The sequence below is a fragment of the Dipodomys merriami genome, unplaced genomic scaffold (assembly GCF_024711535.1).
Source record: "Dipodomys merriami isolate MVZ:Mamm:240054 unplaced genomic scaffold, mDipMer1.0.p SCAF_59, whole genome shotgun sequence".
NCBI classification, from domain to species: Eukaryota; Metazoa; Chordata; class Mammalia; order Rodentia; family Heteromyidae; genus Dipodomys; species Dipodomys merriami.
Window position 1 is genome coordinate 585,139 of NW_027206168.1, and position 144,179 is coordinate 729,317.

The 144,179-nt window shown below is 40.4% G+C and overlaps 1 protein-coding gene, 1 long non-coding RNA gene and 1 pseudogene across 5 annotated transcripts in view; 2 read left to right on the forward strand and 1 right to left on the reverse strand.

Moving 5' to 3' along the window:
* The first annotated feature begins 3,855 nt into the window (after positions 1–3,855).
* Positions 3,856–117,624, forward strand: LOC138813129 (large ribosomal subunit protein eL30-like; annotated as a pseudogene).
* A 23,809-nt stretch (positions 117,625–141,433) lies between these two features.
* Positions 141,434–143,801, reverse strand: LOC138813192 (uncharacterized). Its single transcript, XR_011367738.1, has 2 exons — positions 143,606–143,801; positions 141,434–141,934 (listed from the first exon to the last, which is right to left on the reverse strand). It is a non-coding gene; the product is annotated as an uncharacterized lncRNA (long non-coding RNA).
* A 9-nt stretch (positions 143,802–143,810) lies between these two features.
* The window catches only part of Cox10 (cytochrome c oxidase assembly factor heme A:farnesyltransferase COX10), a 145,800-nt gene continuing 145,431 nt past the window's right edge, over positions 143,811–144,179 (forward strand). For all 4 annotated transcript variants that reach the window (XM_070001404.1, XM_070001406.1, XM_070001402.1 and 1 more), the window contains exon 1: positions 143,811–143,985. In XM_070001404.1, the coding sequence (XP_069857505.1) occupies positions 143,940–143,985 (46 nt within the window). In that variant the 5' untranslated portion in view covers positions 143,811–143,939. The remainder of the gene's footprint in view (positions 143,986–144,179) is intronic.

Here is a 144,179-nt window from a genome sequence, read left to right on the forward strand (position 1 = left end):
TATTACAAATGATAATCTTAGCAGAGGATCTCAATAGCCCAATGGCTAAGTGCATAGGACCAAATATAGTGAAATTTATCAACATGAACTCCAAGAATTGGAAATATGTCCTGTACGTACTTATTTCCTTTTTTTCTGTTTTAGTTTTCTGTACCCTTTGTCATGTATATAAATTTATCCCATCCATGGAAGAGAACGTGAATCACAGAAACATTAGGACAAAGGATGAACTAAGGCATCATTGATACTCACTTGATACTATGTTGGAAATGAACTTTACAACTTAGAGGGGGGAAGGGAGAAGGGAGGTTAGGTAAGCAGGAGAAAATAAGGGATGAGTTAACCATGTTTTAAATGAAATGTACCCAATGTAACTCTAATCCCCCTGCTCATCACCTTTTCAATAAAGATTTTTTAAAAATCCCAGGGTTTCAGAGATTCACAGGTGAATTAAATAAGACACTTGAGGAAAAATTAACACCAATACTCCTCAAACTCTTCAATAAAATATAAAAGGAGAAATCACTTCAAACTCATCTGATGAAGTCAGCATTATAACCATCTTCAAACCAGACAGGACCTAATTTTAAAAAGAGAGAAAGAGAACTAAAGACCAGTCTCTTTGTGAATATAGATGCAAAACTCTTTAATAAAGTACTTGCTAACTGAATTTTAAAAAAGTAGCCACACACAAAAATTCATACATTATGATCAAATTAGATTTATTTCAGAGATGTAAAGATGTCTCTGTGTATATAAAACAATAAATGTATCATAGAATGATAACAAAACCAAGGACAAGAATCACATAATTATCTCGATAGATACAGGAAAAGTCTTTGGAAAAACCCAACATATCTTTCTTTGTTTTTCTTTTTCTTTCTTTCTTTTTTTTTTTTTTTTTTTGCCAGTCCTGGGGCTTGAACTCAGGGCCTGGGCACTGTTCCTGAGCTTCTTTTGCTTAAGATTAGCACTCTAAAAATTTGAGCCACAGTACCACTCCTGGCTTTTTTTTGTTTATGTGGTACTGAGGAATCGAACTAAGGGCCACTAAGCCACATTCCCAGCCCCCAACATCCCTTTCTTATAAAAGCCTTGGAGAAGCTAGAAATCAAAGGAAGTTTGCTCAACAAGACAAATGACAAATATGTGACAAATCTGCAGCCATTATTACACTATGTGATGAAAAATTTAAAAACCATTTCCTCTAAAATCAGAAACAAGACAAGGATGTCTACTTTCTCCACTCCTTTTCAATATAGAACTGGGATTCCTGATGAGAACAGTAAGTTAAGAGAAAGACACAAAGAAGATCTAAATAGAGAAGGAAGAAGTCAAACTATCTTTATTTGCAGATGACATGATCCTATATATAAGGACTCTAGAGGCTCTACTTCCAAGCTCCTAGAGCTGATAAAGAAATTTGACAAAGTAGCAGAATATAAAATCAAACCCTCCCCCGCAATTGAGTAGCTTTTTTGTATACCAATAATAAAAAGATAGAGAGAAAAATCAGGAAAACAACTCCATTTGCAATACCAAATCAAACAAATAACAGCAACAACAAAACTAGGAATCAAACTAAGAAAATGAAGGACTCTTGGTACTGGCACAAAAACAGACCTGAAGAACAATGAAACAGAGTAACAGACTCAGAAACTAACAAACCTACAGCCAAAAATATAGGTTGAAGCAGAGATAACCTCTTCAAATAATGTTGTTGGGGAAGTTGTATATCCATATGCAGAAAACTGAAACTATATCTCTGTCACTTTGCTAATGTCAACTCAAGTCAATTTAAGACTCCAAACCTTGAAACTACTATAGGAAGTAATAGAAGAAACATCAGAATTTCTTGGCACAGACAGGAACCTTCTGAGTAGAGTTCTAAGGACTCAGCAAATTGAAGAAAGAATTGATGAAAAGTTTCTGCACAGCAAAAGACATAGTTAAAATAAGCTGAAAAGACAGTCTACAGAATGGGAGATTTTTCTCAGTTATCTGTTGGACAATTGCCTAATATCCAGAATATACAGAGCTCAAGAAAGTAAACCCTCAAAGAATCAAACAAGCTAAATAGTGGCATCTCAAAAGATGTAGAAATGGCTAATAGACACATGAAATGCTCAACATCTCTGGCCATAAAAGAAATGAGAATGAAAACAACATTGAGAGTCCATCTTGTTCATGTTAGAATGGCCATCATCAAGAATACTAACACCACATTCTGGTGCAGATATAGGAGAAAAGGAACCCTAATACACTGTTGGTGGGAATATAAACTTGTTCAACCACTCTAGAAAGTAGTTTGGAAATTCCTCAAAACAACTAAACATAGAACTACCCTATGCTTCAGCAATACCACTCTTGGGCATTTACCCAAAAGATTGCAAATCAACATACAGTAAAGCCACTTGCACAACCATGTTCACTGCTGTACTATTCACCATAGTCAAGGTATAGAACCAGCCAAAATGCCTTTCACTGGATAATGGATCAAGAAAATATGGTATAGATACACAATGGAACTTTACTCATCAGGAAAAATACTATTGCATCATTTGCAAAGAAATGTATTGACCTGGAGAAACAGGTTAAGTAGAGTTAGGCCCAGAGAGACATATGTTATTTCTAAAGTTAGATTAATTTATAAGTATATATGTAAACATATGCAGGGCCATAGACACATATATACAGAGATAATAACTAAAGTATGATGTATGCAGAAGAGAATTCCAATATGTAGCTATCTCCTCTGAACAACTAACTTATGGTCTAACAAAATGAATACCAGGGATGTGGTTTTTGAAGTGGAAGGAGGGGTGAGATCAAGAGGAGGGGGCAGATGAGTGAAGAATGAAAGGGTGGGTATATGCAGGCATAATATTCAATATACATATATAAAAGTGAAAGTAGGAAAATTGCCAGGTACCAGTGGCTCATGCCTGTAATCCTCATTAAGAAGGAAGCTGAGATCTAAAGATTACGAGTCAAAACTGCTCTAGGAAGGAAAGTCTATGAGATGCTTATTGCCAATTATTAATTGGTAAAAAATCTGGAAGTGGAGCTGAGGCTGAAGTGGTAGAACATTAGCCTTGAGAAAAAAAATACTCAAGGACAGCACTCAGGCCCTGATTTTAAGACCAAGGTCTTGTACACAAAAAAAAAGAAAAAGAAAAGAATGAGGAAAATTAAGGAGAAAGGATTGGGAGAAGTGGGAGAGAATGATGAGAGGTGATATTGATCAGGATGGATTATTCTTACAAACTGACACATTGAATTTGATCTCTTTTGTACAACTACTTAAAATAAAACTATAATAAACATAAAATTAAAAGGTTGATCCTCAGAAAAAGAAAAATAAAAAGAAACTAGAGCACAAAGCCTGGGGGAATTCATAGAGTTGAGTAAAGTTAGAGGGTGTATGGGTTGTGGAACATGGTAGAGAGTAAAAAGAAATAACCTCTTACACAGGGAGAGATGGGCTTGCTTCCCAATAGCCTGTTTTAAGGGGGTATGACACCCTTGTTCACATGTGTTCACACAAAACCATACAGACTAAGTATAATCTGTAGGCAATGCCAGAAATAACCACATGAAATGTTTACATCATTATCTTGTTTGGCTTGGCTTTCCATCATATTGAATCTCTCTTGGATAAACTCCTTTGGCCCTTGACTCAATGGGTCTGTTCATCCTGTCTGCCAATTTCCATACTCCACCAAGTCCTAATCTACCCAGCTCTACTTTGGACAAATAGATAACTAGTAAGAACTTGTGGTGTCATCTCAATGAAATGAAGAAGCCATTAAAGAACCTTGTCTTGCTTTAGAGTGTCACATCTTTGTGTATTCAATGTTAAAAGAGTCTGAGACAGAGCAGGTCTATAGTTTAAAAAACAAGTTCAATTTTGCAGAGACTAACTCTTGCATTTCTTGCTGAGATAACTGAGTAGGTGTTAGGATTTGATTACCTCCTAAAACAACTATATTGACATTATCCTATAATATACATAAGCCTGGCATCTCATAACATTCAAAATGAAATACAAAATGCCTACACACAATGAAACAAAAAAATTTCAATTGTGATTTTTTTAAAGTAATACTTTAAGTGAATACTGAGATACCCCAGGTACTGGAATGATCTAATGAAGAATTATAGACTACAGGTTACTATCATAAAAATGATCCAAGAAGTAATGGCAAACAATCTTGAAATGAATGGAAAGATAGGAAATATCACAGGAAAATAATAAAAGATATGCAAAATAACCCAATGGAAAATTTAAAACTCTCGGGATGAGATTGATTATCAAATAGTGACAAGAGCAGAGAGAAATATGGAACTTGATGATAGATGGATGGAAATCATCCAACCTGAATACCAGAGAGGGAAGAGAAGCTGAAACATAAACAGAGACTCTGAACTGCATGCTACTCCTGAGAGATCTTAAAAACATCTCATCAGAGTCCCAGAAAGGAAGGGAAAGACTCTGTTAAAGAAAAATAATGGTGAGGAGTAATGGCTAACATTTCCAGAATTTGGCAAAAGATAGAGTCATATAGTTTTAAATGGCTCAGCAAATACCAGAGGAAATTTTTTTAAATCCATTATCAATTCATCTTAAAAACTGCTGAAAAGTAAAGAGAAAGGAACATTATTGAAGCAACCAGAAGGAAAATGTAAATAAGCAATATATGTGTTAACCATGATTCAATGAGTAGATTCTGTATTGGCAGCAATGGAGGCCACTGACCAACTAGAATTCCATGTCCTATTAAAAAAAAAAGCTTTCAGGGGCTGGGAAGGGGCTCAGTGGTAGAGTTCTTGCCTTGCATGCATGAGGCCCTGGGTTCGATTCCTCAGCACCACATAAGCAAAAAGAAAAAAACCGGAAGTGGCGCTGTGGCTCAAGTGGTAGAGCTCTAGCCTTGAGCTGAAGAGCTGAGGGACAGCGCCCAGGTCCAGAGTTCAGGCCCCACGACTGGACCCCACCCCCCCCAAAAAAAGAAAGAGAGCCTTACAAATATAACAGAATCAAAATGTAATTGACCCAGAAAAGAGCCAAACAATAAAAAGAAAATCTCCCAAGACTCAAAAATTAAAGCAATGTATTTCTTTTCTATTCAGACATATTAACTATACCAACTAAAGGGTTTCCTTGTGATATTTCCATACATACCTACAATGTACTTTGATCCTATTCTTTCCCCTCCTGCCCCACCCATGCCCCGCCCCGGTGCCTCTGTGTGTGTGTGTGTGTGTGGTGTGTGTGTGTGTGTGTGTGTGTGTGTGTGTGTGTGTGTGTGTGTGTGTGTGTGTGTGTGCTGGTCCTGGTGATCAAACTCAAGGAGCTGTCCTTGAGCTTTTTGTGCTGTTATGATTTCTTCTGAACACTAGTGCTCTACCACTCAAGCCACAGCTCCAATTTCTGGCTTTTTTGATGTTTAATTAGAGATGAGAGTCTTTCAGACTTTCCTGCCCAAGCTGGCTGGAACCCTGATCCTCAGATCTCAGCCTCCTTAGTAGCTAAGATTTACAGATACAAGCCAACAGCATCCAACTTCTATTACTCTTTATTATCCAACTCACTGCCTTTCCTTCCATTTTTTTGTTTATTAGCATACATTGGTTATACAAGGGCATTTCATTTGGACAGTACTTGTATACAACATACCCCAATCAAACTCACCCCTTCACTCACTTGGACTTCACTTAGTGTTTTATTTGATTTCTTAATAGTTTTATTCCAAGACTTCAATTTGGTTATTTATTTTATCCTTAAAATCTCTATGCCTATATTGAATTTCTCTTTCACATCCTGTGTCATCTGATTTATGTAATTCAGTTGTTTTGAGTTCTTTTGTAATTTTTTTTTCTTTTTTGCTCATCATGGGGCCTGAACTCCGGGCCTGGGTACTGTCCCTGAGCTCTTCAGCTCAAGGGTAGTACTCTACCACGTGAGCCACAGTGTCACTTCTGGCTTTTTCTGCTTATGTGGTGCTGAGGAATCGAACCCAGGGCCTCATGCATGCAAGGCAAGCACTCTACCACTGAGCCACCCTCCCAGCCCTTTTGTAATATTTTTGATGGTTCTAAAATTTAGAACTCAGTGTCTTATGGTTGCTAATCAAGTACTCTACCACTTGACCTATGTCCTTAGCTACATTTTTGTTTTTTGCATGTTTAGTTATTTTTCAGATGGGATATTTTTGCTTTTGCCTGAGCTGGCCTTCTACCATTATCCTCCTACCAATATCTCTCACAAAGCTGAGATTACAGACATGAACCACCAAGCATGGCTTAAGTTTTGAGGCAGAGTCTCAGCTCTTGAACTGTGATTCTACTATCTCTACCTCCATAGTAGCTGGAAGTACAGGCATAAACTACAACACCTGGTTTCACTAAAATACTTAATGGATTTTGTTTTGTTTTGTTTTGGGTCTAGTCATGGGCCTGAACTCTGGGCCTGGGCGCTGTCCCTCAGCTCTTCAGCTCAAGGCTAGCGCTCTACCACTTGAGCCACAGGGCCATTTCTGGCTTTTTTTCCCCTGCTTATGTGGTGCTGAGGAATCGCACCCAGGGCCTCATACATGCAAGGCAAGCACTCTACCGCTGAACCAACTTCCCAGCCCTACTTAATGGATTTTATCATGACATTTCATAGATGAATATGATGCATTTAAGTCATATTTTCTCCTCCTTTTCCCAGTGATTCCCTCCCAATAGTCCCTCTTTTTATATTCATGCACTTTTTGTTTGTTATTGGATATAGATTCTGAATATAAGAGAAAACATGATATTTGTCATTCTGAGCTTATTCTGCTTAACATGATAATACACATTTTATCCATTTTCCTGTCAATTACATATTTATAATCTTTTTATAGCTGAATAATATCCATTGTGAATATATGCCACATTTTCTTTACCCATTGATTGGTTAATTCAAAACTAGGCTAATTCCTTAGGTTGGCTATTGTGATTAGAATAGCAATAAATCTGAATGTGCAGGTGTCTCTGTTATATGATGGACTTGCATTCTTTTGGTATATGTACAGGAGCGATTTAGCAGGATCACATGATAATTCCATCTTAAGTCTCATGAGTAACCTCCATACTTTCCACAATGGTTGTACTAGTTTACATTCTCACCAAAAGTGGGTAAGGATTTCCTTTTTCACTGCATCCTGGCCAGCATTTGTTGTTAGTTTTCTTGATGATGGTAATTCTGACTGGGGTGAGATGAAATATTAATGTAAATTTGATTCGCATTTCCTTTCTGGCTATGGATGTTAAACATTTCTTCATGTGGTTTTTTCTTCTATTTCTATTTCTTCTTTTGAGAACTATGTTCAATTTTATTTGTCCATTTCTTAACTGGCTTATTTGTTCTTTTGTGTTGACATTTTTATTTATTTCCTGAATATTGGTTTGCCTGATAGAGGAATAACCAGCAAAGATTTTCTTCCCTCCTGTAGGCTGCCTCTTTACTCTGACACTATTGCCTTTGCTGATAGAAGCTTTTTAATTTGAATCCATCTCATTTGCCAATTCTCCTATTATTTCCTAGGCTACTGGAGGTCTACTCAGAGGATTATTGCCTATGCCTAGATCAGGAAGTGATTTCAATATGCTTTCTTTAGTCATTTCAGAAGTGAGTCTGTGTTCTGAAAGAGGAGAAAGTTGCACACCAGTCATTGAAGCTTTCTTCCCTAAAACACTCAGAAAAAGAAAATAGCAAAACAGAAATAAGATCATGAGGAAAGGAACTGAAAACAGAAGCAATAACAGAAAAAATCAATAAAACCAGAAGCAGATTCTTTAAAGAGATTGATAAAATAAATCATTAAGCTCTAGCTAGTGAGACTAAAAAAGAAAAAAAAAACAAAGAAAAAGAAAGAGAATGGAGATATGACTATAGGAATGAAGTAAGGATTGTCTAAGGACCTGTAAGTCTGTAAGTTGAGAAAATTGAGGTTAGAATCATTTGTATATTCAGTGACAGCGCTGATCAAAATAATTGGACTTCATCCCTTTTAAGAGTATATACCATATTATGTAAATATTAGATCACCTCTAAGGTACACTAACCACCTAATCTAACACCAGTCAAAGGAAAACAAAAAGATGGAATCAGTGTTCTAGAAGCGAGCAGGGTGCTGGCTTAGTGTGTCAGAATCTTGGGCTTCTTACTTCTTCTTACTCCCCCATTGATGACTGCCATAAAGATGGCTGCTAGCAAACAATTAAACATCCATTCCATCCATCCGGGAGGAGGGAGACACAAAGCCATGTAGAGATCATATCTGGAGAGTCCCTTTCCAAAGCTGTACATAAGACTCCCACTCTCTGTCTCTTTAACCAAAATCTAGTCACATAGTCACATCTAACTATGAGAGGCTGCAGGTTGCCAGGCAAAATACTAAACAAAGAAGCAGATAAGAAATATGGCTACAACCTGGGGTACTTTGCAAATAGGTAATAAAAAGCCATGTGAGGTGTGACTTGAGCAATTCGTACCCTCTGGAAAATTGCCACAAATGAGAATGCCAACCTCAGCCAGAACTGTCACTTCCACTAGTGTTCATCCCTGGGGACACATCAGCTCGATCTTAAAAACAAAGTAGTAGCCACCTGGATGAAGTGCAAAATGGAGCAGGTCAGGGATCAAAGTTGAGGTGTTCGCCCTCATTCCCAGGTCCATTCTCTTGCTTCTCCTGTCTCTTCTTTCCCTCAGGCCTTGTCTTTTCTTCATAACTTTTATCCAGTCCAACAACCCTTTTGCATGGTCTTCAAAATACATTCTGAATCTTCCCATTTATCCCTATACAGTTTTCCCTCTACATTCCTGGGTTCTCTAGAGTGCCCTGTGGATGCTCATACCTGTAGATATTCAAGTCCCTTATAACCTTTCATATCCTCCTAGATGTTTGAAATATCTAACACAATGCAAATGCGATGTAAATAGTGGGTGTGTTATTTAGGGAATAATGACAAGAGAACTGTCTCTGTGTCTTTGTTATAAACCAAGGTATTGTCCTGGGTATTTTCATCTTGAGGTTGGGTGAATTCAGACATTCGCATCATTTGGTCCCAAAGGACTAACCATACTTCAATCCAGCTGTCCTCACTCTTTTCACACACCTTTGCTTTCCATGTCTAAAGCAAGACCTAGCCCTTCCACAGGCCTACACCAGGGATCAGCATAATTCTCTATCAGTGACCACTAGAAAATATTTTAGACTTTAGAAACCATTCAGTCTCTGGGTCCTTTACTACATTCTACCCTTGGAATGTAAAAGCCTTTATAGACTGACGTCTATTTGTAAACTAATGGCTATGACTGTTCCTGTAAAACTTTATTTAAAAAAACAAACCATGGGCAAGATTTTACCTACCCACCATAGTTTGCCAGCCCCTACTCAATCTCTGCATCATACTCTACATCTATATTTGTTATAGCAAAACCCCTTAGAATTAATTATCTTCACCGGGAACAGGTGGCTCACATCTGCAATCCCAGCTGCTGAGGAGGCTGAGCTCTGAGGATTGTGGTTCAAAGCCAATAGAGGCAGAAAAAGTCCCCATGAGACTCTTATTTCCACCTATCTACTCAAAAAGCAGAAGTGGAGCTGTAGCTCAAAATGATTGAGTGCTAGCCTTGCATAAAAGAGCTCAAGGAGAGCACCCAGGACCTGAGTTCAAGCCCCATAATCAACAATGACAACAACAACAACAAAATCATTATCTTCTGTTGTATTAAATACCACTTTTAACTATGTCATTTCTGGTGGTCATAGACTTGAACACACACTACAGTGACTTTTTCCTCACCGGCTACATGGAAATCATTCCAAACACCTGAAATCAATATTTCTTCATGTCTGACCTTTCCAGATAATGATCTGTGTGGTAGAAATTGCTCCACTGATACTTGTTTCATTCCTATAGAAAAACTAAACACTCCAATTAATGAATTCTCTAATTAAACCTGTTCCTTCTTTTGAAACTTCAGCTAAGAATATAAGACAAATTGGAATTGAGTCAGACTTCCACTTTGCTTTCTGTTGTAGAATATATCAGGACTCAAAATACAATTTGTTCCAGAATTCCCCAGGATGGAGAAATACAGAGGGTACAAAACACAAAGCTGTGGAAAAAGGTAAAAATATACCCACTGTAATAAGAATTGCAAACTAACCATCAGTACCCTAAATCTAACCCAGAGACATGGTTGTTTGAGTTTGTTTGTTTGTTTGTTTTGCCTTCAAAGTACAAAATACACCATTACAAAATAGAGATAATTTTATATTAAAAGTCCTAGGATGGGATGACTCTCATCAAGATGCATTGTATATGTAAATGGATATGTTGTTGAAATGTCTTGAAGATAATCATAATTAATAATTAATAAAAACAAGAAGAACAAGAGGAAGAAAAGCAAGCAGAACAAGAAAACGGGAAGCAATAACAATAAGAAAAAGAGCAATAAAAAAGGTATTAGATATTTCTGGCAGTCCTGGACCAAACTGCCAGGGCAGTGGTAATCCAGTGCTGATTGGCAGCCACAACTTGGGAGAATATTCTTCTTTTCCCCCCACTATCCGCTACTCTCTCTTGTTTACCCAATATTGAAACAGTTTCAGCTACCAATTATTATTCTTTGTCCTTTTTTTAATAGTAAGGAAATGGTGTCTGTGTTGGTTTTCCCATCACAAAGTAGAAAAGAAGCCACTTACTCAAGGCTCAGACCTATAATTCTAGCTGCTTTAAGACTAGACTCCAATAGGGATGATGATGGCTTGAGACCAACCCTAGCAGAAAAGGTTATGATTCCTCTTCTCAACTTGTCGCTGAGCATAATGCCATGTGCCTGCCATTCCTAACTATGTAGAAAGGTGAAGTTGAGAGAATGGCAATTTCAGGCCTGCAGGGAGAGGGCTATCCATGAGGCTGCATCTCTGACAAAAAGCTGAAGAAGGTGGTGAATGCCTAGGATCCCTACAACAAAGGGAAGCCTAAAGTAGGAAGATTGCAAGGCCGATCACAGTTTCCTGCCTGAGAAGAAAGTGTCATCTTGTCTGGAACACACAAGAAACCTGCCCAAAACTGAGCAGGTGGTGTGGCTCAAGTGGTAGAGCACCAGCTTAACAAACAGCAGAGTACAAATCCTAATACTGCCAGAGAGAGAGAGATGGAAAATAGATGACTGAGAAGACTTGTGCATATGACTTACGGATAAAAACAATGGGAGAAGCTCTTATTCATTTTGCCAGTCCAACCAGTGTAGACATTTGAGTTTCACCCAAGTGCAGGAGAAAATGCCTCACAAAGAAGAAGCTGAGTGTGAGCTAATTCTAATTTATTGCAAGGCGAATTCAGAACAAGATACACATCTCTACCTCCATGTCTTCTCTCGGAAAAAATAAAAGGTTTTATAGAAGTTAGAATGTTCTAGCTATAACAGAAAAGGAATTAACTGAGAGGCTATCAGATATCATCAAGTTGATTGGAACACTAAGGAGCCAAGCCTAAGAGACGAGAAGAGCAACAGCTGCAGCAACAGACCCCAAAGAAAGCAAAACAGCAATAACGCTGGCAGAGATGGGTCCCAGACACTTCCTTTGCTGCTGTCTTCCTCATGTATCACTCAAAGGGCCAGCAGTGACGGGCCATGTTCAGAGCAGGTGAACCGGTTCACAAGGCAGGCAGATCTGGGTGAAGGAGAGCCAGAAGTCATTTTTGCCTTCCATATTGCAGAAGAGACTCTTGGATTTATAATCTCACCAAGACTGCATGTTATCAGCAGAAGAGGCCATCAAAGAGCTGGGGCTGCTGGTGATGAAGAATAAGCATCTATGATTGGATAAAGCCTAATTCCTGGCTTCTAAGAATAACAGGTAGTCTTGGCTCAGTTTGAAGCAGGAGTGAAATGCCAGGATCCAATGGGCATGTGGTCCCTCCTTGTGCTTTAGTCCCTGAAAGACTTCTACTCACCCAAGATGTCCCTGAAGCCCAAAGTGGAAACACACACACACACACACACACACACACACACACACACACACACACACACACACACAGATGAAGAAAATTTGCAAATGCCCTGGAAGCTGCAATTTTTTTTTCATTTGAATGATGGAGAAATTCGTTCTGAGTTTCCACTGGTTGACTCAGCTCAGAGACTGCAACTAGATGATGGAAGAAAATCTTGACAGGCAACTGAGCCATGAGAATTGCTCCTCTAGGAACGGTAAGCATACCACTACATCATCTTCCTTCACTACTGATGAGAGGGACTGCCTTCCACTTTCTCCCATTAGAAACAGAGAACCAGAGACACTGATCTCAATGCTAACAGCTGAAAGGCTGATCAACACATGGACCCCCAGCCTACCCCCACCCCCAGCACTGGAACCTCAAACATGTGGGATTTCTCTGCTGTTGGATGACTGAAGGTGTCTCTCGTCCTCGCGCATGTATTAATGCATCTTCATTCTTTGTTTAGCATGGGAAAGGGAGCAGAGGAGAAAACAGGCCCTCGTGGCCTCTTAGCATGAGCTATCAGCAGGAAGAGATGAGGAATGTGAGAAAATAGAGCATATTTACCCAAGATTTGTTTGGAGTAACTAGCCACTTGGGGTAGAAGGCAGCTGGAATCACATTATGAAACGATTACAATATTTGAACAGAGCTATGCTAATAGCATCCACTCTGATGCAGAAAACCCCAGTTGCAGAAATCATTAACTCTTTAGAGAGTTCAGATTTCCCCCCACCCCCATTCAGCAACTATCCCAACCTCACACCATTCTCTTTGCTAAGTGTCTCATGGGGTTGGTGTTTAGATAGGATTCAGTGGGTAGATCCATGTTTGTGTGTGTGTGTGTGTGTGTGTGTGTGTGTGTGTGTGTGCACACGTGCATGTGCGTGCATTTGCAAAAAGGGTTGTTTGTTGAGTTATAGTAATGTATCCTTCCTATGTGAATATTTACTCTTCTGGGTGAGTTATTTGTATGCTTTCAGAATTCATTTGACACAATCCTAATCCATAAGGTGATAGGATAAAGATTATTGGGAACTAGGGTGTTTGGGAGGTAAATAAGTCTTAAGAGTGCTTCCCCCACAATAGAATCAGTATCTTATAAAAAGAGACCAAAAGGGTCAGCTCTTCAGAGCGGGCAGATCAAAGCACTCAGCACCTCACCAGGAAACAGTCTCTGGAATGGATCAACTCTAAGCTCCAACTTGTTATGAAAAGTGGAAAGTACGTGCTGGGGTGCAAAGCAGGCTCTGAAGATCAGATAGGGTAAAGGGAAATGGATCATCCTTGCCCCCAAACTGCCTGGCTTTGAGGAACTATAAACTAGAATCCTCTGTAACTTTGACCCAAACTGGTGTCCATCACTCTAGTGGACACAGTGTGTGTCAATTACTTCCAAGGATGTGTACTGCCTATCTATCAATGACCCAGGTGACTGTGATAGCATTAAAAGCATGCTGGGGACAAACTGGAGGAAGGTAAACAGTACATAGCCTTTTCCTTAATAAAACTTTGCAGAGCTGATTTAGAAACATTTAATTTAACAAAAATTAAAAAAAAAGAGGCCCAGGGAAGCTGGATGACCCCACCCACCAAGGAGAAGAAACCATCTATGAATCAACTTGCAGTCCTCCGCAGACACCTGATTCCCACATCTCACCTTGTACTTGCCAGCCTCCTGGTCTGTGAGAAACACATTTCTGTGGTTGTTACTGCCACTCCACTTATTGCATTTTGTGGCTATAGCCACCCAAATAGACTAACGCAGATTTCAATAAGAAACTCCACCCAAGCAGAGGGTGAGTGAGGCCCTGGAGGGATTCAGATGTGAAATGAGAAGAAGTGTGATCTGCTCTCTCAGGAGACCTAGGAAATCAGTTTGGAAGGGAAAAAATTCGTATCTTCAGAGTCCCTTTGTTGTTTTGTGTTTTATCTTTAAATAGTTCTGCAAAGGGACTTCAATTCAACATATCCATGTGTGATTGCAATGCATGTTGGGAGTCTCTTTAGAAGATGACCTCGGCATCCTAGAGGGATACTTCACCACCGAGACTGGGTCTAAAAGTCATTCTAAAGCATCAAACCCCTTGTCACATGGTTGTTGGGCTGCTCTGTCCAGTAACCTCTCTACCTGGCCTGGGAGAACCTAAGTGACAACATTGTTGTGCATCCTTCCAGGACAACAGTGTGCATGTGCCTGACCCATTGTCCTCGGCTCTACGTTCTACCCTTTGATCCTAGGGAGAGTAAACTGCCATGCAGATCAACACAGACATGGGTGACAGGCCCTGATGCGGATGTGAATCCCACTCCGCCATTAATAACCTATGAGACAATGATGTAACCGAATACTGGGTTTCTCAGTCTCTCCGTTTATGGAATGGAAAGCCATCTCATGATGCACACAGAGTCAGGAAGGAGATGAAACCCACTGAGTAAACACTGAACTCCATGATCATCAGCCTTATCCACCAAAGACTGCCAAACATCAAAACCACTCAGGATCTCAAAATTATTGTGCAGGTGAGTCATCTGGGGATATATTCTCAGAAACTTAAGATGGGCTCTGCTGACACCAACTGCATCAAGTTACTCAGATTATGGAGGATAGCACTCTGTGTGTGTGTGTGTGTGTGTGTGTGTGTGTGTGTGTGTGTGAGAGTGTGTGTGTGTGTGTATGCATTAAGCTTTCCAAGTCACTGTGTGTGTGTGGTGTGTGTGTGTGTGTGTGTGTGTGTGTGTGTGTGTGTGCATTAAGCTTTCCAAGGCACTAATGCAGCTCAAGGCTGGATTAAAATTCAGAATCAAATGTATAGAATGGGGGAGAATCTACATGTGAAATGCAGATCAAGCCAAAGCCTAGGCTGTAGTCATAGACTCAACATCATCTAAAAGAATACAGAGAGCAGACGACCAGAAATAAAAAGGACACAGAGTCAGGACAGAGTGTCAATCTCAACTGAGGCTATCCTTACCTGAAGGTTAAAGATATCATTTACAAACATCCTTCTTTGTCTAGTCTCTTCTATTTTTTCCTGGTATTAAGGTTTGAACTCAAGGCCTCATGCTTGTCTGGCTTGCTTGCTCAGCTGATATTCTACTTACTTGAGTCACACCCCCAGTCTGGCTTTTTACTGCTTACTTGGAGATAAGAGTATCTGGAACATTTCTGCTCAGGCTGACTTGAAGCCTCAGTCTTCCAAATGTCAAACTCCTGAATAGCTAGTGTGGCAGGTGTAAGCCACTGGTGCTCTGATCTTCTAAGAACAATCTACAGGCACTTGGTAAATGCCTCATGATTAAAAGTGTCAGCAGGAAAGTCACAACAACTGCTTTGGTAAAGTACACAGAAAACAAATGGTTTCCTTTAAGGAAATTTAAGCTACATAACAACTGAGCCATCTTTTCCATTTTCCCTGTCCTTGGAGGACTGACTCTGTTGGCATCATCTGTAAAAATTACACTCATTACAAACACTCAGTCTGTTGTTAACATTGGAAGGATCATTGTAAGGGTGACTTTTATCAGATTTGTTAATGTGTTCTGTCAACCAGAAACCATCTCATAGGAAGCAGATGGATGGCTGGTTGGCTGCTAGTGTGATCTCAGGAAAATTGGGAAAATTTTTCTTAAACTCCTTTTATGCTGTTTTCCAACTCAGAAATTAGCCTCAAAGAACTAACACCTTTTTGGCTCTGTGTTCTCATTTGACCAAGTACTGAAATCCCTAGGAGGTTTGAAACACTTCAGCCTCAGGCATTAGATACTGTCTTTGACACCAGTTACATTGACACCAGTTATGGGGAGATTTTGTTTGGCTGGTTTGGGTCTTGTGAGATAGGGTCTCCAGTAGCCTCAACCTAGCAATTCTCCTTCTTTGGCCTCCTCAAGTTACTTGGATTACAAGTCCAAGCCAATATTTGTAGCTCTATCATTGGTATCTCAAAAAATTCTCAGACAACTGCCCAATAAATAAGTGGGCTAAAGACTTAAAGAGAAACTTCTCTGAAGAGGAAAGAAGGATGGCCAATAGACACATGAAGAAATGCTCAACCTCCCTAGCCATAAAAGAAATGCAAATCAAAACAACATTGAGATACCACCTCACCCTAGTTAGAATGGCAAAAATCAAGAACTTTAAACAACAATGGAGATGCTGGAGGGGATGTGGACAGAAGGGAACCTTACTGCATTGTTGGTGAGAGTGTAAACTTGTTCAGCTGCTTTGGAAAGCAGTATGGAGATTCCTCAAAAGACTCCACATAGAGCTCCCCTATGACCCAGCAATCCCACTTTTGGGCATTTACCCAAATGTTCACAAACAAGACCAAACTAAAGCTACCAGCACGACTATGTTTATTGCAGCATTATTTACCATAGCTAAGATATGGAACCAACCCAGATGCTCCTCAGTAGATGAATGGATCAAGAAAATGTGGTATATATACACAATAGAATTCTATGCCTCCATTAGAAAGAATGGCATTGCCCCATTTGTTAGGAAATGGAAAGACTTGGAAAAAATTACATTAAGTGAAGTAAGCCAAGCCCAAAGAAACAGATCCCATGGTTTCCCTTATTTGCAATAACTAGTATATGTCTGAGTCAAGCAGAAAAGGTCAGATAAGTTGATGTTAGGGAAATGAACCTTAAGATATGTATTCAAATGTTTTTTTTTCTTTCACGAGATTGTTTCTAACACATTTATAAGATTATTTCTTTGTTACTTTGTATGTCCCTCTCCCACGGTATAACCCCTGCTTTCACTGTATTTGATGTCGGTATAATTTGTGGAGGGGAAGGGAAAAAACAAATTGTTTAAATAGGCATACAGGTGGACCCATTGCAACAATGAGATGTACAAGTCATTATGTCGAAAACGAACTTTACAACTTTGGTGGGGGGGTGAGGGGAGGAGGAGGATTGGGTGGAGGGGTAGGGAGAGGATGGGAAGGGATGGGAAGGGGAAACAAAGGAGGAGGCTACAAAGCTTGATAAGAAATGTACTCATTATCTTGCCCAAGTAATTGTAACCCCTCTGTACAGTATTTTCACAATTAAAAAAAAAAAAAAACTTCTCGGGAAATTCCAGTATGTACAGAGCTGATGACAAGCGTTTCAATTGAAATTTAAAAAGGAAAAACTCCCACTGAGGGACTGGGGCAGGGAGGGGGGTAACTATCAACATCTTCATTTGCTCCAATCTTTCTGATCATATCTTCTAAGATCTACTAAAGTAAGGTTTTCAGAAGAAATATAACTTACTCAATTTAACTTAAAGTTCAGATAAGCAATCATGGCCATACCCAAGCCTATTTGGATAGATATATTCTAATTTATCTGAATGCTTTGCATTTTTATTTGCTGTACCTGCCAATTCTATCTTAAGGACTTTAGGGAAATGGACATAAACTTCTAATAAAATCAGGAGAGGAGCATGATGGTCCTCTACTGCTGAGGTGTGCTGTCTTCCTCTTAATTCCTCTTGTAAACACTCTTGGTTTGCTCTGAAGAGCATCCTTCCTCCTCCTCTCAGTGCACCTGGATGATCTCTATCTGCCCATCAGAGTTGTCCATCTCCCTGGCCACATAACTAACAATCAAGTCAAGCCAGAAGTTCTATGATTTTTGCATGACTGGAGCAAGAGATGTTCTTTTACTCAGGCAGTTGAGAAGTCAGGCCATACCCAGAGCATCTGGTGGCCTCCTTACCACCTTACCTTCTGGGCCTCTCTAGCAAAAACCAATGAGAATGAGCGGAGAGCAGAGCATAGACCAGGGATTCAGCCATGCCTACAATCTATATCTTAACTTTTTATGTTACCAAACAATTAATTGCTTTTTTTTAAGCTTATACAAATTGATTTTTTTTGTTTTATTTTGGTTTGGGTTGGGTTTTTTTGGTTTTTGTTTTGTTTTGTTTTGTTTTTTTGCCATTAGCTCCCAAAAGAGAGCTAAGTTATATAGGTAATAGAAGCTGGAATCCAAAGACAAGCTCTCACCTGTCCTACTATGTTTCCTCTAACCCTACAAAGTAGTTCCTCCAGGGTTCAATTCTTCTGAATAGCATCCTGGACATCTACTGCACATAACAACATTTCTTCCTCTGTGCGTTCTGACTTACATGCACACAGCTCTCCCACACGTGCTCCTAAATCAGAGTGAGAGCTTTATCCCTGAATCTGTGTATAAGTTAATTATGTAGACAGGCTGTGATGGCATGTTCAAAGCTTATGTCGGGCCACAGGTTAGAACTGTTCCAGAAGGAAGGAAAACTGTAGAGGCCATCATAGTTTTCATATCCAGAAACCTTGCCCCCACCCACCTGCCCTGCATGCTCACAGCAAAGATAAAATTTGGTAGTAAAGTATTTTTTTGGGGTCCGGTCATGGGGCCTGAACTCTGGGCCTGGGCGCTGTCCCTCAGCTCTTCAGCTCAAGACTAGTGCTCTACCACTTGAGCCACAGCGCCACTTCCGGCTTTTTTTTTTTTTTTTTTTGCTTATGTGGTGCTGAGGAATCCAACCCAGGGCCTCAGGCATGCAAGGCAAGCACTCTACCACTGAGCCACCTTCCCAGCCCCAGCAAAGATAAAATTTGGGGCCTGATTTTCATTCCAGTGTCAGCAGATTTTGTTTGGCCAAATTAGTATGAGTCACATAGAGTCCTCTACCTGTCTCCATTATTGGGCTCAGAACAGATGGTCAAGTCCTGCCTAGCAAACCCTGTGGTATTTGCCCATCCCCATTTTCCCATTTGAACCATCTCTAAGTACACTTGAAATCACCTCTGAGTTATTTATGGAACCTAGTACAATGTAAATGTCATGCAAATAAGTTGTGTACAGGATAAGCTGAGCAATCAAAACAATGACAATGAAATGAGGGACGTGAGGTGGGGCAGGGCTTGCAAGACAATAAGATAATAAGTAGGGAAAAGAATGAGGAAACACGGACAGGACAGGAAATCTTTGACATCACACCCTTACACGGAATAGAAAGGAGAGCCACCAATCAGAAAGTCAATCAATCCTCACTAATCAGCTGAAGGCCAAGCCCTTTAATGAGGAAGATGAAAGAAGATGGCCAACATGGCAGCCATGAGCAGTCTTCTTGTGGTATATCTATGCCTCATGGCCTCTATCTGCCATATGTCTCTTCTAGCAAACTTATCTATTATCTTTGAAAAAAATGAAAAATAAGTGTTCTATATGCTTAGGGATAACAAGAAGAAGCGAAGTATATATGACTACCAACAGACAATTTTTTCAAATATTCTTGTTCCTTGCTTGAATCTATGGATGCTGAACCTCCAGATAACCCAGAACAAACTGAACCCTATTCAATTCACATTGGAGTTTAGTAGCCAATAGTCATTTCTACCTTACTGTTTCTTTCTTTGGTGTCATTCCCCCATCATGGAATCAAAGAAGATAGTTCACTTTTCCTCCCCATAAAAATGGCCCTCAGTGCTCTCGAGCACCACTAAGAGACTTATCACACATAGGATAGGTGGTAGACGAAATCTGGTAGTGAATGGTTTGAAATGTACGGCAATCCTAAGGAAGCAAGACATTGGCGTTTCCATCATCTATTTGAAGAATCCTCAATCTGTCTCTTTGCAGTTCCTGCACTGGCAAAGAAAAAACAAAAACAAAAACAAAAACAAAAATCAGGCATGCTGGGGATTTTGGTGAAAGGCTCCTCTTGTTCGTATTCAGATTTGATGCCACAGGACCCATGTTAAAAGCATGGCCTCACTTCATATCTCCTGGAGCATCTTCGTAGACTGGCACTGACATTTTCTTTTTCTGAACTACACACACACACACACACACACACACACACACACACACACACACACACACACTTCACTTCTGTTAAAAAAAAAACCAACCCCCACTTCCTCCAAATTAAGGTCATGACAAGCACACACACACACACACACACACACACACACACACACACACACACACACACACACACACACACAAACACACACATACACGCTCCACAGGGGGCTCCACTTTGGCTGCAAAGAAATTCCCATTCGCCAAGCTGAGAAACTTTCCAGGAACCAACCTGCCTGTGAATCTAGCAAAACTGACTGGGCCTTCTTCAAAGTCCTCAATTAACAATCACTGGCGCTTGAGTCTGGCAGGACCCTCTCTCCCAGCATACAAAGCAACTCTTTGAAGCAGGACAGAAAGCTCACGTTCAGAGGATTCCCTTTGAGAGTCTGGCCTCTCATCTTGGGGAGATATTACAGGCAGTGTTTGAGAATCCTGGCAAGGAGCTGCCTTCCTTGCAGTTCCAGGACGGATGTCTCCATGTTTCTCTTTAGAACTGCCCATCATCCCTTTGCTTTGGGAGATTTGCTTGCTGTGCTTAGTAAAAATAAAAATATAAAGCATCCTAAGCAGCAGTGACAGGGGTAATTACAGGGGAAAAAAGCTCCTGACACCCTTCTTTTAAATAATGGGGAAGGGACTGAGGCAGGGAAAGGGGGAGGTGGAGAACACTGCAAAAGCTTATTTCAAATAGCATTGAAGGAAGGCCACTTCATTCCTTGCACAAGTCCATTTAGCGTCCATCTCTCCTTGTCTAAAGGCATTCTCTGGAGAAGATAAATTCCTGGGAGATGACCACATGTCTGACTGCCCCGAGCCCCACAGATTGCAGGCAAAAAGTAGTTAAACTTGTGATTCCCTCCTCCCCCATCCCATACACCTCAGCTTTGTATTTCAGAATCAAGGTATCTGAGATGCTAAGAACATTTGTTGGCCAAACAGGGTGGCGGCCTATGACCCAACATTGATCTTGCTTTTAACTTGAACATTTCCAGGGATAGGGAGTACTCTGCTTTTATTTTTTAAGGGATCATCAGCTTTTGGGAAACAATTCAATTTGCTGAGAAGTAAAATGTGTTTCCTGGTCGATGTGACACAATGGATCTAGATTCACTGACGGGTTAAGAGAACCACATAAAGGTTTCCTACATAGATAGTCTGAGCCTAGACACACCTGTTTTGTCCTTGGATGCAGTACTAAGACCTTGCAGGTACTAAGTCCTTGATAATTGATAGTTATACCTCCACCTGCTCCTTAAGGTGCTTGTTTTTTTCTAGTGGTTCTTTCATCTGCTGACTCTGACCTGAATACGTTAGAGGTGTTAGGAATCTTTTTCCTATCCAAGGATCATCTGGAAACATTACAACTTTGTTACGGGCCATGCATAATTATTAATTCAGATGATTGACAAGAAGTGTCTGTCCTGTCATGGACCCAGTGATTTTGCAAGCCAGACATTCTTCACTCATCTTCAAGCTACCATGTTCCTGTTGCTTTTAGAAACAATAAAAGCATGCACAAAAAGCAAGGATGGCTTCCCTTGTTTCTGACTAAGCTGATTTCTCTAGGGAGCTATGCATACCTGGGGGCCTTGTGAATACTGTACAAGAATTATTCATTTTATACAAGTTGCTGTAATTATACAGTACAGTGGGCCATCTTGGCTCTTTATACAAAACATACTTTTAAAGGTGAGAGTAAGGGATTGTGGAAGAGCATTTTTGTTGTTTCTTTTTAAAAAAAAAAAAGATAAAGAGATATCCCATAAAGTCTTTGGTTATTACTTCTTTTGTGTGTGTGTGTGTATGTGTGTGTGTGTGTGTGTGTGTGTGTGTGTGTGTGTGTGTGTGTGTGTGTGTGTGCAGGTCCTGGGGCTTGAACTTAGGGCCTGGTCACTGTACCTTAGATTTTTCACTGCGGGCATTCTACCACTTGAGCCACAGCTCCACTTCTGGTTTCTCTGGTGGTTAATTGGAGATAAGAATCTCACAAACTTTGCTGCCCAGACTAGTTTCACAGTATGATCCTCAGATCTCAGCTTCTTTAGTATCTAGGAATACAAGCATGGGCCACTAGCACCTGGTTGGCTATGGCTTCTTTAATGTCAACAACCACAACTTTAAATTAGTATTCATTTATTGGAGAGTAACTGTTGGGAAAATAGAAGTTATGCAGCTTCCTGCTGGATATTTGTGATGATTCCTGGAAATTCTGCTATTTTCCAACAATTATGCAAAAATAGTCTAGGAATGTTCAGGGCCCAGGCCTTCCAAGCTGAGTATTCCATTTTCAGCCTTCTCTTTCCATGGTAGGTGGTTGAACAAATGATTCTCACCTATGCCTGTAGGTGGCGATGGGAAGCTCGTGTGTGTTTCCCCACAGGTGCTCTGGAAGTGCTAGGTGGCTGGGCTTTGGCGTCTAATACATTCAATCCTTTTAAACAGGATTGGTTCATCCAGGAGGTTAAAAATCAATTAAGCCAGTGTTGACATGTTCTTTGATTCTCTTCCCTCCAAAGACTAATTTGACCAGCTAGACTCCCATTGATCTCCCTCTCTTGGCCAATATTGACTTTGGAGGACAAACAGTATCTCAGGAACAGATCTGTCCATTTGCCTGGGGCCCAGAGTCTCAGGTCAGGGATGTTAAAGACCCAAAAGACAGCAGAGGTTAAAAGATAAGTCCCCAGTGCATTGAGCTGTGTTTGCTGTTGTCACAAAGTAGAGAGTTTAAGAATTTGGGGCAGTTCATTTCCCCTGTCAGTGTCAGTGGGGAAGACAGATGTTTGGGGGCAGGGAAACAAGAGCCAGAGAGTTAAGAAGTTTGGCGCAAAGCCAACTCATCCTGTGTTTTGTTTTGAAGAGATTCAACATACCCCCGTGCCACACAGGGCCGAGGTTGGCTGGTGAGGTGTACAAAGCAATAGGGTTGCTTGATTGTGGCCATTCCGAGCCCCACCACACAGGAGGCTAAGCCTTTAAGGAAGCTATAGCTCAGTAGAAATGATGTCTTAGGAGACACAGTGGTGAAAATAACAAGGGTCTTCTCTGTCATTTCTGTCACCATAAGTGTCCCATTTGTTCAATCCTGTGAGAAATGGACATAGAAAGGAGTTGTCTTGTAAGCTAATGCTGGTGGGTCACGCCAACTGCTTTCTTGCAATGTCATTTGTTTAATTGCATTCTGTCCCTTGTTCTGCAGGACATTGGTTTATAATGATTTCATAAAATGAGCATAAGCTCCCAGATGGATATTTAATATCACTTAAAATGTTTATATTCCCAGTGCAATGGCTCATGCCTATAATTCTATTTAAGAGATGGAGGGCAGAAAGATGTGATCCAAGGCCAGTCCTGGCAAAAAATTCTGACTCCCCCCCTACATACATAACCATCTCAATCAATAAAAGCCGGGGATTGTGATTCACACCTGTCATCCTAGTTACTAGGTACACAGAGATCATAAATAAGAGAACTGTGGGCCAAGCTGGCTCTGGATAAAAACCAAGACTATATCTCAAAAATAGCAAAAGCACCCAAGCATTGGTGGCTCATGCTTGTAATCCTAGCTACTCAGGAGGCTGAAATCTGAGGATCATGGTTGGAGTCTGTGTGACTCTTATCTCCAATCAATCACCAAAACAAATGCTAGATGTGGAGCAGTGGCTCAAGTGGTAGAGCACTAGCCTTGAGCAAAAAAGCTCAGGACAAAGCCCAGGCCCTGAGTTTGAGTCCCAGGACTGGTACAAAAACAAAAAATAATAACCAAAGCAAAAAGAATAGTGGCAAGGTTCAAGTGGTAGAATATCTGCCTCATAAGGTCCTGAATTCAAAACTCAACTCCTGCCAAAAAAACTATGCACACACACACACACACACACACACACACACACACACACACACACACACACACACACATAATATTTGATTTATTTATATTAATATGCTTTTGAGTTTGTTTTGCATTATTCCTGAATATTATCTTATCCCTATTTATTATTAGCATCAAAGGGGCAGAATCCATATCTCTGACTACTTCCTGAGTGTCTAACATGGTCGTCTATCCACTGTAGGTGTTCTATCAGTGTTAGTTGAATGGTCATGTCAACTGAATAGGCCCAGACCACCACTGCTCTGACAGGTCTCCTTAAAATACCATTTACTACACCTAATTTCCTGCCTGTTGTCTGGGTTAGCCTATTTGTCTTCCTTATCCCATCTCTTTCATCCTTTTTTTTCCTAAGAGAGAAGGTCAATTTTTTTTCTTTTCCTTTCATAGGGGAAAGAAAGATGCAAAGAGAAAAACAGAGACAAAGAGACAGAGAGATCTTTGAGCAATCTATTATTTCACCGTTTACTTCATAACTCTTCAGGAAATTACATCATCTGCCAAATACTCCCTTTCGAGGGTTGAAAGTGCCCATTCGGTTTTATGAACAAAGGATGCAATTTGCTTACCTCCCTCCCTAAAATGTTCAAGAGTAGAGATGAACAGATACCAGATTATATAGGCTTGGCAGACTTGAAATCTTACATCCAAATGCCTGTCTCCACTAACATATTCCTCACAGTGATTCCCTTCCACTTTTTGTCAGTTTTCTTTGTTTCTAGAACACCTTCGTCCTGAAGGATCAAAAAGCCACAACCTTTTCTACTACCTGCTATTTATTTCCTAGTTTCTGCTTGCGCCCAACTGATGCTGGAATGCAATGATGTGTTCCACAAGGGTTTTCTCCAAAAATAATTCACCAAACAAGCCTCCTACCATCAAAGGCCCCTCTGAAAAAAAATCCTGGAGTTTCTAGGTAATTTTGTCTACTAGTATTCTAAAATGCTCAACAGATATATATACAAGGTTCTGTATGAAGAGCCACTAAAAAAATTATTTGTTGAATTAGTAATTTAAAAACATTTTGTGTGCGTTGGTACTGGGGCTTGAACTCAGGACTTGGGTGCTATCTCTGAGCTTTGTTGCTCAAGTTCTATCACTTGAGCCAAAGCTCCACTTCCAGTATTTTGATGGTTAACTGGAGAGAAAACTCTCATGGGACTTCCCTCTTGGGAAGGCTTTGAACTGTGATCCTCGGACTTCAGCCTCCTGAGTAGCTAGGATTATAGACAAGAACCACTGATTTGTCAGTGTCTTTTTTCTCTGCTATAATAGTAAGCCTATGTGGGCATCTTCTTAAAACACTCCAGGATTTGCTTATAAAGTTGTCAAATACACAATTTCTATTATATCCCCCACTTAGTAGATTCTCAATAAACAAACTGATTTTGAAAAAAATGGGAGAGAGATCTAAATTCTATGTGCTACAAGAGATAGATGAGGGACAGCACGAATTAAAAATTCTCCCAGCAGGTAACGCCCTGTGTGAAAATAATAAAAGGACGGTCCAAGACCCCATCTTAATTTTTCAGCTTAATACATTGCTTATCACAAATACTTTGCCTTTGTCTTTATAATTCGGTGCTAAAACATCACTCATCTTGGTTAAGAAACTTTTAGGTAGCCTTTGAAATTTTGCCCATTGGGTCAGTGTCCTTTTATCCCTTGAGCTGGTCTTTGCCTTTCTCCCCAGAATCCTATATTCAAATCACATCTTCCCCTGCCAGGGTGGAGGAATGGGGTTATGGGAAGACTGCTCGTTGTTGCTCAGATAGGGGAAGCTCAAAGCACATCTTCATCACAGAAGCCTCAGAATGGAACAAGGACCTATGAGAACCCACATATTAGTCAACTCTCAACTTGGGGTGGACAAAATGGACCATTGGTGGAGACTTGAGTCCCAAAGAGGCCTTTGTTAAACACGAAATTCCATCCCCACGCCAATGAGAACATGACTGTGCCTGGAAATGGCATGTTTTAAAGGTAGTTGGGTGGAAATGAGGCCATTAGCATGAGTCCTAACCCATTATGATGATGTGCATCTAAGATGAATATAGATGTAGATAAGAACAGAGGGAAGACCCCGTGAGGACAGAGGCAAAGGCCATCCAGAAGCCATGGAGAAACTACCCCTGCTGACATTTTGATCTCAGACCTATACATGCTAGAATAATGAGATCACAAATTTCTGTTGTTTAAGACTCCCGGTCAGTAGGTCTTTGTTATGGCAGCACCGGCAAACTAATTCAGACTTCCTATTCTGCTCCTAAGACCCCACAGCAAATTCACTATCCATCAGTCCATCAGTCCAAAATGAGCATGTAGAATGAGGAGGGTTGAGACGAAAAGACAAGCCAATGTGCACCTTGAGGAGCACTGTCTGCTCAGTCTGTGCATCTCTTGATCTCTTGGTAGATGGAGAAGAAATATAAGATGTGCTGACTGCTTTATATGTATACTCATGAACATAGAACAATGAAACCTATACAAAGTATTTTAAAAGGAGTGGAGAAAAAAAAGAGCAGTAATGACTGGATTTAAATTTAAAGTCCATTTAAATGAAAGCCCATTATGTACACATATGACCACATCACAATGAAGCTCATTTGCACAATTAATGAACAGCAATTAAAAAATTACATTCAGAGCAGCAAAATCGCAGCAGTATGGAAGCAGGACATGGCTCATGTTCCTGACCCCGTTAATGTTCCATGACCCTGCTCACCCAAACGGAAGCCAATCTGGATCAGAGTTTGATCAGATCTGATCTGTACAGCAAAAAAAGGTTTTTTATAAAGATGAAAAATATAGAGGGAGGAGGTGTCCTCCCAAAGTTCAGCTCAAATATTACTTTTTGTTTGTTTTTGGTGCCAATAATGGGGCTTGAACTCTGGGCCTGCGCACTATCCCCTAGATTTTTGCTCAAGGCTAGACCTCTACCACTTGATCCACAGCTGTAGTTCTGGCCCTTTGGTGGTGAATTGAAGATAAGAGACTCCCACAGTCTTTCCTGCTCAGGTTGGCTTCAAATCTTGATCCTCAGATACCAGTCTCCTGAATAACTAGGATTACAGATATGAGTCATGGGTGCCTGACAAATATGTCTGAGAGAGAGTGAGAAAGAGCCCTTCTCACCCCAAGCAGGAATGAGGGCTTCATTCTCTAAAGCCCCACATGAATCAACTGTGAGTTTCTTGTATAATTACTGGGTCTTAAACTTTCTTGTGTAATTACTGGGTCTTAAAGTAATGTATCTCTACAAACATGTGTGGAAGATCTAGAATGCTTTCTACATACATCAAGGATGCAAAAGCCACATAAGGCCACCTCAAGAGGGTCTTTGTTGGTATGAAAATTGGTTCTGTGGAGCCTCAAACTGGAGTACAGCTCTGAGAAAGTGAAAAGTGTCTCCAGCAGCCTTCTGGCCTCTGCTGAGAAGAGCAGGTGCAGTGGGCAGACCCAAGCACAGGAGGTCTCAAGGCTATCCTTAGCCATCCTCCTTTCAGCCCATTCTGCTGAAGGACAATCTGAACATCGCTGTGGCTGCCAAGCAGTGTGAAATGAAAGTTTCCTGTTCTTAACTCTCACTCTAGCTGATGAGCAGAGAATACAGAGGAAGTGGGGAGAGGTAAATGGAAGAAAGAAAGAAAACAGAAAGGAGAGAAAACGAGAGAAATAAAACAGGGAAGGGCAGGAGAGGAAGGAGGAGGAAGAGGACTTGTAGGTGGCTACAGGTAGGATCTCATGAGTTTCTTCACCAGAGAAAAGCATCTGATCATAGTAGATACCTAGCTAGCCAAGGATCAACAGAAGCAACACACATGCCTGTGTATGCATGCACACACATACACACACACACACACAAATGCATGCACACACATTAACCTACCCCAAGGTCTCCCATAAAACTTTTTTCCCTTTTTATTTATTGAAAGTTTTCCTTGGGAGTCTAAGATTTATACCAATACATGTACTTAGAAGAGTTCTTCTGGCCAAATGGTATTTACAAAGCTAGCTCTCCCACAGCTGAAACATAGCATGCCCCAAGCCTGGTGAAAACAATAGAAAAGATTCAAAGAAAAAAATTCTTCCCCTTTTTGTTCTGACCTTTACCAAAATAAACCAAGAGCAGACTTAGCATTTTCTTTAAAAGCACCAAGTCAACGCGGTTGAGATACTGTTAATTTCACTATAGTATGAAATTAGCTAAAGGAAAACAATATTTCTTTGTAATATCCCTAAGGATCAACAATAGCTAGTTTGTCTTGAAATTCCTGAGCATTAACAACAACAACAACAAAATCTTTTACCAACAAATTCAGTTTTAAGATAGGTATCAGTTGTGGAAGCAAAACAAAATGGGTTTCCCGTCTCCTTTCTTGGCCTGTGGCCAAAATTCATGATTTTATTAAAGAGTTCTTTCCACAGTGCTTCCTCTTGGTTTCTCCTCACTTCCAGGATACCAAGGTAATCAGGGTCCTGGATTGAGACTGCCAAAGTTCAACGTGTGGCTTTCGCTCTCTCCAGCCCTGTGGCTTTAAACAGGTTTCAGCTGCCCCGTTCCTTCCCATTTCCTCTGTCTGAAACAGGCTAAGTCAGGTGAGGACTTCCCAGGCATGTTGAGTGGTGCCAGAGATAATGCTGGCTATCTGAACACTCTTCTGTCTTGCTCTGGTTTCTAGGATCTGAAAGAGTGCTTTGTCACCACCTACCTGCATATGGTGTTAGGAATAAGAATCAATTGTCACAGAAACCAGAAATGGAAAATGGAAAACTAAGAAGTAGAAAGCACCAGCTCTAACCCACATGTCTTGCTGAATATTTGTAAAGTGGTTCAAAAATTACAAAGTATCTCGTGTGTGTGTGTGTGTGTGTGTGTGTGTGTGTGTGTGTGTGTGTGTGTGTGTGTGTGTGTGTGTGTGTGTGCTGATACTTGGGGGTTTGAACTCAGGGCCTGGGCACTGTCCCTGAGCCTTTTTACTCAAGGCTAGCACTCTACCAGTTGATCCACTACCACTTTACCTCTACTTCCACTTGCTTAGTGGTTAATTAGAAATAAGAGTGCCACAGACTTTCCTGCCCAAACTGGCTTTAAACCTCAATCCTCAGATCTCAGCCTCCTGAGTAGCTAGGATTACAGATGTGAGCCACTAGCAGGGATCTTTTTTATAGTTTTTTTCCTTCAAAATACCATATCAAGTTCAAGTAACTGGGGGTTCAAATATAACTCTAAGTAAGTTAGTGAGCCTGAATAACAAATACAACTAGAGAGGTAATTAATTCATTTTAATTAACTAAAATTAATTCTGCTAGAAAAGCTTGATAAAACCCCAAATTTGTATGAATTTAATCATAGATCAACTTTCCCAATATGTATATTTACCCAAAGAATGCCATTGTAATTGCCAATTCATTATAATACAACATCATAAATTCCATTCAGGCAGGAGTAAGGACTAAAATAAGGCTTTGTCAGCCATTCAGCATTGTCAGAATGAATGTGCAATTTCCTGACATTTTTTATGTGTATAATGTAGTTCAGAGAGCTTACGACCACTTTGCACCCTTTGAGGTTAGTGAACCCTAAGTTAAGAGCCATTTGCCTATAAAACCCTGAATCAGTGCAAAGAAAGCAATAATGGACGGGTGTACTATTGTAGAAGTGATAATGATATTACTAATCATTTAGAAGAGCCCACTAGGGATTTCAGAAATAACCTCCAAGCAATTAACTAATGACCTACCTTTGATTATTTCTCTCCCTTTGAAAGCCAAAGGTTAGAGTTCAGACACCAAACTGATGTAGACTGAGTGGCTGACTTTCTTCTGAACACAGCAAGTAACACCAACCTGCCTCATCTTTCTTCCAGGTGTACTTCCAGAAGATGGCAGTCTTTATGGCTTTAATGTTCTTAATGACATTTTTACTCTAACGAAAATGATTGCTCAAGGTAGAAAACTTGAACTTTAAAGAAATCACAAAGATTTTTTCAAAATGTTACCCACAATTTAATCACGCACTACAAAATTGAATGTTCTCATGTTGGTTTCCGTGTTTTCCACGAATAAGTGTATAATATTTTTTATCGAATAGCAACATTTGAATATTATGGCTTTGTCTGGCTTGTTATCACAATGTATTGTTAAGACTGATTCTATTTTACAATGGTAAAATAGTACAATTGTATAATCTTTTCCTTCATCTCTTTTATTTGGATCATTGAGCAATACCAAGTGTTTCACTACTATAAACAATACTGTGATTCTTTTAACAGTTTATGTATTTATAGTTATTGGTGAGGACATTCTTTTTCACCTGAAACCATCTCTTCTCAGTTCCGTATTTCCATTGATATGTGAGATTTTTCAAAGGCTAATCCACTGCCAGGAACAGGCAATTGTGTTGAAGCTTGCTGTAGATGTTTTCTCCCCCAGAACTGTTGTTTTAACTTGCATGCTCTTTTGAAATTCATTTGAGCACGTTTTCTACAACCCAAGAGTTCCTATTTTAATTTCCACAATAAGAAACATCTCATAGTAGTAATGTTAGCTCGCATTGCTTTGATTACTCACCAAGTTGGACATTTTTCATATGAAAGCTGACAACTCGTACTTATCTTTTATGGAATGGCAATATAGGCAATGGCTTTGAACATTTTTCTACCAAGATATTAACCTTTTCCTTATTGATTTGCCAATTGATTTCCTGATTAACTTATTTCGTTGTCCTTTTATCATGGCCATCTCTACCAAGTTGGTAAGTATGAAGCTAATATCTTTTGTAAAGATTGCACTAAAACTATCTTATGGATGTATATGTATGTATGTGACTTTTTATACGTTATATGTATGTATAATATTCACACACAACATAGACACTTCTGCAGACATTGAATCACATCTTGCATAGTGAGATTTCCAATGGAGTCTCTCCTTTTTCTTGATTCTTTCCTCCTCTCACATCCTGTCCTCATTCTTGTCAGCCCACCCAACATAGCCTACATTAATGACCTGGTGTGTGTGTGTGTGTGTGTGTGTGTGTGTGTGTGTGTATTTCTATATTTTTTTATTTCTTTTTTTTTGCCAGTCCTGGGGTTTGAACTCAGGGCCTGGGCACTGTCCCTGAGCTTCTTTTGCTCTAACACTTGAGCCATAATACCACTTCCGGATTTTTCTATTTATGTGGTACTGAGGAATCAAACCCATGGCTTCATGCATGCTAGGCAAGCACTCTACCACTAAACCACCTTCTTAGCCCTTCCTATATTTTTCATAATTAAATCTCAAAGTATATTCAAATATAAAAATACATATGCAACTATAGGCTTTTGTCATTTATTGTTTCATTTTTTTAATGAGACTATAGGATATGTTTTCTGGACCTTGCTTTACTTGCTCATGAAAACCCTGCCAAGGTAATTGGTATGATTCTAATTTTATCTTTTTAATAGGTACCTAAAGATCCCTGGGGTGGATGAACCACACTCTATTCAGCCAGTCCTCCATTACTAGCATTTATTTTGTTCTGGCCTTTCACATCTGTGAATGGAGTTGTGATAGACATCTTTAGAGAGAGATGTTTACTGATAAATGTTTTTTATTTTGATGGGATAGACTCCCAGGAAGAAAATTGCTGAGTCAAAGGGTATCATCAATTTGTTTTTATTTCAATGGATACTGCCAAATTGCTCCCTAAAAGGCCTATAACAATTCACAGGCCCACTAACAATGCCAAAGAATTCCCCTCTCCTCTCTCGTCATCTGGATTAGTAATAGGTGTTTTAGCTCTTTTCAATTTCGATAAATCAGAGATGTAGAAACACATCCTTTGCCATTCATGAGCCCAAACGACATGTGATTTATTGAACATTTGCATTCCACATCTCTGAATTACAGCTTATTTCTCTATTCTTTTTTTCCCTTCCATTTTACACCAATCTGTGTAATTATTGTACACTATAGAGTTTATTTCTTGGTCAGTGACATTGCAAATAATCATCTTTTCCAGAATTCACACATTCAATTGCTCCATAGTTATAGCAGTAATTTCTCAGATTTTCTGTGACAAAGAGATAATTTTAAACAGAGATTCCAACTCACAGTCAATCAGGGCTTTAGAGCAGACAGAATCACATATTTGGAAGTCATGATAACAGTGTTGAGTTTCCATACAGCTTATAAGTGCTGATTTTATTTTCTGCACTCACCTACATAGAGTTGGGGGTAATCTACATACCAATAGTGGTCTGTGGTCTGTGAGTCACCCTGGCTTGTATCATCTTTTTTTCTACAATTAACACACTTCATAGTCAAATACATTTTTTTCTATGGCTTTTAGAGTTCACCTCTTACTTAAGAAGGCAGTTTTTAGATTTATCTCTAAGAAGAAGACTGCTTGGAATATCCACTGCAATCTTAGATTGTTTTTTTCTGATTTTATTGTGTTTATCCTTTTTCTTTGTCTGGATTTTTTAATAGGCTGGGACCAGGCCCAGTGCTGCTATATAACCTTTGTCATTGTAGGAAGTTTTATGGTCTGGCTGGCTCAGCCTCCGGCCCCTTCTCCCTTCTTCCAGCTTCTCTTATAATATAGACTGAAAGCTAAAACTCTGTCAGCCAGGCCCATTGTGTTCTCCATGGGACATTCAGGCCACCACACAGAGGAACCCAAGCAGGTCTCAAAGCAAGAGAGAGCAACATAAGAAGCAGCCACACACAGGACATTCTCTTCTAGTAAGTACAGAGATGGAGATTTTTTTTTCTCTTTCCAAATGCTTATAAATGCTCAGCAACGAGAGAAGCAGAAAGGTACCACCTCTTAAACAATTTCCGATTAGGTGCTGGTGGCTCATGCCTGTAATCCTAGCTACTTAGGAGGCTGAAATCTGAGAATCACAGTTTAGAGCCAAACCCAGGCAGGAAAGTCCATGAGATTCTTATCTCCAAACCATGACTCAGAAAACACCAGAAGTGGCACTGAGGCTCAAGTAATAGAGCTCAGGGATGGCAACCAGGCCCTGAGTTCAAGCCCCAGGCCATTTTTTGTTTGTTTTTGTTTTAATTTCCTATATAATTGGGGCTTCGTTGTGACTGTATAATATCCACTCATTGTTCTATCAATTTTCCTCAGCTCAGTTCTAGGAAATGTTTAGCCCATTTGAATACTTATTTTATCTCTTCAGCTAGTTAGAGGGAAATCTGTTGTCTGCAACAAAAAGCTTTGGCAGAAATCAGCTACTAAAAATTTCATATTCTGAGACTTTTCACAGCATTTACTTTTCTTTCCTTGATCCATTTTGGAAGCATTTCTATCACTATTTTTTTTTTTTGCCAGTACTGGGGCTTGAACTCAGGGCCTGGGCACTGTCCCTGAAATCCTTTTGCTCAAGCCTAGCACTCTACCACTTGAGCCACAGCACTATTTCCGGCTTTTTCTATGTATGTGGTGCTGAGGAATAAAACCAAGGGCTTCATGCATGCTAGGCAAGCACTCTACCACTAAGCCACATTCCCAGCACCTCTCACTATTTTCATACTCATAACATTTGGTTTGATGGCAGCAGATTTGTAACATACTCTGAAATGCTATGCTTTTGCTCTTCAGAAAATTGCAATTCCATGTAGCCTTTAAGATAATTTCCTTGTGTAGGGACAGGAGGGAAAAACGGGGAGAGATCGAAGGAAGGGGTGACATTGTCCAAAAGGAAATGTACTCATGACCTGACTTATGCAAGTACAACCCCTCTGTACATCACCTTAATAATAACAATAAAAAAAGAATAATTTTGTTGCCTTAGTCGATGAATAGATGAACAGAAACACAAACCCCAGCTGAGTAAAACTAAGAAACTTCCCCAAGCCACAAGCCACCATATGAGATGACAAAGATGGAAAGAAGAAAGCTAAGGGCAATCAAACCAAGGAACAGTTGGCAAACTAATAAATGGATTTGCCATCCTGGCCCTGGTTTCAGAAGAGCATTAACATCACTAGCTGCTTTGAAAGCCTGTACAAGAATGAAATAACCAAAATACCCACCTCATCTGCATGCAGTTGAGCAACTGAGCTTCTCTTTCTTCCAGGAAATGGAAGGAGCAGAAATGTACCATAGGGACTGAGTGTGGTGTCACTTGACATCTAAGTTTAACAGGCTTTTTCTACAAAAATGTATATCTAGTAAATACTTTAGCTTTTATGAGCCAGGTGGTCACTGCTGCAACTGCTCAGTTCTAAAACTAAAGTGAAATAAGCAACCATAGACCAAAGAAGTAAAAATAGAACCACCATACAATCTAATGATAACACTCTTAGGTATATATGTAAAACAATATAAATCAGTATACAGGAGAGATATTTGCATACCTGTGTTTATTGCGGTACTAATTACAATAACGAACTTAAGGAAACAGTTCAGCCACCTTATAATATATGGAGAAAATGAATAAATGGATTCAGAAAATGTGGTGTATACACACAATGGAGTATTACCCAGCCATAAAGAAGAACAAGAGCATGTAATTTGAAGGTATATGGATAGAACTGGAGATCATCATGTTAATCAAAGTAAGCCATGTTCAGAAAGATGAGGATCACAAGTTTTTTTATATATATGGAAGCCAAACTTCAAAGATATGCATAAATTTATACATGACATATATGTATATTACGTGTATATAATATATATTTTACATAACGTATTATATAATATTATACATAATATTATATATAACATATTATATAGTATATAATATTAGTGTTAATACTGTCAAAATTCCTTGCTTCCATGTATTAAGATGGGGTATCAAAACTCACTGAATGCTATCAAATAATAGAGATGGAGAAAGGAAAGTGAGAAGGTCAATCTGATCAAAGTAGAATATATCCATGTGTGACATACCATGAGGAAACTCCTTTAAACTGTTAATGCACACTTTAAAAAGTGAGTGACAGGAACATAAAACAGGTCCTGTCCAAGGGTGGGTACCAGTGGGATCAGGGAGGACAAACAGAAGGTAAAAGTAGTCAGTGCATTTCTATTCATATATGGAACTACAACATCAAAACTTGTTGTAAGAAGGAAGGGAGGAGGGAGAGAGATGAAGGGGTGAATCTAGCAAAGTACATTGTATGCAGATAGGAAAATGTGACAGCAGAACCTCCCTTGTACAACTAATATATGCTAATAAATTTTTAAAGCATCCATAAATAACACAAAAACAAATGTGCATGCCTATGTGCCCATAAACTTTGTTTGTGAAAGCAGAGGGTGACTGAATGTGGCCAGCTGGCCACAGTTTATAGACACTTGGTCTAGTGTCTCATCAGGGAAATGGAGTAATAAGTCTACATTCTCAACAGAGACTCTCAGCCTTCTTCCTCTGATCAGTAATTAGGTTTATTCAATATATTACATTTTCCTTCTAGTCCACATCCTCTCTTTCCCTGGCCAAAATAAAAGAAAATTAGAATTTTTCCCTCCCCCAATGCCTTTTCCAGTGTGCCTCTACACATTTCTCCAATCTCATTTATCAGAAGTTAGCTGACCCTAATCTTTTGCTTCTTGAGTCAAATTGGGTGTATTATATTTTATGGGATTTATAATGTATTGACACAGGGCTTGAATGTAGTTTTATAAGAACATTTAATTTTTCTCCTTATCTGTGATAATAGCTTTGCTTGGTTTTATCTCCTCTACCTTTTCTCTCACTCCTTTTTGTTAAATCAAGTTCACTTAAGAAGTTGACTTGCTTTGGTGGTCTTTCCAATGACCCAGCATTTGAATTTGTTCTCTCTCCCTGCTACTTATTCACCTTTCACTAAATATTTATTGTATTCCATATATTCACAAGGAATATGCTCTAAGACCTCTATCTGAAGCCAGGTAGTACCAAACCCAGTACACACTGCACTTTTTTTCCTACATAGACCTGCAATGGTTAATTTTTATATCAACTTTATTAGATTAAAAAGTGCATACAGATGGGCACCAGTGGCTCATACCTGTCATCTGAGCTACTCAGAAGGGTCTGAGAGTCATAACTTGAAGTCAGTCAGGGGAGGAAAGTACAAGAAACTCATATCTCCAATTAATTACCAAGAAGCCAAAAGTGGAGCTATGTCTCAAATAGTAGACAGCCAGCCTTAAGCAAGGAAGTTCAAGGACAGGGGCCAGGCCCTAAGTTCAAGCCCCAGGACTGACACCAAAAAAAACACAAATGGGCCTAGGATGCTGGGCTGAGTGACTCAATCCTGTAATCCTTGATACCTGAGGAACAGAGATCAAAGGATCACATTTGAAGCCAGATCAGGGGGAAAACACACACACACACACACACACACACACACACACACACACACACACACACACACACACACACACACACACACACACACACACACACACACACACACACACACACGGTTGAGACTTTATCTCAACCAATAGCTGAGTACCTTGGTTCATGACTGTTTTCCCAGCCACAAAAGGCCAGTGACCAGGTGAAGTGGCATGTGCCTGTCATCCCCAGCCACTAACAGGAGGATCATAAAACAAGAAAATAACCAATGCAAAAATGGCTGATGGAATGGCTCCAATGGTAAAGCACCAGCTTAGCATGTGCAAGGTCTTGAATTCAACCTCCTCGCCCCGCCCCCCCAAAAAAGCTCTCTGTGGATTGCAAAAAGGCACCCACTGGGCCAAAGATTTAAATTAAAATTGAAATTAATTCAATTAATTTTAATTAAGATTGATTTTTAATTTTAACTAATTAAAATCAAAATTTTGATTAAAAAAATAAAAACCAATGAGTAGATTAGCATACTGCTGGATGTGTCAAGTGAGTATTTCTAAACAGGATTAGATTATGAAGGAATGGATGAATTGCTCAATGAATTCATAATATCATTGCATTAGTGGGAGGTGGGGAAAGGAAGGAGGAAGGCCTTACTGAAAGGACACAGATCACTGAGGACCTGTCCTCGGGGGTCAGACCTTTCCTTGGTTCTTTCCTGTATTGACCCTTTCCTGTTTGCTATCTACCAAGAAGTAGGCAATGGCCTCCATTACACACTCCTGTTGCCATGATGTGCTGTCTGTGGGCATGAAGCCTAACAACCACAGATTGAGCCCTGTGAATCAGTGAAGCAAAAGAAGCCTTTTCTCTTGAAGTGGTTTCTCTCAGGCTTTCTGTTAGTGATTAACAATCACTAATAAGAAAAAAAGAATGTCTGTCACCCATTGAAATGAAGGTTCTATGAATGGAGTCTGTCTTTGTCTCTGAATATCTTATTGTGCTATGTTAACCACTCTTGTTGACAGTGGAAGACCGAAACCATAGAAAGAAAAAACCATGGATGATGGGGAATATGGTAGTTTACCATGAAAAAATGTGTTTATTGAAAAAGGTGGAGGTCTCTTCAGTGCACCAATAATGATGAATTGAACAGCAAAACAAATGAGAAAAAAAGAGAAAAAAAAGAAATTTGATAAGAAGGAGAAAAGTCAAGGTGAGTTTCAAGATGGAGAACCTGCCAACAGTATCAAATGCTACCCAGTGGCATTTCTTGTTTAAGGACTATGAGCCTCCATCTACACTGCCTACAAGTGGGTTCTGAATGACTCTTGCAATGCTAGCTTTGAGAATGACAGGAGAAAAGGCCAAGATATCACACAAGGAAAAAGTGTGGAAGTAAACAAAATTATAGAGGACTCTTAAAAAGACCAGTGGGGACCAGAACAGAATGAAGGCATTTAAGAGAAGAAAGTTCTAAGATGCAAGAAAACTGTCTCTGGCCTTGTGGTATACACCCGCAATCCCAGCACTGAGGAGGCCAGAGCAGGAATACTATGAATTCAAGGCCAGGCTGGGCTACATCACAAATTCTTGTCTGTAAAAAAAAAAAAGATAATAAAATAAAACATTTTGGGGGGGGGAGGTCCGGTCGTGGGGCCTGAACTCTGGGCCTGGGCACTGTCCCTTAGCTCTTCAGCTCAAGGCTAACGCTCTACCACTTGAGCCACAGCGCCATTTCCGGCTTCTTTCTTTTTGCTCATGTGGTGCTGAGGAATCAAACCCAGGGCCTCATGCATGCAAGGCAAGCACTCTACCCCTGAGCCACCTTCCCAGCCCAAATAAAGCATTTTTTAAAAAGATGTTAAGTGAAGTAAGTCAGGCCCATAGAAACAAAGGGCACATATGTAGACATTAGAACTAATTTATAAATAGTTATGTAAACATATATGGGTCACATGTATACATAAACATATTAACTAATGTATGGTATATGCAGAGGAGAATTCCAATGGTGTAATTCCTTTGAACAAACTTACAGTGCAACAAAATGAATATCAATGAGGTAGGTTGGGGGTTAAGTTCAAGAGGAGGCAAAGGAGACAAAGAAGGTGGGCGAATGCAGTTATAATATTCAATGTATGCATGTGAAAATGGAGCTAAAAAAATTGAGAGATGTGAGGTTGAGAGAGATAAAAGAGAATGATGAAGGGCGGATGACACTGATCACTTTGCATTGTACTCATAAACTGACGTGTGGAATTGAAGCCCCTTTGTACAACTACTTAAAATAAAGAAAAGAGAAAAGTAATAAAAAAGAGGTGACATCCTCACGCATATTTGAAATGTACCAGAAATGCAGTCAAGGGTGGAGGGAGATGCAGAGGGGAAATACCAGGCTGAGCACAGAGGCACATAGTGCTTGTGTGAGACTGTAACTCATCACATCGCTGACTGCAGTTCAGGAGGCTTGTATGCCTGCGGGCATGGGCAGGCAAGCTTTTGTATACTTGATGGAAGGAGGCCATGGTGATCTCAAGCTTTCTATTCCCTCTATAAAGTAGGAGGCTGAGTCTCTTGGTGAGACTAAGGTGGAAGGTGTGTGGTACAGCTGAAGATATCAGAAGGGAAAGAAACTTGGAAGTCACTGCAATAAATCTGGGGAGGAAGAGTCAACTTGGGAACTGTAGAAAGAGTCTCTCTATCAGCATGGAGGACTAGTTCATGGCTAGGAACCAAGAAATGATGGCAGCACACACCATAGCAGTAGACAGCCAGATCTGGATTGCCTGCAGGAGGAACCATCTTGGTAGCAGCTAGTGTTTATCGATAGATTCTGATAATTCTCTAGAAGATTCCTTCAGCAATCCCCTGACCCCTCCTAACTCTTCAACCAAGCAGCCCCAACTCCAAAGCTGCCTGGTCTTCTTCCATACAGAAGGAAAAGAAATAATCTTTTATCGGACTTCATCGGAAAAAAACTCTCTTTTCACCTCTCACATCTAATTTCCATATTATGGGATGCAAAGGCAGAGGCCTAGGATCTCTCCCCTCTTAGGAGCAAGTACTTCCAGACAGCATGGGGGTAGCAACCTCCAGGAAAACTTCCCTGCATCTAGGGAAAACACTTTTCTATTTTATGCTAATGGTCGTTCAATTTTATAAAAAGAAATACAAATATATATATATATATGTATCTTGTGTTTCTGTGCATGTGTACATACTTATACATGTACAAGTATACATATTCATACACATGTGTATATATATATATATATTCTATCCCTTACAGATAGATTATATATATGTATGTATATTCACATTCATGCAAGGATATAAGGAATATATGTATATATGCAAAGACTCTATAGTCCATCGAACTAGTTCAAGCATAAAGAAAAGACTAAATGGATACAAATATGTCTGGGGAAATATTTCTTGTTCCTATTTCAGCAGCAAACATGTCTTCACTTGTACTAAGAAGGAAATCAATACAAGGCATTTTTAAAGTCATCACATTTAAGCAAATACTTTCCTAACAGCTAGTTTCAAAAACAGAACCATATTCTCATCTTGTTTCTTTGCATTAGGCAAAGCTTTTCAAATATGCCTTCCATGTCCCTAATTTGATTTTCATAGGATAAATTCTACCTTGAATGAATAAATTCCATTAAAGTTTGTTGATTTATCCCCAATTCTTTTCTTATCTAATTTCTTTTTTAATTTCAGCTTGGTTTCAATCTGTTCCCTTCTCTACTCAAATTTTTCATCTCGTTTGTTGGTGTTTCTTAGACTCTCGAGGATAATAAGGCACATGCTGGTGAGTAATAACTTCTGTTTATTGATTTTTTTGGGGGGGGTCAGTATGGAGGTTTGAATTCAGGGCCTTGGGCTTGCTCAACTTGTTTGTTTGGCTAGTGCTCTACCACCTGAAACATGCCCCCAGCCTATCTTTTTGCTAGAGAATTGGACATTGAGTCTAGTGGACTTTTCTGTCTGGGCTGCAATCAAACTTCAATCCTCTTGATCTCAGCCTCCTAAGTAGCTAGGATTGCAGGTGTGAGCTACTGGTATCTGGCAATTGCAGTAATATTTTAAAATCAATATTGTTTGTCTCTTTTCCCCCTTATGTTATATAATCTCTTCCTGGGTCTCACATTTGTTTGCATTTATTTTCCTCGACCTCTAAATAATGGGAGATACCTTAAGAACGATTTATCCCCCAAAGCAAATGTTCTTCACTCTGAACTCGGGCCTCTGAGACCTGAGTGTCTCATCTTGAACTGACTCAATGGTCCTTTGGTCTGGGATGAATAGCCCCAGAGCTGGGGGCATAGGAATTTCCTCTCAATGAAGTAGTTTCATTGGTTTGCAGTGAGTCTCTGTGTTTGACTCAGCTCAGCTTCCTTTTAATTCCCTTAGGGGTAGGGGTTGGGGGCGGGGAGAGGGGGTAGATGCTGTCCCAATGACAACAATACACCAGGTTCAAACACTTGTAGCAGCCCTTGACATTCTGGTCTCCAGATAAATTACCTCTGATTTCCCCATCGATACTTTCTGGTACTTTCTTCCACAATCGTAGTTCTAAACAGAAAGTGACCCTCCACCACTGGTGGAGGCGCTACTCTTCACGTGGTGTGTCCCTGCCTGTGTCCTTCAGCCACATACACAACTGTCCTTGATACCGCCCTTCTCATTCTGAGCATCACCCCTGCACCCCTTCTGCTCCAACACAGTTTGCCCAGAGTTCAGCTTACAGAGGTCCAAGTGGTTCCAAACCAGGGGTCTCTAGCTGCTTCCATCCAGTTTCTACCTTTACCTCTTGCCATGTCAGGGGTAAAGGGGACCTTCATGTCTGTCACTTGTGAGCCCTCCATTTAAACTGCCCATACCATCTCTAGAAGAAAACACTTTGCATTTCTAACAGGAAAATTATACTCTTCTATGAGCAAAGAAGGAGATAACTTGCCTGGTTTCACTTTAACAGATCATTGTTCCTAGGATAGCTTCACCAACTGGACTGTTAGAAATAAGGGAATATAGCTGGATATACTCTCTTTGGTGGGTGACCTGTTTGTTCCCCCTTCCAGTTCTGGGCGGAAGATGCAGGAGTGGGATTTCACTGTAGTCATTTTATCTCTCAGGTACATGAGTCCAGAGTCTGAAACCCTGGATCTGACCTTTTATTCAATAACTGATAGTACTATTTAAACCCTCTGCTTGGAACATGACACACTAAAGCATGTAGTAGAGGTTCTCCTTAATATATGCTTTCAGGGAAGATGAGTGTTCCTAACTCTCCCTGTCAGGAGGCATCTACACCTTGCATTGTGTCAACTTCTCTTTCACTCTGGGAAAGTGTGTGTTTGAGAGAGGGGGTGAGGGAGAGAACTGGGGCTTAAACTCAGTGCCTTGCACTCTTCCTTGGCTTATGCAGTATGGCTGGCACTCTACCACTTGAGTGCCAAGCCTCAAATTCTAGGTTTTTGGTGGCTAATTGGAGATAAGAATCTCTTGGGTTTGTCAGCCTGGGCTGGGTTTGAACCTCAATCCTCATATCCTCTTATTTCAACCTGGTAAGTAGTACAATTACAGGTATCAGACACTAGCACACAACTCTCAGTAAATATGTGTGTGTGTGTGTGTGTGTGTGTGTGTGTGTGTGTGTGTGTGTTTAGGATCTGCAAAGACTCTGTTAGGGTACAGCTGGGCTCCCTTTGATGGCCTGAAGCTCCTCCCCTTTAATTATACTTCTCTTACCTTCAAGGAATTGTAACTGGTCCTCCCTGACGCTCCACCTAAGCTCACAATGAGAGTGTATGAAAGGCCCCTAAGAGTTCCTGTCTCCCCTGCTCCTACCGTCTTCACCTGCAACTCAAAGGAGATGGGCTAGTCCATCACTATAACGTGAGCATCCATTGGCCCAGCCAAGGTAGGGTTGCATGCAAAGACCCTCCTGAGTCTGGGTGAATCAGAACAGTAGAAAATCCCCTGGCAAGCCTTGAAGGAAGCATTGCTTTAGTTCTGCCCCATACACGCTTCTCCTAGGAAACACATGACTGACTTCAAAGGAATGAGAGAATTCCTTACCTCTCCACAAGGCGCTTCCTGTGCAGGGGAGGGGTAGAGAAAGTGGCAGGAATCACTGCCAATGCCAAGTTGTCTTTGGGAAGAAGGGACCCTGCTGTGCAAAACCTGGCTCCCTTTCAGACAAAAGGAGATCAAGCTGGAGCTGGAGGGCTGTTTGGTAGCCTGTGCTCATTTGAGGAAAGCACATTTTCCCTGAAACTTTTCAGAGGCCAGAGCTGGATTCCAGGCCAACTTTATGAGGTGTGACTATAAGGTAATGAATGGATTTTTACCAAATGCTCCAGAACCTACAGAAGTGAGTGTTGAAAATACCCTTTGTCAATTCTCCAGAGCCTGTGGCAGATCTTAATCTTCTCATGGGATCTGAGGTTTACAAACAGACAACAGACATTTGGAGCCACGGAGGGTGATGAATTCCATCAGTGCCCAGGCCTAGCCTTGCGGATTATAAAAAAACTACAGTGTCCGTATAATGAGGGTATATCGCTTTCATGATAAATCAATGTTAATTTGTAAATACCAAATTGATTTTCCTGTGTGATCCAAACTTGCCTTGAAGAGTAAGATGCCAAAGAAAAGAAAGAAGGCTGACAGAAATCACAACACCAGTAGAATTTATAACCAGCAACCCATGGTAATAATGCTAGGGAAAGCAACCAAACATGGAATGTTTTTATTTTATAAAGACCTTAGTGGATTCTGGGCAAGAATGCCCTGTCCATAGACATACTATGAGCATCCAGCATCCAGAAAATCTGAGACTCCAGGACTCCTAAACCTGCGACTCCAGGACTCCTAAACCTGCAACTGTGCTTTACTTCCTTAACAGCTGAAAGCATCTCCTTAGGGATCTAGAACTTTTCTGACACTGAAGGGAACTGTTGGGACTGGAAGGAAAACAAATCAAGGGATGGGTTGACTTCCTAATGGGTGAGGACTATTTTCAACACACCCTTAGAACAGCAATACAGATATTTTCAAATGTTAGTATGGTATTGTCATAGGTATACATGCATTTTTTTTTTTTTTGTCGGTCATGGGGCTTGAACTCTGGGCTTGGGCGCTGTCCCTCAGCTCTTCAGCTCAAGGCGAGCGCTCTACCACTTGAGCTACAGAGCCACTTCCGGTTTTCTGGTGGTTTATTGGAGATAGGAGTCTCACGGTCTCTCCTGCCCGGGCTGGCTTTGAACCGCGATCCTCAGATCTCAGCCTCCTGAGTAGCTAGGATTACAGGCGTGAGCCACCAGCACCCAGCTTACATGCATTTTTTTAATGTCAATACTGGGGCTTGAATTCAGGGCCTGGGCATTGACCTTTAGCTTTTGTGCTCTACCATTTGAGCCACAGATCCACTTCTAACTTTTTGCTGGTTGATTGGAGATAAGAGTCTCACACACTTTTCTGTTTAGGCTCACTGTAAACCACAATCCTCAAATCTCAGCCTCCTGAGTGATTTGGGTTACAGGCATAAACCACCAGCACCCAAGTCTAAAAAAATTATTTTTTAAAATCTATGACTGGTTGAATACAAACTCATAAAACCAAAAGGTTTAGAGGGTCAGTTGTATATATCTCCTGGTCAGGATCATAGCCATCTAATTTTTCAGACAAAGAAATTTCGATCCAGAATACTTAACCAGGCTCCTAAGTCTTTTCTCTAACTAGCCATCCTCCATTTCTCCTGGTCATTCCACAGGCTACCTGAATGCTTCCACCATGTTCTATTTTTGTTTTCTTCTCCCCCTGTCCCTTCACTCAGTCGTGGATGTGGTGAGCCACAGATCTGCTCATTCTTCGTCACCCGTTGGAGTGCTTTTGGTTAAGGTGATTCTCTGCCTGTTGTATCCTGGCTCTGTACTCAGTGCCTAATGAGATGCTGACTTGAGCAAATCAAGGGATGAGAGAACCTTTGTGGAGGTCGAAATTCCCCCTGTGGTAGGGGAGATTGCCCCAAATTCCTTAGATAATCGCCAGCCTTCTTGTTTGGGTTTAATCAAAACATCATGTCCACTGCTGAGGAGGAGCAACCAGTCTCAGAGCACAATCCCCAACAAGGCATCAGGAGATAGGGCCTCTGGGCAGGATGCCAGAGCCGCCAGGGTTTAACTACTCCCAGAGGAAAACCTTCCTCCCCACACACACGATTCAAATCTCCCATGGCTGATTCTTATCTTGGGGCCAAAGCCAACAGCCTTTTTTTTCCTTTTCTTTTCTTTATAACAACAATTAATTTCTCTAGGGAGTTTTAGGTACTTTTAATGTAGGTACAAGAATGTGGATACATGTGTGTGCATGTGTGTGTGAGAGAGAGAAAGAGAGAGAGAGAGAGGAGAGAGAGGGAAAGAGAGAAAGAGAGGGGGGAGAGGGAGGGAGGGAAGGAAGGAGGGAAGGAGGGAGGGAGAGATAGAGTATGGGTAAGGTGTGCCAATGGCTGTTTTAGTGTGAGATTAAGTAACCTTCAATATGGAAGACTTCTTAAATCTTTGGTGACTCTTGCTTAGGGGAGATCTGAAAGTGAGACTGATCTTCAGAAAAGAATGTAGGAAAATCAGGAGGAAGAGGAGGTGGAGGAGGAAGAAGGAGGAGGAGGAGGAAGAAGAAGAGGAGGAAGAGGAGGAGGTGGAGGAAGAGAAGGAGGAGGAAGAAGAAGAAGGAGGAGGAGGAGGAGGAGGAGGAGGAGGAGGAGGAGGAGGAGGAGGAGGAGAAGAAGAAGAAGTAACTGCAAGTAGCCAAAGCAGGCTGAGTGAGAACATGAGGCAGAATTCAAACCACAATGCCATCCAAAATATAGGAAAAGCTATAATCATAAAGACAGAAAGCATGTACACTAAAGAGAAAGTCAGAGACAGAAAGAGGGACAGAGAGCACTCACCTACTGGTTTTGGTAGCCCCTTAGGACAGAAGAGAGATGAAAAGAAGAAGAGCCTGGGGGACAATATTTTCCAATACATTCTTCTGAATCTTTCCAAGAAGTCCTCATTTTCGTTTTATCTTCTTTCTATCTTTTTTTCTTTCTTTTGTCTTTTTTCCAGTCATGGGGCTTGAACTCAGGGCCTGGGGCACTGTGCCTGAGCTCTCTGGCTCAAAGAAGGGTAGTACTCTACCACTTTGAGCCACAGCACCACTACTGATTTTCTGGGGGTTAATTTGATGTAAGAGTCTCACAGACTTTGCTGCCTGGACCGACTTCTAAGCTCAATCCTCAGATCTCAGCCTCCTGAATAGCTAGGATTACAGGCAGGAGCCACCAGCAACCAGTGTAAGTCCTCATTGTCTTAACTTCTTGTTATAACCAAAGTTCTAAATAGTGTGTGGCTTGGTGACCCTTCCCCTCTCCCTCTTCCTGGAGGAAATGTCTCAGATGTACAATCCATGATGTAAAATTGGCCTAAGGAGATACTTCCCTACCTCTGTACTTTCACTCCACTGTGGACTTGTAAAGGCAGAACAAGTTGAGAAGATGGGGCTGGGAAAATGGCTCAATGGTAGAGTGCTTGCCTTGCATGCATGAGGCCCTGGGTTCAATTCCTCAGCACCACATAAGCAGAAAAAGCTGGAAGTGGCACTGTGGCTCAAGTGGTAGAACACTAGCTTTGAGCTGAAGAGCTGAGGGATGATGCCCAGCTCCAGAGTTCAGACCACACGACGACCACCACCAACAACAACAAAAAGAACAAGTTGAGAAGAATAAGGTTTCCTTTCTCAAAGCACTCAATTGTATTTCTCGCATTTGTGTGGTGTGGCTTTCCCAGGGAGCAGAGCCTAAGATTGCAAGAAGTGGGTAAGCAACTGCTTCTTGTAACAAGTTAACAGGAAAGGAAGATTTTCCCTCTTGCCTTAGTTAGCAATGAACCCCTAGTACCAGAAGGACAAGTACAAAACAGCACCACCCCATTTGGCACTGAGGGGTTATGCCTTCTATGTAACCAGCAGCCCAAAATTCCTATGCCTGCCCTACCTTATCACTCACTTCAGAGTCAGCAATGGGAGACCTCAAGACTGGTTACGGAGAAAGATGAGAGCATCCTTATTTCTTTAAGCAAGGACAAAGCTGGGTACCAATGGCTCACAGTTGTAGTCCTAGCTATTCAGGAAGCTGAGATCTAAGGATCACAGTTCAAAGCCAGCCTGGGCAGTAAAAGTCCATGAAGTTCTCATCTCTAATTAACCACTAAAAAGCTGGAAGTGGAGCTGTGACTCAAGTGGTAGAGTGCTTGCTTTGAACAAAGAAAAAAAGAAAGAAAAAGAGAGAGAGAGAGAAAGAAAGAAAGAAAGAAAGAAAGAAAGAAAGAAAGAAAGAAAGAAAGAAAGAAAGAAAGAAAGAAAGAAAGAAAGAAAGAAAGAAAGAAAGAAAGAGAAAGAGAGAGAGAGAAAGCAAGCTCAGGGATAGAACTCAGGCCCTGAGTTCAAGCCCCAAGACCAGCAAAAAAGCAAGCAGGAAGGAAGGAAGGAAGAAAGGAAGGAAGGAAGGCAGGAAGGAAGGAAGGAAGGAAGGAAGGAAGGAAGGAAGGAAGGAAGGAAGGAAGGAAGGAAGGAAAACATCTTTTAATTTTTTCCCCAAAGGGAGGGAGTTGGAATCTTCCTCCTTTCCCCTTCACTCATTTTCTAGAATGCAGACACTCAACCTTTCCCCACAGAACTTGGAGACACAGAGATGTGTTTCTTTTTCACAGCTGTAAAAGACTCAATAGGAGGAGGGGGCCTTGGTGGAGGCCAGGGTGCAGAGGATGGCACTAGGAATGGTCCTTCAGTTTAGTTTGGGTAAGAATGCATTCCTGCTCCTCAGATCATGGGAGGGCCTCCCCTAAAGGACCCAGCCTTGCTTGTTGTGCAAATTGATTCCCCCGGAGAAACCTGGAGGAGCAAGGTGACCCCCAGGGAGAAAAATCTAGGAAAGGACATGTTATCAGGAGCCAGGTCAGTGACCTAGCTTCTCAAAGTCAACAGAGCTATGGAGTGAAAGAAGGATATCTCTCCAGAACCCCAAATAGACATGGCAACAGACAGATATCAAAATGCTTATTGCAACACGGTCAGACCACTCAGCGCCAGACAGGACAGCTCCACCCTCTGCGTAGTCTACTATAAGCCTGCCACACCCTGCTTAGCTAGGAATGAAAGAGGAGACCGGAGGTAGACCATGTGTGCCTCCCTCTTCCATTGCAGACTTCCAACCGGGTAGGCTCTAGCAGAGGAAGGGAGGGTCTCAGATGGTGAGCTGGCCTGAGTTGTGTGATCATGGTTACCCAACAAAAGTAGCCAGGAAAGCTCCAGGACCTTTATGGGTTTATATCCGGAGGCAAAAAAAAAAACAAGAATGAAACAGGTTGGAAGTGTTTGAGATAAGGAAGAGAGTAAAACAGGAGTGGATAGCTGTGTGTACCATCAGGGAGGTCAACTAGATGGTCACAGTGGTCAACAAAGCTGCACTGGGAAGGCCAGTGGAAATACTGTGTATTTTATCTGTTAACTATATGCTAGCATGGAAACTAGATGTCATTCAATCCGACCCACTTATCCTCACAGACACACACACACTCTGTCTCTCTGTCTGTCTCTGTATGCCTGTCTCTGTCTCTCTGTCTCCTCCTCATCCCACCCCCCAAGCTCTCTATATGTGTGAATACTGGGTTTGAACTCAGGGCTTCATGCTCTCAACTTGGCATTTTTCTCAAGGCTGGTGCTGCTCTATTATCTAAGCCACACCTCCCCATCTGGTTTTTGCTGATTAACTGAAGGTAAGAGTCTCATCGATTTTCCTGCTTAGGATTGACTTTGAACTACAATCCTCAGATCTCAGCTCCCTGAGTCTTTAGGATTACAGGCGTGAGCCACTGGCACCTACCTGGCTATAGATTGCAGTTATTTGTCAATGGTATATGGGGAATGAGGACAGAGATCTGATGGAAACGTAAGTACTGAGTGCTACTTTTATTGGCCGCATGTTCTATAGTCTGTGCTGAAACAACGCATCCCATAGGCAATGCAGTCTTGCTGATCTTGTTCCCCAGTGAACAAGAGAGGGAAGCAAAGTAGAGCAGACAGATCTCTTTTTCCCAGATGACTTCTTCTTCCTTTTCCTTCTACGATCACCACAATAAAAAGACAGAGACAGATTCAACACTTGAAAATATATTTTGTAACTGAGCACAGTGGAGCATGCATGCAACCTTAGCGGCTTGGGAGAGGGATTCAAGAAGATCTTGGCCCAAGGGCAAACACACATGACCCTATCTGACAAAATGAAGCAAAGAGCAGTGGTTATATTCCTCAAATGCTAGAGAGCTAGCAACTGCAAGACTATGGTTTTAATCCCCAGTATCACCAAAACAACAACAACAAAAACTGCACTTTTTGATGATTTGTGGGTTCTTTCCTCCCATTAGAATAAAAGGGCTTCCAATCCACTCCCTTTTATATAAGTTCCTGAATATTAAAAGAGTTTGCATCTATGTAGTTAAAGGTTAAATTCCTAGCAGCATAAGAAATCTTCATCAGGGACAAAGGGTGAACAAACACAGCAGTAGTACTCACTGGACACTACATTGAAAATGAACTATACAACTTGTTGGTGGGGAGGGGAAGGAAAAAACTGGGAATCAAATGAGGGAAGGGGTGACATTGTCCAAAAAGAAATGTAGTCATCACCTGACATATGAAACTGTAAGCCCTCTGCACATCCAATTACAATAACAATTTTTAGAAAAATTTTTAATAGAAATCTTCAGCAAAAGCCAGATTCTACAAGCAGATTCTACATGTATTCCTGTTTCTGAATATTTAAGTGGAATAAAATCATTCACAAATCACCACTCTGTGGCTGTCTCCTTCCTTATAAAAACAAATGGGTTGTCATCCACCGCTCCTTTGTTTTGAAAGGAATGCTCAGGCAGTGTGGAAACAAAGCATCTAGACAATTCCTTCGTTTAAATGGTGGGGAATCACCTGTTACTGAGCTTTCGGTCTTCAGCTCCATTAACACTGCCTGACTCAGTTTACTTTATCTGCCAGGGACAAAGCACTGATGAGATGTTTGTTTTTTGTTGTTGTTGTTGTTGTTGTTGTTGTTTTTAATCTTCTTTCACCAAGCAAAAGGATGTCAGATCACTGTGCCATTAAGACTCTCCCTTAACAAATTGCAGGCTGCCACCCTAAGAAGCGCTGTGGTGTGAAATGAAGAGTTGAAATGTTTGTCACCTTGTTATTTTGTTGGTTTGTTCGTCTCCACCCTGCAACACGTATTTCACGTTTGTGTGCAGAGGTCAGAGAGGTAAGCAAGATACCAAGGCCCAGGCGGGAGTTTCAGAATGTGCTTGTAAATGGCTTCAATTCATTTCCTTGTGCTGTAAATTTCATCAGCTTTCATTTCTTTCCCCACAAGTTCCTCCCACTATCTTGGCAATGGACGAAATTCTAGGAGGCCTGATTTCCATCTTCCCTTCTACCCCCCTCCCTCTCTCTTCCAGCCCCCTGACCAGCCCAGGCATGCTGAAGTACAGAACTCACCCTGGCATTTCTTCTCCTTTGGAAGCAGCCATTGCACATCGGTACCCAAAGAAGCGGGTCTGGAAATGGCTGTTTCTACCAGAACTGGAGACAGTGACTCCTCAGTGGCTCCCTGGGCTTAGGCTGATGTCTGTCTCTCAGAGTAGAAACTCATTGGCTTAGGCCCTGCTGTGCCTCCTTGGTTCTGCTGACTTCATGTAACCTCTCATCTTCCACTTACCTGAGTTCTATGAGCTGCCTAAGGAATGTCAGTCAGTAAGCTACTTGCAGCTCCTGGGGCTCCATCACTTACCTGACTCTTGCTGTTTGCAGAATGTCTCTCCCCAACTGGTTGAGGATGATTCTGACCTTAGTTAGTCTTTCTCTGCCTCAGACTCACTCACCATTTCAAAGCAGAGCATGGAGGAAGTGTACTCAATGGCTGCTATGTATATTTCCTGTGTTAGGATGGTGGTAAGAAATTCTTCCTATATTATGGACCAGAGAGTAAATATCCTGGACTTTTCCAGCCTTGGAGTCTCTAACTCAGCTCTGCTGTCAGGGTATGAGAGCAATCCTAGGCAAGTAGGTGAACAAATCAGCCCAGCTTTGTTTGAATAAACACCTGAAATTTGAACAGTGGACATTTAGGATTCTGAATGTCACATGTTACAAAAAATGTTATTCATCTTTAAAGAAAACAAACTTAATAGCATAGATTAGGGACACAAGAGAAGTTCACTGTGGCATTTCCATATACACATGCAATGTACCACATCAACCACACCGCCTCAATCACTCTCCCTATGCCTTCCCGGCTCGTAAGACATTTTAGTAGATCTCATTGTTCTATTTTTGTATACTCAAATAGAGTACTTTGACAATATTCACCATCTCCCTCCCTCTGGTATTCCCCCAAAGGACCTTGTAGTACTTTCCTGTCACCCACGTTTTAGTGTATAGTAATTACACAAAGGATCTTCACCATGCAATTTCAAACATGCCTATATTTCAATAAAAATTACCTTCTCTCTTGCTTTCTCTTTTCCCACCCATTGGCTCTGATAGAGCAACAGCTTTTTATCAAGATTCTTTATATCATCTTCATACATGGTTACCATGTACTTTTGTATATTTAATCTCCTCTTGTTCTTTTCCTTCTCCCCTCTCAATAGCTCCACAGCTAGAATCATGTTCTATACATGCGTGTGTTTATATGCACATATGTTAAGTATTTGCACGACATGTCCATGAATAGGTATGTCTTTTAGGACTACTTCTACAGATGCAATATTTGGCCCATCTTAACCAACATGACGATCTCCAGTTCCATCCATTTTCCTGAAAATAGTGTATTTTCACTTTTCTGTATGACAGAGCTAATGGCATATGGATACAGCAGTTTCCTTATCCATTCATCAGATGTTGGGCACCTGGGCTGATAACTAAAATTCAGCTATTTTGTGAACAAAAAAAGCAACAAATATAGGTGTGCAGGTGTCTTTTTTTTAATATAATTTACTCTCCTTCAGATATATACCCAATTGTCTAATTTTAGTGGGGTTTTTTGTTGTTTGTTTTTTTTTTTGTTGGTCATGGGGCTTGAATTCTGGGCTTGAGTGCTGTTCTTGTGCTCTTCAGCTCAAGGCAAGCACTCTACCTCTTGAGCCACAGCACCACTTCCAGTTTTCTAGTGGTTTATTGGAGATAAGAATCTCACAGACTTTCCTGCCCGGGCTGGCTTTGAACCGTGATGTTCAGATCTCAAACTCCTGAGTAGCTAGGATTACAGGCGTGAGCCACTAGCACCCAGCTAATTTTAGTTTTGAGAGGAGCTTTCATACTGATTGCATATGAGGGGCTGCACCTGTTTACACTCTCATTAGGAGTCTATGAGGGTTTCTTGTTCCAGTATTCTCACCAGAGTTGGTTGTTGTTTGTATCTTCATGGTTATGATTCTGACTGGGGTGAGAGGGAATCAGTATAGTTTTGATTTGCATTTCTTTTATATCTAAGGATGTTGAACATTTCTTACTCTATCCATTATGACATTAAGTCATTTGGATTATATTAGTCATTTGTATGTCTTCTCTTCTGAAAACTGTCTTTTCAATTTGAGTGTCCAGTTATTAATTGTACTTTTTTATGGCTCTAGAGTTTGAACTCAAGACCCCATACTTCCTTGGCAGGTGCTCATCACTGAGTCATGCCCTTGGCCTCTCCTTTTGATATTTTTTTTTTAATCCATTTACAATTCTTAGCTGGTAGGCGGCATGATAACAAAGAGTGGGATAGTTTAACCTTCTGGGACATTTTGCCTAACCAAAAAAGTTAGAAATTTCAAATAAGCTTTCACTGTAGATTATACAGAGTGGATATTCTAAAACGAGATACTTTATGAACTATTTTTTTTCTTTTCATGCCAGTCCTGGGGCTTGAACTCAGGTCCTGGATGCTATCTCTAAGCTTTTGTGCTCAAGGCTAGTGCTCTACCACTTGACTCACAACTCCACTTCTGGCACTTTTTTTTTTTTTGGTGATTAATTGGAGATAAGAGTCTCAAAGCAAGGACTTTCCTCTCCAGGCTGGCTTCAAACCAAGATCTTCAGATCTCAGCCTTCTCTGAAGCTTAGATTACAGGCATGATCACCAGTACCCCACATGAACTAACTTTTTTTTTAATGTCTGAGTCTATGAATGATGGGATGAAGAACTAAAAGACAAAATGAAAGGATAAATGGAGAAATTAAGGAATGAAGGAATTAAATGCTGTGTTTGACACACTTGGTATACTATGACATACTGCCAAAGAAAACTAACTTTTCAATGAGAAGGAGTTTATTTAGCTCACAGTTTGAAGGCTCAAAGTGTAAGACCAAGCCAGTCCTAATGGCTTGGTCTCTGGTGAGGTCTGTGGAAGGATGCAGTTCCCACCACAGGTTGGAACAGTAATCAAATCTCAAACATGAGCAGAGAGAGTACAGGAAGGGTCCCACCATCTTCTTAAAGTCCACATTCCCAATGACTTAAAAGCCTCTTTTTAGACTCCACCTCTTAAAGGGCCAGAGAAGCTCTTAAAATTGCCATCCTGGAAAACTTGACCTTATTACACAGGCTTTTGTAGAACAACCAAGAACAGATGCTCTGTGGTAATGAAAGATGTGTTGTTTATTGTCTCATCTATGTCATTCAAGCCACAGAAAATGCCTATGAGAAAAGTCTCAAGGAACTCAAAAAGAAAAAAAAATACTTACTGGCAAAAGCTTATTGAACATAAACGGTAATATTGTCAAGGCCCAATTCCAGCTGGATTCTTGTGTGATCTCAGCATACCTTAGACATTTCACAGACATATTCCATGGTTGCTTCTTCAAGTTCCTTCTAGGTCTTGTGTTCCTGCCTAGTGGGGCATGTCCTATCCATCATTCCATCACATCCAGTCTCCACATGAGAATGAAGACTGAATGTAGGAGAATCCAGAAATAGAACTACTAGAATGAAGCAGGAAAACAACTAAAGCTATTTTTTTCAGGGATCTTTGGAAGCTAGCTCTATCCTTGGGTTTCCACAGAGTTAAGAAGCTTGAAGAGATAGATAGATACTGTGACTACGGTCATGAGAGAACTCTCCTGTCTCCTGATCAGACAAAGCCCATGGGAGGGAGATTCTTGGATCCTCAAAAAAGGTGAACTCCAAGGGGCATGATATGCAACAAAGGTCCCCCACATCCAATATGCTTGTAATCCTAACCCTCAATGTGATGTATTAGGTGAGATATTTAGGAGTAATTAGGTGATGTGGGAAGAACCCTCATGAATGAAATTATCATTTATCTACACAAAGACAAGAGAGATGATTTTTCTTTTCTCTCCACAGTGGAAAGATATAAGGAAAAGTAACTGTGGATAACCTAGAATGGATGCCCCACCCCCAATCCTAGATCACCTTCAACTTGGAAAGCTATGTTGTTTAGGCAGCTCATCTATGGCGTTCTATTATGTAGCAGCCTGAATTAAGATAAGGTAAAAAAATCTCTCTCTGAAGTCCTCCTATGGGCCTTTTAATCACTATTTTACATGTTCATTGGCTATAAGTCCCAAGGAGAATTTGAGATAAAATTTAACTTCAAAACACATGTAAAATATTCCCTTCAAACCAAGACAAAGAAGAAGAAGAAGAAGAAGAAGAAGAAGAAGAAGAAGAAGAAGAAGAAGAAGAAGAAGAAGAAGAAGAAGAAGAAGAAGAAGAAGAAGAAGAAGAAAGAAGAAGAAGGAGAAGGAGGAGGAAGAGGAAGAGGGGGGAGGAGGAGGAGAAGGAGGAGGAGGAGGAGGAAGAGGAGGAGGAGGAGAACGAAGCAAGCCTTGGCTGCCATGTGTTTTAACAAAAGATATAGAAAGGTTCCCAAAATGGATGTTTCATGCACGAGTCCTTAGATAAAAGCTAGGGAAATAGCATTAAATCTTAACGGAGTGGAAGCATTTCTGCAGGGTACTGAGATAATGTGGACCAGACACATGGCTTTCTGAAGCTCTAACTCAATTCTGGGCCAGAGCTCAAAGAATGCAGATGAATGGATGTTAAACACGAGCCCTGGATGGTCTCTTACACACATCAAATGTCTCCAGCCCAGCTTCTGGAGAGTGCTGGATTGCAGCAAATCCATGATGGGTTTTCCGTGATGAGTTCCTGAAGTGTTAGAAGATCCTGTTTAAATCACTGAAAGGCAAAAGGCAGCCAAATGTAATGCGATGGGAGAGGCTACCCCAGAACATCTGCATGCATCCAGGTGCCACAGGGCAGCAAGATCTCCATTAGCGAACTTCATCTCAATGGCATGCCAGGGACTCCCATCAGCTCCTAAATAAGACCCACACTCGTTGAAGTGATATAAAGGGATCCTCATAGAAAAAAATTAAGTCAGATCTCTACCTCATGCTTTAAACCAAAATAATTTCCAGATGGATGGAAGAGTTAAATGTAAGAAATATAGCCTAAAATAATCTGAAAAAAATGCAGATATAAGAGTAAGGCCTTCTCTGATCTAGGGATTGCAAAGATTTACTGAACAGACAAGCAAAAAGGGAAAGATGGATAGATTGGACCATATAAAAATTAGAAAGGCATATATATCACCCCCCCCCAAAAAAAGAAACTTACAAAATCAAAAGACAAATGACATATAGGAGAAGATATTTTACTACCTGGTGAAGGGTTACAGTCTTTAAAATGGAATCAGCTCTTGGCACAGATATGTGAGGGGGAAATGTGGTAACAAAGAAAAAAAAAGGAACAAAAGAAGAAAAAAAGAACTCTGGTTCATTCAAACAAATATACATGCCAACTCTATGCTTGCTGAAAATGTGTTATAAGTAGAAGATGCCCTGAACTCTTGGGTACAAGACCCAGCTGTGGGAATGCTAGACGTCAAAGGCTCTGCCCAAATATCTTTCTGGAAATTTCCTCCAGCAAAGACTGTGATCTCTCTCTCTGGCTGTATGCCTCCAAGGTGGTCCAAGGTGGGATTATGAAGCCTCAAGGTAAGTCTTTGGCTCAATCTTCTTAGCAGTGTCCACCCCTCAGCCCATCTTATTTAAGTATTTTTCTCAGGAAACTGATGCGGCACAGGTGTCCAGTCTAACCACAACCAATGAAACATAATGAAGCACCTTTTTTTTCCCCTGCAATTTAAAAAGATAATTTTAAATGATAATACTCAAATGGTTTTTTTCCTTGCTTTTAAAAAATTAATCATTATTTTAATTGTACACATTTATGGGGTACAGTGTGAACATTTGATACATGTATATAATATGTAATGATGGAATCTGGGAGTTAACATTTCCATCCTTAAATATTTTTAAATGTTTTTGATTAATACATAAAATTGTACATATTTATGAGGTACAGTGTGATATTTCGATATGTATGTACAATATATCCTGATGAAATCAGGGTAATAAAAGTCCCCATCACTTTATTGTTACTTTGTGTCTGAAACTTTCAAGTTCCTTTCTTCTAGCTATTCACAAAATATATATAAAGGATTCTACCTCAATACTCAACATTTATTAAGGAAATGATTTTCTCCCATCTACCTAATGGGATGCAAATTTGTATAGCAATTTTAAAGGACATTTTAGTGGCATGTGACAAATCCATGCAAACACATCACCTCTGGTCTTTCTAATTCTAAAGACATCCTCTCACAGAAATATTTATGAGTAACAACATTTCCGTTGTGGACATGCTGACTTTCAAGAGAACATGGCTAGTAAGAATGAGGCAAATGTCCACCTGCAGAAGAAGACATTTGGTTAAGTTGCGACATACCTACACTGAAACCATTCTAAATCATTTTACAGGAAATTAAAGACATGAGAAAACCTTCCCACAGCTTCAGTCTTAATAGATTGTTAACAAAATACCAGGCATAGTATCTGCACAGTTCTTAACATTGCATAGAAAGGACTGCCATAGTTTAGATCTCTGATGTCCCCGTGTTAAAGGCTTTGTCCTCAGCTTCATGCTGTTAGGAGGTAGTAGAACCTTTAAGACATGAGGTCTTGTGGGAGTTTTTAGGTCACTTTGGGTTTATCCTTCAAGGAGATTGTGGGACACTGGTCTCTTCCTCTTTCTTTTGCTTCTGGCCATAAGGCAATCAGCCTCCTTTCCCTCCTATGAAACTATAAGGCTCCCCAGAGAGAGGGCCCAAGAGCAATGACAATAATCAGAAAGTCTATGCAAAAAGAAAACAAAAATAAACAGCACAACAAAACAAAACCCAAAAGAAAAACCCACCCTTTTCTTTCATTTAGTTGACTTCTCTCAGGCATTTGCAACAGTAACAGACAGTTACTTCATGCAAGGAAATCAAACTTCAGTTTCGAATGAAATTTAAAAAAAAAAAAAAAACAGGACTTAAGAGATAAATGTGGCTTGCATGTGGCTTGTAATTTGAGACACAAACACGATGTACAATGATTAAATCAGAGTGAGGCAGAGTGAGACAAGGAAACAGGGAAATTACACTTTCAATAAATATCAAAAGAGCCAGACTCAGAAATTAAAACCAGGAAGTAAGCTGAGACAAAGCAATTAAGCTCCCTCCTACCTCCTTTTAGATCCTGAGTTACCAGGACTGGGAAACCTAACAGGGCTACCAAAATCTACCCTAGCCTTTGAAATGGTAAAAAGTTGCAAACTTTCTATATATGGGTAGAGATAGAAAGATGAGAAGCATATCTTGGTAAAGGAAGCCCTAAAACTAACCGATTGTGGTGCCTTAGGGAGGCCAGGATATGTATCCATACTAATAAACAGCACCTATCTTGTCCACCCAGGTCATTTCTAGTGGTTGGGGGTTGCCAGATGACATGACCATATGAATTCTCCCAGCTCAGAAGAATAAAGCAGCAAATAACAGCTGCCATTTTGAGTCTTTATCCCTGAAATGCTCTTTATACGTATATCTCAATGACTTGTGTTTTATGTAGAAACTAAGAAAGACCCTCGTCTATCCTCCGCTGATGAGTGGTCCATATTTCCATCTCATAAATATTTTTTTATTTTTTTTAAATCAGTGCATAAAAGCTGAACATATTTATGAGGTACAATGTGATGTTTCAATCGGAATACACAATATGTACTGATCACATCAGACTAATAAAATTCCCATCTCCTTATCATTATTTTGGAAGATAATTCTATGTTACTGAAGGGCAGCTTAAAATTGAAATAACATGTTTTTCTAGGGAGAAAAATAAATATATATTTTGCATTGTACTGTGGACACTACCATTCTCTATTAACTATTGGGTTTTTTTGTTTGTTTGTTTTCCTTTCCGAACTGTTGAAGGTGTTGATTTGGGGATTCTAATTTAAAAGTTAAGAACAAAAATTTTCATAATAAAAAATTTAAAAAAAATAATAAAGAAAGAAAGAGAGAAAGAAAGAAAGAAAGAAAGAAAGAAAGAAAGAAAGAAAGAAAGAAAGAAAGAAAGAAAGAAAGAAAGAAAGAAAGAAAGAAAAAACAAAAGAAGGAGTGGGACTTAGAGGAAGGCGGCTTTAGCCACTCCTAAAAGAGAGTACAGAAACTGGTTAATGATTTTTTAACCTTGAGCAGGTATATGGAGTACAATGGGAACAGTGAAGAGGAAAGAAATTTGGAGGGGGGATGATGACTACAAATAAATGTTAAGTCAGGGGCATGTGTGTCACAGTAAACTAAAGATCATCCAGTGAACCAGATACTGGCTCAAACCTATAACCCTAGCTATTCAGGAGGTGAAGATCGAGAGGATCTCAGTTCAAAGGCTAGGCAAGGCAGAAGTCTGTGGAACTCCATCTCCAAAGCTGGAAGCATGGATCAAATGGTGAATACCAGCTGTGAGAAAGAAAGCCAAGGAGTGTGAAAAGTAAGGCCTCTGAGCTTGAAATTCTGGGTGAAGATGTTATTGGACCTTTCAACATGAGTGAAATGATCACTCAAGGGAATAACATCAGCCTTAAGCCTAGGACCAAACTCAGAAAATACAAGTCAATTTTTACATTTTTTCACCTGAAACAGCTGTAAAAGCCCCTCCTCAAGAGACTGTGTTTTTATGGTTTCACAAATACAGCCAATCTGCTTTTTAAATTATTTTCCTCTTCATTTGTTCTCCCCATCCCTCCCAGCCCAATCCCTTCCTTCAGTTTTCCTAGATTCATTGAATGTGCATTGAAAATTATGACAGCATTTTCTTCCTTTCCCCTCTTCATTCCTCAAACCCCTCCCCTCAGACCCTTCCCCACACACTTTCCAAGTGCGAGTTTTCTGGTATTTCTTCTGTTGAATCATGAGTTTGTTGTTCTAAAAAATACACCATCTGAATTCTCCCCAACAAATACCATACTTCGGTTAATACATTTGTGTGTACTTGAATAAAATTCCGTATGTGTTTACTCATACATGTATCAATTACTTCTAGCTTCTACATCTGAGAGAAAACACGTATTCTTTGTCTCTCTGTGCCTAGCTTACCACTTAACATATTTTCTTCCAGTTCCATCCTTACCTTTGCTATTGATATAATATTGTTCTAATGGATGAGTAAAATTCCATTGTGTATATATGCCACATTTTCTTGCCCCTTTCATCCATTGAAGAGCATCTGGACTGTCTCTCCATAACCTTGGAGTGGTATTGCTAGATTACAGGAAAGTTGTACATTTAGTTTTTTGAGGAATCTCCAAACTGCCTTCCAGACTGAATTTTATAAATTTGCATTCCCACCAATAGTGTGTTAGGGTTCCTTTTCTCCTTACATCAATGCCAACATCTATTGTTATTTGTGTTCTTATTAGAGTGAGATAGGATCTCAGCATTGTTTTTATTTGCATTTCCTTTATGGTCAAAGATGTTGAGCATTTCTTTATATTTTTATTGTCCATTTTTACTTTTTCTGAGAAGTCTCTATTTAGCTCATTTGTTCTTTCATTAATTAAGTTGTTGATCCTTTGAGAGCTTAGTTTCTTGTGCTCTTTGTATATTCTGAGTATGAGGCCATTGTCTGACTTATAGTGATACAGCTGTCTTCTGATTTCTTCTCTTGGGTAGTAAAAGTTCATGAAAGTTGAGAAAAGAAAGTAAGAGGCCATGCCTCAAACTTGAAATTATCAACTCTAACAAATGACCCAGCAAAAACAAAGGGAGTTAGAGGTTTGCACAAGCATCCCTGAATACAATAGTACTCAGAAGGTCTTGCAACATTGGAAAGAGCTTTAAGGAAATGAAAAGCATGAAAGCAATGTCAGGAGAGAGTGAGAAGAGAGGCAGAAGTGGCAGCAGGTAGAAACATCTTTGAAACCTAATCATGTATAGCATTATAAACATTTGCAGGAGAACTTTATACCCAAGTACACTCAATAATGTTTGGATGGATGGATGGGTGGATGGATGGATGTAAAGGATATGCTCAATGTAATGTACATCCTTGAGACTCAGCACACTTCTTCTATAACAGAATATTTTAGACATTGTGATCTATGTCACAACTATTTATTCCTGTCTAACTTTGTAGAGTTGTACAATAAGCACTCTAGGCTCTCTTGTGATCTCACTCAACTTGCAAGCCCTGCCACTTGAGCCAGGCTCCTAGCTTGGCTTTTGGATGGGTAATTGGAGATGGAGTCTCAGAGATTTGTCTTCCCTGCATACTTCAAACCAAGATCCTCTGCTCTTAACCTTCTAAGTAGCTAGGTTTACTGAATGAGGTACAGGCAGAAATTTACATTTCTAGTAAGTTTCCTCAAATGCTAGTGATTTGGGGGGTTAGGGGCCATACTTGGCAACCAAGCACCCCTGTATGAGCACAGGGTCTCCCATTAAGAACCAAGTTATCCAGGAGAAAGACATGTTTTCTATTTCTCTTGTGTTTTCTATTCCTTCCCAGAGAATAACAACCTACCAGCTGAGGTAAGGCTCATATTTAAATATTTACATTAGACCCTTTTGTGCCCAGCAATACATGAGAAAGTTCCAGATGGTAAAGCAAGGGAGGATCATCTAAATATTTCAAGAAAAATATTTTCTTGAAATTGGGAAGTGGTAATTGGTGGTATTTGCCAAGTTTTGCTGCTAAAGTGTCACGTGGAAGTTGAAAAGCTACCAATGAGAGATCTCTAAGCTCAACTTTGGGAGGAGCTATGCTTTATGACTCTTCAAAGCTAGGGAAAAGGTCTAGCTCAGAATTACATCGTGACACCCAGCATTCCCAGGACAAAGGTGGTGGACAGGAGAATTGCAATAGTGGAATGCTCAGTAGCTCCACCAAGCTGTGTCTTGTTTCCTCTGTGGGTTGGGAATCTCTGAGATGAGGAATGTTGAGACTCAACTTCCAGTGGCTTCCATGAAAACCCATTAAAATTATACAACCACACAAAGCCAACCCTGGGAGTCTTTTATTCCAAATACCCACTGTACCTGCTCATCTTCTGAAAGTCTGTATGTGGACAGGAGGAAGAGACTAGGGGTTTGGGTGTTGTTTCTGTTATCATGGCACAAGCTGATTTGGGTCTTGGGAGCTTGGAGAAGGAACAAATGTCCTGTGCTTTATGCCTTGTCCTCCCCTGGGTTGCAGCTATGTGGATTTAAACTTTGCAAAGGGAGGAGAGCTCTCAAGCCACTCACTTGATTGTCTGAGTAGTGTATTTTCCTAATAGAGTTCAGTATCATGTATAGGGACATATTCTGAGAAAGGATATTGTTAGGCCATTTCTTGATTGTGAGTATCACAGAATGTGCATGTACAAACTAAGCAGGTTATATGATTCCCTTGGTGATGTAGTCTCATAGGACCACCATCATCTCTGCAGTCTACCGATGATCTATCATGGTTGTGAGGTGCAGGGCTATACATTAAAGCTAATGCCACCTCCAGATCTTCTTAATTAACTACTCTACAGTATGGAGTTCAGAACTGAATGTCCTTTGTGCTAGGCAAACATATGACTACTGACCTACATCCCAAACTCTTTTTGTTGTTGTTGTTGTTTGTGGGGCTTGAACTCAGGACCTGGGTGCTGTCCCTGAGCTCCTTTTACTCAAAGCTAGTACTCTACCACTTTGAGTCACAGCTGCACTTCCAGTTTTTTGAGTGGTTAATTGGAGATGACTTTTCAGCAGGGGCTGGCTTCAAATGGTAATCCTCAGATCTCAGCTAGGATTATAGGCATGAGCCAAGGGCAACCAGACTCAACTCTTTTCCAGTTGTTTTCATCTTGAGATAGAGTCTCTCTGACTTACCAAGGCTATGTTCAAACTTGCAATTCTCTTACCCCAGTCTCCTAGGTAGATGGGACCACCAGCATGTACTTACCACCACCTCCATCTTACTAGAGTGCTTTTAATAAATGGCTGGCTGGAGTTGGTAGCACTTCAGCTGAGGCTGTGCCATTAATCTTTAATCCAAAAGGATTTAGATCCCAAGTAGCAAAAGCTTTATTTGAAAGATTAAAAAAAATCCTAGAACCCCAAAACACAATGGTTGATTCATAATACCAGGACTAGTGTATTATATATATATATATATATATATATATATGTGCTTAGAGTTTTTGCTCTATAACTTTATAACTTTTAGTCTGCACCTCTCTGTGTGTGTCTCTGTCTCTCTGTGTCTCTCTGTGTCTGTCTGTCTGTCTCTCTTTCACTCTCTGGTCATTGCAAAGACCATTCACCATTGCCTCTTCTTAAGCAATCCTGTGACAAGGGTTTGGAGACTCAGCTACTGAATCCAGAGCCTTCTTATTTCCATAAGGAAGTTCCTAACATTTACCTTGCACCAAGACAAGCGAAGTTTGATATTCTACCCACTCCCCTCCATAGTAAGTTGTCTTTGAAATGTATTTCTCCCTCAATCTGAGAGAAAATGTTTTCTTGACTTGGCAGGCTCACAAATACAAATACAGAAAAAAAAAAAAGATTAAATCTGCCTTTAAGTCACCAAATGCACCATGCAAGGTTGGTAATTGACCATGAGAGTGTTGGAAAAATATGATCTATCCTCTATAAATCAGGAAACCTTAAACAGGCTCTCTAATCGTAAACGCAGATTCTGGCAGTGTCCAAAAAGACTCATGTTTATAAATTGTTCCCTGATGTTTTAAGTAAGTGCACAAACACAAATCATACTAAGGACTTCAGAAAAGACTTAGCTGTGTGGCAATTTATTATAAGCAGTATAATTTTCATCAGTCAGGCAGCCATGGACTGCAATTACCTCTCTACCAAAAAGAGTTACAATTGCTTTCATTACATTTTCCTAGTCATGTGCTTCTCAGCCTTGCCACGGAGACCCAGCCCGGGAAAACATATTTATTTATTGTTAGTCCTAATGGTGCTTTACTTGGTTTCTAAAGATGTTGTCAAGTCACTGGCTCACCCTCCTCCTCCTCCTCCTCCTCCTCCACTCCTGGCATTTAGAGAAGACGAAAGAGTCACAACTTGAAAACCTTTAGATCCAAGGGAGCTACCAAAACTAGCCAGTATCCACAGACAGCCAGCTCTGGCTGAGGAATCCCCTGATAGGCTAATGTTCAAATGCTGAAGATTAATTTAAACCACACACCACTTAGCGCCACCACCGGTCTTCTAACTATAACTGGCTATAACCTTTCATTCTCCAGAACTACAGCTCTACAGAAACTTCGAAGGACTCAAGAGGTGATCTCCAATGGTGGCTCCATGGGCTGCATGAATTCACCAGATGATACTTTTTGCACCTTCAAATATGCAGGGGCTATTTTTTTGACCAACTATACTAGCCCTATGTGATACATGAAAGATAAAACTAAGCTGGATGCTGGATGGTTCATGTCTGTAATCCTAGCAACTCAGGAGGCTGAGACCTGAGGATTGTAATTCAAAGCCAGGGAAATCCATGAGACTCTTAATCTCCAATTAAGCACCAGAAAACAGGAAGTGGTGCTGTGGCTCAAAGTGATAGAGTGTTAGCCTTGAGCAAAAAGAGCTCAAAGACAGTGCCCAGACCCTGAGTTCAAGCCCCACAACTGATAAGGAAGGAAGGGAGGGAGGAGGGAGATAAAAAGGAGGGAGGAGGAGAGAAAGAAAAAGAAGAAGAAAGGAAAGAAAGAAAAGGAAGGAAGGAAGGGATAGAAAGAAAGAAAGAAAGGAAGAAAGAAAGAAAGAAAGAAAGAAAGAAAGAAAGAAAGAAAGAAAGAAAGAAAGAAAGAAAGAAAGAAAGAAAGAAGGAAGAAAGAAAGGAAGGAAGGAAGGAAGGAAGGAAGGAAGGAAGGAAGGAAGGAAGGAAGGAAGCAAGGAAGGAAGGAAGGAAGGAAGGAAGGAAGGAAGGAAGGAAGGAAGGAAGGAAGGAAGGAAGACACAAATTTGGGATGATGAGTTCAGAGGTATGCCATGTCTACACAGTGATGGCTGCATTTTAACAGGTAAAAAAGCGTTCTGCTGAGGCTGGGAATGTGACTTAGTGGTAGAGTGTTTGCCTAGCATGCACGGAGCCCTGGGTTCGATTCCTCAGTACCATATACACAGAAAACGCCAGAAGTTCTGCTGTGGCTCAAGTGGTAGAGCTTGAGCAAAAGAAGCTCAGGGACAGTGCCCAGGTCCTGAGTCCAAGCCCCTGGCAACAACAAAGAAATAAAAATAAAAATAAATAAATAAAAACTTTCTGCTAGTCATTGACAAAGGATTTGCCTCTTGGTTAGACAAAGCGATAACTCTGGGTCATGTGTCACAGAATGCTTCCCATTCATCTTCTATGTTTTTACAGTCTTGATAGTAGCTGTCATTTTGAACAACGTATTTAACCTCTGTGAACCTCTGCTCCCCAAATTCACAGTGGGAGTTTAAAACTCTAGCTCTTCCCACTGTTGGGTCAAACTTGGAAGCCTGTAAGAAAGAGAAGGTTCTTGTGTGAACACCTGGAAAACAATGCCCTATGTTCTTTTTCTAGATCTTGTCTTTATTTTGCTTTATTTAAATCCATGGCACCAATACAAAAGTCCTAGCCCCACCTCAAAAATCCCCAAAATGGTGATGTTGAAAAAGGGAGGACACACTGAATAATCTAGAAACACAGAATGCTCAAAATTTTAAGCCTAGAAAGATGTGAGCAATAGCATCCACTCTAATATTCTTATTTATGTTTATACAAAGCTCCAGAGAGAGCTGAGTTCAGGCAGCACATGCCTATCGTCCTACTTACTCAAGAAGATGAGATCTGAGGATTGCAGTTCTAAGCCAGGCTGGGCAGGAAAGTCTGAAAGATTATCTCCAATTGATCACCAAAAAGCCAAACGTGGATCTGTGGCTCAAGTGGTAGATTGCCAGCCTTTAGTGAAAAAGGAAAGGATCAGTGCCCAGGTCCCATAGTAGCACACACAGAGAGATAGAGAGGGGGGGGAGGGAGGGAGGGAGGGTAGGAGGGAGGGAGGGAGGGAGGAAAGAAGGGGAGAGAGATTGAGGCAAAGTTCCATCGTGTATCAGAATCACACTTAGTTAATCACAAATCCCCCAGGGAGCAGTCCAGACTTTCCAGTACCTCATCACACCTGATACCTGGCCTGAGTGACAGGGCTGCCGGAGGGAGGGACTGTCTGCCTGTGTTTGCCAACACATATCACAAGGTAGTCATTTTTTCGAGTATATATTAGATGTAGATTCAAACAGATGCAGTAAGTGCTAGTGAACTGTGAAGGCCCTGTCTTCCCCCTCAAGAATTATTCTCATGTCTGGTATAGAAATAAAATCACATCATTTCTCCCCTCTGGGAAAGAGCCCTCAGGATGCCTGCTACGTAATGTAATCTCTGGCCACTGTACATGCCCACCACACAGTGCTAAAAAGCTCAGAAATAGCCTCGCCACCTCCCCCTCTCACCCTTGACCTACAGCCACGATCCCATCTCACTCCAAACCAGTCCACACATGGCTAAAATGAATCCAAAAGTATTCTCTCAATGACAGCCTTACCTATCCTAGGACTTTATAATAAGGTTGGTTTATTGAGGGTGAAGACTCCTGCTTTGTGTGACTTGTCAAAAGGAAGCCACTCTCTCTCTGTTGGATGAGCCTGTCACTTCTGCAGAAATCCTCCTCTACCCTTCATTTCCTCCCATTCGCTTAATTTCACAAATGGCTACATCATTTTGTCAAATTGTGGAGCCACTTGGAAATTGGGCAGGGAGTTTTGCATAATCACTCATGTCACGCCAGTGACAGACACTCTGTGATTATCCATAATGGTCTCTGAAGGGTCTTGATGCAGGGGAATGCTACCTGGTCCCCCACAAAGCCCAGTTTCATTATGACCACTTCATAAAGTGTGAGACATGGAGGAAAAAAACCATGCTGACATAGGGCCCCTGGGAAAGCATGAAGCTCAACTTACCAAACTGTCTAAAATTAGCCTTCTTAAATATCATTTCAATTAAGTTGAGTCTGGTGCCTAGACTCAAAGGCCAAAATTCACTAGAAGGAAAAATAAAAACAGTCTTGCTCTCAAGCAATTTTATCTCTATCTCTGAACATAATGTTTTGACCATGTCTTCAGAATGAAATGAAAAAAAATGAAATGGTGTGTTTAATGATAGATGGACACATGAACATTCATTACTATTCTACTTTTTATATAGTGAACATTTTTCATATTAAAGCAATTTTTGGCAGTAATGGGGTTTGAACTCAGGCCTTAGATTTACTTGGCTTGTTTGCTTGGCTGGTGCTCTACTATTTGAGTCACACCTCCCAGCTCTGTTTTCTACTGGTTATTGGAGGTGACATTTATCTAGCAGATTTTTCTTCCTGGGCTGGCCTTGAACTATATGATCTTCTAGATCTCAGTCTCCTGAATAATTAGGATTATAGGTTTGTACACTAGTATTTAGCTTCATATTACAATTATTTTTAGGGAAACATAATGTCTGTTTGCACTTTTTGTTTTGTTTTGTTTTGTTTTGTTTCTGTGTCAATCGTGGGGCTTGAATTCAGAAGCTGGGTATTACCTGAGCTTTTTTGCTCAAGGCTAGTGTGCTACCATTTGAGCCACAGCTCCACTTCTGGCTTTTGGGTGGTTAATTGGAGATGAGTCTCACTGACTTCCCTGCCCTGATGGGCTTCGAACTGTGACCCACAGATCTCAGCCTCATGCATAGCTAGGATTACTAGTGTGAACCAACGGTGCCCGGCTATGTTTATATTTCTGGAATGCCTGATCACATGTTAAATTCCAGGCAATATAAGAAAACAAATACAAAGCAGGGAATTTGGGAGAAGAAAAATCTCCAGGAAGGTGGTAAGATGAAAGAGTAGAGGCACTTTGTGTCTCAATTTTGAGGAAGAGTCCATGGTGGCAGCAGGTATGTGGGGAAGAGGTGACATGTTACGTTGGGATACATGAGATTTCTTGGAGTCCTCCTTAGTGATGGAGATGGAATATGAGTCTTATACATCTGGGAGAGGGGTAGAGATTGTAGAAATGGCTATGGCACCAGAAGGCCCCATGCAAGGGAAACAAGAACAATCTCAGTCCAGGCCCTACACCTAGATGACAGTCGCCAAAAGCAGGGTAGGCCTAGGACATCAACCTCACCCCAGGAAACAGGAAGATAAGTTCCCGAGATAATAAATATTACACTGGCAATGACCAGGTATTGAAATCTGAATTAAATAATAGACAAGCTAGCCAGGCACTAGTGGATCACACCTATGCTACTCAGGAGGCTGAGATCTGAGGATCCCAGTTCAAAGCCAGCCTGGGCAGGAAAGTTGGTGAGACTCTTATCTCCAAATATCCACTAAAAAAAAGGCAGAAGTGGAGCTGTAGCTCAAATGGTAGAGTGTTAGCCTTGAACACAAAAAGCTCAGGGACAGTACCTAGGCCCCAATTCAAGACCCAGGACCATCAAAAGGCAAGCAAACAAACGAAGACAAGGCAAAATTGCACTTATTGCACATGTGACTTTACAAACTGAGATTCATCCTTGCCATGTATGCCTGCCCAGAAAACACCACCTCTCAGAAAACACCTTATTGTGACTCATTTCAAAATCCTTTGTCTGTAATTCTCTTCTACAAGGGACCCTGCCCGGAAGACTCAAACACCTATGTAATCCTTAACTTTTCTCCCTTCTTAATTTCCATAGCACTGCATCAGTATCCTCTGGTTTTAAGGTTTATATCTAAGCTTCCTTACTTAATCTTGGCTCCTGGGTTAGACTCTCCTTTCCATAGACTATAAATCCTTGGAGAGCTGGAATTACATTGTATCCTTTTAAAGCTTTCCAGGGCTCAGTTCAAAACCCATTTCCCTGTGCAATCCTGTGGAATGAATAGTCTAATCCACTCCCCAAGTCTAATGTTCTTGATGCCTGCATCATGCTATCCTATTGAGATATTCTTGGCAAATGTATCTATTTGCTATTTCATGATGACAGTCTATCATAGCTATCATAGCATAGCTGTGAGGTGGGTAACATAGGAAGGGAACGTGGAACATTTATCTATTTCTGCTCTTGGTCTCTGTGGCCCTTTCTTCTGTCCACCTCCATATCTGAACAATGAGAGAACCTCTCCACAGATAGTTTGACATGGCCCTTTCTTCTGTCCACCTCCATATCTGAACAATGAGAGAACCTCTCCACAGATAGTTTGACATGATGATGGCTTGCCTTGGGACTGCTCAACTTTATGATCTATACAGCAGCAATACACAGTCAACGAGGACCACACTGGGCTTATGGTGTGTATTACAATCTTCTCTCATAGCAATGTATAGTGCTGACAGCTTCAGCTTCCAGTATGGTCCATGGCCATCAGGGTAAACAGCACATCCTCTAGAGTGCATGGGGTTCCTAGACTATGGTGGTCAATAGATTATGTGTATCAGGTGTCTTTTACTTACATTTCTTTTTTTTAAGGACAAAAATTATTTTAATACATTGTTTCAAAGAAGTTGAGAGAAATAATGATTACTTTGTCATTGAAAAAGATGAGGCCAGTCTGATTAATTTAAAATTTACAATTTAGTTTTCTCTTGAACATTGTACAGGTTTCAACTCTTAACTCAGAGCTAAATCTTTTTTTTTTAATTTTAATTTTTATTTTTTGTGAACATACTGTACAGAGGGTTACAATTACATAGGCAAGATAATGAGTACATTTCTAATCAAGCATTGTAGCCTCCTCCTTTGTTTACCCTTCACATCCCTTCCTAGCCTGCCCCACTCCCCCACCCAATACCCTCCCCCCCACCCCCGCACCAAAGTTGTAAAGTTTGTTTTTGACATGACAACTTGTACTTATAGTTGCATCGGGTCCACCTGTATCCTTAAACTATTTGTTTTTCCCCATCTCCTCCAAAAATTATACCGACATCAAATATAGTAAAAGCAGGGGTTATACTGTGGGGGAGGGACATACAAAGCTACAAAGAAATAATCTTATAAAAATCCCCCAACAACAAAGCCTCAAAGAAACAACTGCCCAATAAATAAGTGGGCTAATGACTTAAAGAGAAACTGCTCTGAAGAAGAAAGAAGGATGGCCAATAGACTCATGAAGAAATGCTCAACCTCCCTAGCCATAAAAGAAATTCAATCAAAACAACATTGAGATACCACCTCACCCCAGTTAGAATGGCTATAATCAAGACTCTAACAACAACAGATGCTGGAGGGGATGTGGACAGAAGGGAACCTTACTTCATTGTTGGTGGGAGTGTAAACTTGTTCAACCACTTTGGAAAGCAGTATGGAGGTTCCTCAAAAGACTTCACATAGAACTCCCCTATGACCCAGCAATCCCACTTTTGGGCATTTACCCAAATGTTTACAAACAAGACCACACTAAAGCTACCAGCACAACTATGTTTATTGCAGCATTATTTACCATAGGTAAGATATGGAACCAACCCAGATGCCCCTCAGTAGATGAATGGATCAAGAAAATGTGGTATATATATACAATGGAATTCTATGCCTCCATCAGAAAGAATGACATTTCCCCATTTGTTAGGAAATGGAAAGGCTTGGAAAAAATTATATTAAGTGAAGTAAGTCAGGCCCAAAGAAACATAGGTCCCATGGTTTCCCTTATTTGCAATATCTAGTATAGGTATGAGTCAAGCAGAAAAGGTCAGATAATGTGATGTTAGGAAAACGAACCCTTAAATATGTATTTTAATGTTTTCGTTTCTTTCATGCATGTGTTTCTAATGCATTTATAAGATTATTTCTTTGTTGCTTTGTATGTCCCTCCCCCACAGTGTAACCCCTGCTTTCACTATATTTGATGTTAGTATAACATGTGGAGGAGATGGGGACAAACAAGTCGTTTAAGGATTCAGGTGGACCTGTTGCAACAATGAGAAGTACAAAATGTCATGTCAAAACTAGCTTTACAATGTCAGTGTGGGGGGGAGGGGGGTATGATTGGGTGGGGGGGAGGGGGGAGGCTGGGAAGGGAGGTGAAGGGTAAACAAAGGAGGAGGCTGCAATGCTTGGTAAGAAATGTATGCATTATCCTGCCCATGTAATTGTAACCCCTCTGTACAGTATGTTCTCAAATAAAATAAAATAAAATATAAAAAAAAGAAATGCAAATCAAAACAACATTGAGATACCACCTCACCCCAGTTAGAATGGCTATAATCAAGAACTCTAACAACAACAGATGCTGGAGGGGATGTGGACAGAAGGGAACCTTACTTCATTGTTGGTGGGAGTGTAAACTTGTTCAACCACTTTGGAAAGCAGTATGGAGGTTCCTCAAAAGACTTCACATAGAACTCCCCTATGACCCAGCAATCCCACTTTTGGGCATTTACCCAAATGTTTACAAACAAGACCACACTAAAGCTACCAGCACAACTATGTTTATTGCAGCATTATTTACCATAGGTAAGATATGGAACCAACCCAGATGCTCCTCAGTAGATGAACGGATCAAGAAAATGTGGTATATATATACAATGGAATTCTATGCCTCCATCAGAAAGAATGACATTTCCCCATTTGTTAGGAAATGGAAAGGCTTGGAAAAAATTATATTAAGTGAAGTAAACCAAGCCCAAAGAAACATAGGTCCCATGGTTTCCCTTATTTGCAATATCTAATATATGTATGAGTCAAGCAGAAAAGGTCAGATAATGTGATGTTAGGAAAATGAACCCTTAGATATGTATTTAAATGTTTTTTCTTTCATGCATTTACTTACATTTCTAACTTATGAGGGGTTTGTGGAGATGTCATACCATTATAAGTCAAAGTGCATCTTTGCTCATTTTTGTAGCTCCCTTTCTGACAAGGAAGAAAACAGGGGATACCAGTTTGGGCAAGTAGGTTAATGAAGAGCTTCCTGAGGAATTCTGTGATGGCTTTACCTTTTCCTAGTAATGAGAACAAATGTGGCAGGAAAATCTCTTCCTTCACCTTTCACCTGCCTGACTTAGGTTATGGATATGATATCTGAAGCTGGGATTAACACCCCTTGATCACCAGTGGGAGGTAGAAGAAATGGGAGGGTTGCTTGGCCTGCCTTCACCAAGCTGAACCAAAGCCAGCACCACATGTCCTTAGACTCCTTGCTGGGTAAGAATATACACTCTTATTTGGTGAACAATGTGGATTGGGAGTTCTTTCTATTTGTAGCCATCAGCCTCCCAATGCAGAAGAGTTTGTAGAGTGAAGAACATCCTGAAGGCAAATAGAAAAGTTATAGGAAAGGATTTAGATGACAAACAATCTAAGCTAACCACTAGGAAACACACTGAAAAGGAGACTGAAATAGTAAGGTGAGAAGAAACCTCAATCCAGCCCAGACCTCAGGAACCTTCCTATGTGGATCCCATCTCTTACAGTTTGCACTCCACATAGTATGGAAAAACTAGAATGAATGAAGTCATTTTCTTTGTGAGATATCATGGCTTAGAAATGAGGTAGAGACGATCTCAACCGAACTACTCTATAGATAGTCCATAAGTTTTTGAATGCATAATTTAGAGGGACAAGAGCGAGTCATAGCAAAATAGGACTACTTGACTTGAGACGGATACTAAACATGAGAATGAGGCCAAAGTATAAGCACCCAAGACAACAGAGATAAGACTAACTTAGTTGTAAGTTTAAATGGAAATGAAAACTCCATTACTTGAAGCATAATACTCTTCAGGAAACATTCTGTTATGATTGAGTTGAGATGTTATGATTCTGTATGAGAGCCTAAACTAAACTTTTCAAATTTTATGGGCGGTTATTTACTATATGTAAATTCTACTTCTGAAAGGGAAAAAATGACCTAATCATAAAATTTAAACTTTGAAGAAAAAGAACTTCAGAAAGGTTAAGAGAAAAGGAATAGAAAAAGGATGCATAAATAATAGGCAAAAACAGCAAACAGCAAACATAATAATCTCAGGAAAAGTACAATATTAAATGCATCAAATAGAGTCATCTTTTATTGATGAGAAATACAAGCAAAAATGAAAACAATAAAAGTTTTTAATGTACCAAATAGCAGCACAGCAAAACCTTAAGACTGAAGAGAAGTGACCATAACAATCATTTTGAGAAAAATATCTAACAACTCCAAATTAATGACAGACATAGTAGGCTGGAAAAAAAATCTAACATATCTCTAAATTGATAGAGATTAGGTAGGCTAGAAACTGGGTTATTGAGACATTTAATAATATAATCTGTACAAATGAACATCAAATTCTGAAAACAAATTACTAAACTTCCATTAATGTTGCACAGCTCTTGACCATGTACTGTTTTCTGTTCACTATAATTTAAAACCCAACTATTTTAATCTAAAAAAATATTTTGAGGGGCTGGGAAGGTGGCTCAGTGGGAGAGTGCTTGCCTTGTATGCATGAGGCCCTGGCTTCGATTCCTCAGCACCACATTAAGCAGAAAAGGTCAGAAGTGGCACTGTGGCTCAAGTGGTAGAGCGCTCACCTTAAGCTGAAGAGCTGAGGGACAGCAATCAATCAATCAATAAATAGATAAATAAGTAAATAAATAAAACTTTAAGCTGTTGATCAGCAGGGGTTGTGGGCATAGGCAAAGAGAACCAGGCTGTATGGAGGAGTGAAATTAACAAGAGAGGGTTGAACTAAAAAGGAGGATAAAAGAGGCTAGATATGCTCAAAATGCATTATTTGCTCCTATGGAGACAGACAACATCTGTTCTCCCTATTCTGGAATGGGGTGGAAAGAGAACAGAGAGAATGAGAGAGGTGGGTCAGATCCACTGGACTACACTGTAAACATGAGTGGAAATGTAACAATAAAAATTTCCCCTGTATAACTAATGTAAACAAATAAGTAAATATATAATAGCTTTTGTTTCAATCACAAGGAACTGTAAAATGGTGGAAGACATAAAACTTCATTAAAACTCCTTTTTTTTCCAGTTCTGGGGTGTGAACTCAGAGCTTGGGCACTGTCCCTGAGCTTCTTTTGCTCAAGGCTAGCACTGTACCATTTGAGCCACAGCACCACTCCTGACTTTTTCTGTTTATGTGGTACTAAGGAATTGAACCCAGGGTTTCTGTTTACATGGTACTAAGGAATTGAACCCAGGATTTCTATGCATACTAGGCAAGCACTTTACCACTGAGCCACATTCCCAGCCCCTCATGAAAACTCTTCAGTCAAATGACAAAATTCTGCCATGTCAAGCTTTCAGATGGCTGTTGATTCTGTCCAAATAAACATTTCTTACCATTGAAGCTTTCCTTGTAAAACGGTACCAAGAAAAATACCCTTTGTGGTCACTGAAGAGAATTAAGGAAAAAAATATATCAGGACAAAGGAGAAGAAAAAAGTTAACAATCCTCCCAAATTAATAAAAATGTAACATTGAGTTAGAGGACAGAGAGAGAAAACCATCTTGACAAGTAAATCCACATGCCAGCTCTTAGTTATCAATACAGTACATGTTGAGTATGCTTTTCCTGTAAACTTTTTCCTGTAAGTAAGTTTCTCCCGATAGAGAGTAAATAAGCAGGGTTTGTGATTTATGCAGTTTTCTGCCATATATTCTTGTTTATTTGTTGTTTGTTTGTTGCTTGCTTGTATACAACTTAATGAATGTAAACACCATCATTAGATCCCAGGCCATACAAGAGTAGACGGCAACCCACATTTTATTAACTAGCTATAGTTCGGCATCTCCCAATGCTTCTCAATCCTTGCCAAACATTAAAACCTTGAGCACTTTCAAAAATGTATTCCTGCATATGTTTCCATATGGTTGTATTTTAAGTTGAACTTCCATATAAGAGAGAAAACAGAGTCATATGCACATGTACAAAATCAAACTGACTCGTGTGGTAGGTACAAGGGAGGATTCTAATGGTACAACTCTTTTGAGCAACTAATTAACAGTTTAACAAAATGAATATCAGGAAGTCAAAATGTGTTTCTTTGAGGGGTGGGGCTGAAGAGGAGTGGGGAAGAAGAACAGAGAAAGAAATGGTAGGTGAATAGAGTCATACTATCCCATGTACATATGTGAAAAATGGAACTTGGTAACTTGAAGGGATGGGTGGGGTTGGGAGAGATGTTGGGGAGAAAGATGAGAGAGGTGGCATTTATCATTTATCAGTGATTAAATTGAAATGTTGTATAACTTTGTGTAACTGCATAAAGATACAATAAAAACTAAACATTACTCAAAATGCCTTTGTCTAGAATAGAACAAAGAAACTTATTTGGATAGGCTTCTTTGGACAAGGACAGGGGATGGGGTAGAGGGGTGAGAGATTGGTTGGACTTTAGTGTAAATGTGTAGAGATGTGATGATGTCCAATATAAGCTCAAAAAAGAAAACCCCTATGCCTGGGCCCCTCCCTAAGCCAGTGGAATTGTGTTGAAACTGGGTGATCATGGGGTTGCAAAGCATCTCAGCCATTCCCAGTGTTCAGCTACGGCTGAGAGCCATCACGACAGACCAGGGGCTCCCAACACATGGATCGGAGGCTGGTAGCTCAGCACCAACTGGGAAAGGGTTAGAAATGCAATTTCTTGGCCTCTACACTCTAAAGAATTAGAACTCTTGTGGGTGGGGATTGGGGGCATCGACGTTTTCACAAGACCTCTATGTGACTCTTTATGTCATACTGAATATTGAGGATTTTAAGAGATCACCCTATGACCTGAAGTAATCAAGAGAAGTGTTTTCCAACAGGGCTTGATCATAACTATTGCCTTTGATGACTTGTAAAATTACTACCAGAAAAAAAAGCATAGAATCAGAATTGCTAGCCATTTCTAGGTAGGAACCTAGAAGAGCATTTTTAATGAATGTATACATCAATCTTTGCAATTTTAAGAAATGTTCAGAAAGAAAAGTAAGCTTGTAAACATTAACAATTGGTCATTTTTTTAAATGATAGAACATGGTGGCTCAGGTTTGCTCTTGAAATTACTGACAAATTTGTGTATATTGAAGATCTCAAGAGCCTACCCCTTATCAATTTCCCAAGCACGTTATAAGAAGTTCATTTAATATCTTCAAGGCATAGATAATTCCTATTAGGGAATTATTAGGTTGTTGGAACAGCCTTTGTCAAAGTTTGGATCTATCAGCATCAAGGGTAACTGGATAAGTGGAAGTTTCAGGCTAGATAGGACCTCAGACAGAAACAATACCAAGGATACTGTGGAACCAGTTAGGTGTTGGAGAGACCGCACTTTATCAGAAGCCTGGTCATTAGCGTTGAAGTGAGCTAAGTATTTGCAGATGCTTCGAAGAGTTGGAACAAATTTGGAAGGGATATTCATTTGAGACAGAGAAAATGTAAAAGAAAGTAAATGACAAGGCTTATGGTGAGGCTAAGAAGGAACTCTGATCTTGAGCTCTATAAAGTGGGAGTCCTGTTATCAAGTTAAGAGGTGGGAATCACAGGAGATGAAAGTTGAAAGTACTACCATGGGGAAATGAGGAGATTAGGGATCAACAGTCAATACTTTGATTCAAGAGAGGTCATGTCCTATCATCTTCATTCCTGTTCTGCCACCTAGACAATGAGATAAGGAAATCACAGTAGGGAGATGGCTCAGGGGGGCAGTGATGGACACTTCAGCTGCAGGGAAGGAGAGGGGAATTTCATCCCAGAATTCTATGAGAAAAACCTCACCCTTTGTTTGGCATAAGAAGTGGCCACATGAAAGCTGGGCACCGGTGGCTCACGCATGTAATCCTAGCTACTCAAGAGGCTTAGATCTGAGGATCACCATTCAAAGCCAACCCAGGCAAGGAAAGTCCATGGGACTCTCATCTCCAATTAACCACCAGAAAACCAGAAGTAGCATTGTGGCTCAAGTGGTAGAGCACTTGCCTTGAGTTAAAGAGCTCAGGACAGCTGCCCAGGCCCAGAGTTCAAGCCCCATGACCAACAGATTAATTAATTAATTAATTAATTAATTTTTAAAAAGCCACATGGGAAATGAGGTTGGCTTGTGCTTCGTGAAGTTACTGTTACTGGTATATAGTAAAGAAGTCCTACAGCCGAGAAATGATAGAGAATCTACTGATTTTATTAGGTCCAGAAAATAGCATAGGATGAAAATCTGGGAAGAAGCATGAAAGAGCTTTCAGTCATGGAATTAACAACATGGATAACTGGTTGGACAGGGATGGAGAGGAAGAGATTTAGAGAAGCAGAGATCATTTGATGGCTATGCCAGTTGCCTGGATGAATGGTGTTATCATGAGCTCAAATGAGAACCAGCACACAGAGATAGGATCCTCTGATGAGGGAGAATTGGATCTGTGTCCTGGAATTTACGGACATCCCACCGCAGACTCATCCTACATCTTCATCTTCTTTTTTATGTGCTGAGAATGTCATTCCATCTCCCAAAATTAAAATTTCAGAGCCCTCTTGGCACTTCCCTTTACTTCTTTCATAACATGGTGAGTACTAAAAGTTGTCTTCCCATGTTTTGTATAAACATCCATTTTCCCCCTGTTCTCTCTACCATCTGATGACTTCAGACCCTTAACAGCATCTCCAATTGACCTTAATACCTACCTGGCTGGCTTTCCTACATCTAGTTTCCTCCTCTCTTCATTATTTCTGCCTAGCATGGATTTTCTTGTGTAATCCCACCCCCCCATGTCTCCCATTCATTAAATCATCTATGACAGTACATCAACTCCACAGCACCTGAGATATTTTTCTAAACTAACTCTTTTTTCCAATCCAGCTCTACATTGCCTCTTCAATTTTATCCCTTAACCTTCCTTGAATAAGATTAATTTTGAGTCACTTGAATTAGATTGATCTCCTGACTTTGCTTTTTTTTCCCCTCAGTTTATCTGTAACTTTGTTTGCTTTATCTCCTCTCTGTTGGAGATCCCTATACTTTAATCCAAATGTTTAGATTCAGCAAAATCTCCAAAAAGTCTGCCCTTAAGTAAGATTAGCTCTTTCAAGCTAGGTGCTGGCAGCTTGTGCCTGTAATTCTAGCTACTAAAGAGACCAAAATATGAGGATCATGGTTCTGAAGCCAGCCTGTGCAGGAATGGACATGAGACTCTTATCTCCAATTAAGCACCAAAGTCAGAAGTGGAGATGTGGCTCAACTGGTAGAGTGCTTGCCTTGAGAAAAAAAAAAATCTCAGGGATAGTGGTCAGTCTCTCAGTACAAGCCCCAAAACTGCCCCACCTCAAAAAAAAAAAAGATTAGCTCTTTCATTTTTAGCTTTTTTGACTACTTGGGCATGCATTTATAGATTCCTTACATAGCATTTCTTACATTGTTGCTGCATTTTCTATTAATTCATATTAGTCTTAAATTTCCAGTTTGATTATTATTAGTCTATTCTTTCTTATCTCACATATACCCAGGGCAATAATGAAATAAAATGTTGGGTCCTTAATGCATATTTAGAGAATGAATGAATGATGTACATTTAGAACGCCCTTGGAAGTGTTTGCCCTGTTTTATAATAAGAAGTTCAAAAGTAGATGTCTATGCATCCTTGGCTAGTAGCAAGTAGATACCAGGCAAAATGAGTAGAGAAAAAGAAAACTTAAATCACAAGATGAGTTATCAATATAGATAATTCAAGATAGGTGTGTTATACTGTGGAAACTCTTGATTCCAAAACTGCAGTGAATCATCACATCAGCAGAGCTTTGCCTCCTACACTCTAAATGCCCAGAAGGTTTTGCTCGGTAGAATCCCTTGGAGGCGAAGACTGGCGAAAACTATTTCTCCTTACCACCATCTAAAATCACCATGGCAGGTGACTGATGTTGTGATCCTCAGAATACAGGCTCTTAAAGATTCCAATTAACTTTTATAACCAGAGACAGCCCTATGGCCATGCCAGTTTTTAAAGGAAGCAGGAAAAAGTGTCATATGATTATGTCCAGGAAGAAAGAACAAGGTAACACACATGTGACTATCGCAGGTGTCAGTGTTGGGTAAGAAAAGTATATCAGCTGGGGCTGCTTGGCTGTACCTAGCAAAAATGAATTCTAATTACTTATATGAAATGACAATTTCTAACTAGGATAGCTTGGAGAATCTAAGGAAATCTATCTTGAAGAACACAGGGCCACGGTTAATCATGGCCAGACAGATGAAGAATTAGATCAGCTTCAGAGTTCTTCCAATAGTATGAATCAGCTACACTCATATTGTCTCTTTTCCTCATTTACCTTTCGAATCTTGCATGAGACTATCTAACTGGTCAATTTGTACTACCACAATCAGAAATCCCTAGTAGAAGCAAGAAGAGTCACCAAAGGAGGATCAAGACGGTATTAGATAAAAGAGGAACAATGAAAGATGAAGTTCACAGTGTGAGTAAATAAGGATGTGATCAATTAAAAGGCTGGCCAAGTAAATAAATTAAAAGACTAGGCCTGTAATCTTAGTTACTCAGGACGTTGAGATCTGGTTCCAAATCAGTCTGAGAAGGAAAGTCCATGAGACTCTTATCTCCAATTAACCAAAAAAAAAAAAAAAACTGTAAGTTGAGGTGTGACTCAAGTGGTAGGGCACTAGCTTTGTGCAAAAAAAAAAAAGCTCAAGGACAGTGCCAAGGCCCTGAGCTTAAGCCCCAGGACTGGCGTGCCCAAGTGCCTGTGTACACACACACACACACACACACACACACACACACACACACACACACACACACACACACACACACACACACACACACACACACACACACACACACACACACACACACACACCAAAGACTGGTATGCCTGTGCTGCAAGAATTTGTGCAAAGACAGTTTCTCTTATTTCTCTTATCTAGATATCACAAAGCTTGTTCTTGGCTTTTACTTCATTTCTTCCATAAAATAAATCTAACTCTTACTTATCTCCTCAAGGACAAATCTTATCGGATGTCATTAATGACAGTATAATACCATTACAGTAATAATTAATGACTTTATTGTAGCAGCCAAAGTTTCTCTTTCAGTGAACAAAAACAGATGCCTCCTCTCTCAAATAGCTTCCAGAAAAATCCACAGCTGATGGTCTCTGGTGTTACCTGCTAGGAACTGAAACTAAACTGAGATGACCAGCTGTGTAACACTTTGGATTAAAAAGGAATGAGTTTATGAGGGGACAAATCATTCATCTCCAGAAACTCTCCCCAGATTCCCAGGCTCTGTGAGCAGAAGCAGCAGCTCATTCACCAGAACAGGAATATTCTGGGATGCCCAAAACAGGGCATGACTCCCACCATTCCCAAAACATCTTTTTCAAACAAGAACTTAAATGAAAGAGTCAGCGAGTCAGAGTTTCTCTATGTGAAACCAAATGTAGAGAATCTAAGGACTGCCCTTGATAAAGTTCTTTCTTTCTTTCTTATTTTTCAGCCTAAAGGTGTGTCAGTCGGTTCTTGCTGTGTAACACAATATGATGGATTGATGACTTTAAGTGATAGCCATTTATCTTTCTCCTGATTCTACAAGTCAGTGATTTGAACCAGGCTTGATGAGCCCACTCCACAATACCCAGCTGGGTCATTCTTTCTCTTCAGACAGCCAGTCTTCTAATTTTAGAGCTAGGTTGGCTGAGGTGACAGGGACAACTAAGCCTGTGTCTTATTCATCCAGTGGAAAAGCCTGGAAAAGGCTGCTTCCCCTCATGGTGGGAGATGTAAGAGCATCAGCTGGTAGGGCTAGTTTATGAGCTTGTGGGGGGGGGGGTGTTTGTGTTTGTGAGAGAGAGAGAGAGAGACAGAGAGAGACAGAGAGAGAGAGAGACAGAGAGAGAGAGAAGGAGAGAGAGAGAGAGAGAAGGAGAGAGAGAGAGAGAGAGAGAGAGTGTGTGTGTGTGTGTGTGTACTGGGACTTAATGGTAGGGCCTTGAGCTCTTGTTCTACTTCTTTGCTCAAGACTGGTGTTCTACCACTTGAATCATATCTCCACTTCCAGATTTTTGCAGATCTACTGAAGTTAAGAGTCTCAGATTTTTTTTCTTCAGAGCTGGCTTCAAACCATGATCCTCATATTAGCCTTCTGAGTAGCTAGGGTTATAGGAATGAGCCACCAGTGCCCAGCTCATGATTATTTTGTAAGCCTTTGTCTTGTCCTTGCTAATTCCCTGCTGTCCATGGCAAGTCCACATCCAACAGAGACTCAAAATTAGGAAAACATCTCTACCTTTTGACTGGAGGAGTTGCACACTACACACTGCAAGGCCATGAATGCAAGAATGGGCAGAATTTTGGAAATGACACTGTGGCTCAAGTGGTAGAGCATTAGCCTTGAGCACAAAGAGGCTCGGGGAAAGTACCCAGGCCCTGAGTTCAAGCCCTGCAACTGACAAAAAATAAAAATAGGACTGGGAATGTGGTTTAGTGGTAGAGTGCTTGCCTAGCATGTGTGGAATCCTGGGTTCGATTCCTCAGTACCACATAAGCAGAAAAGGCTGGAAGTGGTGCTCTGGCTCAAGTGGTAGAGCTCTAGTCTTGAGCACAGAGACTTATGGACAGTGCATAGGCCCTGAGTTCAAGCCCCAGGACTGGCAAAAAATAAATAATAAATAAATAAAAATAAAATAAATATAATGAGCAGAGTTTGTGGCCACTTTTTTAGGTAAACTTTAATGGGACCCCATGGATCAAAAGTTGAAAAACATTTGGCTCATCTGTAGGACAATCCTCTGAATTAGATGGATTCTAGCCTACCCAAGTCATACGCTGGGAACCAGCTATGTCTAAATCTCTCTATTCTGTAGGCTTCTCCATTGCCCAATGAAATGGACATTTATCTCACCTCCCCAGCCTTGGCCATCTGGCCTCGTACTGCCTATTTCTTGAAAAATGTAGCATCTTCAGAGAGGGACCCTCTGTACCCACCCAGACCTTGGGAAGACAGGCAGCCTTTCAGTGTGGTGCTTTCTGCTGATGGCTGGAACAGTTCAAAGTGAGATCATTTCAAGCTCTTATTTGACTCAAAGAATTCGCGTGTCTTTTGATCCACCTTCCACTCTGACAAATGCGCTCTTCCCTATCACATTCAAACACACACCCCCTTCAGAAGCCAGTAAACTCATCCCCTGCCAAGGAATGGATTTTCTCCCTATCACTCTATTTGAGCGATAAAAGGGTTTAATGTCCCAAGTTCATTTTTTTTTCCAGTAGCTAACTCAGAAATACCCGGCTCAGCAAAGCGCCTAAGCTCTTTCTACAGTTATTAAACTGTTATCCCTAATTCCTTTGGAGTCTCAACCTAGCAGCCATGATTCTGAGGCCACTGCCTATTAAATCTGCATTTTGCATAGGGAGATAAAGCAGAACTGCTTGACCCTGTTTACAAGGATGACAAAGAGGCCCCGCAGGCTGCTGGGCCTGTCAGCACTTTTTTTCCTCTCTGGAAGGCTGTGTAAAATGGCCCCTCACCCCTCCTGGCCCAGGCACACCGCCAATTTGCAAACTCTTCCACAACACAATTACTTCCGGGGCAGGAGTGGGGCAGTTTTGTTATGTGTTTAGGTAGTGTGAGCAGGCAGCAAGCACAATCAAACTGAAAGAGATGGTGGGTCCACCCAGACACACCTAGATGAAGCCAAAACTCACCCTGGAAGAAAAGCAGCTTGCCCAAAATGAGGGTTTCCAAGTTGTACACATATCTCCTCAGGGGGTTGAAGATGATGCTCCTTGTAATATAGGAACAAAATAGAGGGAGATACTGCTTACTGATGGATCCATTCCAGGAAATGTGTCGCTAGTTGGTTTTTGTCTTTGTGCCAACCTCCTAGAGTAAATTAAGCACAAAACAAATAAATGTGGCCTCTTAGCCATGGTATAACTAAGGTGCCCATGCTACAAACCCATACCACATGTTGCCAAAAAAGAGTTCCATAGGCAAATGAAAGACAAAGTGAATATTTGTATGCCTGAGCATATATATCATAAAAAAGTATGTTAAAGTACTAAGCATACTAACCCATGGAAATTTCTCAGCCCCATTATTAATGCTACAGGACCACTGTTGTACATGCAGTCTGTCACTGGCAGAAGTGCTGTTATTGAAACACTGATACATGGTTCTATTGTTTATTTAGTTGTTTGGTTTTGGTTTTGGTGGTACTAAGATTTGAACTCAGGGCCTTCCTTGCGTGGCAGGCACTCTACCATTTGAACCATTCTCTCAGCCCTGCTACACGGCACTTGACACTAAAACAAACACTGCTGAGTATTTAACCTCAACCTTTTGGTATTTATACCTTGTGCATATTTATCACATAAATAAATTTTAGGCTGAAACCTTTTTGTCATTTATATTTTATGTGTGGTGAAACATTTCTAACCAATGAGTTGACACAGTCAACCGTGTTTTTGAAAACTCCCCAAACGGGTAATGAAGAAGATAAAGATGACAAAGTTGAAAGCCCACACGTGTATACCCCACAACCACTTGCCAATAAGTATATAGCTGCTTGGCAAAGAAAGGAAATTTGAATACGAAGGTCATGGGAATGGTTTCATTCAGCTATTATAACTGTTGGTCTAAACCGAATCTCATCATCCCAGGGCCCCTAAACACAGAGACATTACAGCAGCAAGCAGAAGTTAGATAACCACACCACCTCCAGGACAACAGGATATCCCAGCCTTCTCGATTGAAGGCTTTCTTCTACAAGCTTTGTAGCTGTGAATGCACTGATGTTTACAGTCACCTACGAGGCACTGGGGTAGACAGATGTTAAAAAAAAGCCTCTGTGACCTCTTCTACCCATACATGGGATCCAAATTTTTGTGTAGTTTATCCCCTGCCACTGAGTGTGAGTAAGATGTGTGTTTTTTTTTCTGTCTAACAAAGTAGAATGGGACACATTTACACGTTTGTGGCAAAATGATCGTGTTATGTAAGAGTATGGTGCTAACTTGCTGGAGTACCTTGCTGCCTCTGTCTGATTTTGAGAAAGGCATTGGCCATGTGTCAAAAAAAAAAAGTGGATGTAAGCCAACAGCCAATGAGGAAAACAAGCCACGATTCCTCTAACCTCAAGGAAATACGTTCTGCTAACCATCCAAATGAGCTTAGAAGTGGATCCTCCCAAGTGGAGTCTCAGATGAGACCTTAACCCACTTCTTTCAGCCCTGCAGAGGACACAGCTGAATCATACCCAGACTCTTCACCCACAGAAATTAACTATGGGATGGTAATTGTATGGTTTAAGCCTTTAGGTTTGCAGGTATAGATAACTAATACTGGCAGATATGTTTCCACTTATGTTACAGGTCGAAGGTTAAGTTAACTGTGCACTCACCCAGCTAGAAAGACAACTGCGTGAGAATCCAGGAGTCTGATCCAGGAATAAGACTCTAACCACTATGCTTCCCTGCCTTTGGAACTGCTTGACCTTCTAGCTCAGAAGTCATCTTTCCCATCTCCTTCCCTATCCTGAAGCCACCGCTATGGTTTTGATAGGATTCACTCATCCTAACTTGATGCCTTGGAGGTCTGGTCTCCAATGTGCCAATTGGAATTTGTAAGAAATGGGACAGAATACAAAGTAATTAAGTCAGTGTCGGGCATCACCCTTGGAAGGGATTAATGCTGAGTTCATTCCCCCTAAGAAAAGGCTGTTGGGGGTGGAGGTTGAGAGAGAATCTGAGCCCTGAATCTCTCATCTCGTTCTATGATCCTTCTCCCATTATGAAGCCATCCATCCTAAGATCCTTACCAGGGTTGAGCAGAGGCTGGTGGCCTGCTCTTAAAATTGCCAATGTAGGAGCTAAACAGATGTTTTTATTCATAAATCACCCGGTCCCGAGTATTACGTTATAGCAACAACAACAAAATGGAGCCATGCAAACAGAAAACCCAATTCCTTACCATCCCAGTGCCAAGACAGTGGCATGGCATTTGTGCAGCTCAAAGGAGGGTGCGAGGGACTAAGGGGTGGCAGGCACTCCTTGCACAGCGCTGGCATCAGGGAAGAAGCAAAGCTTAGCAGCAGACCAAAGGCTCCAGCTGTCTGTGGCTCTGAATAAGCTCTGCCAATAACTCAAGTTTCCCCACAAATGAAGGAGAAAAATAAGTCTGTGGGTGTCGTTGAGAGAATCTTGGCATGGAAGTCAGAAGACTCAGATGTTACCCCTTCACTCTGCCAACCCAATTGGGAGGCCGTGGGAACTTGAGGGGGTCCCCCTCAGCTCCTGGGCTGCTTCTTTCTCATGTCCAAAGGGAAGACTTTGGATGGGATGATTTTCCAGCATCCAAAAAAAATTTACATAATTCTAAGGTACTGCTGTGGTTTAAATTCATCTAATGCTTTCCTCTCCACCCTCCACCCCCCTCCCACCTCCCACAACCCACCTCCCATGGCAAGTTGCATTTCAGCTGCCTGATTCTGAAACTCAGGTGACATATTTCTAATGGAGAATAAGCCAGAAAGGAAAAGAAAAGAAACAGAAAGAAACCTCATGGGGCCAGAGACACAAGGAAGGATGGAATTAGTAACAGCCAAGACGAAATTCACACTACACTCAAAGCTATTGAAACCCAGAGCTCCAGCCTGGCCATTTTTCTGCCCACCATCTCTGCTCAGCAGCCAGGGCTCCTATGTGCTGGTTTCCCTTGTAGGTTGAGCCCCAGCCTGCATGACAGTCTCATTTTTCACTCAATGCTTGCGGTGAATGCTAAACTGTAATCTCTTTTTGCATGCTTCAGTTCCAAATTCATAACTAGAGGAGCAGACCTGGTTGTCTGCAAGCAATCACTGTTAGCCGCTCTGCCCAGCAGAGCTAAGCAGTCCTGCAATCCGGGGGCTTTTTCTCTGCTTCACACTGTGTCAAAATGCATCACGAAAGGACACAAAGAAATGGCAACTGGAAACTCCCCATTTTCCAATCCTTTTACTATCTAATTGTTCTTCTTCTTTAAGGCTTGGCCATTCTCAAAATAGGCTAAGGTCCTTAGTTGGATTGTTTCCATTTTTTTTTTTTTTTTAAGAAAAATGCACTATAAAAGCGAGGCCCTTCCCACAGCTTGGAACTGGGCATTGCTCAAGGTCATTGTCCTAAGACTGCTTTCTATGCCTTGAGATGCTCCTCCCTCTTTTCTCCTTCCCCCTCCCCTGAGCCTCTAATTCCCTCCCAGGATCCAATCCGTTGCTGTAACTCTTACAACTTGACCTAATGAAGAGATCCTATGAAAGCAAAGCAGATCTACAGTTTAAGAATCTTCTGTGGGCTTCCCGTGGTGTTCAGAATGACATCAACTCCTTGACATCCATGGTAATTGCTGCCTGGATCTCTCACCATTAGTAGGTCTCACAGGGCCAGTACCTTCCAGCCACAAGAGGTTTTCATGCTCTCTCTCAAGTATCCCATAGGGGCCTTTGCATATGCTCTCCCCTTGGCTGCCAATGTCCTTTCCTCAGACATCCTAACGATTGTTTATTAGTCCCAGGTTAGGAAACTGTGCCCAGCGAATGTCATTTCTGATTGAGCAAGACCACTGGTGTTCACATGCACATGCCTGCACTAGATAACTCTATCTGAGGCCCTCTCTGGCCACTGGAGCCTATGCTGCCCAGGGGTAGGTCAGGCTAAAAGCACTGGTAAACTGATGGTCACAGAAGTCATTTCTGGGGGTCAACACATAGCACCAGTAAGGCGCACATTCTGCCAAGCCCTGCAGAAGGAAGCAATAGTTGCTCACAAGATAACTTGCTTGGCACAGCTTCCTTCACAATGCTCCTCCCTGTCTTCCTCCCCCATCCCTCCACTACTACCATTTTGCGTGGTCTTTCTGCGGAGCTATTGATCTTTAAATCTGTCTCGGAGCTTAGCTTCACAATCTACATCCGCACTGTGCCAGGCACATAGTAGTTTCTCAAGAAATGTCTGGCAGGAAATGACTGAACTCATGTATAGCTTACAGCGCCAGGTGCTCAGCTCTAACTTAAATTGGATTAAATTTCCAACCTGTGGCTTGAGGTATACCCCTGAGCTCCCCCCAACACATCCCTGGTACCCCCTGTTATAGGAGTCTTAAGCCTCTGGAGAAAAGAAAAAGGAAATTTGTTTCCAGTGTCTTCAATCTCAAAACCAGACACAGAGTCGTACGGCGCAACTATTGTTACTCACCCTGCTTTGCAGCTGAGACCTGAACAAAAAGGGTTATGTAGAGGAACAATATAAGAGCAGGAAGTAGACCTTTGAATTCTTGGACCAATGTAATGATTGGAACTCTGCACTTGCCCCAACGTTAAATTGCTTCTTTCTCTCATCCTTTAACTATGTTTTATCCCTCGAGATTTTCTCTAGTTAAGTGGATTATATGCCTTATTCTTCAGTCAAGAGACAGGCTATTGAAGTAGCGACTACTAAAGGGCATCTGAAAGGGAGCTAAATTTTCCCAAGCAACCGTATGTTATCAATGGAAGCATTTATGCATGTGTGTATGTGTGTGTGTGTGTGTGTGTGTGTGTGTGTGTATGTATTCATGCTTGTATATACCACACATGCGCACTCCACACATGTGAGATGTATCTGTATTGTGTTATATGTGTGCCACTCTGATACTTCTTACCTATATTCCATGCCTGGTCCATCCAGAGCACCAAAAACTATGTCCATTGGTTCATCTTTGTATCTCTAATGTTTACCAATAGTTGCTACTATGTTAGAAATATGTAAGGGGCTGGGCATCAATGTCTCACTGCAGTAATCCTAACTACTCAGGAGGCTGAGATCTGAGGATCAAGATTCAAAGCCAGCTAGAACAGGAAAGTCTTTGAGACTCATATCTCTAATTAACCACCAGAAAAATGCCATGAGTAGAGTGTGGCTCAAGTGCTGGAGGACTAGCCTTGAGATAAATAGCTCAGGCACAGAGCCTAGGCACTGAGTTCAAGCCCCAAGACTGGCACCACAAAAAAAAAATACACACACTGGAAAAATGCACACATACACACATACATGAAATTTCTTCTTTCAGAGGAAGAACCACCAAAACTCATTAGCAGAGATCTGAAGTATATTGGAGTCCTCAGGAGCTTTCCTTAATAACACACAAGGGGGCTGGGAAGGTGGCTCAGTGGTAGAGTGCTTGCCTCGCATGCGCATGCATGAGGCCCTGGGTTCGATTCCTCAGCACCACATAAGCAGTAAAAGCCAGAAGTGGCTCTGTGGATTAAATGGTAGAGTGCTAGCCTTGAGCTGAAGAGCTTAGGGATGGCCCCAGCCCCAGAGTTCAGGCCCCCCCACCCAAAACCAAAAAAAAAAAAAAACAGACAAGGAGCAATGACTACTTCCCTTAAAAAAATGTCAAAGGCTTAGCTATAAACAGGTTCACTTCAAGAAAACTCCAAATCCAGTAAGTCATCAACACTGTTTCAAAGATATCTCAGTCACTTTGTAATCATGAGGAGCACTCCCAGGCTCCTCTCTTAACAGGCCAAATGTCTAACACATGATGATCCTACAAGATGGCTTAAAAGAGGCACTTAGCCAAGGAGAAAAAGGCTGCAGAACCCAGCCCAAGAGTTGAGTCTGGTGATGTATTGGAGGCATTGTGTAAACCGTAAATCTCTTTACCCACTCTGTGTGTGTGTGTATGTGTTTTATGATGATGATAAATACTGCTGCTAAGTGTGTTCAGTGGATAATTAGTCCCAGATGATAGGGAAAAAGTATCTCTGTGGTCAGAAAGCTAGAGAAAAACCCTTTGAAAATCATAAGTCAGTTCATGCTATGTTCTTGCTTCAAACCCTCCTGGGGCTGCCATTATACTCAGAGTCAAACTCCACCAGCCTGGCAGTCCAACATGACCAGTCTGTGCCCACCATGTCCCTTGTCCTGCCACTGTGGCTGGTCTTCTTGCTGCCATATTTGGCTTTCCAGCTGAGACTTGATGATAGCATCTTAAGTTCCATTTAGAACATTCTTTAGCTAAAATCTACATAAGCTTCAGTAATTAGATAGCACACAGACAGACAAAGAGACAGACAGACAGACAGACATATAATGAAACATCATAGGCACTAGAGGAATACAGATCACAGCCACCATAAGATACTATTTCCTACTCATGCAGATACCTCTTATCAAAGACAACAGAAAATAAGTTTTGATGAGGATATGTGCAAATTAAAATCTTCTGCCCTATTGATGCAAAATTTGACATAAAATTCCTTTATATATTTTGTTTGGCTTAAAGCTCTTTCCATACATAGCGAACTATAACCTAACTTGATGTGTAGCTTACTCTTTTTTTAATTTTTATTTTTTTTGGGGGGTCCGGTCATGGGCCTGGGTATTGTCCCTTAGCTCTTCAGCTCAAGGCTAATGCTCTACCACTTGAGCCACAGCACCATTTCCAGCTTTTTTTCCTGCTTATGTGGTGCTGAGGAATCAAACCCAGGGCCTCATGCATGCAAGGCAAGTGCTCTACCACTGAGCCACCTTCCCAGCCCTGTAGCTTACTCTTATAACATATAACAAGTATCAGACAATCACAACCAACTGTCCACACTCTGTGTTCTAGTATGATAGACATGAGCAGTAACCAATCAGGCTGTGTGCGTACATCACTTTCAGTATCCATAAGTCACTTTCTTTCTTTCTTTCTTTCTTTCTTTCTTTCTTTCTTTCTTTCTTTCTTTCTTTCTCCTTTCTTTCTTTCTCTCTTTCTTTCTGTCTTTCTCTCTCTTTCCATATATATATTTATATATATAACATATATGTTTTATATATATATTTATATTTATATATATATTTATATATATATATATAACATATATATGTCCATTTGATGGGATGGAGCATTCTAAACCATTGTTGGTCCAAACTATTGAAAAACCAATAATTTTAAATATAGTCATTTAAAGTCTGCAAAATTAGATTTGTTGTGATTTTGTCTTTGAACTGTGGGAAGATAAAATGGTGTTGCTCCTGTGGAAAACAGTATAGTAATAAGCTTCAAATAATTTAAAATAGAATTACCACATGATCTAGAAATTCTACCCTTGGGTATACATCCCAAAGAATTAGAAACCAGCATTTGGCTAGATACTTATACATCCATATTCATATCAGTACTATTTTCCATAATCAAAGATGAAAGCAACTCAAGTGGCCACTGGTGGAAGAATGGATCAACAAAATGTGGATGGGGAAATTCAGCCTTCAAAAGAAAGAAAATTCAGACAGGCTACTGTCCGAACAGGCTACTGCTTGAACAGACCTTAAAGACTAAATTATGTAAGCCAGACAGTAAAGGACAAATACTATGTGATTTCACTTGCATGAGCTGCAAGTATATAGCAAAGAGAGTAGCAGATCCACGGAGACAAGAATATACATGGTGGTGGCTGGGGGCGGGGGGGGGGGTGGGAGGAAGGGGGAAGAGAGGAATGGGGAGTTATGTTAAATGGATAGAGTTTCAGTTTGGGAGGCTAAAAAAGTGTTCTGGAGATGAAGATGGTGACAGTTACACCACATTATGAATATACTTAGTACCGATCAACTGCATATTTAAAATAGTCAACGTGGTAAGTTCTGTGTTATGGATATTTTTGCCACAATTTAAGTGAGAGAGGGAAGGGGAATATATGTATATTTTTGAGCCTCTTGTTTTCTAGATTTGATTATCTTTATAAATCAGTGAGGTTTTGTACCTGTCTCGTGATTACACTATTAAAACAGGATGTTTATTTTTGAAAAAAAAAGAATAAAGGATTAAAAAAGAATGAAAATAAATAAAGAGAGCAAGAATCCAGACCAGCCTTCTAGTTTGTGGGGAAGAGCAGGAGGAAGAGAGCAGTGTTGTTGAGAGGTTGTAAGCCTCCCTCCCACTCCCCACACTGAGGCTATGTAGAAATAGTACCATTGCTTAGCTATAGACTAGCCTGCCCTGTCCAGCAGGACACATTAACAATGGTCCCCTCACCAAATGTCATCCTGTGTGATGGCATGAATTCTGTGACAGACTCTTCTCTTGGTGTTTAAACAATGCTAATACATCTGGAAATAACAAGAGTGGCCTGTCAGATCATGAATCACTGCAGTCAAATTTCTCATCATTATAGGGCTCAAAGTACCACCCACTGGTTTCAAAGGGAGGAATTACTGATGGGAAGCAATGCAATGAAGTAGTATGTGAAGCATAAGGCTATGTGAAAGACATCAGACACCAGAGTGCCCACCCAATGACACCATACATGGGAAACTCCAGAACAGGCAAAGCTAATCTATGGTGGGAAAAATAATCACAGTGGTTGCTGGGTCTGCTAGACATTGGGAGATGAAGAAACAAAGCCTGGAGGTAGGGACTAACTAGTAGGACCTGAGGGACTACTTGGAGGTAAGGAAGATGTTTTATATCCTCAAAAGGGTGAGAGCTACGTGATAGTATTTTTTTAAACTCAAATTGTACTATTCACTTCACTGTGTGCATACTTGATCTTTACAGCAGAAATAATAAACTCCAGATAATAAACTCCAGGTTAGTGCTTGACATAGCTACTGAAATACAGAGGTAGGTGTGAGAAATGCTTTGAGGGGAGTGAAACCAAGAACAAAGTGAGCCCATGTGTATGGAGAGACAACCTAACATGAAATAAATAAATAGATGGATGGATGAATAAATAATAAATGAAAAAGCAAAGCGTTGACCATTGCAGAAACCTAGTTCTGAAGCATACAGGTGTTAACGGTGTAATCCTTCCATCTTTTCCATTTGTTTAAAAACTTTCCTACATATATTGAGAAGGCCAAGCACCAGTGGCTTACACCTGTAATCCTAGCTACCCAAGAGGCACAGAATTACAATTTCAAAGCAACTGCACTACGCAGGCCTTACAATGTTACAGGACTAGACTATGAAGCCGTCTGGCCAGTTGGAAGCACCTAGAATAGTGATTCGCAGAATGCGTTCCCCAGAAGTATAGCAGGGGCCACCTCTCCACCAGTTGGGATTGTAGTCCTTTAATACTTTTTTTTAAGCCATGCACTGGTGACTCATGCCTATAATCCTAGCTACTCAGGAGGCTGAGATCTAAGGATCACACAGTTCAAAGCCAGCCCAGGCAGAAAAGTCTGTGAGACTCTTTTCTCCAGTTAACCACCCCCAAACCACAAGTGAAGCTGTGACTCAAGTGGTAGAGCACTAGCCTTGAGCAAAAAGAGCTCAGGGACAGTACCCAGGCCCTAAGTTCAAGCCCCCATGACTGACCCCCCCAAAAATTATACTTTTTTGTATTTGGGATCTATGGAAGATTTTTGTTTGGAAAACAAGTGTTTGACCTGTTTAAGAAAGGTGGTTGTTTCCAAACTGAGTGTTCAGTATTTTGGACTAGTGGGTATTCACTGAGTTAGACGGGCCCTGACATTGCTTATAGTTCATCATTGATCTTTAGGCACCAACTGCCATAGCCCTACTCCATCTTTGGGACAATGGTATATGCCCATAGGATTCCCCTTCTACCAACCCCATTGAGTGCCTGGAGATATTTTACAGTGAGCACCAGATCTAACAAATACACATCAAAGAGGCCTGCTCTTAAGCCGAAAGAAAGTTTATATTGTACATGGATAGTATAAAAATAAAGTATAAAATATAAAAAATAGGGCTGGGAAGGTGGCTCAGTGGTAGAGTGCTTGCCTTGCGTGCATGAGGCCCTGGGTTCGATTCCTCAGCACCGCATAAGCAAAAAGAAAAAAGCCAGAAGTGGTGCTGTGGCTCAAGTGGTAGAGCGCTAGCCTTGAGCTGAAGAGCTGAGGGACAGCGCTCAGGCCCAGAGTTCAGGCCCCACAACTGGACCCCCCCCAAAAAAAAAAAAAAAATATATATATATATAATAAAGTTGTTTTCAGTGCTAGGAAGCAAACCTAGGGCCTCTACATACAAGTTAAGTGTCCTACCTACCACTGAGTTTCAGCCTGGGCTCCAAAGTCTGAAATTCTCAGGTGTGAAAAATGTGACGGGGAATACTTAGAGAGGCTAGATTCTTTCTCCCACCCCCGGTACAGTTGTCCTTGAAAGAAACGATCACAATGGTGACCCACCATCTCTTCAAACCTGCTCTGGTGCCCTCTCTAGGAAAACACATAGCTTCTGTATACTTCTTAGACATAAGCATATGTTTGTGTGTGTGTGTGTGTGTGTGTGTGTGTGTGTGTGTGTGTGTGTGTGTGTGTGTGTGTGTGTGTGTGTTTATTGTGTCAGTCATGGGGCTTGAACTCAAGCTAGACTTCTACCATTTTGAGCCAGAGCTCCACTTCTGGTTTTCTGGTGTGTAATTAGAAATGAGTCTCACAGACTTTCCTGCCTGGGCTGGCTTTGAACCATGATCCTCAGATCCCAGGCTCCTGAGTAGCTAGAATGACAAGTGTGAGCCACTGGCGCCTGGCGGCATGTGTGGTTTAACTTAGGGAATAGAATGGTTATGGTGATCCTGCTGAAATCTGTACCTCTGTTCTACTGCTTGTTCCAAATGAATGAGTGACAGTCTGATATCTAAAAGAATACAAATCATTTAAATACTATTTATTTATTTATTTATTTTTGTTGGTCGTGGGGCTTGAACTCTGGGCCTGGGCGCTGTCCCTCAGCTCTTCAGCTCAAGGAGAGCATTCTATCACTTGAGCCACAGCTCCACTTCCAGTTTTCTGGTGGTTTATTGAAGATAAGAGTCTCACAGACTTTCCTGCCTGAGCTGCCTTTGAACCGTGATCCTCAGCTCTCAGCCTCCTGAGTAGCTAAGATTACAGGCATGAGCCATCAGCGCCTGGCTAAAATACAAATGTTTAAAATTTAAATACATACTTTAAAGGAATCACTGTGGTTAAAAGCCACCATGACATCTAAACGGAATGCTGAAAGTAAAGATCCTTGGAGATCATTGGTTCAGACTTTGTCCTAGTCCCTCTGTCCTAGACCCCTGGCCTGAGAAAAGGCCAGGGGTCAGGTGGCATCCCCACTTTTCCCAGGCAAACTATTGCCTGTCACATTGTCTCCTTGTGCGAACAAAAATGAGTGGAAAGCAAGGCGGAACAGATGTCTAATATCATTAAAGTTGGCTCCGAAAGAATCCAGATCTCAGTTTGGTATATTAATGCTCTATTTATCTTTAAGCACAGATGGATATTTTTATTGGTATTACTTTGTTTATCTGGTTTCAAGCAAGGTTAGTGGAGAGGGCAGATGCCTGTGTTAGGAGACTGCATTCCTGCATGAGAGGGAGGGGAGGAGGCAGCCTTTCCATAGAGCTTTAATTAGGAAAGCCAAGGTTATAGACAGTTGGCAGCTCTCGCCTGATCTAATGAGACCAGTTGCAACAACAAACAGAAAGACAAATAGGACACGGACAAGCCTGGGTGTTCCCACCTCTCCTTCTCACCATCTGAAGAGAAAAACAACATGTCACTGCCTCCTTTCCCCTTGTAAAACAGCCCAGGACACAATCCAAATTCTCACCACGGAGATTCTTCCTGAGCAGCTGGTTATCACCTAAGTTGACCAAGGCAATGAGTGGATTACTCATGCCCTAGTTATGAGCATGTGGACCCTTCCAGGAACTTCTGGGTAAAGTAATCTCCATGTGGCTTATGGGTTTTATGGCTTTTATTATACGATAGTCAGGTACCCTGGGGGGAACAGACAAGGTCTATCCATAAGTATTATCTCCAAGTTTTTTGTTCCATTGGAATTTAGCTCTAATTAAATCTCTCTTTTTGGAGGATTTAAATAGGATTATGGATCCACATGTCCAGGAAATTGCTTCCTGGATTGGGTTGACAATTCTCTCAGGAATAATTGTTCACATGGGTGTGTTACCCATTGTTTTGTGGGTTCATTTTTTCCTACCATACTGAGTGCAAATGATGCTATGTAGGGGTACAGATGCTTTTTCTCCCCCTCTGCTCATTAAAGAATGAAAAGGCAAGAAAGTGTTTGAAGCAAATGGAGCGAGTTGGTTTGAAAGTCAAAGGAAAGCTGGGAACAGGACTTAAGAGGAAGAAGCCAGCGGAGTCCTCTTGGAGGGCTGTGGTCATACATAGCATAAGGCTCCTCCCATGTCTCCTCCCCTGCACTTTGCACTGATTGCTTGATGGCTTGGAAAGAGCTGCACCTGCTCTTTTCATTGGTTGGGTGGACACCGAGTGCATTATGGGAAGAAGAAACATGTGCGACACTATGGGAATATCAGACACCCTAAAGTTATCTGCCACATGTTATATCGGCCACTTTCCATCCCTGACTATCTACCTGTTTGTTTTCCTTTCTTGCTCTTACAAATATATGTGAATAAGAGCAAAATCTTGAAAATCAAGAACTCTGGGCTTCTATGCCCAGTGACCATGGACACACATGCTCATCTTCTCTCTATCACAGTTTTCCTAGCGATGAAATGCAGATCATTGCGTCTACCTTACCCAACTTACGAAGTTGTTTTGAATGTGTGAATTCATCCCATTCCCTCCAAAACAATCACTCTGTCTCTGAGACATCATCCTCTCTCTCTTTGTAACAGCCTCTCTCCCTTCTTAGCACCTTCCCTTGAATCCCAGTGTCTGTCCACTCTCTCCCAGTGTGGTCACCTTCCATATCCTCTTAAGTTCCCTGCTTCAGTCTCACACTCCACCTTCCCCATCATAGTGCTTTCCCCACTGCCAATATCTGTCCTCCTCATCTCTAATATACCGATCCTGGTGAATGTGTCTATCTCAAAGGCATATTCCTCTGCTTGATGATTTTTAATAGCTCTAAGTAGTATGGTAGCTCACATTGGCGTATTTTGTGAAGTGGATATGTATGGGACAATCTGCCCATCTAGCATCCCCTGCATTTAGACTTGCTCCTCCTTCCCCGTTATTGTCTCAAACATTCTCAGGCAGGGAGCTGGACCACTCTGTTCCTGCAGCTCTCTCTTTCTGGAATATCTTTTCCCTCCACCTCTCATCTTACTTTCTCTCCATCTCAGCCCATGCACCTCTTCTAGGAAGCCAGGAGGGTTTTACCTTGGCAGATCATAGAGCTCCTCTTCCTCCATTCTTTGTCCTTCATTGTCAGTACTTCTCTTCTTGTATTTTAAATTCCCTTGCCATGTACTGATTTATTGCACTGGTGTTCACCAAAGGTCCTTGAGGGCTCATTTTGTTTCTCATTTGTCCTTTCAGCCCTGAAGTACCTACCACAGAATAGACTTTTGATGAATATAATTTTGTCTTCAAAATGTAGCATTTTAATGTAATATCCATGCCTGTGTGGTGGACTTCTCTGGACTCTGGCCTTCCTGAGGTCAATATGCATGAAGAAAGAACTGAGGAACCTCTGGAAAGTGTCTCAAACTAAGAGAGTGAAGGTGAGGCCGCAAAGCTTGGCCCCAGAACAAAATTTCAGTCATGGTGACCAGGACATGGCTTTGGGAGTTTAGCATAAACTGTCTGTCTACCCAACAGCTATTTACTTTTTAAAAAATAAATCTAAAAGGCACTGCATACAGGACAATTGAAAAAAAAACACCCTATACAAAGATTGGGATGATGAGGAAGCTTTTCCCTAGCTATACAGAATGGGGAGTACTTTTGACCTTCAAGGAATACCAGATAGCACAGGGCTTGGTGTCATAAGGACAAAGCTCATAAGGGCATGATGGGAGAGAGCGGGAGAAATGAAGAAAAATACTACAGATGAGACAGGAAACCTAACAACCGATTAGCAAATGCACAGAAAATCCCTCTGGAGACCAACTTCCACCTCCCCCACCTCCCCCACCTCCCCCCCCCCCCAGTTCCTCGCAAGGCATCAGAATAATTTGTGAGGAGGAAGGAATCATAGTACCCATGGATCCTTCCAGAGCATGTGGAGACAGTGCAAAGGAAATATTGATAACACATTGCAGGAAAGAGGAGATAAGAGGGCAGAGTGATGTACACAAAAGGATTTTGCAAAGCACACTCAGCTTTTGGTTTGGGTTGTTATGATTAATTGGCTCTGTGAGTTTCTCTTGGTTGTATAAACACAGTCTCACAATCTTTGACTCTTGTCATTCTAGGATTAAACTGTCTCCCAGGACTCACATCCTTTCTTACATTCAATGTTCCTATTTCCCCCCACCCCCAATCATTTGCTCTTTGAGAATTTCATCTATTTGCATCATCCCTTCTAAGTCTGCTATAAATAAATCTATCGAGGCTTGGAGGCCCCTGTCACCAATCACAAGGAGTTTTTGTTTGTAGTTGCAAATATTGGCTATCAGATACCAGCAAAGACAGAGAAAAAAAGACATGATCTATGTCTCTAGAGTTTGGATGAAATGGTGGCAGGGGAGAGGAAGGGAAGTGGAAAGATAGACTATTCTCCCTAACTGCTCCTCATTTCTCATGCCTGATGATTATTAATTACCTTCATGCATTGATACAATTTGCTAGTTTTCTGAGCAGGCGAATTGTGCTTAGTCATCTTGGCATTTTTAAATGTAAATGAAAAATCACCCAATGCTCTGAGCCAGGAGCAAGAAAAGATAAATAACACCAGGAAGCTGGTGGCTGCCCGTCTGTCATAAAATTTCATTAGTTTTGACAGCCTGTACAACATAAGCAATGGCTGAATGCTAACTTAACTTCCGCGCCTGTCCATTCCCATAAGTCGCTCACTGGCACTGCACGGACCAGAGAAAGTGTCCCCTGATGGGGAGTCGGGACGAAGAGATGCTAGAGCATTCACACAGGGCAGGACCCCAAATTTCCCAGTGGAATTTCAGCAGACTGGCAGGAGGTGAGCGTGGCTTATGGATACATCATTGGCACCCACATTCCTTAGTGATCATGACACAGCTCCCTCACCTGTGCTGTCCTGTAGGGTACATTCATCATCTGATATTTCTGGCTATTTCCACGCACCAGGCCTAAGATTGCATATTAGGGTATTAAGAACCCACAGAGAAAATGCTGTCCTGTGTAGAAAGGCCAGGGTAGAAAACCTTGAAGGAGATAGAAAAGGCATCCTAGGCTATGGCTGGGAAAAGGACAGTGGCAAGTTGACTGCTTGACCACAGGATCCAGAAATCAGGCACTGGAGTCCACAGTCTCTTGTAACTGATGTGAATGAACATACGGTGTTCCATTCCCTTTCTCTTCCTTTCTGGAAGGGTGGTTGTCTGAATGCCATTGAGTGGACCAGAACAGGAAGTGGGGATGCATGGTGGCCCAAGGAGGCCCAGAGTCCAAGCACAGTGACAAAGGTAGTCTCCAACATGGTGGCCCAGATTGGGCTATGTGTGAGACCTCGGAGGATAAGTATGATACTGTTATGTGCCTGTGGGTGGGGAGCTCAGGGAACGCAGAGTCTGAGCAAGCGCAGGGAGTCTCCTCTGGAGGGGACATGATATCAGACCCCACAGGATGAGACGAATATGCACCCATAGGATGTCCTTGATCTGAGGGACCAGAGCTTAAGGAGAGGAAGAAGCTTGTGGGCACACAGGGTGGTCTGTGACTTTGGGAGGAGATTGCTGTAGAGGGGAAGTGGTTTATGGCCACTGTTGGAGCAGAGCCACAGTGGGAGAGCTGTCATAGACAGAGCAGAGTGGAGCAGACTGCCACATGGAAACGAGAACACAGTGAAAGCCAGACAGGAGGGGGAGAAGGATGGATCACCACGGAAATGAAGACCTTGCTTTCTGCTGTAATAAAAGGGATACACATAGGGAGAAAAGGGCGGGGGGAGGGGGGGCGGGGAGAGGATCAAACACAAGTCCTGTGCTGCTGAATTGCATTTGGAGCAATCAGAGTGAACACCATTTTCAATTATAGAGACTAACAGAGAGAGCCAGGGAACAGGATACCTGGTAAACTAGAAAGAATACCTTTGTTTTTCATAAGGTGGCTGGTAACATAAAAACCTATTGTGGCATGATTACCATCTCAAAGGAAGAAGATGCCTGAGAACGAGATTGACACAGGAGGAGGGAAGTAAAGAGACAATGTCCCAGTATCTACATGACATCATTTGAAGCACTGGATCCAGCCATGCTAGAAACCTACATGGATATAGTGAATTCATTCCTTCCTTCCTTCCTAACACTTGTCTTTTTCTTATTTTATCTAGATGAACTGAGTGTTCATCACTGGCAGGGGAGAGATTTGGTTTTGAATACCCCAAAATTAGTCTTTGATGACTAATTTTAAGTGATACCAGTATCAGATAGTAAGGATAAGCCTAAGGCATCCTAACTTTTCTCAAGACATTCCATTCAATTGTCCCTTTAACAAAGATGGATCATGCATCTACAATGTGCCAGGCACTATAGTAAGTTTTGAGGATACTGTACATCAGTGGGGGGGGGGAAGGAAATAAAATAAAATTTAAAAACCTTCTTTTTTTTTTTTTTGAGTCCGGTCATGGGGCCTGAACTCTGGGCCTGGGTGCTGTCCCTCAGCTCTTCAGCTCAAGGCTAGCGCTCTACCACTTGAGCCACAGTGCCACCTTTTTTCATTTTGCTTATGTCGTGCTGAGGAATCGAACCCAGGGCCTCAGGCATGCAAGACAAGTGCTTTACCACTGAACCACCTTCCCAGCCCCAAAATTTAAAAACCTTCTAACTGACAGAATCCACATTACAGGGCTGGTGGGCAGACAAATAAGACAATAAATAAATAAGTTAAGGATATAAAACAAAGCTTTGGAGAAGAATGAAACCAAAAAAGGAGAGTCTAAAAGGAGTGTAGGAGATGGGACTTTAGCTTTTGTTAAGGTAGGACACAGGAAATGGTTCATTCTGGACAAAGGCTTGAAAATAAGCAAGTTGGATTATATTGGTGGAAGAGCATGCCACATGGAGGAAGAGTCTGGGCAAAGGCCCTGAGGCAGAAACTGTCTAGAGGGCCAGGGAGCAATAAGAAGTCACTGCAGCTATAGCAGTCTGTGAGAAGCAGGGTCTCAGCAGAGTCACAGGCTGGACAGATAGGGAAGACCCTCATTTTTTGTTCTGTGGGGTTTTGTTTCCCTGTGAGTGAGGGTTCTGGGGCTTGAACACAGGGTCTGGGCATTGTCCCTGAACTATTTTGCTCAAGGTTAGCACTTTACCATTTGAGTCACTGCTCCATTTCTGGATTTTTTGGTGGTTAACTAGAGATAAAGAGTCGCATGAACTTTCCTGTCTGCACTGGCTTTGAGGCCCGATCCTCAGATTTTAGCCTCCTGAGTGGCTAAGCTTACAGGCATGAGCCACTGGCGCCTGGCTGAAGACCTTCATTTTTTAAGTATCAGCTTTGCCTATGAAAGATAGGGACATGACACCACATCATTTTGAGCAGGAAAAAAATGCATTGTTTGAGGTATTCAAAGGATTGCTCTGGCTGTGAGGTTGAGAAGAAGCTGAGGAAACTGGGTGGAAGGCAAAAGCCGAGAGGACAGGTAGGGTGACCCTGGCTCAAAGCAGACAAAGCACTCACCAATGAACCTAGGGTGGTGTGCCTGATCATCTCCAGTGGTGAAACTACCATCCACTAAATGGGAAATGCTCCATTGGGAGAGAGTCGGGTAGAAGCACAGAGACCAACAAGCCGTGGACAAGCTGAGCTTGATGCGTCTATTGGATGTCCAAGTGAGTGCTTGAACATGGCTATAAATGAGGATCTGGACCTTCTTAAGATAAATTGGGACGATGCTGTTACTCACTGTTTGTATATTTTTACAAAATTAGCCAACATATTACAACTCACTGGAGGCATAGATCGAGTCAGAAAGATGGAGCCATCTCCCTGAGTTCCTAGAGCCTTGGTTTACATTCCCAGTATCTGTCTGCACCAGGCCTTTGTCTATGCCAGCAGTTCCCAGACTTGTCACCTCGGGGAACCCTGAGACATTTGCTGAGGATCTGCATATCAGTTATTGTCATAATATGAAGGCTGACCAGGCATAGTCATTCTTTCTTACTTGTAATCCTAGCTGCTCAGCAGGCAAAGACCTGAGGATTGTGGTTCAAAACCAGCCTGGGAAGCAAAGTCGTGAGACTCATATCTCTAATTAATCACAGAAAAAAGCCAGAAGTGGTGCTGTGGCTCAACTGGTAGAGTACTAGCCTTGAGCAAAAAGGAGTACGAAGACAGCATCCAAGCCCAGGATTTGACCCTGGGCTCAAATAAATAAATAATGATAATAATGCAAAAGCATCATTCACCTCTTTTCATTTACATTCCTTGTTGAACAGGTGTTAGAAGTCTCCAGTGGGCTACAGGAGAGTAATATCACACAAAAAAATTGAACTCAAGATTAAATAGAAGGCTATGGCTGTCATTTACTAAATGGATTGGAAAGAAATGTGTAAAACTGTGACAATTGCCACTCTGCTCCCTAAAAAATATTTGCTCTGATAAATATGCTTATTTTCAGTAATTCATGTAAACATGTAGTGAGTTTCTGATTATTACTTTAAATGGACTAATAAATCTTTCTGTTCCAGCATCTACTATAACCAGTGTCAATGGATTTAATCTATGTAAAAGAATGTTCTTGAGGTCTACAATGGTTTTTAAGAGTTGTAATGTTGTACAATGAGAAAACGGAGAAGCCACCTTTTGAAAGATTGACTCTTGGAGTCCTTATTAAAAAGGCCGGAGACTACATGGTGGACTCATCTCAAAGACCAGCAGTCCGCAATACAATTAACACTCTTAGGAAACTAAGCGATGAAGGCCAGAGAGGAAAACCAGAACAAAACAATACCAACAAACCAATTCAGCTCCAATGGAGAGCTGAATTGGGATGCCACGGTGACTGGAGAAGAGCCAGGAGACAGGAGACAGGACATGAACATGGAGACTCGTGACATGGCATAATGGCACATGAGCTGGTCCAGGCCTAAGTAGGGACAAGGTCACAAGAAACTCCCAGTCCCAAACACTGGACTCACAGGTTTTGTAACCTATCAGACAAGTGACTGCCCCTGTCTCTAAGGATTCAGGCATGCCCCTCACATGGGAGGTGGGGTTTCTCCTTCCCCTACCATGAAGACAAGATACCATACCTTACCATCTACCATATGGCCAAGATGGTACTGGTCAGACCTGGTCTCCCTATTTCAGTACATGGATCCTGAGATTTACTTGTGGGAGAACCATGCTAGCCTGTCTGCTATCTACAGAGTAGATTATCGCAGTCTCATAGACTTTTCTGTCTGAGCTGACTTCAAATGGTGATTCCCCTAGATCTCAGCCTACTGAATCTCTAGGATTAAAGTCCTTTGCCACTGGTGTTCACTTTTTACCTCAAATTCCTAATCTATGATGACTAGAAGAGCATATGGGGACTAGGTTCCTTTTGGTGAGGGTGATATTGAGGTTTTTAATGTGGGTTTTGCAGTTGCTACACCGGTACTCTCACCACTTGAGTCCCTAAAATGATATTTAGAATTAGATTTACAGATAAAGAAAACTATTCTTCCCAAAATGTGGGTTTTACTTTCTTTTCCAAGCATGTTAACATCTCTGTGATAATTAAAAGACAAAGTTACCTCTTCAAAAAAATCAGTATAAACTGCATATACACATATTTTAAAAGAGGCATATTTTATATATAATATAAAGTTTACTGAGACTTATGGTTTAAATGGCATCAGAGTAATAGCACATGATATAGGCTCATGACACTTTTAGACAAAATACAAGGAAAAAGGAAAATTTTGTTGTTGTGTTTTGTTGTTTTTGTGGTACTGAGAGCCTTATATGGGCTCTACCATGTGAGCCCCACCCTCAGCAATTTTGCTTTTTGAACTTGTTTCAGATAAGGCCACTTGTTTTTGACAAAGCAGCGCTGGACCTTGACAATTCCTCATTCTGAGTAGCTAAGTTTATAGGATTGAAACATAATACCCAACCCAAGAAGAATGTGTGTATGCTTGTGTGTGTGCACGCATGTGCATGCACATCTGAGTATTTGTGCTGGCTCTGAAGTTCGCAGTGTTATCCGAGGGCTATTTCATTCAGGGCAAGTGCTCTTCCATTTGAGCCACAGCTCTATTTCCAGTGTTTTGGTGGTTAATTGGTGATAAGAGTCTCATAGACTTTTCTGCCCAGGATGACTTCAAACCATGATCCTCAGATCTCAGCCTCCTGGATAGCTAGGATTATAGATGTGACTGATCATGCCGAGCTCAAGAAGAACACTTTTAAAAAGAAACTCTGCAATGCCTCAGTAAGAGGTGGAGGTACCCGAATGTCAGAATCTGTTAGAAATCACCATTTCCTACCAAACACATTAATATGAATAAAGATTCTGCCTCAGACTTTGTCTACATTAAGTAAGAGGTCAGATATGTTAGGATAATAGATACTAACTGGTTAAAAAAAATGACATTCAAATACATCTTGTGAATAAAAAGTTAAGGTACAAAAATAGGCATAAAATGTGGTGCTGTGGCTCAAGTAGTAGAGCACTCACTTTGAGCTGAAGAACTCAGGGACAGCGCCCAGGTCCAGAGTTCAAGTCCCACGACCAACCAAAATAAAGAGACATAAATAAAGCAGTGTTTTCAGCACAAGAGAATATTTTAAAAAGTCTAAAAAATATACCATGTGTATAAATGTAAATTAGTAAGGTCCTTCATTTGTGCAAATTACTCATGTAAAATCATCAAATCTTAGGATTTGATGGACATATATACCCAATAATTATATTTGAAAGGCTTCTTTCTCTCTTCTTTTCCTTCTTTCTTTGCTTCTTCTTTCTTTCCTCCCTCCCTCCCTCGATCCCTCTCTCCCTCCCTCCTTCCTTCCTTCCTTCCTTCCTCCATCCCTCCCTCCCTCCCCCCTTCTCTCTTCCTCTCTTGATTTTTGTTTGTAAGTCCTGGCACTTGAACTCAGGGCCTAGGTGCTATATCTCTGAGCTTTTTTGCTCAAGGCTACTGTTTTTCCACCTTGAGCCAGCTTAACTTCTGGTTTTCTGGTGGTTAATTAGAGATAAGAGTCTCACTGATTTTCTTGCCCAGGCTAGCTTTGAACTGTGATCCTCAGATCTCAGCCTCCTGGGTTTCTAGGATTACAGACATGAACCACCAATACCCATCAAGAATTATTTTCTATTTTAATAATTTAAAACTTTCCAGGAAAAGGATGGGTAAAAATGTTGAATGGGGTAACATTGACCACAATATATTGTATTCATAAACTACTTTGTTAAATAGCAATTCCTTTGCACAACTACTTAAAGATAATAAAAGTAAAAATATTCCACATTTATGAGAGAAATATGAGGGAAATTTTTCCCTTCAGGGATGTTCATCTGGGTTTTCTGAAGAGATCACTGTGTTTGGAGGTCTGATGTAGTCCACTGAGTAGATGAGGTTTTCCTAAAAAGCTCCTTGCCCTGCTTAAGCCAGGCCAGCCCGTCCCAAAGAATACCTTCTCTACTCTCAACTCACTCATGGTGAGATGACTTAAATCTCCTACATGTACCACAAACATTTCCCCACTCCAGCCTGACCTTCTCATTACTATCCTATGCAGACCTTTCCACATGCACAATGATTATTTTGTAAATTGTGAAATATAGCTAATTCACATACACATACATACATACACACACACATGCATGCATGCGTAAGCTCCCACAAAGAGAGATAAAGGACTAGACATAAATACACATATACACAGACAAAGAGTAAGATTGGATAGAAAAGAATCCAGCTATCGTGTCAAGAAAAGTAACAGTAATCAAAATGATCATTGCTCAATGAACCTGAAATATTCATAAGAACCCATAATGTGTGTGTCTTACTTCTTTCTTCTAACAGAACCTAAAAGTACTGACATTTCAAAAGTGAAGCACAGAAAGCTCCTAGATCTTATTTTCAAAAACTGTTACCACTTGAGAGAAATTATGGGTCTTTAGTGAAATAATCAGACCCAGGAGTGCCCAAAACAGCCCAAGAAATCTTGCTTTGTCAGAAAGCAAAAGCATGTAGGTCAAAGGAGCTGGGCATCAGTGGCTGGCAACTATAATCCTAGCTATCGTGGAGGCTGAGATCTGAGGATCATGTTCAAAGCCAACCCAAGCAGGAAAGTCCATGAGACTCTTATCTCCAACAAACCATTTAAACCCTGAAGTAGAGCTGTGCCTCAAATGGGTAGATCAGAGAGCTAGCCCTGAGCACAAAAGTCCAGGGATAGTGCCCAGGTCCCAAATTCAACACCCCCACAACTGACTGACCAAAACAACAAAAAGGTCCAAAGAATTACTTGATACAGCTCCTGTTTGCCATATTTAGGACAAGTTGAGTATCAAAAAGAATTTTTACTTAAATAAATAAACATTTATAATTCTAGAGTGACAACTGAGAAGTAAAGGAAAATTAGATTCGTTTAAATGATACAACTATTGAAAACATTAAAAAAGACTGTTGCAAAAATCAAGATAGTATTATTCCTTATGTGGGCAGTAAGGAAGAGCTGACTCATGGTTGATACAAGTCCCCTTACCTACAAGTTTTATGAAAGTTTCTTGTTTTTAAAGTTTGTATTTTATGTTTTCAATAAACAAACCAAAATACTGATTATTTAAATCTACCATAAAGTAAATGACATGTCAACAGAGAGTACAAAAATAAAAGGCCAAAATCCTGCAATGGATGGATTTACAGATGACTTTCAATTCTCTTCTTCTGCTTTGCTTTTCCCTAGTTTTCTATAGTCACCACATATTACTTAAGATGAAGAAAACGGAGCCCTGGGCAGCCTGCTATGTGTGTAATGCACACTAAGCTGGTATATAAATTCTGAATCCATCAGTGTTTCATGATTTAATTATCCATGACTTTATTTTCCCTTACATTCATCTTTCTACTTTTCTTTTTTTTTTCTCTCCCCAATGAGATATCATAGAAGCAGAATGTTAAATACAGATGGCTAAGTGAAGCATAACCCTTTGATTAATGCACTTCAAATACTTCATACAAATCTGAGTTTCAGCTCTAATAAGAGAAGACATGAAAATATAGAAGATTAAACTGCTAGACAATGAGTCTTGATTTTTTTCATTGACAAACAGTATCTGGAACCCCTCTTAAATTCTTCAGACTTGATGGCACATTTCTTAAGGAGTTTCGGTAACATAAATCTTTCAGCTTTGAGAGTGAATTTCATCTTTGGAAACAACCAAAAGGCATCTGGAACCAAGTCTGATAAATAGGGTGGTTGATCAAGTAGGAAACCATTTGTTGGTTAAAAATGAGATGCAACTGCAGAATGATGAAACGGAAAATATAAACTAACTCAGAAGTCATTCCAAAGTGGAAAAAAAACTTTAAGTACTTAAGACCCTTTGGTGAGGAAAACAAAATGAAAAGTCTCTCCCAAGTAAGTACTTGGACAAAGATTCATTATCCTTTTATATCCCTTTTTCCCTCTTCAAGGAAAGATGCAACATGCTCAGACCCCACACAGCCTCATCCTCTTTCCCAAGAAAATGTATTCACTTAGTTTAATGATTCCCTCTCCCATCTTAGGAATTGATTTTAAAATCTATTACCTTCTCCTCTAGAACATGTCCATTCACCCTCGACGGTCAAGTATACACACTGCAGGTAAGTGGTATTCTGATCTTCTTGGACAAAATCTTTAGCCAGTATTCCAACATCTCCCATTCCTTTAACTAAAACCAATCCAGACTGGTAGGATGTCTAAGGGTTGGGAAAATCTCTTCCCAGGATCCATTTTTGCCCTCAAGGTTATTGTTGATCTAGAATATTCTCCCAAGTGGAACTGGAGCCTAGGGCCAGAGAAGCCAACATCATCCATTTCTCTGGAGCCTGCCCCTTTGTACTTTCTGATTTAAGTCATTTTTTACTTCTCTATCCCTGTTCTAGCCCACAGACATTTCAAAGTCGTCTTTCTAGAAGGGTGTCCTGAGGCCCACCTGGAAGAACACCAGCCAGATCCCCTAAATGGCAAATCCCACAGCTGTTGGAATTCTCCAGTGAGAAACCAGGGATCTGGAGTATGCCCAAGTTGAGCAGAGGAAGCTCACACCAGGTCTTAAGAAGCCATCACTGCCATTCAGAAAACTCTCCCAAACAGAATATGATGACAGCATAAATGAACAATAAGTAGGCAAATCCCAACCAACAGACCAACTTGGGCTCTTTTTAAAAAAATGAAATACGTTTCTAAAAACCAAAATAAAAGGGAATGAGTGTAGAGACCACATTACCTGCTCATTTCCTTAAACAGGCTCAGTTTGTACTAAGGATTGAACCTGATTCTTGTTCCAGCAAACAGTATTAATTTCAAAGGCTTTTATTTGGTGTCATGCTAAGTATATAAACACAGCTATTTGCTAATAAATTTGACCTTTAAATCATATTACTCTAAACATAGACTTATTATGTTACAAGCTTGGTGAGAGAGGGAGGAAGAAGAAGGGAAAGGAAAACATCCAGAGAAAAATCTGGAAGGAACCAACCACAGCTTCTCCTCCACCACTCTAATCTTACTCCTCAGTGGCCATTTCTGCTCTAAACTTTGCTCATTCTTCCATTGATTCAACAATTCCTGAGAATCAAGTAGTTATTAGGTATTCAGTGACTGTAGTAAAGACACAGAAATATATGCAACATGATCATTGTCTTGAAGTATGGGATATAAGTTGTCTCAATAAAGACATTCATTTCTCTCATCACGGTAAGATAGATATCCTTGAAGAAGTTGACTTTTGAATTGGTCCTGTAAGGATATTTACTATTTAGCAAACAGAGAAAGCTTATTCTAAGAAGTAATCGTCAATCAGTACATACCCATATTTTGGCCAACAACACAGGCACAAGAGAGGCTGTATGAAATTGTATCTTCTGTTGAAGTCATAGCTCTCTTAGTATTTTTGTAAATGTGTTCTGTTATGTCCACACAGCCATAAAAACACTCAACAGTAGATTTCTCTGATGATATCCCTATAACTAAGCAATACATAACTGGACTTTGTAAGCAACTATTGCCCCACGGCATAAAAACTTAATAATGCAAGTTTGATCTTTTAATTAGATTATTTGGAAATGAAAAGATTCATAAACTCAGATAGCTGGGGAATCAAACATGAGAAAACTAGGAACTAGATAGTAGATTATATTATAACTGACTAGCATTTAAACAACTCATAGGCTAGTCCAAAGCATTATGTGGCCTGAGAAAGACATAACACGAAAGGTAGTTAGGAATAATTTGATGTGTATTTTGAACACCTAGAGCAAAAATTTATAGTAGGAATCAAAGATATTAAAAGTCATTTGTTTTTGAGAATAGGAATATCTCTAATATTTGGGAAGTTAATGTTGCAATAAGAAAAGTAGATAGACCAAATGAGAGAAGATGGGAGGAATGGAAATCAGGTATATTTTGCTCCTGTGTTTGAACACTTGCTGATCTATTAGGCATTGTTGCCTTTACTGTTTTCTAATTCCATTGGAAATTCCATTACAGATTGAGTAACCATCCTTAATTTGAAAATTTAGCATCAAAATGTTCTAATGGGTAAAACAGGCCATACCAGGAAACTTTTTTTCTCATGAACAAAATTATTTAAAAGATTGTATACAATTACCTTTGAGCTACCCATATAAAGTATACATGAAACATAAATATTTAATGCGAAGACTAGGGATATATCTTAAAAATAGCTTTAGTTTTATTTTATACATGCAAACATTTCCAAATACAAAAAAAAAATCTGAATTCTGAAGCACTTCTGGTCTCCAGCATTTTCCAGTAAGAGTTACTTGGTCTTTATCTATCTCCTGGTTCTGGTGTTTTTTTTTTTAATGATCATTGCCTTAACTCTGCCCACTGTTTATTTCCTTCCATCTCCCTTTTCTATCTAAAATGTATGACTATCAATACATTGGCTATCAATATGACTATCAATGGCATATTAAACAATACAGGGAGCATTAAAATTGGCAGATAAAAGTGTTCTCAGCTCTTTACATTATGGATCACCTTAACCACAGCCCTTTAAGGAAGGCAATCAATATCTAGTGCATAGAGAAACACCTCAGAACCTAAAACAAAACATAGGACTTTGCAGGTGCCTAATAAGTGTTCAGTGAATGCTCATTTTAGGAATAAGGAAATCTGAGCAGGTAGACCTTAAGCAACTTGATCTCCAGACAGGTAAACTGATCACCATTCTTTGTGATAAAGATTTCATAAACATTTCCAGAACCATAAGAACCCAAGAGATCCCACAGCTATAAACAGTCTTTTATCCCTAAGAAATTCTTAGACTTACCTCAGAAAAAAAAAGTAACAAACTTAAGAAATGAATTATGGAAGGCTAGAAATTATAAGGAGTGAATAAGTAGTTCAGTGAGGATTATATAAAACCTAGAGGGTTTTCTGTAGGTCAAAACTGTCCAAAAGATTTCCACCGAATTACATTTTTTTTTAAGTTCTCTTTCAAATTGGCATGAAGTTGAGTTTTACTCTCACTGTTTCTTCTTCCTGAATGTCATTTCCTTAAATGTGCCCTTCTGTCACCTCCTGCCAGACACCTTCCTCAGCTGCTAAGGCTGAAGGAGTCCCCCAATTCTCTCAGGGAGAGTCCCTAGTTTTGAAGTTTTCTCCTTGTTGGTTCATTGTCTCTCTTCTAATAAAAGGTAAGTTCCGTAGGGCGGTGGCATTGTCTGTCTACCTGTTTGCAGCTTCTTGAAAATTGCAATAATACTGGATACATATTGACTCCATGGAAAGGTAGAGGGGCAGCTGAGTTGTGAAAACTGTATGAGAATGAGCCTGGAAGAGCCACCAAGTAGAGAATACAGCTGACAAGATAACGATTCCAAATTCTATACACAAAGAAGCAGTGGGTGGGTGATAAATGACCAAGGTGGGTGGGGGGGGGGGTAAGGGGGAGGGGGAGAGGTACATGTTAAGCAAGTTCACAAGATACACAACTAAATAGCAAAACATAATACAGGCTGATATCTGCATAGGAGGATATATATAATTTCACGAATTATTAAAGATGTATTATGCAATACAAGGAGCATTAAAATTGGAAGTATTTAAAGCAAACTTCTGAAGTACAATGTTGATACAATTCCTCCAAATTCACCAAGGAGGAAATATGCATCCAATCCTGAATAATCTTTATATCCCTTGACCTAGCCACTCTACACTTGGAATTTATCTTAGCAAATCATTAAGCAAAATCAAGCTTCAGGAAGGGAATCTCCGGACTGTTTATAAAAGTGAAAAATTGAAAACTACACAAATGTGTCACAATGGGCAATTAGTTTAATGGATTATGGTCTATTCATGCAATCGGATACCATGCATCCATTAAAGAGGTGGCTGGAGGCCTGAAAGATGCTCATGATGCATTACTTAGTGCACAAATCATTTACAAGGCAGTGAAGAGAGATTCATAAAGACAAAACAAATCACCAACATTACACAAACTCAAAGTAGGTGAGACTTCCAGAACCAAGGTGGTCAAATTAGAAGCACCTGCTGCATCCACTAAATCATAATAAGAAGATTTTTTTCAACTCTGTTATAAATCTGGGGGCTGAATTACCAACAGGTATAAAGAACCTATAAATAATACAAGATGATTATTAACTCAAAGGAATACAAAAGTTGTATGATAAAGAAACAATAGCTTCCATCCATCCTCAATGGGGCCTAGCTGTGAATAATGCTTGTACCACCTTAATAATGCAAACTCTCTCAGCGCTGATAGCCATAAAAAGGATCCACTAACTATGCAGTGAGAAGAGGAGACAGGTAAAGCATTTGTCTGGAGTTAGTTAAGAAAGTGAAATCTCCTTCTCCCAGAGGGACGGGGCAAGAGGGGGTGGGGGAAGGGGAAGATAGCATCCAGAAAAGTCAAGAAATAACAGTAAATGGGGATTTGCACATAGAGTGTGGCAGTGTTGTATTTAACTTGAACACAATAATACAGTAAGTATTACTTTATACAATGAAGGGAGGAAAGCAATTTTCCAAGATAATAGTCCTCAGTCAAAGGTTAATGAAATGATCTCTCACTTATTTTGATTTCTAGGGTAGTGTTTCAAAGATTTTAAAAATCAGAGAGAAAGGGATATTAAGGAAGAATGGAGCCCGCTAGATAAAAGTACTAAAGATTTTTCTATTCAATTTCAGGGCGGGGAGAAAACCTAAAATGTCATTTTATCTAAGTCATCCAGCATTAAACCTTAGCTATTTAAAAAAAAATTCTAAAAAAAGCTCAGCAGCCATGGTTATAAAATACACTTGGAATGGATATATAATTTCAGTGAAAAACAAAACACAACGCAGAGATTTTGGATTGTATACATCCTTACATGATGTGGACCCAGCCATCTTTGAGGGAAAGCAAGCCATTGCAAACAAGTTACTGTTGTTGCCCTTCTGGTGGGAGAGGAGAAATCATGGTTCACCCAGCCTCATCTGGCATAATAAACCAGCCTTTGGAACTCATGGAGAAACAGATAGAAGAGCAAAGGGAGGCACAAGTCCATTTGGGGGCAGATGTGGGAGCTTAACTACTGTGGCATAGTTACTGAGGGTCCAAAATAGTCACACAACCACATTCAGTCTGCAGCAGCAAAGAGCCGTATATAAAAGATCATCCCAAGTCTGGAGTCCATGGAGCCTGGGGAGCCTGTGCCTCACACCCGTAATCCCAGCAACTCAGGAGCCTGAGATCTAAGGATGGTCATTTGAAGCCACACAGAGAAGGAAAGGCCATGAGATTCTCATCTCCAAATACCTGCCCATAAAGCTGGAAGTGGAGCTGTGCCTCAAGTCCTACAGCACCAGCCTTGAACAAAACACGAAGGGGACAATACCTAGGGTCTGAGTTCAAGTCCCTGTACCAGTAACTTCCCCCTATAAAAAAATTCTATCAGATAAAGGAGGAAGGACTTCTGACTTTTCAAAACAGCATGACTATACTACTAGTAACATGTCTAAATGTAAATCAAGGTAATGTAGGTTTTTAAAAATCCATGGCTTGACTAAGTGAAATAAGTACGATTTACCCACATCAGAAACTAAGAGAGAGCTTAAAGCCCCAGAATGAATGTTTGGTCACTCTGGGGGGAGTCATCCAACCCATTACCTAGGAATTTGACCCTTGTGTTGCTAACTCAGGGGGAAAAAAATTTCCCACTAGCCAGAGAAACAACAAGGAAATTGTCTCAGCACCTGACTTTAACTTTAAAAAAAGAAAAAAACAAACAAAAACAGACTACATCAATAAATAATTATCCCCCAAGAACTCAACAACCCAAACCTGCATGTTTGGAGTTTGTTTTACAAGTCATTCATGATGTGAGAAATCCTGGAGCAGAAAAGTAATGTAAAATTGGACTAGCGAAGGCTCTGGGTTGTTTAGACAAAGCACACTAAACACACTGGAGAGATATTTTTACAACAGAGGCTTGCCTACGTTCCCAAGGAAAAGCCAAGTCTTCCTTACAATTCCAGGTTATAAAAGGGCATAAAGAAATTATTCATTGTGAATGAAAGTCAGCCAAAATAGCAAACATAAAGCCTAGGACTCCAAAAAATGTGAAATAATCGAGAAATAACCTGTGGGAGAATACAATACGACGTGTTTAAGATGACTGACAACAGGTACAGGAATGATAGGATAGAAGCAGAGAAAGTTCATGGGCTGGAAGTTAGGTGTGGGTGCATTGCTTGTCACAGTGATTGAAAGGGGTTAGAAATAGAAATTTAAAGGAGAGGTTAAAAGCCATGAGAAGTAGCCAGATACTGGTGGCTCACACCTGTAATTCTAGCTGTTGAGATCTGAGGATCTTACTTGAAAGCAGACAGGGCAGGAAAAATCCTTGAGACTCTTATCTCCAGGTAGCCACCAAAAAGTCAGAAGTAGAGCTGTGGTTCAAGTGGTAGAGTGCTGGCCTTGAGGACAAAAAGGTCAAGGACAATGCCCAGGCCCTGAGTTCAAGCCCCAGAACCTATACAAAAAAAGAAAGAAAAAGAAAGACATAGAATATAGACTGAGGAAATGTATCTAATAGAGTGGCAGAAAGAGAATAAAGATAACAGAGAAAACATTATTTGAAATGATAATCACTGAGAATTATGCAAACTTCATAAAAAGAACACTTTCAGATGAAAGCAGCAGAAAAAATCTATGTAAGATAGAAAAAATAAAAATAAAAGCAAGCACAAAAGAGATTCCTTGCAGCAAAATTATATGGAGCCTAAAGATACAAAATACCCAGGGAAGAAAAATAAATCCTATATCTTAGAACAACTTAAATTGCAACAGAATTATCTTAAACAGTCACATTACAGGCTAGAAGACACAGATCATTTCTTCAAAGTACAGAGGGAAAATGAATACAACTCAGAATTCTGATGTCAGCTGAACTAGAACTAAAGAAGTGGGCAAAGAAAGACATCTTCAAAAATGAGCTTTTACAGTGTTAGAGTACTTGCCTTGCATACATGAGGCCCTGGGTCTGATTCCTTAGCACCACATAAGCAGAAAAAGCCATAAGTAATGCTGTGGCTCTAGTGGTAGAGTGCTAGCCTTGAGCTGAAGAGCTGAGGGACACCACCCAGGCCCAGAGTTCAGGTCCCACGACCAACCAAAAAAAAAAAAATAGAGCTTTTAGGGTTTTCGAATAATTTTTTAAGAATAAAAACAAAGGAGAGAAATGAAGGAGGGAATAACAAGTTCAGTAAGAAATGTGCTCACTACCTTATGTATGTAACTTTAACCCCTCTATACATTACCTTCATAATAAAATTAAATTAAAAATTAAATAAATAAATACCAATGCCTCACAACTGTAGTCTGAGCTACTCAGAGGCTGAGATGTGAGGATTGTGGTTCAAAACCAATCAGGCAGGAAGACTTTCATCTCCAATTAACCAACAAAATGCCAGAAGTAGAGCTGTAGCTCAAGTGGTAGATCCTTTGCCTTATGCAAGAAAAGCTCAGAGACAGTGCCCAGGCCCTGAGTTCAAGCACCACCAGGACCAGCACAATAAATAATAAATAAATAAATGCTGGCAAGTGAGCACAGAAAATTGTTGAAAAACATATGTGAATCATTGCCTCAAAATGTAACTCAAAAGAAGGACCAGAAAGGAATAATAATTTGTAGGATAATATGTTAAAGCAAAAGCTTAAAACTCTTTTATTCTTTGAATTAAGTTATATCATAGATGAATGTTATTAAGGGGAAAGCTATCACTAAAAATAAAAGGGAATGGGGCTGGGAAGGTGGCTCAATGGTAGAGTGCTTGCCTTGCATGCATGAGGAGCTGTGTTTGATTCCTCAGCAGCACATAAGCAGAAGTGGTGCTGTGGCTCAAGCAGTAGAGTGCTAGCCTTGAGCTGAAGAGCTAAGGGACAGTGCCCAAACCCATAGTTCAGGCCCCACAACCGACAAAAAAAAGGAATATAATCTGTATATTCCAGAGGACAAATAAATAATTTGATAAATTGTGTTCTGGATAGTGGAGTTCATTTTATCTATACTGATCTCTATGCTTACAGGCATAACGGAATAGTTCATCTAAACAGGCAAACGAGAAATGGTCTTCATCAAATCAAGACTGGGCAAGAAGTCAAAGGGAGTGAGTATAAATAAAAAACTTTAACTACAGAAATGTAAAGAGATTGTTATTAATTAAAAGATGGAGCTAGGCATTGTGGTACATACCTGTAATCCTAGGTACACTGTGTCAAGAGGATAGTGTGTTTGACACCAACATAGACTGTTTCGAAAGATTCTGTCAAATAAATAAATAAATAAGGGTTGGCCAAGTTCTGGTGGCTCGTGACTATAATCCTAGCTACTCCAGAGGCTTAGATATGAGAATCACAGTTGGAAGCCATCCTGGGGCAGGAAAGTCCATGAGACTCTTATCTCCAATTAACTTTCCAAGAAAGCTGGAAATGGTGCTGTGGCTCAAGTGGTAGAACATAGCTTTGAGCTGAAAATCTCAGGGACAGTACTCAGGACCTGAGTTGAAACTCCAGGACCGACATAAACAAAATTTATAAAACAAAAACAAGGGCTGTGGTTGTTGTAGTAACAACCTAATATGTCTAAGATGAGGTTCAAAACTCAGCACCACAGCAGAAAAAATGAAAACTCTCATATCAGGGAAAAATTAACTATATACTGCTTAGAAGAAATATATCTAAAGCGTAATAGCAAAGTAATGATGAAAAATAGAAAACTATAGACCAAGTAAATATTAACCCCTAAAGCCACTGGTATCAGCATAATATTTGACAAAAGAATAATTAACAATACTACTAAAGGTAAAGAGAATATTACCAATTATTAACTAAAAGGAAAAATTTGTGAGAAAGATGCTATAATCATATATGTACCTCCCAACTGAGCCTTGAAATGTGTAAAGCAAAATTAATAGGAAAGAAAAAATACAAATCAATATAGTGGAAAGTTTAATATTCCCTTGTTAGACCTGATCAAGCTGTAATTGATAGATGAGACACAAAAAATAGCAATGATATAAACTTAAGTAACTTAAATAACACAATTATCAAGCTTAACAAAGAGCACATGTGTATGTTTATATATGTATTTATGCATATCCCTGAAAATTAAAAATACACACGTTTTCAAGTATACATGGACCTTTCAAAAATAATGTTACTATATCATGCTCTACTGAGCCCCCTCAAATGCCAAAGAATTGATATTCTATGAACATCAGAATAACATTAACAGTCAGTCTGATACAACTCGGTGGTAGAACATTTGCCTAACATTTGTGAAGCTCTATGTTCAATCTCCAATACCAGATAACCGCCCTCCCCCCCAAAAAAAAAATTTCACAGTACAAATTTTTACAGTATTTGGAAATGTTTTTAAAAAACATGTCAACGCAACAAATAAAGGATGGAATTTTAGAATAATCATAATACTCCAAGAAACCAGTCCAAGAAACCAGTGGTATGTTGAAAAATATTTTCCAACAGGTTTCCCCAGGTTGGTATGTATGTTTGAATGGTAAAGGAATTGGAGCAACTGACTATAGCAATTGCCAATAGCCACAGTTAAAAACCACATTGTGGTCTATTTCAAGCTACTGACAAGGGTGGAGTTAGGAAGAAATTCACACCATCATCTCGTACAGGCCAGTATAACCAGTAATTGTTCCAGCACATTATTGTATGGAGCTGAAATATATCTTTTTTATATATGCTAAATTAAAAAACAGAAGGTTGAAAATGTATTGAAATGAAAGGTTAGCCAAAAAAAGCAGACAAAAAACTAAAGGAATTTTTGAAAATTTATTTTCTTGTAAAGATGCTGTGTAGAGAGGTTACAGTTACATCAGTAAGATAGGAATTAAAGGAAAGGAAATAAATGCAAGAGTAAAAATTGTTGTTAAAGACAAAGAATCAGTCAAGAGGGTTTTTTTAATGGCACTTTTAAAAAACAAACAGGCAAACATCTAGAAAACACAATCAAAATAAGAGAAATGGAAATAAAAAGAAACAATATTCTGAATATGTACATTTGTATATAGATATAAATACATATTATTTCTAACACACACACGCACACACACACACACACACACACACACACACACACCACACACACACACACACACACACACACACCAGGCAAGCTTGGATGGTTTCTCTTCTCAGGTAAATTCTGCCTTCAATAAATGCATAATTTTACCATCATGAAATAGCTTTGGGAAAATAGAAAGAGGAAGAAAGCTATCCAGCTCATTTTATGAGGCCATTAAATCTTGAAACAAAATAAGAAAAAAGAACCATGGGCCAATTTCATATATGAACAAAGAGATAAATGTACTAAACCTATTTAGGAATCCAATAATATTATTTCTTAAATTGTTGCAAATTAAGATTTATCCAAGAATATAAAACTGCCTTAGACAATCTGTCAGATTAACGAACAAAACACTTTTTATAGAGTCAGAAAAACTGTTTAATGTAATTCCATAGTCATTCTCAATCAATACACTTCCTTCAAATAAATGATTTAAAAAACACTAAGAATATATTGTAATTTACTTGTTTTCCAAAAACCCTTTTGCAACTATCAAAATTAATAATATAGGAGGAAATCATCTTTATTCTACTTCAGTCCTCACCAAGGTAAATAAGCAAATAAGAGACTAACTATTGAAATGTTTAGGATTGTCTTACTGATGACCATTAAAAACCCAAATGTTGATCCACATGAGCTTGAGTCAACAAGAATCTCCAAAACTGGAGATTTACTCAGCCCAAGTAAAAGAAGGGGTCACAACATGAGTGAATCCGAAAGTTATGTTATACCACACAAAAGCAGCCCTTCCCAAAACAACATTGATGTTGTATTTCAATTATTCAGAGTTGAGAATAGAGAATAGAGATAGTGACAAGAATCAGTTTGTTGGCTTCTGAGGGCTGGAATATGGTAACAGACACAGCATTGCTTGGGAGCATGGGGTAATGGAAGTGATCAATGTCTTGGCTGGGGTGTGAGCTGTACATAATTATCAAAGCCCACAGAACTGAATAGTTAAGATGGGTACATTTTATTATATGATAATTCTGTCTGTGTTTTAAAAAGCAGAAGAGACACCAAAAATAGCTTGAGATGGAGGAAAAGTAGAAGGAATGAAATAGATGATAGAATTGTTTACATAAAATATACAAGAGAATCTACAAATAAATATTAGTGCTAATAAGGAAAGTTCAGCAAGGCTGCTAGAAATCAATACACAAAAATCAATAGTTATTTTTTAAATGTAACTTTTAAAGGACATTATTAACCATGGCAATAAAAACATTTAGATGCCCATAAATAAATCTAACAAATGATGAGTACAATTTTTATGGGGAAAGCCACAAAATTTTATTGAAAAGGAAAAAGAAACATTTTACTAGATGTACAGAGAAGAGGGTTCAATATTTTAAAGATGACAATTCCTCCAAATTTTACCTATAAATTCATTGCAATTCCAATAAACTCCCCAGTGATTTTTTAAAAGAAGTTTTCATAAGATGATTCTAAATTTATGAAAAAGAAAAGCAATTCAAGAATAGGCTAGACAATTATAAAGGAGCAAAGGGTGAAGGATATGCATGTGAATATTAATAATATATTATCATAAACTATACTAATTTAAACAGTGTGATACTGCCAGAAGGAATTATAGGCCTTAGGAGTGGAACAACTAGCTATCTATCAAGTTGGAATATGACAGATGTGACACTACAAGTCAGTGAGCCAAGAAAGAATTATTCAAGCGAGGATGTGGGAACATCACCATTTAGAAAAAGATAGGTCTAACTCGTCATCTGGATGCCTATTTCATAGCGTGCACAAATGTGAAAAGAAAAATTTCAAAGGGAATATGGTGATTATATCCAAAGACTACCATGTACTTACAGTGTTGAAAGTATAAACCATACCCAGAAAAGGCAATACCAAAGTTATAACAACATTAAACTAAGAATTTCTACATGACAAGATAGCCAAATAGGAAGAAGCATACCACCTTCTGTGCCTAACCTAATAGCCAGAATTTTTGCTGCTAGATGTTTACTATAAACAGGTGCACAGGAAGATATAGGCAAGACTATTCATAATCATGCTGTGATGTTTACACATTTAGATGAAGCATTTAAGGATATATAGCAATGCCTATAAAGTGTTGGTATACTGGAAAGGATTTCAGAGCCAGTTTCCTGGGGTTAGAGTCCTGACCCCTCTGGTTACCAACTAATGGCTTTGGACCAGTTATTTAATTTATCCTTTCTCTGATCCTTTATACAAATAGAGGATAATTACAGTATCTGTATCATAGCTGCTGTCGACATGAAAAACGTTAATGACTGTTAAATGCCTAGACTAATGTCTGACATACAGTAAATTTGCTGTTATTATTGCTGTCATCATCATCATCATCATCATCATCATCATCATCATCATCATGACAGTTGCTACCTCTGGGAAGTAAGGGGGAGGGGACTTAAAGACAAATCCATAATCCATAAGTAAACATAGTTACATTTATTACATAGCAAATCTGTTTCATATGTGTACATGGCTGTTATGTTTGTTGTGTCACTTTTTGGAATGTGCTGTGTATGTCAGATAATTCCAACATTGAATGTGTTTTCTTTCAAGGCAGAAGATAGTCTGTGTACTATTATTGGAAAATGTTTAAACAGATACTGTTGGAACAGGTTTTTAGGTGCTATTCTTGACAACCAGTTCACAACTGAAATGAGAAAATTCAGGAAAAGTTCAAAGTTCTTTTTTGAAAAATCTGAGATCCCAGAGCAGTAGAAAAATGTTGAGAAATGCAGTTTCTAGGGAAGACTTACACACAGCAATTGTGGAAGAGCCAAAGAAACACGGCTGGTGATATAAGCATCCAAAAAATCATATAGTCATTAAGAAAATTATTTAATGAATTTGAGAATGTTTATCCATTTTTAAGTGAATAGTTAGTGCATTTCAATTATTTATACATATATTTTTTCTGAGTGTCTTTTTGCCTGAGGCAAACTTCACTTATTATTTTTTAAGTACAAGAAAAAGCTTTTATATTTTATATGCATATGTCACAACAAAGACCTTTTGTGGGTGTGTTCCTAATGAGATGATCCATCAGCAGTAGAAGTTGATGGGTGTTGAAAGGAAGGTGGATTCTGTCAGTAAGCAGTCCCAGGGTTGGTTGGATCATTGGACCACGCCCACCAGACCCAGGCTGTCTCTGCTGCTTTGATCTGCCAGCATGCTAATTAATTGGAAATAAGAGTCTCATTGACTTTTCTTCTTCAGCTGGTTTTGAACCTCAATACTCAGCTCTCGGCTTCCTGAGTTACTAAGATTACAGGCATGAACCATCGGTGCCTGGCTCCAAGGGGTAAATTTTTCATTTGTTCCCATCCATCAGAAGAAGCTTCCACTCTCTGGTGATCGTTTGGAAGTAATAGGAAAGAGGTTTGCTATAGACTCTCTGGAAGGGCAGATGAAAGGCTTAGAGCACTGTGGTTTGAGAGCACCATTGCTATGATTGCCAGAGTCACTTTGACAGCTAGGTCTGTAGCTACTTTTAGTGCAGTGGGTTTGGATGACATTGTTGAGCATCTAAATTAATATTTTAAAGACCTTACCCTCACCTCCTTGGAATATGAAACAATAAATAACAAATTTTCTTCTCTTCTTAGGCCATTTTTATTTGATTTTTTTGTTGTTGTTTGCATTTAAACCACCCTGACACCATACTCACTGTGCAAGATATAAAGGACATAATTCAGTGAGAGATTTACAACTCTAGTTACAACAGCACCTTTAACTGCTTTAAACTGATTTGATTTCCATGTCCAGAATACCTCAATCCAACAATACTTAAGAAAAACCTTATAGCTAGATAAGAGTGGCTAATGCTTGTTATCCTAGCTACCCAGGAAGCTGAGATCTGAGGATCTCAGTGCAAAGTCAGCTTGGGCAGAAAAGTCTGTGAAACTCTTATCTCCAATACAAAAAAAAAAAAAAAAACCCATAACCAAAAACAGAACTGGAGCTGAAGTTCAAGTGGTAGAGTGATAGCCTTGAGCAAAAAAGATCACAGACAGTGCACAGGCTCTGAGTTCAAGCCCCAGGACTAGCACAAAAGGGAAAAAAGAAAAATGGAAAGGAGGAAGGGAAGAGAAGGATAGAGAAGGGAAGAGAAAAAAAAGGAAGGGAAGGAAAGGGAAGGGAGAAAGAGGAAGAAAAATCCTTTAGTAAGCATTTTACACTTATCATGCACTTTTCTGACCCCCGTAAGAGCATAGTATTGACACACAAAAAGTATAAATGCATGCTCCTTAAATCCAAGGAACTTAATATCCAGTTAGCAGTAAACATTTTAATCCGCTACATCAGTGCTAAAGAAGTGCTTTCATTTTCCTCAAGGATGGTACCTGTTATCAACCAAGTAATATGTTATACTAGCATGCCATAATATATTAAATATCAGAATCCATTCCTCTACAAAAATCACTAGGTCCATGTTAGGGAAATGAACCCTAAGATATGTATTCAAATGGTTTTTTTTTCTTTCATGCGATTGTTTCTAACACATTTGTAAGATTATTTCTTTGTTGCTTTGTATGTCCCTCCCCCACAGTATAACCCCTGCTTTCACTGTATTTGATGTCGGTATAATTTGTGGAGGGGAAGGGGAAAAACAAATCGATTAAATAGGGATACAGGTGGATCCATTGCAACAATGAGACCTACAAGTCCTTATGTTGAAAATGAACTTTACAACTTTGGTGGGGGGGGCGAGGAGGATTGGGTAGGGTGGGGGAGGATGGGAAGGGTTGGGAAGGGGAAACAAAGGAAGAGGCTACAATGCTTGATAAGAAATATACTCATTATCTTGCCCATGTAATTGTAACCCCTCTGTACAGTATTTTCACAATAAAAAAAATCACTAGGTCCTAATCACTAGGCAAATCTTGAATTTCATAAGGCCAGTCAATGTTGCTTTTGAAATAGCTGCTGACAGCTGACTACATTCCCCCATCCTTTGAGCAAACTGAAGATCCATAGCAAAAGACCTACTGTTGAATTTTACCATCTTATACTTAGAATTAGAGTGTAAATTAATGAGTCCTCGTTGGAATCAGCTCAGAGTGCGATGATTTCCGTTTGGATTATTTCTCTTTAAATTTAGGGATGAACACAACACTAATGGAGAGATGGCAGAGAGAAAAGCTGACCTGCTCACATTTGATGTGTGTGTTCTTGTCTTTGTGCGGGGGCAAGGAAGCTCTAAGTAGTGGTGAATGTGTGTTTTGCTCTATGGAGCCCTGAGGCTGGAGAATGCAGGAAAGCAGCCACTCATCTTAGTTCTGAATGTGTCCACCAGAGCATAAACTTATTAAAACTCCATTTCAGATCATAAAACGAACACATCCTTAAAGAAGCAGCTCCTGGTAGTATAGTCGGGTTTGTTCCGTGTTTTCACCTTTTTTAGTAGGGGAATATACATATATAGATTGGGTAGAAGGGTGAGTATTCGAATGATTGAGAAAACCTGACTTAGTGTTTTCATTTGAAAATATTTAATTGACAAGTTAAAAATTACATATATTCAAGGTATACAATGGGCTGATTTGATAAACATATATTATATACTAATTATCATCGTCAAGTAAATTGACCTACCCATCATCACCCAGTTACCCATCTGTGTGTGAGCACATTGTACTGACAGTGTCTAAGATCTTCTGTCTTGTTAAATTCCAAGTGAACACTACAGTGTTGTTAGTGATAGGCATCATGTGTCCCCTTAGATTCCCTAAAGTCACTCATTTTAACACTCAAAGTCTATGTCTTTCAACCAGCTTCTCCCTCATTTCCCTGCCTCTTTCCCCAGTCCCAGGCTAACTGCTGTTCTCTTTTCTGTATCTATGGTGTTCACTTTTTCAGGGTCATAGTCATATTCTCTTTCTGTGCCTGGCTTGCTTCAGTCAGCACCATGTCCTCCAGGTACCATCCATGCATTCCCAAATGGAAGGATTTTCTTCTTTTGATTTGACAACATTACACTGTGCATTTATGACAGTTTCTCCTATCTGGTCATCTGCTGTCGGGTACGTAGTCTCAGCTATTGTGCAGTAAACTTGTGAGTATAGATAGCTCCTTGAGATGCTGACTTCCAAACCTGTTCATTATGGCTGCTTACTTTTCTCTCTAGCGGTACTAGCTGAGCCAGTAAATAGAAAATCTTTATGTATCTATTTTGGTTGAACTCCAACTGGAAGGCTTGGGAAAGAAGATAGGAAAGGCATGTGAAAGAAGAAAAAACTAAGGAGACAAGGAGATATTTCAGGCTGAAATTTCCTACTTATCAAACCAAGTCCTGTCTGTGACTTCTTTGTTCTCCATCCTTTCTTCTCACAAAATCCTTGCAGGTCTTGTAGAAGAGTGTTGCTATATTAATATTTACATAAGCCATTTTAGTGTCAGGCTCTGGGATGAGAAGGAAAGATGGAGAACTCTTACACATTGGAAAAGATCAAGGACAGTATTATGAAAAAACTAAATACAATCGGATAGGCTGGGTTGAATCCAAAAATAGAAAAGGCCTGAGTAGAAGAGAGAGAAAACCCAAATACAGTCAGTCATACATATAGTTTAGTTTGTAGTGTTGTCCCTGCTGATTTCCTATATGATGGTTTATAAAGTATGACCAGAGAGGCATAGCACATATAGAAATAGCATGTCATTACTATGTATGTCTTTATAGTAGGCATTTATTTCTAGACATTAAATTTTACTACAGAAACCAATTGCAAACTTTTTTTGTGTGATGCTTGAACTCAGGACCTCTGTCAGTCTTGCTCAGTGTTACAAAAAAAAAAAAAAAAAAAAAAAAAAAAAACGCAGTGTGTCTTTCTCCAGAGAAACTGATAGTTGCTGAAGAATGGTTGGAGACTAAATCTACCTTGAGGAAATCCAAGGAATTTACTATGCCTTATTTCAAGTCAACAAACTTGTTGGGTACAGACTTGTAATCCTAGCCTGCAAGAGGTAGAAGCAGGAGGATCTAAAGTTCAAGACCAGCCTGAATTCTTTCTTTGAGACCCTCTCTGTCTCAAAAAAAAAAAAAAAAAAGAGTAAGTGGAAAAACAAGAGGAGAAAGAAAAAAGGAAGAAGAGAAGGAGGGAGGGAGGATTAATGATGTCACTCTGGGTTATAGCCATATGGCTTCCTGTCTCTCAGGTGAGATTTATGGGTGTGGGGGATATTTTGATTATGCCCTGGAAATGCTGTTACGCCCTGTATGCAAATCTATTCCACAGCTCTCTTCTGGGAATTCAAGGGGCAGGCAGGGAAGTTACTAGGAAGTCAGAGCTATGGACCAAGGATTCTCAGCCTTGTATATATTCAAACAGCTGTCCTTCAACCTCTCCTTTGAAGACAGATTTTCTACATAAGATTTCATTGGATAAAAAGTCCTATTTCATGAATTTGTTGGGGGGTATTCTCTTCTTTTTAATTTTCTGATAGGAATGGCTATAAAAAAGAGGGCTTCCATGAATTCTCATGTATTCATCTGGTAGCTTCAGTGATTCTCAGCTCATGGGCATTCTTGTCCACACCACACACTAATCACTCCACACCTCTGTAACCATAAGATTATCTTACAGTAAAGCCTAGACATCCCACATTTTCCCTGTAAATATCTCTCTGATTCTAAAAGAGTTTTTTTTTTTGGGGGGGGGGTGGAGGGGATAAACACACTACCCTTATCATGCCTTAAAAAAATGAACAAGAATGTCTGGTGAAATATCCAGGCAGTGTTGGAATTTCCTTGACTACTCATATTTTTCTTACTGTTGATTTAAACCAGGTCTTATACTCTAAAGGTAATGGGTGGTCCCTTTGTGACAGGTTATTCATTCTGCAGAATTTTCTGTCTCCTGAACTTATGTGGATGAGGTCTTTGTGGTGCTATTGTCTGTAGCACCTTCTCTAAACATTGCCTTCCTTGCTGGCTGGTGAGAGCCCAGTTCTGATTTCATTCTTTGCCATAACCCCATTCTAGCCCACTTGACATCTGTATACCCAGTGACCCAGTGGAAACTAGTCACCCCCAAACTTCCACAAGTCTGTCCAGACACAATGTTTTGTTCTCTCCCCACTTCTGCCAATCCTTAGTCCTCTTTGTGTTCCCTTCTCCTTGGCAAATGGGACTGGAATATGTAAGGTGATCCAAGCCAGAAACACTGGTGTTGTCTTTGACTCCTCTCTCTCTTCTATCAGCTACATCCAAGCCATTCCTACCATCAGTTCTACCTCAACCATCTAGTTGATCTGTCCACTTCTCACCATCTCCAGTGCCAACACTCGATGATGTCTCTATACACGGATTGCTTTTACAACGTCCAAATTCATTGTCCTGAAACACTTGTTTTCCTGCTTTAAATTATTCCTTTTTTTTTCCATCCTGCATTTGGAATGGTTGCTGTGAAGTAAATCTGATCACATTAGTCTCCTATTTAGAATCCTGCAATAGCTCCCCATTGCTCTGGAAATAAAGTACACTGCTAAACATGGAAAGCCTGTGGAATCTGGGCCCTACTTACTTGTCCAGACTCATTTCTCTCAGCTTCCCCCCCCCCCGAACATCCTGCCCCATGGGACCAATTTCTGCACCTCCGCAGATGCCTTCAGATTCTAGTGCCTCCCCCTTGTCCTCACAGCCTCCTCCTTCCTCCCTTACCTACCTTTCCTTACTGTGTGAGCATGATGGTTAGTTATGTGTGTGTATGTGTGTATGTGGTTTTGTGTCTTTTGAAAACCTAGAATAATACAGAGTAAGCGAATGAATGAATGAATGAATGAATAGCTCAATCAATGAGTGAAAATGTTTGTGTCAGAGCAACCTAGGTCTTTCAATAGAAGTTATTCAGATTTACTGGGCACAGTGACATATGTGTAAGCTCCTGGATGGCTAGCAGACTCCACCCTCCTCGCAGCAAAGTCTCCACCCAGTACCTGCGTTACTTAGGCAACTGGGACACCTGGAAGAGGTCACATCTGAATTTGATGTGGCCACACTTTTCTCTGCCCATACCCTAGATAAGGGCTAGCCCAGGCCCAGACTCTCTCTCTGTTCTTCTCTTGCTCTCTCTGCTCTTTTCTAGTTCTTTTCTCTCTCTTTCCTTTCTCTTTACCAGCTCTCTCTCTTTCCCAGCCACGTGGAGTGCCAACCTTGCCTGGTCCCAGCAGGTCTACTGAATAAACCTACCCCTTACCTGAATACCACATGAGTGATGCTGTTCTTACTCGGTTACCTCTTTTTAAAAACTTAACAATATGCCTATCATACCAGCACTTGGGAAGCTGAAACAAAAGGAACAATAGTTCAAGGCCAACCTGGTGTACACAGTAAAACTCTGTCTCAAAACACAACAATAATAATAAAATAATTTTATTAAAAGGAATTACTCAGATACTTCCAATAACCAATCCATTACTCACTTTATCTTGCTTGACAGGGTTTTATTAAATGTTGCAAAGGAAAATTACCATCAAAGCATTCCTGAGGCAAGTGATGAAGTTATAACGCAGTACATAAAATTTTATGATAAAGTTATTGGTTGCTATGTTTCTAATATTTGATAACTCATACAAGTACAGGAGATGAAAGTATTTTTAAGATCTCCTGGAAACAATTTCTGTAAAAAAAAAAAAAAAACAGACAATGTTACATTTTTTTTCTTTCAAAAGCACTGAAAGTATGAAAGCTTTCCCTTTTCTTTTTAGCATATTCTTACTAGGATAAAGCTTCCATAAATTATATATCTTAACGTAATATAAAAATATAATGTATTCCTTTGTATAAATAAAAGTCTGCTATGACTCATTTTGAAAGTAGTATCTTATCCAGGTGTTGGTGGCTTATCCCTGTAATTCTAGCTATTTAGGAAGTTGAAATTGAAATCCAGAAGATTAAAGTTCAAATTCAGCCTGGGCAGTAAAGGTCACTAAACTCCATATCCAAGATAACAAAAAGCAGGGTTGGAGGTCTGGCTCAAAGGGTAGATCACCAGCTGAGCAACAAACTGAGTGAGGCCCTGAGTCCAAACCCCAGTACTGCTATTAAAAAAAAAAAACTTAAGGGGCTGGGAAGGTGGCTCAGTGGTAGAGTGCTTGACTTGCATGCATGAGGCCCTGGGTTCGATTCCTCAGCACCACATAAGCAGAAAAAGCTGAAAGTGGTGCTTTGGCTCAAGTAATAGGGCACTAGCCTTGAGCAGAAGAGCTGAGGGACAGTGCTCAGGCCCAGAGTTCAGACCCATGAACAACAACAACAACAAAAAAAAAAAAAACCTAAAAAGAAAGTAGCAGTTAGTACTTACTTTAAAAATTATTTCTTAAAAAGAAGTCCATGTTCCTAATGTTTACAGACTACCTGGGATCCTGTTTTGATTTGTCAATAATTTGACTATGAAATTCTGTTTGCCTTTCCTGACTATCTTCCCATTGTTCTCCTTTGGTCTCTCTGGAGCTCAGCATAATATGAGAGAGAGAGAGAGAGAGATAAAGAGAGAGAGAGAGAAATAAAGAGAGAGAGAGAGAGGAGCCTAGTTTGCAGAGCTTAGAAAGAAATATTGACATTGTCAGTATAGATGCTAATAATGTGATTTGTTTCCTAACCCAGTTCCAAGGAATAAGCATTGAGGGTTACTATAGATTACTAAGTCCCCTCCAGAAGTGAAGAATCATCCTTCACCAGGCCATACCTAGTTTATCCTGTTCCCCCTTGCCTAGAAGCAAACCTGCAAATTTGCCCAAGAAATCCCTGGCTCTGGGTGTTACATGCATAAGGAATTCCTGCTAGGAATATCAGAGGCCTTCAATGTACACTGAGCAGAGGGCACTTGAAAACACTGCTGTGGTTTGAATAAGGCTAAGGGCAGGCCTTTATCCTTCATTATGGCAGGATAGGAGCTGAGGGGACCCTGAAGAGAGAAATAGGTCTTGAGGTCTCTAACTTCTTGAATAATGAAGGCTGTCTCTCATGAGTTCTAGCTCTGATGAGACTAGATTACTGATAAAAGCTGGTTGTTGTAAACCAATATGATGCCTCTCTTACATACACCCACTCTCCCTCTTGCTCGTGCCTCCACTATGTAGAGACCATGAGTGGAGGCCATGGAGAAGGAGACCACTCTGAGAACCTGGAAGTCCCAGCACAGTACCTGTGTGGTCATCTAGTCCAGTCAGCACAGTCCAAGGACCAGGAGCCTTGACCACCTAGAAGTTGGTTAGAAATGCAGAGATTCAGGTCCCACCTTAGACCCACTGAGTCCCAATTTCCCTTTTAGTTTCCAAAGTGATCTACAGGTACTTGAAAGAAAAACACTGAAACAAAGACTAAAATGGGCTTCATGCTTCCAGACATTTCAGCTGAGCATCTATATTTACAAGATCACTAACCAAAGAAGACTCTATCCATCGTTCTCAACCTTAGCATCGTGTGTCTAATCAACACTTTTTTATTTTTATTTTTTTTGGAGGGGATGGGAGTTGGTTGGTTGTGCTAGTGGTCACCAACTTGAGCCAAAGCTCCACTTCAGCTTTTGGGTGGTTAATTGGAAAGGAGAGTCTCACTGACTTTTTTTGCCAGCATTGCCTTTGAACGATATTCCTCAGATCTCAGATTCCTGTGTAGCTAGGATCACATTATTTATCATTCTAACTTTGCAAATAATGTTGTCGTTAGGGAACAAAAGACTTTTTGTTGCTGTCCACTGATATTACTAATAGAAGAGCTCTCAAAATCAACTATTAAGGAATTCTTAAGAAAAATTAAAACTTTCTTAAGTACTAAAATCCAAAAATATCCTGGAGTCTTCTATGCTAACCTTGTAAATCTTTCTACTGAGATAAATATTGTATACATTCTTGGTAAAATAATAATCAGTATGCAATACTGAGGACTGATTCTTATTGTTAATGCTGATTTTTATTTTTAAATAATATTACCAGTGATAATATTACTTTAAAGAATAATCAGCAATGCTGCTTGTTCCTTCAATGATTCAAAAATATTAAGTTACCTAATCTCTGAGTTGTTGTTTTTTTTTTTAGTTTTACAAGACAAATTATTTCTGGGTCCAAATGTAAAGGTATTTTGAGGTCATATAAAAAATTTTGAGAATTAAATAAGACATTTTGACCCATTTATAAGCAGTGGGCTGTTAAATAAATACAGACTTGGTAAATAAAGTGGTCTCTGGCTATCTTCTCTATGAAGCAATGGCTGAAAGACATGTATGAAAAAGTGGAAGGTTTTCACAACAGTAATTTTCCTACTTGGCTCTCTTTCTGAGCTTATTTTAGCTCCCTAGTATTATATCAAATCTGTCCTAGTTTTCATTTGCTAAAGAGAGTAAAATGACATACTATGAAGTTGATTTCCTAAGTAAGGTAGACTTCCATTTTCCTAACGATTCTTGTGCCTTGAAGCTTCTCGCAACATTTATATATTCATACAAAATTGTTTTTCTTGTTTTCAAGGAGAAAACAGGAAACATGCATATTTGTTAGCATTAATTCATTTTAATATGTCCATATAGGTACACAATGCGTCTTGATCAGAGTTACCCCTCCATGATTCCTGCCTTCCCCTTTCCCAAACCTGTCTCATTGAGTGGAGAAAAATATGCATTACTTAATTTTCTCTTTCAAAAAAAATACTCATCTTGTGTGCTCATAGATCCAGACATCTATCTCCCACCCTGTAATTCTAAAGTATGTCAGTTAAACAAAGTCACTAGGTATTGTAATTTCAAGTCAGAAGTGCTGAGTTGTGCTTTTGCTCCCTTAGTTTCCCCACCACCCTGCACCCCACTTTACTCCTCTCATTTCCAGAGAGCAAGAAGGCCCTTCCCCATTCCCAGCACTTTGCTCAGAGGCTGAATCAGTAGCTCACCCTTATCCATGGTTTTGCTTTCCATTGTTCCCGTGTGTAGAAATATTAAATAGAATATTCCAGAAATAAGTCATTTGAAGTTATAATTTCCTCACCATTTGGAGAAACATGATGGAATCTCTGCTTCCCTTGCTCTATCCAGCCTGGGAAGCATGTCTCTGTTTGGAATCCGTACTGCCATGCGGCCTGCAGGTCACATAGTAGCTCTCTGGGTTATCATATAATGAGTGATGCCTGTACCTCAATGCTTGAGGTCACATGACTCAGTTTATTTAACTGTGGCCCCAAAATGTACCAGATGAGTGATGCAAAGAAAGTATCAGAGCATCATGAAGAATACTGCTGTTGCATTATACCATTCTTTACTATTTCCCTGACGTTTCTGTTGACTTGTGACCGTGATCCTAGCTCCCTAGGAGACTGAGATCCAGAAGATTGCCATGCAAAGCCAGCCCAAGTGGAAAAACTCCTCATAACTCCATCTCCAAAATAACCAACACAAAGCTGGGTTGGAGGCATGGCTCAAGCATTAGAACTCCAGCTGTAAGCAAAAAAGCTGAACAAGAATGAAGCTCTAGGCGGGCACCCGTGGCTCATGCCTGTAATCCTAGCTACTCAGGAGGCTGAGATCTGAGGAACACGGTTCAAAGCCAGCCCAGACAGGAAAGTCTGTGAGACTCTTATCTCCAATAAACCACTAGAAAACCGGAAGTGGCACTGTGGCTCAAGTGGTAAAGTGCTCACCTTGAGCTGAAGAGCTGAGGGACCAGGCCCAGAGTTCAAGCCCCACGACCGACCAAAAAAAAAAAAAAAAAAAGAATGACCCCTGTGTCATCCCCACCAGTAAACAAAATGTTTAAAAAAATGGCATGGTGTTAATCACTCCAGAGACTATATATTCAAGTTCTAAAAATAAAATAAAATAAAATAGTGCTGTTAAGAATCTCCAAGAAAATAAGGCTCAACAACCTGTTTAAGGGGACCCCAATCAACAGTCCCACATTTTCAAATATACCCAATTTTAAGCACATTAAAAAAAAAAACTTAAGCATGCATACACAGTGGGCTGGAGGCATGGCTCAGTGGTAGAACACCTGGCGATCAATCATGATATCAAACCCCAATTCTGCCAAAAAAAAAAAAAGTTAAAAAGTTGTCTGGAGCCATAGAACATATTCATTATCCAAAACAACTATTCATCAACACTTAATTATAGAGATGAGTATCTGTTTAGAGGAATTACACTTAGTTGTTAATAATCGAGTCTTAAAGTAATTTAAACAATAGAAAGTTTAAACAAATCTGCAGAGTGATAGCTTTGGAATGCTAATGTGCATGTCCCAGAATTCCCTTTCCACTTAGGGTGGGTGGCAGAGGGTTTCTTTGGAAGATCTGGGGGGTAGACAGGCTGCAGCCTGTGTGTTATACAGCCCACGTGTGCCCCATTCCTATGAGGCAGTGCCTGGACTTGCAACTGGTCCCTTTTCTCAGATCCTTCTTCCGGTTCTCTGACTTCTGAGTCAGATGTGTGCAAATAGCTCAGTGGGGGACCCCAAATTCCAGGATATTCTCAAGTCATGGCCAGAGTGAACAAGATTGTACATAGATTTCTCTGTATCCTCATGGGCTCCAGGTTGTATTTCTGGGTTCTAGCTTTGTTTCTATCTTCCCTTCACAACTGCTTGTAACTTCTGGCATCAGGAGCCAGGGATGAACAGAGAATTGTGGGATGAAAGAACTGTATCCGTCATTCCAGAAAGAAGAAGGCAGGGAAGAGAGAAGAATTGTCCATTAGATTGTGAAGTGCTGGAGAAAATAGGATCTTGAAGTAAGGATTTGAATTGAAAAGTTCCAGGATAAAAGAATAGTACCCCAATGCCAATACAGTGTTTGGGGATCAGGATATCAATGTGTGCAATGAAGAATCTGAGCTATATGTCATTCATCAAACTTGTTTGTCATTTTGGACATTTGTCATTTCCTTGTCATTTCTGAAGTATTACCATAAATGGGTGTCAATACCACCTGTGTCAGGCAGTCCTTAGTGTACTTAGGATTGCAAGCAGGTTGTTGCAAAGAGTGTGTTGCTTGTAAACACTAAAGGAGGAAGAAGGCAGAATTGGACAGGGAAGGCTTAGGACGGTGATGCTAATCAGATTGATCCCAATGGAGGAAAGGGATGAGGGGTCACTTCAATGAGGAGAACTTCAGACTGTGATGGAGATCTTATACAGCTTAAGCCAATCCATCGGGATCTCCCCAAGCAAAGATGGCCTTCTCCAGGCTGAGAATGTGTGGTGATGGGCCAGACTCTAGGGTTTGCATCAGGCTCAGCTGTTGATTAAGGCTCTTCTGGGAAAACCTTGGCTTCTGCTCAAAAGCTGAATTCGATTTGAAGAAGCGGGAGCAGGAGGCTCTTGAGGAGTTGTACTCTTTGCAGGTAAATGTCAAATTTTTCCTTGAGCAGCCCCTCTCCTATGACTGTGGCAAACATGATTATTAAGATAACATGATCTTTCTACATGATGCACAAGCCTGCTTCCCAAAACCCAGTTGACAAAAAGAATACATATTAGAGCAAACTGACTTGCCCCACATTATAAAGTAATTGGGAAACATGGTGGGAATTTTAACTGAGCGAGGGATAAAGGAGATGTTGGTTAAAAGTAGTTTAAAAAATCAGGTTAAGAGGAATACATTCCAGAGATTTACTGAACAATTTGGAGACTATAGAGTAACGATCTATTATATACTTGCAAACAGCTAAACAATACACATTTGAAAATGGTAGTGTATGCCTGTAATCCTAGGAATTTAGGAGGTAGAAGTGGGAAGATGGCTATTTAGGACCAGTCCTAGCAAAATCCCCAAACTCTATCTGAAAAGCAAAGTAATGGCTAAGAGTGTGGCTCAAGTGAGCTGTGAGACCCCGAATTAAATCCTAGTACCTCAGAAAAAGAAAATAAATTGACTTCAGCAAAAATACAACATACTTTTCCCTGTTCCACTTTGGTACTGGTTCTGGAGCCTGAACTCAGGAACGCTGTTCCTACGGTTTATAGCTCATGACTAGCCACGCTAACACGTGAGCCACAGCTCCACTTCTTGTTTCTTGGTGGTTAATTAGAGATAAGCATTTCACAGACTTTCCTGCCCAGCTGGCTTCAAAGTGCGATACTCAGATCTCAGCCTCCTGAGAAGCTAGGATTCCAGCAGGAGCCAACAGTGCCCCACTGGTTATGGAAGTCATCTCTGAGTCCACATAGACCCCAGGCCAGATAAGCATCTGGGGTTCAAGCTCCTAAAGTCCCTCAGCCCCAGCTCTATGACTGTCCCCCTGTTCTACACCACTCAAGGAAGTTGTGTTTTCTGACTTTTCTCCACCCTCCTGGCACCCCCATCCACCTCATTTTCTTCTATAGGCCAAATGTCAGACTTCCTATGTTACCAACATCCTTGCTTCCCACATGTTTCCTATTTACTTAGCCAATGGATGACAACTTAGGCTGACATCAATTGATGAGCAATAAATGATCACTAGATTTGCAGCTATGGCATGTCACCCAGATAAATGTCTGGACTGGTTAATCTGTGTGAGCCAGTGCTGGTGAGACCTGGGGCAGAAGGTATGTATGTGTTTACTCTGCAAGGTGGTAGAGGAACAACTTTGTAGTTTAGATCATCAATGTACAATGTAGACTTTACTCCCAGTAACTCTTCACTCCTGATTAATGATCTCAGCAAGTAGGTAATTCATCTTTATTAGCTAATTTGTGTGTGTGTGTGTGTGTGTGTGTGTGTGTGTGTGTGTGTGTGTGTGTGCATGCGCACGCACACACCGCTACTGGAACTTGAACTCAGGGACAGGGTACTATCCCTGAGCTTTTTTTGCTCAAGGATAGCTCTCTACCACTTGAGCCAAAGCCCCATTTCCAGCATTTTTCTGATTAATTGGAGATAAGAGCCTCTCAGGCTTTTCTGCCAGAGCTGGCTTTAAACCGCAGTCTTTAGATTTTACTCTTGAGTAGCTAGGATTACGGCATGAGCCACTGTGCCCAGCAATTTATCAGCTAATTTTTGAATAGTCTAGAGACTCTGCCTTTCTATACTTTAGCTTTCCTACTCTAAACAGAGAAGCTCTAATAGAAATGAAACCGTTAAAACAATTAAGTTACTGATAGGAGCAAAGAATAGTATCTGTAAGAGTATCATGGGTTTGATTTACTTATTCTGTAAGTTACATTTTCTAATTGACTTTACAGATGAGGCTCAGAAAGGTTAAGTAGCCTAAAATCAATCAACCAGCAAATAGTGATGATCAAGCTTGACCCAGGGCAGGCCTATCATCTCCTTAGACTTTTGCCCTGTTTGGTCTCACCCTACAATTCTCCATTACATGTCATGGTTTAAGACTTTCAGTTTAGATGCCACATCTGCTGACATTAGTTGGATCTAATAGTTGGTGCTGCAGAGGGGTTGAAATCATAAAATAAGATTGGTTATGAGTTGGTAATTGCCAAAGCAATTATACCTATTATATGGGGGAGGAGACATTACATTAATCTCTCTGCTTTTATGTTTTTGAACATTTCCACAATCAACAGAGGCTGACAGGAATTTTGACATTCCATATAGACATTTAATAGTTATAAATGGTTCAGTATCTAGCTAGGCCATTATGAAGATCCTGCCTGATCACACATACACACACACACACACACACACACAAACACACACACACACACACACACACACACACACACACAGAATCACACAGTTTGAGGCATCTTCAGTATGAACAATGTAAGTACAGTATTAATCATAAAGGTGTGAGATAGAAGTCTAGAAATCAAGCCATTCTGACACTTAGCAGCATACACAAATGTTCTTTTCCATCTGTGAATTGAAGCATTCAGCTCCATTTACTGTCGTAGGTTCCTTTTCATTTACTTAAACCCAGCCAAACCAAACGAGCAGAAAGAACTGCCAATGTTTGCGAACGGTGAGCAAATTAGGAGAAAGTCCTAGATTTGGGAAGACATGAATTATTGTGTGCAGATATAAATAAACATTGTTCTCAGCTTAGCTTCTGTCAACACCTCTGCACCCCACACAGATTCAGCCAAAGATGAATGAGGTAGTGTTACTCATACCTCAGAAGCTCCAAAAAACCCACCTGAAAAGGCACATGCTGTACTTTGCCCAGCTTGTTTGCAAAAAGCCCTGAGAACACAAAGTTACCACAAAATAGGCAGCCAGCGCTGAAATATGCGCATGTTTTCAGGCAGCCATAAAGGCAAAAACAGCCATTCTCTCCCATTAATCCACCCTTCAGATCTTGGCAAGAAGCATTCCAGCTTTCCCACACATTTTCCCTTCCATTCTTTAACCAAGTCAGACATGTTGTTTATATAACGTTTGTAAAAGAGTTCAAACAGGAATCATCTATTAACCATTGTTAATACTGAATACATATGCCCTTAGATTTTATTTTTAATGCAGAGAGGCTCTTTAAAACTAAAGTAGGATTACATTCTAGGTAACTTATTTTGTTCATTTAAATATACCCTGGGCACTTTAAAGGCCTATAAATAGCCTTCACAATAATATTTACCATGTGTATACATATATGGATAAAAACTGTTCCATCAAAACGTGCTATTGGACATCTACCAAGTATTATTATTGTTGTTGTTGGTTAGTTAAGTTATTCCAAAATTTCTGCTCCTAAAACTGGTCATTTATGACACAATTTAGAGCTGATTATTTTTATAAATCTGCTATCTCCTTGGTATAAATGTGTGGTTGAATGCACAGACAGGAACTTGAGGAGGATTTTGGACAACTGTGTCCCAGAGAGAGAAGATGACTTCACCCTCATCATCAACAGCACAATAGTACTATTCCTTCGTCTTTGTCCATTCCAGTAGGCAGAAGACTATGCGATTTTATTTGAATTTGTGCTTCTTGTATTAAAAACGTTCATGTTACTTGTTAACTTTTTGTGTCAGCTTTCTGACACAAATATGTGAGATAATCAACCTATAAAAAAATAAAGGGGGGGCTGGGAAGGTGGCTCACTGGTAGAGTGCTTGCCTTGCATGCATGAGGCCCTGGGTTCGATTCCTCAGCACCACATAAGCAAAAATGAAAAAAAGCTGGAAGTGCGCTGTGGCTCAAGTGGTAGAGTGCTAGCCTTGAGTTGAAGAGCTGAGGGACAGCGCGCAGGTCCAGAGTTCAGGACCCACGACTGGACCAAAAGAAAAAAGGGGGGGGGAATTCTTTTGCTCCTGGTTTCAGTCCATGATTGGTTGGGCCCATTGTTGGGCCTGTGGCAGGGTAGCACAACATATCAGGAGCTAAAACACTTACCCTGTGCCTTGAAGTGAAACAGAGAGTGATGAAAATATACACGGAAGGACTAAAAACATCCCACGAGACCACACCCTTTCACCACCTGCCAAAAGCATCACCTTGAACATCAAGCCTGAAACCCATACACCTTTGCCAAATGCAAAGGACATCAAAAGTGTTGAAACAACATTAACTCCCTTTCTGTGTATGTAATGTCACACACTTATCGTTCATCTCTATTTACTTATTCAATAGTAACTTCGGAAGATGCAAATTTTGTCCTAATTTTTCATGGCCATTTGGGTTGGTTGGTTGATTGGGACACAGAAAAATAAAAAAAATGTTTTAGGGTAAACATTTTAACAGATGCTGGGCACCAGTGGCTCATGCCTACAATCCTAGCTACTTAGGAGGCTGAGATCTGAGGATCACGGTTCAAACCCAACCTGGGCAGGAAAGTCTGTGAGACTCTTATCTCCAATAAACTGCCAGAAAACTGGAAGTGGTGATGTGGCTCAAATGGTGGAGTGCTCATCTTGAGCTGAAGAGTTGAGGGACAGAGCCCAGGCCCAGAGTTCAAGCCCAGCCAAAAACAAACAAACAAACAAACAAACAAAAAACAGCTACATAAGCTTTACCTTCATGGATTCCATAATGTGTCCTTTCAAAACTGTATGTTTTTTCTTATTAACTAGTTTAAAAATTTATTCCATCTCAGACTAAATGAATTTTGGAGTATTATAGGAGCTGCATTTTTCTTTTTTCATGAAGATTGAGTTGTCCCCAGCTTCTTTCTCACATACTTTTCTCATGCTGATTTCACAGGTATGCATGTCTGTCTGAGACTGAGTCCACAATGCCCCATGAATACTGTAACCCCACAATAATCTCGCCCCTCATGTAAAATCACATCGTATTTGCATATAATCTATGTGCATTTTGTGGTATATTTTAAATCATCCCTAGATGACTTATAATACCCAATTCAATACAACTGCTATGCAAATTGTTATTATACTGTGGTTCTTAGGGAACAATGACAAGAAAGAAGTCTGTACGTGTTCAATGTAGACAAGCTGGTTTCAAAAGCTTTTGGATCTGTTGTTTGTTGAATTTGTGGATCAATAGACTGGCTGTATGTTCTTCATTTCTTCTTAGACCTACCTTTCTTTCTTTTTTTCTTTCTTTCTTCCTTCCTTCCTTTCTTTCTCTTTCTTTCTTTTTCTCTTTCTTCTTTTTTCTTTTTTTTTGAGGGGTGGGGGTGCTGGTACTTTGGGGCGGGGGAGGTTGAGTGCTGTCCCTTGAGCCACAGTTCCACTTCTGGCTTTTTTGGGTTTTTTTGGTGGCTAATTGGAGATAAGAGTCTCATGGACTTTTCCATGAGACTCAAAGGTTGGCTTTGAACTATGATCCTCAGATTTCAACCATCTGAGTAGCTAGGATCATAGGCATGGAGTCACTGGTGCTCTGCAGATCTTTCACTCTTTTACAATGAGCTTGTTATATGCTTAGGCAAGAACTAACAAGTTATTTTAACTATTGAGGCCTTATAGTATAATGTCTTATTCCACTTTATTTTCTAACTATTCTTGGCTTGCCCTTCCTTCCCTCCATTCCCTCCCTCCATCCTCCTTCCTTCTTTTCTTCCTTCCTTCCTCCCCCTTGCCCTCCCACCCCATCCCTCTGCACTGGTATTTGAACTCAAGGGATCAGTACTTGCTAAGCAGAAACTCTAGTACCTGAGTCACATTCTCAACTCCTTTTTAACTTTGTTTTCTGATAGGGTCATGGTCTCAGGTGGTCCTACCTAGGGCTACTGGAGCAGCTGGGATTACAAGTGTGTATCACCATGCCTAGTTCTTCACTATTCTTGCCTAAAATTTTTTTTAGAACCATTGTATTGATATTGTATCTAGGCTTATGTTGTACCTATAAATTATGTTGGAGAGAATTAAATATTACCTGGACTAACATGGAAACATAGTGTTTCTTATTCAAATTTTTCATATTCTTAGGGCAGAGTATTTAGTACTCTGAGTTTACTTCACTGTTTACTTACATTTTCCAGATTCCCCAGTGTTGTAGTTACATTGGGGCCATGACCCGATTTGACCAATGGGCTGTGAGTATAAAGGCTACTTACCACTTCTGGCCAGAGGGAATCAAATTATTTGAAATTAAACACCTTTTTAAAGAACCATATAAAATTTGTGTATGTGTGTGTAGTGTGTGTGTGTGTATGTGTGTGTGTGTGTGTGTGTGTGTGTGCTAGTCATGGGGCTTGAACTTAGGGCATGAACAATGTCCCTGGGATGATTTGCTCAAGGAATTTGAGCTATACCTCCACTTCTGGTTTTTTGATGGTTAACTGGAGATAAGAGTCTCGGCCTTTCCTGCCAATGCTGGCTTCAAACCTTGATCCTAAGATCTGTCTGCTGAGTAGCTAGGATTATAGCAGTGAGCCACAAGTACCCACCCAAGCCTGAATGTTGTTTTCCATTGTATATAAAATGTTCATAAAAATATCTATTTCTACTCTGGCAAAATGTTAGTAACAACAGTAATAGTGACTGAACTATTATGCAATACAAGAACACTACACTTGAATTACAGGGCTATATATATACAGTGTATATATATATATATATATATATATATATATATATATATATATATACTGAGTATAACACACTTAACTCATCATTTTTTTTCACAAATGTATTAGTCCTCTAACAATAGAAACCAAATGCCCTCATAGGGTCTCTTATAACCTTCAGTAAGTGGTGGGTAAGTTGAGGGTTAAACATCTTGCTGATTGATGTTAGGCGAAATGAACCCCAAGATAAGGACTCAAATGGTTTTTCTTTCTTGCTATTGTTTCTAACATATTTTTAAGATGATTTCTTTGTTGCTTTGTATGTCCCTCCCCTAGGGTATAACCCCTGTTTTCACTGTATTTGATGTTGGTATAATTTGTGGAGGGGAAGGGAAAAAACAAATTGTTTAAATAGGGATACAGGGGGACCCATTGCAACAATGGGGGGAGGTGGGAGGGCAAGGATGGGAAGGGGAAACAAAGGAGGAGCAACAATGCTTGATAAGAAATGTACTCATTACCTTGCTAATCTAATTGTAACCCCTCTGTATGGTATTTTCACAATAAAAAAAACTTATTTATTTAAAAAAATCTTGCTCATACAGGTTATAAAGCTAGGAGCTTGGATAAATCCAGGCCAAGTTCTCAGCTCATGCTAGGAAGTGAACACTCTCTCCAGTTTTCATCTACTGTTAAACCAAAAGTTACTTAAGATGTACGTGAGAAGATTTGGTGTAAGCGCTCCACACCTTATTGCTTCTGTTTTGTTTGTAGTGATAGCTAAATGTGAAGCAATGCTTCAAGGCAGAACCCCCAACTACACCCATTTCTTTAAGTTTTATTTTTTGTTTTGTTTTTGTTCTGTCCCTCAGCTCTTCAGCTCAAGGCTAGCATTCTACCACTTGAGCCACAGCGCCACTTCCAGCTTTTTTCTTTTTGCTTATGTGGTGCTGAGGAATCGAACCCAGGGCCTCAGGCATGCAAGGCAAGCGCTCTACCACTGAGCCACCTTCCCAGTCCAAGTATATATATTTTTTATTTTTATTTATCAACTTGAAAAGTGTCTTGCTTTTCTCAGCAAGCTTTCTGGACTTGAACTATTTCTGTTGCTTCCAGAAGTTTCTGTATGGTCACTTGTCCCCCCCACACCCTGGCTGTTCTGCTTCCTGATTCCAGAAGTTCTTATATACTATAGCCCAGGGATACTACTCTGTTTTGAATGTAGATATGTTTTCATAAATGATTTGGGAAGGGAAAGGAGTGAAATGTGTAAGTACAAATGATTGTTTTAGACATTGGGTCCTTTTTACTCATGATATTTGAAAAACACTAAGTAGAATCCCAGATGTTAGTGAGAAAAAAGTTATCTTCTTCTTTTGACGCGCCTTCATCCTCTGTAAGTGGAAGGGAGTAGTACTGAGGAGATTTATTTCCCCCACGGAAACTTTCCTTAGAAAATGGAAATCATTACAGTCAGTTTCAAATAATATTTTTTTCTCCAGTTGTGTAAATCACAAAGTGCTAGTCAGAGCTCATTTTCAGTCCTGCCCTTTGTGTCTCCCTTTCATTCCTGGATTTCAAACACCCATTCATGGATGAGATCTTATCTATGGAAAATTTCGGTTTTCATTGCCTTGGAGCTAACTGATATTAAATAAGGCTAATTTTTCATAAAGTTAAATTATCCAATTTAAACAGCTATCAGATTATATCCTCTTAATAATTTTTTGACGTGAAAATGTTCTTTTTATAAATGATTACATTAGATGGAAGCTTGCTTTGCTTTAAACACACTTACAATGTTAAAAGTTGGCAATCCTGTGTTGGTTTCAAAATTAGTTCTGAACTTTTTTCTTTATATATAATCCCAAACCCTACGAACCACCGGAATGTGTCTCCAAATAGTTTTTTCAATTAGTGGAATCGTTTCTGAGCCCTTGTGTTTGAGACTGCCTGCCTGTCCTGCTGAAAGACAAATTGTTAGTTATAATGATCTTAGCTTATAACTCTTCCCTCAGAACCCTGGGGAGTCATTTGGCACCTAACTGTGGCAGAGGGAAATGTCTGAGACCAACCCAAAGTTTTGTTCTCTTATTTCTACTGGTTTTTTTCCCCCTCCAATTATACTTTTCCCTTTCTGAAGACATTGTATACATCTCTTCCACCAAGAGTGTGTGATGGCTGATGGCCAAAGACTAGATTCTAGCATTTCTCAAGTTCAAATCTAGTTTCTACTCTACGTACTCCATCTCTGGATAGATTTGTGCTGACTTGCATATACTAGTACCTGTGAATGTGATCTCCAAGAGGAGAGGAACTCTACAAATGTAATTAAATTAAGGCAAGGCTGTTAAGAGAATCTAAACCAATATGACTGGTATCTTTCAAAAAGAGCTTCAATTTAGACATACACAGGGGAGCCATGTAGAGCAATACAATGCAGAGATTGAAGTTTTGCTACCTCATGCCAAGAAATGCCTAGAGACTTAAGAGAATGGAGGACAGATACTCTCTTAGTGACAGTGGAAGGAGCACAAGAATCACAGGCAGTTCTAGCCTCCATAATGGCAACTATACACATCTGTTTCAAGTTACTCAGGTGTGGTACTTCATCACAGAAACCCTAGGAAATCAAGACAGGCAAATTTCTTTAATATAATTAACAATCAGTTTAAATTTATGACTGTTGAGATTAGATATGATTAAACAGAACAATTTTTTAATTTTGAATGAGAACATAATTTTTAAAAACTTTATTAAGATGTTGTACAGAGGGGTTACATGAGTAAGGCAATGAGTACACTGCTTGTCAATCATTATTACCCCTTCCCTTCCTTGTTGTTGTTCCACTATCCCTTCCCTCCCCACCTCCATCCCCTCTCCTATCCCCTCTCCCCCTCCCTTCACCGCCCCAGAACAATTATTTTTAAAATATGGGTTTTATCTTCAACATAACCACAACAGTTATCTCTTCTGTAGATGTTTTTCTGTACTTTTGTAATTGTAATATGAAACTTGTAAGATTTCTAAAAAGTAACAAAATCATGTTTCACTTAGTGGAGTGCCAGGTCTCTGGAATGGGAACTGTATGGTGTTCATATGCAGACTCACTAAATAGTGAAGTGTATTGTAATTTAGATGGTGGGCCTGGTCTTAGTATCCTGGTCTATAAATACGGAAACTGAGGTTAAAGGAAATTGAACCCAAGTCAAGAAATGTAAATCCGCCTTTTTTTTTTTTTTTGAGTGAACTTCAATGACTTCACTGGTTTGATGAAATGAAATGGGAAATTTTAGACTACTATCAAAAAATTCCAGATGAGGACCCCGTAATACATAAAATATGGGAGATGGTCCAGCAGGATGATTAAGAACACATGCTTTGGCTAGACTCATGTAGATCACAGATATAATCCTAGATACTCAGGAGGTAGAGAGATTAGAAGATTATGGTTGAAGGCCAGCCTGGGCAGAGTTTGCAAGACCCTATCTGAACCAATAGCTGGATGTAGGTCATCCACCTATCATACCAGCCATAAAGGACGGGAGGATTGAGGTTTCAACCAGTCTGAGCAGAGAAAAATCTACAAGACTCCAATTCAACAGAAAATGCTCACACCTGTCATTCCAACTACAGTGGGTAGTGTAAAATAAGAGAATCATAGTCTAGGCCAGTCGGGGCAAAAAGCAACACCATATCTCAAAAATAACCAGAGTAAAAAGAGCTGTGGATTATATGCCTAGCAATCATGAAGCCCTGAGTTCAAATCCCAGTATTGCCCAAACTAAAAAAACAAATCTGCATTTTCACTTAAATACTTTAATACAAAAATACTATGCATCAGAGCCCATGTGACAAGTACATGAGATACAGCAGTTAGTAGTACTAAAGTGCTACATACTGTATTCTTCCAAGCATGCAATGACCTCATTATCTTCTGATGTTGTGTTAAAGGCAACACGCAGAGACAAAATGGAACATTGATGATAATTAGTGACTTCAGAAAAGACACGAGTATATCCAAACTTTCCTAGCAGTTTAATGACCACTGTCCTAAAAATAACTTACGTGGAATTCTGATTATTAATTTGCCTTTAGCAAGCCTCTTTGTACAGTGGAGTTCTTTTTTATTGTTGAAACATGTTACCAGAATATACAAGAATTATTTTCTGAGTTCCTCAGAGTTAACAGAAACTGATTCTTAGGTCTTTTGGACTTGTTTGCTGTGCTTGGAACATCTCACCATATTCCTTAGGAGACTCCAAGATGCTGACGAGGAGACAACAAGGAAAGGACTGTTTTCCTAATCCTGGAAACCAGACACTGACATCATCAAGAAGTAAACACAAGAAACAAGACAGGAAATGAAACTATACAAATGGCTTTTATTTTGCATTATTTAAAGTATTGTAGATTTTGTTGTTGTTGTATTAGAAATAGCCACTGACCAGGAGTAGTGGTGGCACTTGGAAGCCTGCAACCTGGGCTGCAGAGATATCTCATCTCAAGAACAACAATGAACAACAGAGCTCCAGGTACTACGTTTCAATTTGCTCTACTTCTCTGCAGCATGGTATCCTTTTGGGATAGCTGACATGATTCTAGTTGTTCGTCCACATCATCTATCCTCTGCAGGCCTTGTGCTATCACCGATTGTTTCATCCAGGATGCAAGGAGCAGGAAATGATATGGTATGGCAATATGTCTGAAATGTACAGTCCTGATGCAGTGCAGTGACTAACTGATTTTAAGAAACTGGCTGCTTTTTCCCATTCTGATCTCTTCTTCATGCATGAAAAGCATGCTTGTCCACTGAGAGCTGCATGGCTGCTTCAACTCCAAGAATTACATTCTCAGCTCTGCTTCCTGAGAATAAAAGAGAAGGAAAGGGAGTCTCATTTTTTAAACAATAAAACTATTCCCCAAACCTTGTGCAGATTTCTCCTTTACCTCTAGAGACAAAACTGGATGATATATCCACCCCCACTACAAGAAACTCAAGGAAAGTGAGTGTAGTGAAAGTATGAGATTGCACAGACCAACTTCAATGATTCCTCTGTTGGGAGTAGGAGTTTTTGTCTCTTGGGTATATTCTTGGGACAGGAATTGCTCAGACATTATGGTAGCTTATGCTTAACTTACTGAAGAGAAACAGCTACCCTGTTTTCCAAAGTGACCAAGCCATTTCATATTTCCACCAGCAGTATATATTAGGGATCCAATTCATTCACATCTTCACCCACGTTTGCTATTACAGTGTGTGTATAGTGCTATCACCTTGATTTTTTTGTTGTTGTTGGTTGTGGGGCTTGAACTCAGAGCCTGGGCACTGTCCCTGAGTCTCTCTGTGCTCAAGGCTAGTCCTCTACCAATTGAGCTACCGTGCCACTTCCGTTTTTTGAGTGGTTGACTGGAGACTAGAGTCTCACAGCGACTTTTCTGCCCAGGCTGACTTCCACCCTCAGGTCCCAGCCTGCTGAGTAGGTAGGCACTGGCACCCAGCTCATCTTGAAATTTTTACAGCATGAATTTTAAGAGACAAATACAATAAGATGGAAGAAAATGCGGAATCTGTATGTCTAGAGTCAAAGTTCTATTGCTTGAAATAGTAAGTCACTCAACAAACTTCTTTAGTCTTTGGTCTCCATATGATATATATATATATATATATACACATATATATATACACATATATATATACATATATATATATATATATAGAGAGAGAGAGAGAGAGAGAGGGAGGGAGGGAGGGAGGGAGGGATAGAGATGCTTGAGGCCTGAAAGTCCTACTATTCTACAATAACCAAAAAGATTTGCCTATGGTATTTTATAAGGGAAGCTGGCCAGGAAAGGTAAGACTAATTAAGCCAGATACTTGCGAAGCAGAAGGTCTGTTTAATAAGCAAAACTTGTAAACATGGACAGACTCCAAATCCCAGAACGTGCATTTTGTTTTGTACGCCTAATTTACGCTGGTTATTTTGGAGCATTTCACAAAACGGGTTGTTTTTGTGACTATCCCAGACCTTTCCCCTATGTCTGTGCGACAACAGGCTGAATGAAGTGTGTGGTAAGCAGGCTCGGGAGTGACGCGAAATGGGTTAGGGTGCTTCTTGCTTTTCACATGAAGGTGCTGTGGGCCAACAGTGACGGAATGTGTGCCTGGCCTAGGCTACGCACTACCATTCTCTTCTCCGCTCTCAGCCTTGTTTGTTGATGGGGGGGGGGGGGGAAATCCAGCCACTGAGAAACAAGCTGCCAACCCTGAAGCCTTGAATGCAACTATAACACGGAAGTGTCCCTTGGAGCCTGCAGTATTGACACCCCAGACTCTTGATCTAGGGGAACCCCAGCAGAGACGGATGATGGAAGGCGTAGGAGCCATGCAGCACCAGCGTGAGCAACCCTGAGGGTCCTGAATAACCTGCTGCTCTGCTCTTCTGTGGCAGGGGCTTAAACTCGTTTTGCAGACCTGACCCTTCACCCTCCCCACGAACGTGGCCACTGCTCATGCGCGCGGGCCCGAGGACTTACGTGACTTCCACCGGGACACGCTCCCAGGCTTGGGCCTCCGGGGAGTGCACGAGTTCAAGTTCACCCGGGCTCCCACGTGACAGCGAGCCCCGCACCCACGCGGAAGGCCGGCCGGCGGAGACCTGGCCGTGGGAACCAGCCGCCGGGGCCGCGACCCTGCGATTCAACCGATCGCACCGCCGGCCACCGCGCGCTTCCCTCTCGCCGGAAGTGCCTGGCCGGAAGTCCCGCCTCCACCTGGGCGGGGCGGGAGCGCAAGATGGCGGCGCCCTGTAGCGGGTGAGGGGAGTGGACTCGGGTTTCCCTCCCTGGGGAGCGGCCAGACGGGTGCACCATGGCGGCATCCCCTCGCACTCTGTCCTCACGCCTCCTCCTGACAGGTACTGTACCCGCCTCGGGTGAGACTTCGGGAACATTCTCCGCTTTTTGCCACGTGGGAGGCCCTAGTTCCGGCTGGCTGCAACCTTGGGAGCCCTTGGTGAGGTCGGCTGGTGACCCGTGCTGGAAAGTGACCTTTGGGGTCTGCTGGACCCGAGGGACCACGGAGCGGGGAAGGTGGGTGGGGGGCACACTG